We start from the raw sequence: 144,179 nt of genomic DNA, 5'->3' as shown, positions 1-144,179 counted from the left end.
ATCCGGGGTCCCACACTATCTCATCGCCTGGGAGAGGATTGGAGTTCTGGTTGGTTAAATACCCCAGAATTCCTACCTCTCTTAATGGCTTTGAAGTATGGTGTAGTGGATACAGCATGCAACTGCCACCTTGTTGGCCAGTGTTCGAGTCCCCTGGTGGGATGAGTGTCTAAAAAGTTATAAACTTCAGCTACTGGAATAGGGTAGTCTGTGCATTAAGCATTTGGCACTGAGTTTTCCCATATAACAGGGCTCGATGAAAGAGCATCCGGGGTCCCACACTATCTCATCGCCTGGGAGAGGATTGGAGTTCTGGTTGGTTAAATACCCCAGAATTCCTACCTCTCTTAATGGCTTTGAAGTATGGTGTAGTGGATACAGCATGCAACTGCCACCTTGTTGGCCAGTGTTCGAGTCCCCTGGTGGGATGAGTGTCTAAAAAGTTATAAACCTTAGCTACTGGAATAGGGTAGTCTGTGCATTAAGCATTTGGCACTGAGTTTTCCCATATAACAGGGCTCGATGAAAGAGCATCCGGGGTCCCACACTATCTCATCGCCTGGGAGAGGATTGGAGTTCTGGTTGGTTAAATACCCCAGAATTCCTACCTCTCTTAATGGCTTTGAAGTATGGTGTAGTGGATACAGCATGCAACTGCCACCTTGTTGGCCAGTGTTCGAGTCCCCTGGTGGGATGAGTGTCTAAAAAGTTATAAACTTCAGCTACTGGAATAGGGTAGTCTGTGCATTAAGCATTTGGCACTGAGTTTTCCTATATAACAGGGCTCGATGAAAGAGCATCCGGGGTCCCACACTATCTCATCGCCTGGGAGAGGATTGGAGTTCTGGTTGGTTAAATACCCCAGAATTCCTACCTCTCTTAATGGCTTTGAAGTATGGTGTAGTGGATACAGCATGCAACTGCCACCTTGTTGGCCAGTGTTCGAGTCCCCAGGGTGGGATGAGTGTCTAAAAAGTTATAAACTTCAGCTACTGGAATAGGGTAGTCTGTGCATTAAGCATTTGGCACTGAGTTTTCCCATATAACAGGGCTCGATGAAAGAGCATCCGGGGTCCCACACTATCTCATCGCCTGGGAGAGGATTGGAGTTCTGGTTGGTTAAATACCCCAGAATTCCTACCTCTCTTAATGGCTTTGAAGTATGGTGTAGTGGATACAGCATGCAACTGCCACCTTGTTGGCCAGTGATTCGAGTCCCCTGGTGGGATGAGTGTCTAAAAAGTTATAAACTTCAGCTACTGGAATAGGGATAGTCTGTGCATTAAGCATTTGGCACTGAGTTTTCCCATATAACAGGGCTCGATGAAAGAGCATCCGGGGTCCACACACTATCTCATCGCCTGGGAGAGGATTGGAGTTCTGGTTGGTTAAATACCCCAGACTTCCTACCTCTCTTAATGGCTTTGAAGTATGGTGTAGTGGATACAGCATGCAACTGCCACCTTGTTGGCCAGTGTTCGAGTCCCCTGGTGGGATGAGTGTCTAAAAAGTTATAAACTTCAGCTACTGGAATAGGGCTAGTCTGTGCATTAAGCATTTGGCACTGAGTTTTCCCATATAACAGGGCTCGATGAAAGAGCATCCGGGGTCCCACACTATCTCATCGCCTGGGAGAGGATTGGAGTTCTGGTTGTTAAATACCCCAGAATTCCTACCTCTCTTAATGGCTTTGAAGTATGGTGTAGTGGATACAGCATGCAACTGCCACCTTGTTGGCCAGTGTTCGAGTCCCCTGGTGGGATGAGTGTCTAAAAAGTTATAAACCTCAGCTACTGGAATAGGGTAGTCTGCATTAAGCATTTGGCACTGAGTTTTCCCATATAACAGGGCTCGATGAAAGAGCATCCGGGGTCCTACACTATCTCATCGCCTGGGAGAGGATTGGAGTTCTGGTTGGTTAAATACCCCAGAATTCCTACCTCTCTTAATGGCTTTGAAGTATGGTGTAGTGGATACAGCATGCAACTGCCACCTTGTTGGCCAGTGTTCGAGTCCCCTGGTGGGATGAGTGTCTAAAAAGTTATAAACTTCAGCTACTGGAATAGGGTAGTCTGTGCATTAAGCATTTGGCACTGAGTTTACCCATATAACAGGGCTCGATGAAAGAGCATCCGGGGTCCCACACTATCTCATCGCCTGGGAGAGGATTGGAGTTCTGGTTGGTTAAATACCCCAGAATTCCTACCTCTCTTAATGGCTTTGAAGTATGGTGTAGTGGATACAGCATGCAACTGCCACCTTGTTGGCCAGTGTTCGAGTCCCCTGGTGGGATGAGTGTCTAAAAAGTTATAAACTTCAGCTACTGGAATAGGGGTAGTCTGTGCATTAAGCATTTGGCACTGAGTTTTCCCATATAACAGGGCTCGATGAAAGAGCATCCGGGGTCCCACACTATCTCATCGCCTGGGAGAGGATTGGAGTTCTGGTTGGTTAAATACCCCAGAATTCCTACCTCTCTTAATAGCTTTGAAGTATGGTGTAGTGGATACAGCATGCAACTGCCACCTTGTTGGCCAGTGATCGAGTCCCCTGGTGGGATGAGTGTCTAAAAAGTTATAAACTTCAGCTACTGGAATAGGATAGTCTGTGCATTAAGCATTTGGCACCGAGTTTTCCCATGTAACAGGGGTCGATGAAAGAGCATCCGGGGTCACACACACTATCTCATCGCCTGGGAGAGGATTGGAGTTCTGGTTGGTTAAATACCCCAGACTTCCTACCTCTCTTAATGGCTTTGAAGTATGGTGTAGTGGATACAGCATGCAACTGCCACCTTGTTGGCCAGTGTTCGAATCCCCTGGTGGGATGAGTGTCTAAAAAGTTATAAACTTCAGCTACTGGAATAGGCTAGTCTGTGCATTAAGCATTTGGCACTGAGTTTTCCTATATAACAGGGTTCGATGAAAGAGCATCCGGGGTCCCACACTATCTCATCGCCTGGGAGAGGATTGGAGTTCTGGTTGGTTAAATACCCCAGAATTCCTACCTCTCTTAATGGCTTTGAAGTATGGTGTAGTGGATACAGCATGCAACTGCCACCTTGTTGGCCAGTGTTCGAGTCCCCTGGTGGGATGAGTGTCTAAAAAGTTATAAACTTCAGCTACTGGAATAGGGTAGTCTGTGCATTAAGCATTTGGCACTGAGTTTTCCCATATAACAGGGCTCGATGAAAGAGCATCCGGGGTCCCACACTATCTCATCGCCTGGGAGAGGATTGGAGTTCTGGTTGGTTAAATACCCCAGAATTCCTACCTCTCTTAATGGCTTTGAAGTATGGTGTAGTGGATACAGCATGCAACTGCCACCTTGTTGGCCAGTGTTCGAGTCCCCTGGTGGGATGAGTGTCTAAAAAGTTATAAACTTCAGCTACTGGAATAGGGTAGTCTGTGCATTAAGCATTTGGCACTGAGTTTTCCCATATAACAGGGCTCGATGAAAGAGCATCCGGGGTCCCACACTATCTCATCGCCTGGGAGAGGATTGGAGTTCTGGTTGGTTAAATACCCCAGAATTCCTACCTCTCTTAATGGCTTTGAAGTATGGTGTAGTGGATACAGCATGCAACTGCCACCTTGTTGGCCAGTGTTCGAGTCCCCTGGTGGGATGAGTGTCTAAAAAGTTATAAACTTCAGCTACTGGAATAGGGTAGTCTGTGCATTAAGCATTTGGCACTGAGTTTTCCCTATATAACAGGGCTCGATGAAAGAGCATCCGGGGTCCCACACTATCTCATCGCCTGGGAGAGGATTGGAGTTCTGGTTGGTTAAATACCCCAGAATTCCTACCTCTCTTAATGGCTTTGAAGTATGGTGTAGTGGATACAGCATGCAACTGCCACCTTGTTGGCCAGTGTTCGAGTCCCTGGTGGGATGAGTGTCTAAAAAGTTATAAACTTCAGCTACTGGAATAGGGTAGTCTGTGCATTAAGCATTTGGCACTGAGTTTTCCCATATAACAGGGCTCGATGAAAGAGCATCCGGGGTCCCACACTATCTCATCGCCTGGGAGAGGATTGGAGTTCTGGTTGGTTAAATACCGCAGAATTCCTACCTCTCTTAATGGCTTTGAAGTATGGTGTAGTGGATACAGCATGCAACTGCCACCTTGTTGGCCAGTGTTCGAGTCCCCTGGTGGGATGAGTGTCTAAAAAGTTATAAACTTCAGCTACTGGAATAGGGTAGTCTGTGCATTAAGCATTTCGCACTGAGTTTTCCCATATAACAGGGCTCGATGAAAGAGCATCCGGGGTCCCACACTATCTCATCGCCTGGGAGAGGATTGGAGTTCTGGTTGGTTAAATACCCCAGAATTCCTACCTCTCTTAATGGCTTTGAAGTATGGTGTAGTGGATACAGCATGCAACTGCCACCTTGTTGGCCAGTGTTCGAGTCCCCTGGTGGGATGAGTGTCTAAAAAGTTATAAACTTCAGCTACTGGAATAGGGTAGTCTGTGCATGAAGCATTTGGCACTGAGTTTACCCATATAACAGGGCTCGATGAAAGAGCATCCGGGGTCCCACACTATCTCATCGCCTGGGAGAGGATTGGAGTTCTGGTTGGTTAAATACCCCAGAATTCCTACCTCTCTTAATGGCTTTGAAGTATGGTGTAGTGGATACAGCATGCAACTGCCACCTTGTTGGCCAGTGTTCGAGTCCCCTGGTGGGATGAGTGTCTAAAAAGTTATAAACTTCAGCTACTGGAATAGGGTAGTTTGTGCATTAAGCATTTGGCACTGAGTTTTCCCATATAACAGGGCTTGATGAAAGAGCATCCGGGGTTCCACACTATCTCATCGCCTGGGAGAGGATTGGAGTTCTGGTTGGTTAAATACCCCAGAATTCCTGCCTCTCTTAATGGCTTTGAATGTATGGTGTAGTGGATACAGCATGCAACTGCCACCTTGTTGGCCAGTGATCGAGTCCCCTGGTGGGATGAGTGTCTAAAAAGTTATAAACTTCAGCTACTGGAATAGGGTAGTCTGTGCATTAAGCATTTGGCACTGAGTTTTCCCATATAACAGGGATCGATGAAAGAGCATCCGGGGTCCCACACTATCTCATCGCCTGGGAGAGGATTGGAGTTCTGGTTGGTTAAATACCCCAGAATTCCTACCTCTCTTAATGGCTTTGAAGTATGGTGTAGTGGATACAGCATGCAACTGCCACCTTGTTGGCCAGTGTTCGAGTCCCCTGGTGGGATGAGTGTCTAAAAAGTTATAAACTTCAGCTACTGGAATAGGGTAGTCTGTGCATTAAGCATTTGGCACTGAGTTTTCCCATATAACAAGGATCGATGAAAGAGCATCCGGGGTCCCACACTATCTCATCACCTGGGAGAGGATTGGAGTTCTGGTTGGTTAAATACCCCAGACTTCCTACCTCTCTTAATGGCTTTGAAGTATGGTGTAGTGGATACAGCATGCAACTGCCACCTTGTTGGCCAGTGTTCGAGTCCCCTGGTGGGATGAGTGTCTAAAAAGTTATAAATTTCAGCTACTGGAATAGGGTAGTCTGTGCATAAAGCATTTGGCACTGAGTTTTCCCATATAACAGGGCGCGATGAAAGAGAATCCGGGGTCCTACACTATCTCATCGCCTGGGAGAGGATTGGAGTTCTGGTTGGTTAAATACCCTAGAATTCCTACCACTCTTAATGGCTTTGAAGTATGGTGTAGTGGATACAGCATGCAACTGCCACCTTGTTGGCCAGTGTTCGAGTCCCCTGGTGGGATGAGTGTCTAAAAAGTTATAAACTTCAGCTACTGGAATAGGGTAGTCTGTGCATTAAGCATTTGGCACTGAGTTTTCCTATATAACAGGGCTCGATGAAAGAGCATCCGGGGTCCCACACTGTCTCACCGCCTGGGAGAGGATTGGAGTTCTGGTTGGTTAAATACCCCAGAATTCCTACCTCTCTTAATGGCTTTGAAGTATGGTGTAGTGGATACAGTATGCAACTGCCACCTTGTTGGCCAGTGTTCGAGTCCCCTGGTGGGATGAGTGTCTAAAAAGTTATAAACTTCAGCTACTGGTATAGGGCAGTCTGTGCATTAAGCATTTAGCACTGAGTTTTCCAATATAACAGGGCTCGATGAAAGAGCATCCGAGGTCCCACACTATCTCATCGCCTGGGAGATGATTGGAGTTCTGGTTGGTTAAATACCCCAGAATTCCTACCTCTCTTAATGGCTTTGAAGTATGGTGTAGTGGATACAGTATGCAACTGCCACCTTGTTGGCCAGTGTTCGAGTCCCCTGGTGGGATGAGTGTCTAAAAAGTTATAAACTTCAGCTACTGGAATAGGGTAGTCTGTGCATTAAGCATTTGGCACTGAGTTTTCCTATATAACAGGGCTTGATGAAAGAGCATCCGGGGTCCCACACTATCTCATCGCCTGGGAGAGGATTGGAGTTCTTGTTGGTTAAATACCGCAGAATTCCTACCTCTCTTAATGGCTTTGAAGTATGGTGTAGTGGATACAGCATGCAACTGCCACCTTGTTGGCCAGTGTTCGAGTCCCCTGGTGGGATGAGTGTCTAAAAAGTTATAAACTTCAGCTACTGGAATAGGGTAGTCTGTGCATTAAGCATTTGGCACTGAGTTTTCCCATATAACAGGGCTTGATGAAAGAGCATCCGGGGTCCCACACTATCTCATCGCCTGGGAGAGGATTGGAGTTCTGGTTGGTTAAATACCCCAGAATTCCTACCTCTCTTAATGGCTTTGAAGTATGGTGTAGTGGATACAGTATGCAACTGCCACCTTGTTGGCCAGTGTTCGAGTCCCCTGGTGGGATGAGTGTCTAAAAAGTTATAAACTTCAGCTACTGGTATAGGGCAGTCTGTGCATTAAGCATTTAGCACTGAGTTTTCCAATATAACAGGGCTCGATGAAAGAGCATCCGAGGTCCCACACTATCTCATCGCCTGGGAGATGATTGGAGTTCTGGTTGGTTAAATACCCCAGAATTCCTAACTCTCTTAATGGCTTTGAAGTATGGTGTAGTGGATACAGCATGCAACTGCTACCTTGTTGGCCAGTGTTCGAGTCCCCTGGTGGGATGAGTGTCTAAAAAGTTATAAACCTCAGCTACTGGAACAGGGTAGTCTGCATTAAGCATTTGGCACTGAGTTTTCCCATATAACAGGGCTCGATGAAAGAGCATCCGGGGTCCTACACTATCTCATCGCCTGGGAGAGGATTGGAGTTCTGGTTGGTTAAATACCCCAGAATTCCTACCTCTCCTAATGGCTTTGAAGTATGGTGTAGTGGATACAGCATGCAACTGCCACCATGTTGGCCAGTGTTCGAGTCCCCTGGTGGGATGAGTGTCTAAAAAGTTATAAACTTCAGCTACTGGAATAGGGTAGTCTGTGCATTAAGCATTTGGCACTGAGTTTTCCTATATAACAGGGCTCGATGAAAGAGCATCCGGGGTCCCACACTATCTCATCGCCTGGGAGAGGATTGGAGTTCTGGTTGGTTAAATACCCCAGAATTCCTACCTCTCTTAATGGCTTTGAAGTATGGTGTAGTGGATACAGCATGCAACTGCCACCTTGTTGGCCAGTGTTCGAGTCCCCTGGTGGGATGAGTGTCTAAAAAGTTATAAACTTCAGCTACTGGAATAGGGTAGTCTGTGCATTAAGCATTTGGCACTGAGTTTTCCCATATAACAGGGCTTGATGAAAGAGCATCCGGGGTCCCACACTATCTCATCGCCTGGGAGAGGATTGGAGTTCTGGTTGGTTAAATACCCCAGAATTCATACCTCTCTTAATGGCTTTGAAGTATGGTGTAGTGGATACAGCATGCAACTGCCACCTTGTTGGCCAGTGTTCGAGTCCCCTGGTGGGATGAGTGTCTAAAAAGTTATAAACTTCAGCTACTAGAATAGGGTAGTCTGTGCATTAAGCATTTGGCACTGAGTTTTCCCATATAACAGGGATCGATGAAAGAGCATCCGGGGTCCCACACTATCTCATCGCCTGGGAGAGGATTGGAGTTCTGGTTGGTAAAATACCCCAGAATTCCTACCTCTCTTAATGGCTTTGAAGTATGGTGTAATGGATACAGCATGCAACTGCCAACTTGTTGGCCAGTGTTCGAGTCCCCTGGTGGGATGAGTGTCTAAAAAGTTATAAACTTCAGCTACTGGAATAGGGTAGTTTGTGCATCAAGCATTTGGCACTGAGTTTTCCCATATAACAGGGCTTGATGAAAGAGCATCCGGGGTCCCACACTATCTCATCGCCTGGGAGAGGATTGGAGTTCTTGTTGGTTAAATACCGCAGAATTCCTACCTCTCTTAATGGCTTTGAAGTATGGGGTAGTGGATACAGCATGCAACTGCCACCTTGTTGGCCAGTGTTCGAGTCCCCTGGTGGGATGAGTGTCTAAAAAGTTATAAACTTCAGCTACTGGAATAGGGTAGTCTGTGCATTAAGCATTTCGCACTGACTTTTCCCATATAACAGGGCTCGATGAAAGAGCATCCGGGGTCCCACACTATCTCATCGCCTGGGAGAGGATTGGAGTTCTGGTTGGTTAAATACCCCAGAATTCCTACCTCTCTTAATGGCTTTGAAGTATGGTGTAATGGATACAGCATGCAACTGCCACCTTGTTGGCCAGTGTTCGAGTCCCCTGGTGGGATGAGTGTCTAAAAAGTTATAAACTTTAGCTACTGGAATAGGGTAGTCTATGCATTAAGCATTTGGCAATGAGTTTTCCCATATAACAGGGATCGATGAAAGAGCATCCGGGGTCCCACACTATCTCATCGCCTGGGAGAGGATTGGAGTTCTGGTTGGATAAATACCCCAGAATTCCTACCTCTCTTAATGGCTTTGAAGTATGGTGTAGTGGATACAGCATGCAACTGCCACCTTGTTGGCCAGTGTTCGAGTCCCCTGGTGGGATGAGTGTCTAAAAAGTTATAAACTTCAGCTACTGTAATAGGGTAGTCTGTGCATTAAGCATTTGGCACTGAGTTTTCCCATATAACAGGGCTCGATGAAAGAGCATCCGGGGTCACACAATCTCATCGCCTGGGAGAGGATTGGAGTTCTGGTTGGTTAAATACCCCAGACATCCTACCTCTCTTAATGGCTTTGAAGTATGGTGTAGTGGATACAGCATGCAACTGCCACCTTGTTGGCCAGTGTTCGAGTCCCCTGGTGGGATGAGTGTCTAAAAAGTTATAAACTTCAGCTACTAGAATAGGGTAGTCTGTGCATTAAGCATTTGGCACTGAGTTTTCCCATATAACAGGGCTCGATGAAAGAGCATCCGGGGTCCCACACTATCTCATCGCCTGGGAGAGGATTGGAGTTCTGGTTGGTTAAATACCCCAGAATTCCTACCTTTCTTAATGGCTTTGAAGTTTGGTGTAGTGGATACAGCATGCAACTGCCACCTTGTTGGCCAGTGTTCGAGTCCCCTGGTGGGATGAGTGTCTAAAAAGTTATAAACTTCAGCTACTGGAATAGGGTAGTCTGTGCATTAAGCATTTGGCACTGAGTTTTCCCATATAACAGGGCTTGATGAAAGAGAATCCGGGGTCCCACACTATCTCATCGCCTGGGAGAGGATTGGAGTTCATGTTGGTTAAATACCGAAGAATTCCTACCTCTCTTAATGGCTTTGAAGTATGGTGTAGTGGATACAGCATGCAACTGCCACCTTGTTGGCCAGTTTTCGAGTCCCCTGGTGGGATGAGTGTCTAAAAAGTTATAAAATTCAGCTACTGGAATAGGGTAGTCTGCATTAAGCATTTGGCACTGAGTTTTCCCATATAACAGGGCTTGATGAAAGAGCATCCGGGGTCCCACACTATCTCATGGCCTGGGAGAGGATTGGAGTTCTGGTTGGTTAAATACCCCAGAATTCCTACCTCTCTTAATGGCTTTGAAGTATGGTGTAGTGGATACAGCATGCAACTGCCAACTTGTTGGCCAGTGTTCGAGTCCCCTGGTGGGATGAGTGTCTAAAAAGTTATAAACTTCAGCTACTGGAATAGGGTAGTTTGTGCATTAAGCATTTGGCACTGAGTTTTCCCATATAACAGGGCTTGATGAAAGAGCATCCGGGGTCCCACACTATCTCATCGCCTGGGAGAGGATTGGAGTTCTTGTTGGTTAAATACCGCAGAATTCCTACCTCTCTTAATGGCTTTGAAGTATGGTGTAGTGGATACAGCATGCAACTGCCACCTTGTTGGCCAGTGTTCGAGTCCCCTGGTGGGATGAGTGTCTAAAAAGTTATAAACTTCAGCTACTGGAATAGGGTAGTCTGTGCATTAAGCATTTCGCACTGAGTTTTCCCATATAACAGGGCTCGATGAAAGAGCATCCGGGGTCCCACACTATCTCATCGCCTGGGAGAGGATTGGAGTTCTGGTTGGTTAAATACCCCAGAATTCCTACCTCTCTTAATGGCTTTGAAGTATGGTGTAATGGATACAGCATGCAACTGCCACCTTGTTGGCCAGTGTTCGAGTCCCCTGGTGGGATGAGTGTCTAAAAAGTTATAAACTTCAGCTACTGGAATAGGGTAGTCTATGCATTAAGCATTTGGCAATGAGTTTTCCCATATAACAGGGATCGATGAAAGAGCATCCGGGGTCCCACACTATCTCATCGCCTGGGAGAGGATTGGAGTTCTGGTTGGATAAATACCCCAGAATTCCTACCTCTCTTAATGGCTTTGAAGTATGGTGTAGTGGATACAGCATGCAACTGCCACCTTGTTGGCCAGTGTTCGAGTCCCCTGGTGGGATGAGTGTCTAATAAGTTATAAACTTCAGCTACTGGAATAGGGTAGTCTGTGCATTAAGCATTTGGCACTGAGTTTTCCCATATAACAGGGCTCGATGAAAGAGCATCCGGGGTCACACTATCTCATCGCCTGGGAGAGGATTGGAGTTCTGGTTGGTTAAATACCCCAGACATCCTACCTCTCTTAATGGCTTTGAAGTATGGTGTAGTGGATACAGCATGCAACTGCCACCTTGTTGGCCAGTGTTCGAGTCCCCTGGTGGGATGAGTGTCTAAAAAGTTATAAACTTCAGCTACTAGAATAGGGTAGTCTGTGCATTAAGCATTTGGCACTGAGTTTTCCCATATAACAGGGCTCGATGAAAGAGCATCCGGGGTCCCACACTATCTCATCGCCTGGGAGAGGATTGGAGTTCTGGTTGGTTAAATACCCCAGAATTCCTACCTCTCTTAATGGCTTTGAAGTATGGTGTAGTGGATACAGCATGCAACTGCCACCTTGTTGGCCAGTGTTCGAGTCCCATGGTGGGATGAGTGTCTAAAAAGTTATATATATATATATATATATATATATATATATATATATATATATATATATATATATATATATATATATATATATGTATATATATATATATATATATATATATATATATATATATATATATATGTCGTACCTAGTAGCCAGAACGCACTTCTCAGCCTACTATTCAAGGCCCGTTTTGCCTAATAAGCCAAGTTTTCCTGAATTAATTGTTATTCGACTACCTAACCTACCTAACCTAACCTAACCTAACTTTTTCGGCTACCAAACCAAACCTAACCTATAGAGATAGGTTAGGTTAGGTTAGGTAGGGTTGGTTAGGTTCGGTCATATATCTACGTTAATTTTAACTCCAATAAAACAAAATTGACCTCATACATAATGAAATGGGTAGCTTTATCATTTCATAAGAAAAAAATTAGAAAAAATATATTAATTCAGGAAAACTTGGCTAATTAGGCAAATCGGGCCTTGCATTGTAGGCCAAAAAGTGAGTTCTGGCTACTAGGTACGACATATATATATATATATATATGTCGTACCTAGTAGCCAGAACTCACTTCTCAGCCTACTATGCAAGGCCTGATTTGCCTAATAAACCAAGTTTTCCTGAATGAATATATTTTCTATAATTTTTTCTTATCAAATGATAAAGTTGCCCTTTTCACTATGTATGAGGTCAATTTTTTTTATTGGAGTTAAAATTAACGTAGATATATGACCGAACCTAACCAACCCTACCTAACCTAACGTAATCTATCTTTATAGGTAAGGTTAGGTTAGGTAGCCAAAAAAAGCTAGGTTAGGTTAGGTTAGGTAGGTTAGGTAGACGAAAAAACATTAATTCATGAAAACTTGGCTTATTAGGCAAATCGGGCCTTGCATAGTAGGCTGAGAAGTGAGTTCTGGCTACTAGGTACGACATATATATATATATATATATACATATATATATATATATATATATATATATATATATATATATATATATATATATATATATATATATATATATATATATATATATTGGTGTATACTGGCAGCAGGTTTTCTTTCAAACATGTTTCATTGAATATGACCGCATATTCTGTATTTATTATTTTCTGGTTTAGGGCTTCTATCCCTCTAACTATTTTCTTAGCATCAGGGCTTAATTGAAATAGGAGTTCTCCAAAACTCATTTTCGTACTTTTAAGGTGAAGAAAAGAAGTGAGTGATGTTAGTGTATAGAGTGTATTACACTTATTTGTATAATTTGCACGACGTTTCGAACTCCATGGTTCATTCTCAAGTGAACACATCTTACAATACTAGTTGATTTTATTCCCGCATTAGGTCAGGTGATAATACAATGAAGGTGAAAACATGGGGGGATACATAAGGGATATACATAGGGGCTGCAGAAGGCTTATTGGCCCATACGAGGCATCTCCTATCCAAACACAAAGATTAATCCAGTGTAATTGGCCTGTTATGTTGGACATTGTCTTCTGTGTTGGCATCGATATGTTCTTGTCTTGTCCTTACTCTCATGGTGGGTAGAGTAAATAGTTCCGTGATTTGGGTGTTCATGGTAGGTCGCTCTATTCTTATGTGAATTGCCTCAAGAATTTGTAATCTTCTTGAATCTTGGGTTTTGTCTATTATGTAAGTATTCTTGTTCAACATTTCTCTTGTTAGAGTAATGTCATGGGCTTGTCTCATGTGATTCCTAGGGGCACCAGATTGAAGATGGCATGTCAAACGCCTCGTCAGCTTGGTCGACGTCATACCTATGTACTTACATTGAAGGGTACATCCTTCGTGGGGGCAAGTGTACATGTATACAACGCTTGACTACTGTAGAGGGTTCTCCGTCGGCTTCGGGCTGTTTTTGATAAGGAGTTCGGAAGTCTTCTTGGTTTTGTAGAATATTATCAGGTTTATGTTTTGGTTAGGAGTAGTGCTTTTTACTCCTTTACGGATTATTTCTTTCATTATTCTTTCCTCTTTTATATGTTCACTGTGCATGGTTCATTTGTAATACAATTTTATTGGGGGTGTTGTGGTTTCTGTTCTAGGTTCTGAATTATACCAACGGTCCAAGTGTCTTCTTATAGCAGCGTTTATTTCCGCGTTGCTATATCCGTTGTTCACCAATACCTGAGTTACTCTTTCAAACTCTCTACTCACGTTGCTCCATTCAGAGCAGTGGGTAAGCGCTCGACGAATATAAGCATTGAGAACACTGGCTTTGTATCTTTGGGGGCACTCACTTCTACCGTTCAGGCATAATCCTATGTTGGTGGGCTTGGTATATACGTTGGTGCTTAAAGAGGTTCCTGTTTTTGTTATTAGTACATCCAAGAATGGCAGACTGTTATTTTCACTATTTTCATGTGTAAATCGGAGTACTGACTCTCTCTCTAGGTGTCTTTTTAGGTCAATTAGTTCATCTGAGTCTTTTACTATTACGAATATGTCATCTACATAACGGCAGTATACAGTTGGTTTTTGTCTGCTACTGAAGACCCTATCTTCGATGGTTCCCATATAAATATTAGCAAATAAAACTCCTAAGGGGGAGCCCATTGCTACTCCGTCTATTTGTAAATACATGTCTCCTTGTGGACTGATGAAAGGGGCTTCCTTTGTACATGCTTCGAGAAGACTTTTCAAGTGTGGCTCAGGTATGTCTAATTTGGGGGTGCTATCGTCTCTGTATACTCTGTCCAGTATCATTCCTATGGTTGTGTCGACTGAGACGTTGGTAAAAAGGGATTCAACGTCCAGGGAAGCGATGATTCCATCGGGCTGGGTAGATTTGATCAATTCTAGGAAATCTGCTGATGATTGTAGACTAAACTTACTTGGAGTGTATGGAGTTAGGAGTTCATTGAGTTTCTTTGCCAGGTGATAAGTTGGGGTCGGTATTTGGCTGATTATAGGGCGTAGTGGGTTACCTGGTTTATGCGTCTTAACATTGCCGTAGGCATAACCTAAGCCATAGTCGCCTTGAAGTTTATTGAAATGCACACTACCTTTCTTTGCGTTGATTGCTGTAATTGTTTTGTTTACTTTCCGCTTAAGGTCTTCTACGGGGTTCCTCGTGATTCGTTGAAATTTGGAGTCGTTGAAATTTGGAGTCGTGTATATATATATATATATATATATATATATATATATATATATATATATATATATATATATATATATATATATATATATATATATATATGTCGTACCTAGTAGCCAGAACGCACTTCTCAGCCTACTATGCAAGGCCCGATTTGCCTATTAAGCCAAGTTTTCCTGAATTAATATATTTTCTCTAATTTTTTTCTTGTGAAATGATAAAGCCACCCATTTCATAATGTATGAGGTCAATTTATTTTTATTGGAGTTAAAATTAACGTAGATATATGACCGAACCTAACCAACCCTACCTAACCTAACCTAACCTATCTTTATAGGTTAGGTTAGGTTAGGTAGCCGAAAAAGCTAGGTTAGGTTAGGTTAGGTAGGTTAGGTAGTCGAAAAAACATTAATTCATGAAAACTTGGCTTATTAGGCAAATCGGGCCTTGCATAGTAGGCTGAGAAGTGCGTTCTGGCTACTAGGTACGACATATAAGTGCGTTCTGGCTACTAGGTACGACATATATATATATATATATATATATATATATATATATATATATATATATATATATATATATATATATATATATATATATATATATATATATATATATATATATATATATGACAATGTCAGACCACGGAGGAAAAATGAAACAGGAAATTTCCTTAAGTACTTTCGTATATTAAATACATCTTCAGAAGGTCATTTTACAGATCGAGTGATGGGTATAAATAGGCAGGAAGGAGTGGTGAAGTAAGGTGAGGTACAATACTTGGACAACGCAGACGGCCCATTGGCCCATCAGATGCACCCAATTGGCACATCCGATGTAGCCCAATGGCCCATCTGATACAGCAGACATACAAGCATAATAAATAGGTAATTATAACATAAAGAAGTAAATATATACAATAAATTAGTGAGACAAATGTTTTTCAATGATTCTACTTAAATCGCCCTTTAGCTGATCTATTAGAAATGGATCTAAGTTATATAGACCACTGCTAATATTCAAATTACTTTCTTTGGTGATCTGTATCAAAGCAGATTCAATTATGTTTCTGTTATAGGTAGTTTTTACAATTTGTTATTGAAGAAGCACTCTCCCAATCAATTTGATGAGCTTTTTCTGACAAATGCACAAACAAAGCATTAGACAATTGGCCATGTCTTACAGAGTATTTATGTTGCGATATTCTACATTTTAAATCTTTAGATGTTTGCCCAACATAGAACTTGTTACATTCCTTACAAGGTATTTTATAAATGACGCAATTATCACTACGAGGGCTGTTCCTTACTAATAGCTTACCAACAGTGTTTTCGTAGCTAAACATTACATCTATATTAAAAAGTTTCAAGGCCTTGACAATATTCTCAAACCCAGAGAAATATGGTAAACATAACACATTCTTTGGGCGAATCCTTTCACTGCATACATTATTATAATATGTACGACGAGCTTTGTTACGACAAACTTCCAAAAAATTCAGTGGGTAACAAAGCTTAAGACCAATCGAATCAATATTCTTAAATTCTTCATCTAAGAATTCTGGACTCACAACTCGAAGAGCTCTTAGATACATTGAAGAAAAAATTGACTTTTTTTCATTGTATTTATGCCCTGAAAAATAATGAACATAAGATAAATTGTTCGTAGGTTTTCTGTAAACACTAAACTTTAATGAAGAGTTTTCCCTATGAATAAGCACATCTAAGAATGGCAAACATTTATCAATTTCAGTCTCCATAGTAAATTTTATGGAGGTGACTTGGTCATTAAGTTTGGCTACAAATTCGTCTGTGTTTACATCTGAAGGCCAAATACACAAGATATCATCAACATATCTAAACCAAGGAATGATTCCAGGAGTTATTTTTGAAACAAATTTCTTTTCAAAGAATTCCATGTACAGGTTTGAGAGCAATGGCGAAAGAGGATTCCCCATTGCCATTCCAAAAGTCTGTAAATAATACTCATTATTAAAGGTAAATTTACATTCTTTAATGCACAACTTAACAAGACTGACAATAATATCAGCAGAAAGAGGTAAGTCATGGCTCATTAGTTCACGAGCAAGATAATCGAGAATATCATCGACCGGTACCTTAGTGAACAAGGAACAAACGTCAAAACTGATTAACTTTACATCAGGAGTGACAGGAACACTATTCAATTTGTTAACTAAATCAAGAGAATTTGTCAAATGAGAAGAGGAGATAGTTCCTAACAAAGGGGACAAGATTTTGGTAAGCCATTTGGAGAGTTTGTAAGAAATGGATCCCACAGAACTGATGATAGGTCTCATGGGATTGTTAGGCTTATGCGTCTTGACAAGACCATATAGATATGGTAATGAAGGTGATGAAGTAGTAAATTGATTAAGAAGATCTTTATGTTTACTTAACAACTTCCTCAAGCTACTATTGAAGAACTTGATGATGTCCTCAAGAAGATTTTTCCTAAGCTATAACAGAAACATAATTGAATCTGCTTTGATACAGATCACCAAAGAAAGTAATTTGAATATTAGCAGTGGTCTATAATACTTAGATCCATTTCTAATAGATCAGCTAAAGGGCGATTTAAGTAGAATCATTGAAAAACATTTGTCTCACTAATTTATTGTATATATTTACTTCTTTATGTTATAATTACCTATTTATTATGCTTGTATGTCTGCTGTATCAGATGGGCCATTGGGCTACATCGGATGTGCCAATTGGGTGCATCTGATGGGCCAATGGGCCGTCTGCGTTGTCCAAGTATTGTACCTTACTTCACCACTCCTTCCTGCCTATTTATACCCATCACTCGATCTGTAAAATGACCTTCTGAAGATGTATTTAATATACGAAAGTACTTAAGGAAATTTCCTGTTTCATTTTTCCTCCGTGGTCTGACATTGTCACATTCTTAATCACGTGTTTATTTTCGTGATATACACACACACATATATATATATATATATATATATATATATATATATATATATATATATATATATATATATATATATATATATATATATGCAAAAAAGCCTGAATGGTCTCCAGGCATATATGCAACTGAAAACTCACACCCCAGAAGTAACTCGAACCCATACTGCCAGGAGAACTTTGCAACTCGTGTACAGGAAACCTTAACCACTCGACCATCACGACCGGACAAAAGATGATTGTAGTTGAGGCTATTTTCCCATCATCCCGCCGGCACTCTGAAAGCAATCATGGGCATAGTATTTTATCAAATCACCTCATTCTTTGGGGCACATGTGTAGAAACGTATGCAAACAAGCCAGAATGGTCCCCAAGCATATATGCAACTGAAAACTCACATGTGACTCAAACCTATACTGCCAGGAGCACTTTGCAACTGGTGTACAGGACACCTTACCACTTGACCATCACGACTGGACAAAAGATAATGGTAGGCGAGGCTATTTCCGCATCATCCCGCCGGCACTCTGACAGCAATAATGGGCATAGTATTTTATCAAATTGCCTCATTCTTTGGGGCACAAATGAGGAACACAAATGCGAACAAGCCTGAATGGTCCCCAGGCATATGTGGTAACCGACCTGTGAGATTTATATTTACGTTAATTTGTATACTTCGATAGCAATTTGTATGATGATAAGTGGACTGTATTTCTGCAATAATCTCACAAATCGATCCACTACACATTAGGGGGGTTTATATTGAATTTATATATATGCAGCCGATCAAACTACAGTATTAAACTACATATATTGTTAAACATTGAAGAGGTTTCTTATCTTATTGTACAGCAGGCCTTAGTACACCAGGTATAACCAGGATGTAGACACCACATTTTCCCTCGTGTGAGGTAGCTTCCATCACCCTGGTAACTGATGCACAAAGCATGCTTCCTCATCTTGACCTGTCAAAAGGGCGGTAGCTGTAAAGCCAGAATCCTAATATATGACAGCTATATCAGAGAAAACACTGTACAAGGAACCATAACGACCTAGGCTTCATTACCTTTTATTAAGAGGCAGTTCGTATTCTAACTGGCTTGCCCCTATCTAATGACATTAATGGCCATAAATGATAGATAAATGGGTTTCAGCAGAACACTTAACTTGTATTTGTTGACAGCGTGTTGATGATGGTACACCTTTGGTTTCCATAACACTTTGTCCAAGTAAAATTAACAGGAGCCGAATTGCTCCCGTGAGCCTCTGGTCTAAATACAATAACAATGGCTGACCACTCCCTCCTCACTGACGCTACTGGCCTATATTGTCCAGATGACAGTAAGTGACAGAAGGGTCACATTTACTCTATTTTAATATTGATAATTAAGTTAATTTATATGAGATGTTTTATGATGGTAAAGTCCAAAGACTAATGTATTTAATAATAATTCCCAGCAGAATAGCTGGTGAAATATAATAGTCTGTGGTAATGATATCCCATTTTCTATAGACGGAAAATTCCACTACAAGTTACATTTTCTATGGGGTAACTTGTTTATACATTGCAGCAATATTATCTGCCTGTATGATATTATTAAATGGTGTCGGATTTTCCGACATAATTCCCCGGGGGGCTGCTCAAGGGTCGAAGTCCTCTTTAGAATAGACGAACACCGATACTCCTCCTTCGAATTATTAGATTAATTTGTTGTTAGTTGTTAGTAATCACACATTTGTGCGTCTGTTCGTACAGAACGGATGTCCCGTCCTAGAGTTGCAAGGGTTAGAAGTCTAATGCAACTTCATTTCCCTGTTAACTCTTGAAAGGCTAAAATTGAAGCCTAATTACTTATTATTTAACTTAGAAGACTGGATGTGATCAAGTACTACAGTCAAGTATGATTCAGGGACTGCAGTGAGATCAGTGACATTAGATATAACTTCAAGCTTGTTCAGGTAACTGGTCACTGATATATAAACACTGAGGCCCATGGAATACATCTTGATTAAATAATAAATGTATCAAATCAGTCATCAGATTTATTGGGGTTTAATTTAATTAATTGATTCAGAGGATTGAATAGCCCATCATTAAAGTAAAGAATGGTTCTGAGACTGCAGTGGGTTCAGTGACATTGGTCGCAGTGACTTGTAGCTGGTTTAGGCTACTGCTCACTGATTTGCCACTGAAGCCTCATGAACTCATTTTCATCTTTAAATGATGATATTAACATCAACCTCTGTTGCTATAGTCAGCTGTAATCTCCATGGTATAATGCTACTGGAGAAATATAATCAGCTGACAAATTTAGAATTCTATTGGTATAGTTTATCTACAGTCATAGGCTTGATACTGGGCCTGAGAGTAATTTACCTACTGCAGAATTTAACATGGTTATGCCCTGATATTTAGTAGGGCTACCGATGAATCGATGGCAATAGTCTGTCCCTACAAGGAGACCGAAGTCGGTGAGGTGATCAGACTTAATATTATCAGCCAATTTTATTCCTCTATTTCTCAGGAATTTGGCTGTTGCTCTAAGACCTTGAACTTGTAGGTCTACTGGTATTTTGTCCACCACAATGGCTTGTACTCGACAGACGTACCTGCCTAAACGTACTGATGGTTGTACCACCTCGTAGACTTGAGGTCCTGCATCTGTTTCAAACCCTGAGATGTTGAATGACGTCTGGGCTACAGGCTTTAAATGTAGTTCATCTGCCAACTTTTTAGTGACAAATGTTCTCTGGGACCCTTGGTCAAACAACCCACGGGTATGGACCTTGGCCCTCTTATTCAGGATGGTAATTTTGGCAATAGGCAAAGTTGTATTACCTTTAGACTTTGCCGATTGGACACTCTTCGTTTGTTGCACCTTGCAGTACTGTACTGTGGTGGGAATGCTATCTTCCACCTTGGGTCTTGAATACGTTAATTTCGTATATTTGCACAGTGCTGCATGGTGCCTACCTCTTCTACACCTGTTGCAGGTGTTGAATTGGGTATCACAATAGTCTATGTTGTGTGACTTGAGACACCTTGCCCATCTCCCTAATTCCTGGAGTCGCTCAATACGAGTGTCTCTGGTTGGATAATTAGCACAACAGTAAGTTGAATGTTTCTTTTTGCAGAACATACATGTCCCCCAGCCTACTGCACGTTTGGAAGTTACTGGTTTGGGTGAACTAGTAACAGTAAGCTTGGAGGATTCTGCTGCATTGTCAGATTTTCTGCAACTTGATGTGAGTGTATTTGACTGATGTTTATTTGGGGTAGTTGTTTTACCCTTTAATTGACTCTTATTTTCTATTTCTGAAGGCTTGCATGAGGCTTTAACTTCCTCATTTGCTCGTCGTTTGTTTATGATGGAATGTAAACCTTCAGTGATGTCCTGTACTGTCAGGATGGTGTTATGTTGATGTGCATATAATTCATCTAGTATATCGCTGGACAATTTTCGTTGAAGGACTACTTTGGTCATCCATTCGCTAGTAGTTATATCAACCTTAAGACTGAATGTTATTAGTAGTGACTCAAACTCTATGCTGAAGGATTGTAATGAGTCAGCAGTCTGATCAGGTTGAGGTAAGTCCAGCAATTGTAGTGCTAGATGTATGACAGTTTTCTCATTGCCAGCATTATTCCTAGGAAGCTGGACTGGGAAATTAGTGCTGTCGCTATTTTCATTTACATTTTCTACTACTGGTTCAGCTTCACCTCTAATTTCAGTTTGGAGGCATGTTAACTTAGTAGCCTCAGGTATTGGGTTTTCAGAATCCACAGAGACTGTGGATAAATTGTCTGAGAACTGCTTAATTTCTGGTGGTATAATATTGGGTGAAGCTGTAGTGGGTGAAGCTTTATCCTCGTTGATTAAAGGATCTAATCTGGCTTGACATTTATTCTCAAAAAGATCCATAACATTATCTACTTTATTTGATGTACTTGCTATTTGTTCTGATTCAATTATCCTGTGGAAGTGCGCCAACCTGGCTTGAGTTTCTTCTTCATATTGTGCTAGGTCAGACAGGAATGGTTCCACATCTTCAACTACTATGTCGTCGTCAACGTGGACCTGATTTTGGTAAGATTTCCTATTTGCTTTCAATATATGCAATTGGGTTTGAATCTGTAATAGTGGTATTTTTAACCGACGATAATTAATTACAGGCTCATATAACAACTGTTCATATTGGTCAAGATCTCTTGTCAGTTGACGTTTGCTTGCTACTAAAGCACGCTTTGCTTTCTGTGGATTAGTCATGGTGACTTGTTAATTGGGCACCACTGGCTCATAAATTGTGAGCAAGTACTGATGGTAGCCTAGGGTAAAATTCTGCTATCATTAGGCTATAATCCTACCTCTACTAGAGGTTAGCAGTTAAAATTAATACACATTATATATATACAATCATACACACTAATGATTTGAGTGATAAACCAGTGTCATTGGAAGTACCTTTAGGTTAGCTCTTCTATATCACCCTAGGATGGTATAGACACTAATTAATCACTCAAAGGTGTAATGATCATAAGTAAATTATTATATATACAACTCAACTCGAGTTGATAAAATTTACACCCAAAATAGGGTCTGCACCATTCATTAATGGTGCTAGGTTGTTTAATATAGTACAACTGACTATGGTAATAATGGGACTAGGATGAACAATAAATAGTTCAACTGGTCAATGGTAATATCCTACCCTGTTGTGGGTTGGCAATTGATAAATATTATATTGTGAACACTAGTGCAATATATATTAAATATTTTTCTATTTTGGAGAAATAATATACACAATTATTGATAATAGCCTCTTAATTGCCTCTATGAAACTTCTAATATTATCAAGAAGTATTAAATATTATTAGTGACCTCGCGAAACAAACTCCACAAAATTCGTAGATAATCTCTGGCAAAATTTAACACCACGAAATCCGTGAACAATCTCGCGAAGACACAGCCACTAATTTAGCTGGCTTTAATACTAGCGCTGTCATTTCACAGAATAACACGCCACCAAATCTGTGGGTGTGCAGAAACCGCTGACTGAGGCTGAACTGAACTGAGGGGGGGTCGTGAACTCGTTCGAGGCAACGCCGGCGTCTTTGACTGCTGACTTTGCATAAATCACACTGCACTAGTATATTTAATGAATCCACTGGTTAACTGGTTCATCCGGTACTAAGATGACCAAATAATGTCATCCGACTCTAAGATGACCAATAATGTGGGTTCAAAGGACCAAATAATGTGGTAATCGACCTGTGAGATTTATATTTACGTTAATTTGTATACTTCGATAGCAATTTGTATGATGATAAGTGGACTGTATTTCTGCAATAATCTCACAAATCGATCCACTACACATTAGGGGGGTTTATATTGAATTTATATATATGCAGCCGATCAAACTACAGTATTAAACTACATATATTGTTAAACATTGAAGAGGTTTCTTATCTTATTGTACAGCAGGCCTTAGTACACCAGGTATAACCAGGATGTAGACACCACATTTTCCCTCGTGTGAGGTAGCTTCCATCACCCTGGTAACTGATGCACAAAGCATGCTTCCTCATCTTGACCTGTCAAAAGGGCGGTAGCTGTAAAGCCAGAATCCTAATATATGACAGCTATATCAGAGAAAACACTGTACAAGGAACCATAACGACCTAGGCTTCATTACCTTTTATTAAGAGGCAGTTAGTATTCTAACTGGCTTGCCCCTATCTAATGACATTAATGGCCATAAATGATACATAAATGGGTTTCAGCAGAACACTTAACTTGTAATTGTTGACAGCGTGTTGATGATGGTACACCTTTGGTTTCCATAACACTTTGTCCAAGTAAAATTAACAGGAGCCGAATTGCTCCCGTGAGCCTCTGGTCTAAATACAATAACAATGGCTGACCACTCCCTCCTCACTGACGCTACTGGCCTATATTGTCCAGATGACAGTAAGTGACAGAAGGGTCACATTTACTCTATTTTAATATTGATAATTAAGTTAATTTATATGAGATGTTTTATGATGGTAAAGTCCAAAGACTAATGTATTTAATAATAATTCCCAGCAGAATAGCTGGTGAAATATAATAGTCTGTGGTAATGATATCCCATTTTCTATAGACGGAAAATTCCACTACAAGTTACATTTTCTATGGGGTAACTTGTTTATACATTGCAGCAATATTATCTGCCTGTATGATATTATTAAATGGTGTCGGATTTTCCGACATAATTCCCCGGGGGGCTGCTCAAGGGTCGAAGTCCTCTTTAGAATAGACGAACACCGATACTCCTCCTTCGAATTATTAGATTAATTTGTTGTTAGTTGTTAGTAATCACACATTTGTGCGTCTGTTCGTACAGAACGGATGTCCCGTCCTAGAGTTGCAAGGGTTAGAAGTCTAATGCAACTTCATTTCCCTGTTAACTCTTGAAAGGCTAAAATTGAAGCCTAATTACTTATTATTTAACTTAGAAGACTGGATGTGATCAAGTACTACAGTCAAGTATGATTCAGGGACTGCAGTGAGATCAGTGACATTAGATATAACTTCAAGCTTGTTCAGGTAACTGGTCACTGATATATAAACACTGAGGCCCATGGAATACATCTTGATTAAATAATAAATGTATCAAATCAGTCATCAGATTTATTGGGGTTTAATTTAATTAATTGATTCAGAGGATTGAATAGCCCATCATTAAAGTAAAGAATGGTTCTGAGACTGCAGTGGGTTCAGTGACATTGGTCGCAGTGACTTGTAGCTGGTTTAGGCTACTGCTCACTGATTTGCCACTGAAGCCTCATGAACTCATTTTCATCTTTAAATGATGATATTAACATCAACCTCTGTTGCTATAGTCAGCTGTAATCTCCATGGTATAATGCTACTGGAGAAATATAATCAGCTGACAAATTTAGAATTCTATTGGTATAGTTTATCTACAGTCATAGGCTTGATACTGGGTCTGAGAGTAATTTACCTCCTGCAGAATTTAACATGGTTATGCCCTGATATTTAGTAGGGCTACCGATGAATCGATGGCAATAGTCTGTCCCTACAAGGAGACCGAAGTCGGTGAGGTGATCAGACTTAATATTATCAGCCAATTTTATTCCTCTATTTCTCAGGAATTTGGCTGTTGCTCTAAGACCTTGAACTTGTAGGTCTACTGGTATTTTGTCCACCACAATGGCTTGTACTCGACAGACGTACCTGCCTAAACGTACTGATGGTTGTACCACCTCGTAGACTTGAGGTCCTGCATCTGTTTCAAACCCTGAGATGTTGAATGACGTCTGGGCTACAGGCTTTAAATGTAGTTCATCTGCCAACTTTTTAGTGACAAATGTTCTCTGGGACCCTTGGTCAAACAACCCACGGGTATGGACCTTGGCCCTCTTATTCAGGATGGTAATTTTGGCAATAGGCAAAGTTGTATTACCTTTAGACTTTGCCGATTGGACACTCTTCGTTTGTTGCACCTTGCAGTACTGTACTGTGGTGGGAATGCTATCTTCCACCTTGGGTCTTGAATACGTTAATTTCGTATATTTGCACAGTGCTGCATGGTGCCTACCTCTTCTACACCTGTTGCAGGTGTTGAATTGGGTATCACAATAGTCTATGTTGTGTGACTTGAGACACCTTGCCCATCTCCCTAATTCCTGGAGTCGCTCAATACGAGTGTCTCTGGTTGGATAATTAGCACAACAGTAAGTTGAATGTTTCTTTTTGCAGAACATACATGTCCCCCAGCCTATTGCACGTTTGGAAGTTACTGGTTTGGGTGAACTAGTAACAGTAAGCTTGGAGGATTCTGCTGCATTGTCAGATTTTCTGCAACTTGATGTGAGTGTATTTGACTGATGTTTATTTGGGGTAGTTGTTTTACCCTTTAATTGACTCTTATTTTCTATTTCTGAAGGCTTGCATGAGGCTTTAACTTCCTCATTTGCTCGTCGTTTGTTTATGATGGAATGTAAACCTTCAGTGATGTCCTGTACTGTCAGGATGGTGTTATGTTGATGTGCATATAATTCATCTAGTATATCGCTGGACAATTTTCGTTGAAGGACTACTTTGGTCATCCATTCGCTAGTAGTTATATCAACCTTAAGACTGAATGTTATTAGTAGTGACTCAAACTCTATGCTGAAGGATTGTAATGAGTCAGCAGTCTGATCAGGTTGAGGTAAGTCCAGCAATTGTAGTGCTAGATGTATGACAGTTTTCTCATTGCCAGCATTATTCCTAGGAAGCTGGACTGGGAAATTAGTGCTGTCGCTATTTTCATTTACATTTTCTACTACTGGTTCAGCTTCACCTCTAATTTCAGTTTGGAGGCATGTTAACTTAGTAGCCTCAGGTATTGGGTTTTCAGAATCCACAGAGACTGTGGATAAATTGTCTGAGAACTGCTTAATTTCTGGTGGTATAATATTGGGTGAAGCTGTAGTGGGTGAAGCTTTATCCTCGTTGATTAAAGGATCTAATCTGGCTTGACATTTATTCTCAAAAAGATCCATAACATTATCTACTTTATTTGATGTACTTGCTATTTGTTCTGATTCAATTATCCTGTGGAAGTGCGCCAACCTGGCTTGAGTTTCTTCTTCATATTGTGCTAGGTCAGACAGGAATGGTTCCACATCTTCAACTACTATGTCGTCGTCAACGTGGACCTGATTTTGGTAAGATTTCCTATTTGCTTTCAATATATGCAATTGGGTTTGAATCTGTAATAGTGGTATTTTTAACCGACGATAATTAATTACAGGCTCATATAACAACTGTTCATATTGGTCAAGATCTCTTGTCAGTTGACGTTTGCTTGCTACTAAAGCACGCTTTGCTTTTTGTGGATTAGTCATGGTGACTTGTTAATTGGGCACCACTGGCTCATAAATTGTGAGCAAGTACTGATGGTAGCCTAGGGTAAAATTCTGCTATCATTAGGCTATAATCCTACCTCTACTAGAGGTTAGCAGTTAAAATTAATACACATTATATATATACAATCATACACACTAATGATTTGAGTGATAAACCAGTGTCATTGGAAGTACCTTTAGGTTAGCTCTTCTATATCACCCTAGGATGGTATAGACACTAATTAATCACTCAAAGGTGTAATGATCATAAGTAAATTATTATATATACAACTCAACTCGAGTTGATAAAATTTACACCCAAAATAGGGTCTGCACCATTCATTAATGGTGCTAGGTTGTTTAATATAGTACAACTGACTATGGTAATAATGGGACTAGGATGAACAATAAATAGTTCAACTGGTCAATGGTAATATCCTACCCTGTTGTGGGTTGGCAATTGATAAATATTATATTGTGAACACTAGTGCAATATATATTAAATAATTTTCTATTTTGGAGAAATAATATACACAATTATTGATAATAGCCTCTTAATTGCCTCTATGAAACTTCTAATATTATCAAGAAGTATTAAATATTATTAGTGACCTCGCGAAACAAACTCCACAAAATTCGTAGATAATCTCTGGCAAAATTTAACACCACAAAATCCGTGAACAATCTCGCGAAGACACAGCCACTAATTTAGCTGGCTTTAATACTAGCGCTGTCATTTCACAGAATAACACGCCACCAAATCTGTGGGTGTGCAGAAACCGCTGACTGAGGCTGAACTGAACTGAGGGGGGGTCGTGAACTCGTTCGAGGCAACGCCGGCGTCTTTGACTGCTGACTTTGCATAAATCACACTGCACTAGTATATTTAATGAATCCACTGGTTAACTGGTTCATCCGGTACTAAGATGACCAAATAATGTCATCCGACTCTAAGATGACCAATAATGTGGGTTCAAAGGACCAAATAATGTGGTAATCGACCTGTGAGATTTATATTTACGTTAATTTGTATACTTCGATAGCAATTTGTATGATGATAAGTGGAGTGTATTTCTGCAATAATCTCACAAATCGATCCACTACACATTAGGGGGGGTTTATATTGAATTTATATATATGCAGCCAACCAAACTACAGTATTAAACTACATATATTGTTAAACATTGAAGAGGTTCCTTATCTTATTGTACAGCAGGCCTTAGTCCACCAGGTATAACCAGGATGTAGACACCACATTTTCCCTCGTGTGAGGTAGCTTCCATCACCCTGGTAACTGATGCACAAAGCATGCTTCCTCGTCTTGACCTGTCAAAAGGGCGCTAGCTGTAAAGCCAGAATCCTAATATATGACACCTATATCAGAGAAAACACTGTACAAGGAACTATAAAGACCTAGGCTTAATTACCTTTTATTAAGAGGCAGTTCGTATTCTAACCAGCTCGCCCCTATCTAATGACATTAATGGCCATAAATGATAGAAAATGGGTTTCGGCAGAACACTTAACTTGTATTTGTTGACAGCGTGTTGATGATGGTACACCTTTGGTTTCCATAACACTTCGTCCAAGTAAAATTAACAGGAGCCGAATTGCTCCCGTGAGCCTCTGGTCTAAGTACAATAACAATGGCTGACCACTCCCTTCTCACTGACGCTACTGGCCTACATTGTCCAGATGACAGTAAGTGACAGAAGGGTCACATTTACTCTATTTTAATATTGATAATTAAGGTAATTTATATGAGATGTTTTATGATGGTAAAGTCCAAAGACTAATGTATTTAAGAATAATTCCCAGCAGAATAGCTGGTGAAATATAATAGTATGTGGTAATGATATCCCGTTTTCTATAGACGGAAAATTCCACTACAAATTACATTTTCTATGGGGTAACTTGTTTATACAATGCAGCAATATTATCTGCCTGTATGATATTATTAAATAATGTCGGATTTTCCGACAGCATATATGCAACTGAAAACTCACACCCCAGAAGTAACTCGAACCTATATTGCCAGAAACACTTTGCAACTGGTGTACAGGACACCTTAACCACTCGACCATCCCAGCCGAACAAAATATGATGGTAGTTGAGGCTATTTCCCCATCATCCCACCGGCACTCTGATGGTAATCTTGGTCAGAGTATTTTATGAAATCACCTCATTCTTTGGGGCACACGTGAGGAACTCAAATGCGAACAAGCCTGAATGGTCCCCAGGCATATATGCACCTGAAAACTCACACCCCAGAATTGACTCAAACCCATACTGCCAGGAGAATTTTGCAACTGGAATACAGGTCACCTTAACCACTCGACCTTCACAACCGGACAAAAGATGATGGTAGCCGAGGCTATTTCCCCATCATCCCGCCGGCACTCTGATGGTAATCTTGGGCAGAGTATTTTATGAAATCACCTCATTTTTTGGGGCACACATGAGGAAAACAAATGCGAACAAGCCTGAATGGTCCCCAGGCATATATGCAACTGAAAACTCACCTCAGAAGTGACTCGAATCCATACTGCCAGGAGCACTTTGCAACTGGTGTACAGGCCATTTGTAAAACCATGTTGTGACTCGTTTATTAATTTATGTTTTAATTTATGGAGACGAATGGTATTTGCAATTATCGATACAAGTAACTTTCCCACAATAGACTTTAGGCTAATTGGCCGATAGTTTGATGCAAGTGATCTCTATCCTTTCTTAATTAAAAATTGGTACCACATTAACTACCTTCCATGACTCTGGCTCTCTGTCTGACTCTAATGATTTATTAATTATGGTATACAATGACAAAGCTCCTCTTTGCATTCTTTAAGCACCCTGGTAAGCACTTCATCCGGCTCTGGGGATTTGTTTGGTTTGAGTTTTACTTCTTGAGGTTATCTTGAGATGATTTCGGGGTTTTAGTGTCCCCGCGGCCTGGTCCTCGACCAGGCCTCCACCCCCAGGAAGCAGCCCGTGACAGCTGACTAACACCCAGGTACCTAATTTACTGCTAGGTAACAGGAGCATAGGGTGAAAGAAACTTTGCCCATTGTTTCTCGCCGGCGCCTGGGATCGAACCCAGGACCACAGGATCACAAGTCCAGCGTGCTGTCCGCTCGGCCGACCGGCTCCCTTAGTTTACTATTAGTTTAATAATATAATCCCTGTAACTGTTAGACTAGTCTACCTGTTCTCGTCCCCACCCATATAGACTTGTTCGGCTGAAGGCATAGAGTTAAGTTCTTTAGGAAATACAGAGACAAAATATTTCTTAAAAATACTTCTCATCTCTTCGTAATTATCCGTTATCTGACCTGTCTCAGATTTTATTGGACCTATCCTTTTTCTAACCTTTGTTCCATATAACTGAAAAAAACTTTATAATTTTCCTTTGCTTGGCCTACTATACGAACCTCATATTTTCATTTTGCCCTCCTTATCGTTTCTTTTAACATTTCTAACCAGTTGTACGAATTCCTGTTCTAAACTGACTTCCCCATTCCTAATTCTTTTGTATCACGCTCTCTTTTTACTTATAAGGTTTTTCAGATCCTTTGTTATCCACTTTGGTTCATTAGTATTCGATCTATTCAATTTGTATGGCATACTACGTTCCTGTGCTTTGCTTAAAATATTTTTAAATAAGTTATATTTTGAATCCACATCGAAATCCCTTTTTACGTCACCCCATGGCTGGGGTTTTCGTCTCGCTCCAAGACCGCCACCCCCCATGCCCAAGACTTTCCAATCTATTTGACCCCAAAAAATTACTTTTTCAATTAATATTAGCTTTTCAAAATCCGGCACTTTAACAAAATTTTCTCCTGCAGATCTATTCCATTCTATGCTAAATCTGATTTCTTTGTGATCACTGTTCCCTAGCTCATTCCCTATTTCGATGTCATTCATTTGTGTTTCCCTGTTAGTTAACACTAAATCTAAAATATTATTTTCCCTCATTGGTTCCTTAATGTGTTGCGTAATACAGCAATCATCAATTAATTCTTGAAAATCTTCTGCTTCAATATTCTGTTTTGTTAAACCAATTTATTCCACTAAAGTTAGTCACCCATGACACAAATACTGCTAGACCTAGATGCTCTAGATATTTCATCCCATAGGTGCTTTGCTACCATCCTGTCTAAGTTTTGTGGCCTGTATATAACTCCTATTATAAGATTATTTGCTCTTTCGTTTAATTCTATCCAAATAGTTTCTGTGTGGATCAGTTTTGATTCCCTCTTTGAGATTACATTTTAACTTTTCCCTAACATATATGGATACTCCCCTCCTCGTCTAACATATCTATCTGTGTCAAATAGTTTAAATCCATTTATTTGGCATTCAGCTAGTAGTTCTCTATTTTCTACAGTCATCCACGTTTCGGTAAGGGCAATAATATTTATTTTTTCTGTGTAGACAAGAGCATTTAAATCGTTTATTTTATTTCTTAGACTTCTACTGTTAGTGTAATATACCCTAAGTGTATTGTTATTTTGAGGCCCTTCTCTTTCCTTGATCATTTTGCCAATTTGTTTCCCCCACAAACACATACTTTTATTACTCCTTTCTCCATTTCAATTCCCATACCACTATCTACTAACAGTTTAAACCCAAACCCAAACAAACGCCTCAAACCACTGGTTTCAATGAATTCGCAAGCACAACAACCCCAGCCCTCGATAGATGCACCCCATCTCGAGCATACATTTCATCTCTTCCATAAAAGTGCTCCCAGTTGTCTATGAAAGATATTGCATTTGATTTGCAATATTTTTCCAGCCGGCAATTCCATTCATTTCCCTCTCCCTTTCTTGGAAAAATGCCACATATGATCTGGAATCCTCCCTTGCTTCTAACTAAATCTATGGCTGTCTTATACTCTTGCATCAGTTCCTCACTCCTAACTCGTCCAACATCATTTCCACCTGCACTAATACATATAATGGGTTTAGTCCCGTTTCCAGCCATAACATCATTCATGTTATTAATAATATCGCCAGTTCCAGCTCCCGGATAGCAAACCCTTAACCTGTTTCCCCTATCTCTGGCACAAAAAGTTCTTTCCAAATACCTCACCTGGGAATCTCCCACAACCAAAATTCGTTTAGTTACTTCCTTTACTCTCTGAGCACTTTGAGGGACCTGTGCTTCGCTGCTTTTCCTTTTGAACGAATTGCAGGCTCACCACAGCACTCATCCTCCAACACGGCAAATGAGTTGGAATCCTTACGGTTTCCTGTAGGCGACTTTGTTAAAGTCTTCTTAAGACCCCTGTCTTTTACGACTTTCCAAGACAAAGTCTTTTTAATTATGGTTTCCTCCTTTGTTTCTTCCTGCTGTTGTTTCAGCTGTCGTACATCCTTCCGTAGAGAATCCAACTCTGTCCTCAGAGCTCCAACTAGATTCATCAGTTCCTTCACTACAACTTCCATTATTGCTATGATAATAGTACTACAATCAGAGCTCCAGCTACACACAACCTCTCACTGTGACTACCTGCGCCTGACAAGTAGTCTCTCAGACGCTGGTAATAATTTGGGTCTGACGAGGTTGCTTTCAAATTTGTAAATGGAATTTTTCGTAAAGAAACTTGTTTCAAAAAGTACCCCTGGAATCATTCCATGCTTTAGATATGTTGATGATATTTCTGAAAACGACAGAAAATTTTAGATTTATGATTCATAAGAATAAAGGTAACTGTAGAATGCCTATTGGCCTTTACGAGGCAGCTCCTATCTATAACCACCCAATCCCACTCATAAACATGTCCAACCCACGCTTGAAATAATCGAGGGACCCCACCTCTACCACGTTACACGGTAATTGGTTCAAGAAATCAACAACCCTGTTACTGAACCAGTATTTACCCAAGTCTTTCCTAAATCTAAACTTATCTAATTTATTCCCATTGCTTCGTGATCTGTCTTGTGTTGATACTTTTAATACCCTATTAATATTCCTTTTGTTATGTCCATTCATCCACTTGTAGGCCTCTATCATGTCACCCCTAACTCTTCGCCTTTCCAGTGAATGCAATTTAAGCTTTGTTAATCTTTCTTCATATGAAAGATTTCTAATTTCGGGAATTAACTTAGTCATCCTACGCTGGATACGTTCAGGTTAATTTATATTCATTCTATAGTACGGCGACCAAAACTGAACTGTATAATCTAAATGGGGCCTAACCAGAGCAAGATATAGCTGAAGAACCACACCAGGTGTCTTGTTACTAACGTTTCGATTAATAAATCCCAGTGTCCTATTTACCTTATTACGAACATTCATGCATTGATAATTTTGTTTTAAATTCTTACTAATCATAACTCCCAGATCCCTTTCGCAATCCGACTTCGCAATCTCAACACCATCTAGCTCGTATCTTATAACTCTATCATCATTACCTAGCCTCAGAACTTTACATTTATCCGCGTTATACTGCATCTGCCAGTCTTTTGACAATTTCAAAACCCCATTTAGATCAACCTGAAGTGATAGTGAGTTTTCTTCCATGTTAATTTCACTACCGATTTTTGTATCATCTGCAAATTTGCAGATGTTGCTACTCAAACCTGAATCTAAATCATTTATATATATTAAAAACAACAGAGGTCCCAGGACAGAGCCTTGAGGCAATCCACTAACAACATTATCCCACTTTGACTTAACCCCATTTATACTAACTCTCTGTTTCCTTTAGATTAGCCATGCCCTAATCCAACTTAATATAGCACCCCCAATACTATGAGCCTCTATTTTTTTAATCAGTCTTTCATGTGGCACTGTATCAAAAGCTTTGCTAAGGTCAAGGTACACAACATCACAATCCTTACCACTAGCAACTGCCTCAACTATGCTGGAATAAAAAGATAGCAAATTTGTTAAACATGAACGGCCGTTTGTAAAACCATGTTGCGACTCATTTGTTAATTTATGTTTTTCAAGATGAAGACGTATTGTATTTGCAAGTATCGATTCAAGTAACTTTCCCACAATGGACGTTAGGCTAATTGGCCGATAGTTTGACGCAAGTGATTTGTCTCCTTTCTTAAAAATTGGTACCACATTAGCTACCTTCCATGACTCTGGCACTCTACCTAACTCTATTGATTAATTAAATATGGTAGACAGTGGCTCGGAAAGCTCCTCTTTGCATTCTTTAAGCACCCTGGCAAACACTTCATCCGGCCCTGGGGATTTGTTTGATTTTAGTTTTACTATTTGTTTAATTACATCCTCCCTGGTAACTGCTAAACTAGTCAACCTGTCCTCGTCCCCACCCACATATATTTGTTCGGCTGAAGGCATATTGTTAAGCTCCTCTTCAGTAAATACAGATATAAAATATTTATTAAAAATACTACTCATATCCTCGTCATTATCCGTTATTTGACCTGTCTCAGTTTTTAATGGACCTATCCTTTCCCTAGTCTTAGTTCGATGACTGAAAAAAATACTTTTGGTTTTGTCTTCGCTTGCCCTGCTATGCGAACTTCGTAGTTTCTTTTTGCTTTCCTTATCTCTTTTTTTAATATTTCTAACCAGAAGTACGAATTCCTGTTCTAAACTCACTTCCCCTTTCTTAATTCTTTTGTACCACGCTCCCTTTTTACCTATAAGGTTCTTCAGATCCTTTGTTATCCACTTTGGATCATTAGTATTCGATCTATTCAATTTATATGGTATACTACGTTCCTAGGCTTTGCTTAGAATATTTTTAAATAGGTTATATTTTGAATCCACATTGAAATCCCCTTCTATGTCACCTGTCGCTGGGTGACTCCAAGACCTGGTCTAGTTGACTGGTCTAGCTCCAAGACCGGCCCACACCCCATACCCAAGACTTTCCAATCTATTTGACCCCAAAAATTTCTTAGGCTTTTGAAATCAGCTTTTCGAAAATCAGGCACTTTAACAGAATTTTCTCCTACAGATCTATTCCATTCTATGCTAAATCTGATTTCTTTATGATCACTGTTCCCTAGCTCATTCCCTATTTCGATGTCCTTAATTTGTGTTTCCCTGTTAGTTAACACTAAATCTAAAATATTATTTCCCCGCGTTGGTTCCTTAATGTGTTGCGTAAGAAAGCAATCGTCAATTAATTCTAGAAAATCTTCTGCTTCATTATTCACTGTTTTGTTCACCCAGTTTATTCCACTAAAATTAAAGTCACCCATGATTCGTGCCAGATTCTGGCACGAATCTTCTCGATATTCCTAATGTTTTTCTTCATTGAAGCAGGAAGATTAAAAATTAACTCTACAAAGTTCATTTGTACTTTTGATTTGGGTCTGACACCTAGTAATGCGCTTCGTTAGGTCTCATAAGAACGTAAGAATATAAGAACAAAGGTAACTGCAGAAGACCAATTGGCCCATACGAGGCAGCTCGTATTTATAACCACTCAATCCCCCTCATATATATGTCCAACCGATGCTTGAAACAATCGAGGGACCCCACCTCCACCATCGTACGCGGTAATTGGTTCCACAAATCAACAACCCTGCTACCGAACCAGTATTTACCCAAATCTTTCCTAAATCTAAACGTATACAATTAATACCCATTGTTTCGTGTTCTGTCTTGTGTTGATACTTTTAAACCCTATTAATATCCCCTTTGTTGTATCCATTCATCCACTTGTAAACCTCTATCATGTTACGTCTAACTCAAAAAGCTACATAACAGACTAAATTGTGCACGAATGAATTTCAGAAGAGATAGAACCGAAACTAATCAATGACTTCTTAGAGCTGTCCGAGATCATGTGCATGAAGAAACAGCAAAAATCAGAGAAGGAAAATGGCTCGAGTGGTGTGCCAAGCTAAATCAGCATACATCCTTGGACGACATCTGGACGCAGATCAACAAGGCCCAAGGAAAATCTCCTCCTGCTCCGCCGCATCATGTTCATCCAGAGCAAGAAGCAGATAGGTTAGCAAATCTATTTGCTTCTAGAGCCAGTTCCACTCAACTTCCTCAAGCAACTGACTCACCAACAAAGACTTCAAGCAGCAAGATGGAAAAAAATAGATGATGACCTGACGAACTAGACCAACCTTTCAATCTGAAAGAACTCAGAAGAGAACAAAGAAAAAGAAAAATACAGCTCCAGGCGAGGACAAAATCACTTACAACAAGCTAGCCAAGCTAGGAGAAAAGGGTGAAGATGCCTTCTTGAATCTTATTAACAGAGTATGGGTGACAAGAACTCGACCACTCTCTTGGAACAGTGCAATTATAGTTCCCATTCCAAAACCTAAAAACCAAGGAATCCAAGATCTATCTCATTAACACGCTGTCTGGCCAAACTGCAGACAGAATAGCTCTTAATCGAATTGAATGGAAAGCCAATCCACTACACAAAAATATGTTTGCTTACAGAAAAGTTGTTGGAACCACAAAATTCCTTACCTTCCTCCTGGATCATATCAATGACAAACCTGGAATCCTTGTTTTTCAAGACCTTGAAACAGCCTTCGAGTTAGCCAATGCTCCAGCTACACTGTGAGGCCTTGTGGATAAGGAAATAAAAGGAAATCTTGCCTTTGCCAAAGGAAGCCTGCTTAAGCGAGAATCTAAAGTCAAATTCCAAGGAAAAACATGGACCTCAAAGAGGCTGGAAAATGGAACATCGCAGGAAGGAATACTAAGCCCCTTCCTCTTCAACTGTCTCATGGAACAATTCATGAAGCTCAAGCTACCAAAAGCCAAACTACTTAACTATGCAAACGACTTTGTGATCATCATCAATGGCAAGGCGCAAGGAACCATGCACAAAAATGCCTAGATATTATCAGCAGGGAAGCGGAACGCATAGCAGTGAAAATAAACAGCAATAAAACAAAATCCATGGCTGTTACAATGAGAACTGAAGACATCAGACTCGCAATACAAGGACATGAAATTGAGTGGGTTACATCTTTTCAATACCTAGGAGTCATAATAGACAGTTGAAATTCATTCAAGGAATTGAATAACTTCAGCAACGTTATAAAGCCAGAAACTCAGCTTTGCGCTCCCTGGCAAGTCTTAGAGATGGTGCATCTCTACCAGTACTCAAAATGTACTACGTTCAAGCAGTTAGGTCACTCACTGACTATGCTGCTCCTGCTCTAACATCCCTCAGTGATAACCAATGGGAGAAACTGGAAGTGTCTCAAAATGATGCTCTCAGAACAATGTTGGGAGCACCTATATGGACGCGTACAGAGAATCTAAGAAGGAAAACCAACTTACCAGCATTAGAAAACAGGATCAAACAAAAGATAGCCACCATAACAGCAAAACCTGTTAGAACCACCGCCAGACTGCCAATCAAAGACAGCATACACAGATCGCTTTAGAGAAACCTTCAATATAGAACAAGTGAATAGACGGATAATCTGGTCAAGATTCTAGAGGAAGTGGACTTGAAATGGACCATTATAAACAAAGGGGAAGATTGACCGTATCAACACTTTCGGCAGCCTCCTCCATGGGAAGAATCGAGTCTAAAGATAATCATTGAAGGATTACCAGTTAAAAAATTAGCATGACTCGCAGAGGCTTGGAGCATCTCAAGACCTACAAAGACTCACATCTTCACAGACAGATCAGTTGATCAAGAAAGAGGTTCTGCAGGGGTCAGCAGTTTACACTACCAACCATGAACCTTACTGCAGCATGAATAGTTGGTGCTCAACATTGCAAACAGAATTATATGCCCTGAAGGAGGCCGTAAACTATACAATTGAGAATAATTTACATGATGTCATCATTCATACAGACTCTAAATCTTCGCTCCAGGCATTGTTATCCAGTCAGTACAGAGATAATATACAACTCCTCATAGAAATCCAACATATAGGAGAAGAAGCCCAGAATCTAGGATTGTCACTCACCATAAATTGGATACCAAGTCACATTGCCATAGATGGTAATGAAAAGGCAGACTCACTAGCAAAATCTGCTACTGTTCTACCTGTTGTACAGGTTCAAATACCTCCAAGTTTTTCACAGATTAAGGAGCAAATCAAGAAGAAAATACTCCCAACTATCAAAAGTCGCCACAGAGCCAAAGTAGCGGAAGGAAGATCCACTGAGATATGGTACGAACAAGCCGCTGGGTACTCCTCTTTCAAGCCTGGCAAAAAGATATCCAGAGACATTGCAGTAGCCATACACAGACTCAGACTTGGTTACAAGTGCTGCTGCGAGGTAATGAACCCAATAGTTAAAGAGTGTCAAATCTATGGAACAGAAGCAGAGGCGCCACTATTGCACTACTTACTGGAATGTGAAGCTACTGAACCCCTGCGCAACAATGTCAACATTAATCCAACGACAGCAGCTGCATTAGATGCACATTCCACCGCTACTACAATGATTAGAAAAGCCGTTGAGGGATGGGACTCACTAGTGAGTATTCAGCATCTACATCCGCTCCAAGATAATGTTATTAAAACAAGACTATGTTGACCAGATCACACACTAGAAGGTGAAGGGACGACGACGTTTCGGTCCGTCCTGGACCATTCTCAAGTCGATTGTGAGACAATTGACTTGAGAATGGTCCAGGACGGACCGAAACGTCGTCGTCCCTTCACCTTCTAGTGTGTGGTCTGGTCAACATACTTCAGCCACGTTATTGTGACTCGTCACCTGCAAAACAAGACTAAACCCAGTGCACTAATACAGAAGTGAAAAAGAAACAGGGGAAAAAGAAACATTGACCCCGGGCCAAGCATTGGCCCGGGGTCTTGAAGTCAATAGAGTGTAACTGTGTGTTAGCTGGTTATATATTGCTGGTCTTGATTTCTTGATATGCAGCGCTTTATTAATGTCTAATCTTCTGTTATCAATGAATCTATCAATGATTTTGGTGTTACTCGTCAAAATATCCCTGATGATCGTCTCGTTGTGTGTAGCGAATATATATTCCTTGATAAGGCCTGTTGTTTGTGCATTGTTAATCGCCTAGAGAGAGACGTTGTTTGTCTTGCCTATATACTGAGTATACCGAGGCAAGACAACAGTTCTTCTAGCCGTCCAAGTTCTTCTAGCCATAGTTATAAAAGGTACTTTAGTTATTGAAGAAAGGTTCACCCCTCACAAGCACACCCTCATTCTATCATAAGTTTTCTTTGAACCAGGATTCACCACCTAGGAACAGATCTTAACATCTTCCCCACAACATCGTAGCTTTGGGCCTTAAAAAAGGCGCCTGCATTATAAGATGTGTATAAGATGCTTACAGTAACTGCATTGATTCAGCCTCTAGTTTCTGTAATAACATGATGACTGCTTTGAAATTACTCATGTGACTTCCAAGAAAATTCACTGTAACTAACTCCTACATCCTAAGCTATTCACAAAAACGTAATGTCTTATGTCATGGATTATGACTGTTATATTAAGGTATATCAATATGGTATCACAACTCTTACCGTTAACCAAGCTTGAGTAAATATATTGCGAATAACGATATTGCTCAGTATTATTTGTATAAAAATATTCAATTTATTGTTCTGTAGGGTACTGGAACTCTCACGTCCAGGTCTGCAAGAACTCGTGAGTCAGGATGAGCTTCACTGAGCAGGAATATTTGGGGCTGACCCTGGAACACCTGGACGACGTTTGTGACCTTCTTGTAAATCATTTCTATCCGCGAGACATTATAGTAAGTCGGTCGTAAGTTATCGTACACCTGGCATGGTACATGGTAGAATTTTCAAATACTTATACTAATCAGAAAAAAATCAATATGTTACTGAGAAGATTACAAAATTTTCCGAAGTCAAATTTCATGAGCATGCATAATGTATTGTAACCAATTATTTTTCTACATTTTTAAATTGTCCTGAATCATTGCAGACTTTAGGGTTGGGTTTAAGCCCAGAAAACAGGCTGACTCTCGACCTTCCTCACATACGGACATGCTTGGCATCTGGGCTTTCAGTGGGCGCTAGAGAAAAATCAACGCGGCGGCTGGTTGGAGTAATTCTGAATTACATATTCATTGCTGACTCTACACCGAAGCAAACTTTAAAAAATTCCACCACTGAAGCTGAGGTAAGTTGGTGTACAAGTAATTATACAATGCCACATGAAGGCTAGTGTTCTACCGTCATTAATGCAGGACCTGAAGGTTCTAATCTGGTTGAGAGAATACAGACCAAAAGTGTCAGAGAAGCTACAGGGACAGAGCTTAACTAAATTTTGGCTGCAAGAAGAACATCACTCTATTGTATAATTAACAACATAAAAACAGTGTATCTTCAACAAATTTTGTGCCCTGAGCATTAAACAGAAATATTCCTATATACTCTAATGAGGTAGAGAAATATACTCTTGATTTTAGGAAAACTTGCATTATTTAATAAACAAGATATTAAAACTAAGCAACCCGTTCTCGCTATAACATAGTACCTATGTAACTAAAAGCTTATAGTTCTTATGCTGATAATGTTCATGGTTCCTCTATGGTAGATTTCCAGTTATTTCCTATCACCAGGCACCAACTCGTCATTACGTACCAAAGTATGTCCAATAGTACACGTCCCATCGCCTTAGACAGCAAAATAGTCGGACTGCTTCAATTTCAGTGATAATTGTATTTTTCCAGTTCCAGAAAATTGTGAAATTTATGTACTATTTTCCATGCTATTCGAATATCATGTATCAGCTACATCCGATTGAAGGCTATAGTTTTGTTTTGAGAAATCTTGGTAGTTCTCAGTAAATTATAATAAGAATTATAAATTATTACATATAATAATGAGGCTTTCACCAATCAATAATATATACAATAGTGTGTGTTTAAAAATCTAAAGAAAATGGATTGTAGGAATGTCAACAGAAAACGATGTTATGTTTTCATGGTTATGGGCTACAGGATGAATATATTTATTACTAGCAATACCCGGCCACGTATTGCTGTGGCTCAGCAACGCATGTGCGTTCCTGAGCCACAGCAACCTTCCCCGTCCCCCAGTCCTCCCCACCATACCCCCCTCACCTGTCTTCTCGGCCTCCAAACCATTTCCCACTCCACCATCCCCTCTTGCTTCTCACCATGCCCCACTCACCTATCCCTTTGTCCTCCCCACGATTCTCCACTCCCCCATCCCCATCATCCCAAACTCCCCCGTCCCCTCGTCCTTCCCCACCATTACCCCCTCCCTTGTCCCCTCGTCTTCCCCACCATCTCTCACTTCCGTCCCCTCATCATCCCCACCATTCCCCACTCCCTCGTCCGATGCCTTCCCAAATGGTCTGATGTACCCATCAGAAAATTGGGAACATCAAGTGATCTGATGTTCCCATCACTGAAATATAAAAAAAACAGTTTAAAAATAAAATGAAAATATGAGAAAATATAAAAATAAACTATACTCACAAAATGAATGGTCTGGTAAACAACACAACTCAAGTCCAACGCAATTCAAACAAAATAATTAAATCAAAATGATAATAAATCAAATTCTATGAAAATTCAATTTATTAATGAAATCAGAAACATTGAAATGGAATTGTAACATATCTAGGATAGGATGTGTGTTGCTCTTACATGCAACAGATTCTGCTGTTTTTCAAGAAAAGCATAGTTTTACCTGTCACAGGTGTGGCATCTATAATTATACTTACGAAATGAATGGTATGGTAAACAACACAGCTCAATTCCGACACAATATCACACAAAATAATTCACTAAAAAATAAAATAAATTAAAATCTATGAAAATAAAATTTATTAATGCAATCAGAAACTGTGAAATGGAATTCGTGACTTATTTTATATAGCATGCATGTTGCCATTATGTGCAACAGATGGCACTGTTTTTCAAAAATGCATGTTTTTACCTGTCACAGGGGTGGCATCTATATAGTAGGTATATAATAAGACACGTCTATTCGAATGCAACGTTGTCAAAATTTAAAAGCAATTAATTGGTGAAGAACTTTCGGAGATTACAGCGTGTGTTGCTCTTACGTCCAACAGATGACGCTGTTTTTCAAAAAAGCAAGCCTTTTCCTGTCACAGGTGAGGCATGTATATAGTAGATATATAAAAAGACGCGCCTATGCGAATGCAACGTTGTGTCAAAATTTCAAAGCAATCGGTAAAGAGGTTTCGAAGATTTCCCTCACATGAAAAACACAGTTTTTCAGCAAAAGCATGTTTTTTTACCGTTACAGACGTGACATCTATATAGCATATATATAAAAACCTGTTCGGATGCGAATGGAAAGTTGTGTGAAAATTTCAAAGCAATCGGTAAAGAACTTTCGGAGATTAGCGATTTTGAACAAATGAACATTTCCTTTTTTATTTATATAGATTTATTTTATATATAAGAAAGGTACATTCGGTTTGTGAGAGTACATAGCATTGTGTTTACATTCTTGTAAAGCCACTTGTACGCACAGCGTTTTGGGCAAGTCCTTAATCAAACAAATAATATTAAGTAGGTAAATTCAAGCAAAATTTCTAAAATGTAACAGGTACAAAGTGAGAAAAAATTGTGAGAGATTAGTAGGTATATTAAATATATATATTAAGCACATTGATAGCTTTGATTGATAGTAGTGATAGCTTGATTGATAATTTGACAGAGACTAATTGGCACACTTAAACATAATGATAGCACATATGACAGCAATGATCACAATGGTAAAGTTGTATACCTTAGGTACATACATATTGGGGGATTGGGTAGCAGTAGGTACAGTGCAAGTTTCAAGTACTAGGTAGGAAACTATGAAGATGAAATTGGGTACTTTTTTGTTTTGTTTTTGAATAAGGCAAAAATTTGACAGCTTTTCACTTCATTAGGGAGTGAGTTCCATGGACAAGGTCCCTTTATTTGCATATTGTTTACACAGATTAAGTTTGACTCTGGGGGGATATCAAAGAGATATTTATTACTGGTGTGGTGATTATAGGATCCACACCAAGTCACACGATGTTGATGGGGTCCACTACCACAAAAAAGGAAAGGTATGGAGCTCAATACCACCTTTTGGATAGGTATGGGGTTCACTACAATCTATTGGATGGATAAGGGGGTCCACTACTGCCCACAGTTTGGGTATGGGGTCCACTACCACCTGTTGGATGGGGTATGGGATCCAATGATGCGCATAGGATGAATATTTGGTCCACTACTGCCCACAGAATGAGTATGGGGTCCACTACCACCCACAGGATGGGTATGAGGTCTACTACTACCCACAGGATTAGTATGGGTTTCCATTACCACCAGTAGGATGAGAATAAGGTTCACTACAGCCTACAGGATGAGTATGGGGTACACTGCCATCTAGAGGATGGGTATTGAGTTCACTACCTTCCACAGGAAGATTATGGGGTTCACTACCACCTACTGGATTGGTATGGGGTTCGCTAACACTTACTGGATTTGGATGGGGCTCACTACCACTCACTGGATGGAGACAGGGCTCACTACCACCCACTGGATGGGTATGGAATCCACTACCACCCACAGGATGGGTATGGGGTCCAATACCGCCCAGAGGATGGGTATTTGGTTCACTACCGCTCACGCAATGGGAATGGGGTCTACTCCCGCCCACAGGATGAGTATTGGGTCCGCTATCCCAAACAAGATGGGTATGGGATCCATTACCGCCCACTGGATTGGCACGGCTCCACTACCGTCCTGAGGATGTGTATATGGTCCGCTATCGCCTACACAACCTTGTGTTTATGAACACAACCATAAACTACTTAACTGATAAAGATATATTGTCACCAGGCCACCCTACTTGCTACTGAGGGTCTCAGACAGACGCTACTCCCCTAGTGTCTCCCTCACCTCCGAGTTGCCTACGTCTGATACAATTCTTATAATACACACTGCCCACTGAAATCATCACTCTCAAACAGTCACGCATATAGTAACACAATAATTTATAAATTCTAATATTATAACTGTAAACATAACATTCTTAATTGACTAAAATAAACAATTATTTTATGATAAGGATGGCACAAGTTGGCAACACCACACTGGTGGACTCCTCACACAGACAAACACACACGTATTTAACATGAACATTTCCTGTCCACTTAATGTCAGCTCATCCTCATACAATGGAATATAACAATCTGTTCTGTTATACATTCTAATACATCATAAAACATAATATAGCAGCCATTCCAAATGTATATTATATACACTATGCAAATTACTCACATTATATGCAAATACACTCCTACAGTCTGAGATGGCTGATAACAGATATGTTACTAATATTTTACCTGTGAGATCCTCTAGATAGTAACATCCACTACCACCAACAGAATGAGGATGGGGTCCACTTCCGGCCACATGATGGGTATGGGGGTCCATTACCGCCCATAGGATGGGCATGGAGTCCTCTACCACCCACAGGATTGATATGTGGGGTCCACTACTGCCTACAGGATGGGTTTGGGGTCACGTATTGCTCACAGGCAAAAGCCGGTGGGCAATAGGAGGGAGGGAGGAGGGAGCCACCGGAGGGAGTCAGTGGCTGAGCGGACAGAACACTGGATGCATGATCCTGTGGTCCTGGGTTCGATCCCGGGCGCCGGCGAGAAACGATGGGCAGAGTTTCTTTCACCCTGATTCTCCTGTTACCTAGCAGTAAATAGATACCTGAGAGTTAGTCAGCTGTCACGGGCTGCTTCCTGGGGGTGCAGGCCAGGTCGAGGACCGGGCCGCGGGGACACTAAAGCCCCGAAATCATCTCAAGATAACCTCAAAAAGATAACCAGGATGGCTATGAAGTGCAGTACTGTTCCATAGCCATTCGGTACTGCCTATGGGGTTCGGTACTCTAGGCGGGACTAAAGAGCTAAAACTCAACCTCCGCAAGCTCAACTAGGTGAGTACAGGATGAGTATGGCGTCCACTTCCTCCCACAGGATTGGCACTGGGACAACTACAGCTCACAGGTTGGAGTATGGAGTAACCTACAGCTCACAGGTTGGAGTATGGAGTAACCTACAGCTCACAGGTTGGAGTATGGAGTAACCTACAGCTCACAGGTTGGAGTATGGAGTAACCTACAGCTCACAGGTTGGAGTATGGAGTAACCTACAGCTCACAGGTTGGAGTATGGAGTAACCTACAGCTCACAGGTTGGAGTATGGAGTAACCTACAGCTCACAGGTTGGAGTATGGAGTAACCTACAGCTCACAGGTTGGAGTATGGAGTAACCTACAGCTCACAGGTTGGGGTCCTAAATGGATGCCTTCACCATGGCATCCATTTAGGTCACGGTTGATGGTTCCTAAATGGATGCCTTCACCATGGCATCCATTTAGGTCACGGTTGATGGCCCCTAAATGGAGACATCTCCCATGTCAGCTACATACATAAAATAATATAAATAAATAAATAGTTTATTTAGATAAAAATACATACATACATATTGAGTTACAAGTAGAATGTTGGATTTCTATATAAAGCTACTATATACGCACAGCGTATAGATAAAGCCACTAAAGATAAAGCAGATTTAACAGTCTCCGTGGTGTAGTGGTAAGACACTCGCCTGGCGTTCCGCGAGCGCTATGTCATGGGTTCGTATCCTGGCCGGGGAGGATTTACTGGGCGCAATTCCTTAACTGTAGCCTCTGTTTAGCACAACAGTAAAATGTGTACTTGGATGAAAAAACGATTCTTCGCGGCAGAGGATCGTATTCCAGGGACCTGCCCGAAACGCTACGCGTACTAGTGGCTGTACAAGAATGTAACAACTCTTGTATATATCTCAAAAAAAAAGATGTGGGAAAAACCTAAAAACTAAGACAAGACTAATTGAGATGAACAACATGAATTGAAATGATATAGGTTGACATATAGGAGGTAAGGTAGGTTACATGGAGTTGATTATGTAGTACTTAGTTGTTTTAGTCTTAAACTGGATGACATACGGGGCAGTCTTGGACGTGATTGGGAATGAATACATACATACATACATACATACATACATACATACATACATACATACATACATACATACATATATGTATGTATATATTATGAAGAGTAAAAATATCACAGTAATTGTAGGTTAATGCGTGACATAGGTTAGATGGAGCATCTACAAGTACCAGCTGGTGGCTGGGGGAGTGTTGTGGAGTCAGCTGGTATTATGGACAAATGTTAGAGGGTGGCTGTAAACAGCCCCCACGTTGATAACAGATCGTCTAAGGCTACCTGCCACTCTCACTTACTAAGGGTGTCAGACACACACACACACACATGAACATAAGGACACAACTAGGTGAGTACACACACACACACACGCACACACGCACACACACACACGCACACACACACACACACACACACACACGCACGCACACTTGTCCAGTTCAAGAAGACCTGGACAAGCTGCAGGAATGGTCGAACAAATGGTTGTTAGAGTTTAACCCAAGCAAATGTAATGTAATGAAGATAGGGGTAGGAAGCAGGAGATCAGATACAAGGTATCATTTGGGAGATGAAATACTTCAAGAGTCAGAGAGAGAGAAAGACCTGGGGGTTGATATCACACCAGACCTGTTCTCTGAAGCTCATTTCAAGAGGATAACATCAGCGGCATATGCCAGGTTGGCTAACATAAGAACGGCCTTTAGAAACTTCTGTAAGGAATCTTTCAGAACATTATATACCACATATGTCAGACCAATCATGGAATATGCGGCTCCAGCATGGAGTCCATATCTAGTCCAGCATAAGACTAAACTGGAAGAGGTTCAAAGGTTTGCCACCAGACTAGTACCCGAGTTGAGAGGTATGAGCTACGAGGAGAGACTACGGGAATTAAACCTCACTTCGTTGGAAGACAGAAGAGTTAGGGGGGACATGATCACCACATTCAAGATTCACAAGGGAATCGACAGGGTAGATAAAGATAGGCTATTTAACACAAGAGGCACACGCACTAGGGGACACAGGTGGAAATTGAGGGCCAAATGAGCCACAGAGATATTAGAAAGAACTTTTTTAGTGTCAGAGTGGTTAAAGGATGGAATGCATTAGGAAGTGATCTGGTGGAGGCTGACTCCATACACAGTTTCAAGTGTAGATATGATAGAGCCCAATAGGCTCAGGAACCTGTACACCAATTGATTGACGGTTGAAAGGCGGGACCAAAGAGCCAGAGCTCAACCACCGCAAGCACAATTAGGTGAGTACAATTAGGTGAGTATACACATACACACACACACACACACACACACACACACACACACACACACACGCGCAGAAGTGCAAGGACGCAGCAAACAAGTTTGTCCCAGTCCAAAAGGAAAACAGTGAAATGAAGATGAGATACCCATGGTTTAATCAGGGATGTGGGCTAGCTAAGCAGCAAAGTAAAAGTGCATGGAGAAACTATAAGAATAACAGGACACTTGAGAGCAGAGATAGATATGAGAATGCCAGGAATGAATATGTCAGGATGAGAAGAGAGGCAGAAAGACATTACGAAAATGGCATCGCAAGCAAGGCAAAGACTCAGCCTAAATTGCTGCACAGCCACATCAGGAGAAAAACCACAGTAAAGGAACAGGTTATGAAATTAAGAATACGGGAAGAAGGATTCAATACAAACGACAAGGAAGTGTGTGAGGAACTGAATAAGAATTTCCAGGAGGTCTTCACCTTAGAGCAAGGAGAAATCCCAGAGATAAGAGAGGAAATAGCTAACCAGGATCCACTGGAAGGGTTTGAGATTACCAGCGGGGAAGCAAGGAAGTGTTTACTAGAGTTGGATGTGACAGAGGCTATAGGCCCAGATGGAATCTCCCCTTGGATACTAAAGGAAGGAGCAGACGAACTGTGCCTGCCACTCTCCATAGTGAGTATACACACACACACACACACTGAGGGCCAAGGCCACTGATAGTTACAAATCACTGGTAACAGGGGAACTGCCAGAAATTTGGAAAGCAGCTAACGTAGTCCCGATATACAAGAAAGGGGATAGACAGGAGGCACTGAACTACAGGCCAGTGTCTCTAACCTGCATACCATGCAAGCTGATGGAGAAGATTGTGCGAAGAAAGCTAGTGGAAGATCTGGAGCGAAAGAAATTTTTAACACAGCATCAACATGGGTTCAGGGATGGCAGGTCCTGCCTCATAGGGTTATATGTAAATGATCTCCCAGAGGGTATAGAATCGTTTCTCTCAATGTTTGCTGATGATGCAAAAATTATGAGGTGGATTGAAACAGAGGATGATAGTAGGAGGCTACAAGATGACCTAGACAGACTGAGTGAATGGTCCAACAAATCGCTGTTGAAGTTCAACCTGAGTAAATGCGAAGTAATGAAACTAGGCAGTGGAAACAAGAGGCCAGACACAGGATACAGAATAGTAGATGAAGTACTTAATGAAACGGACAGAGAGAAAGATCTAGGAGTTGATATCACACCAAACCTGTCTCCTGAAGCCCACATAAAAAGAATAACGTCTGCGGCATATGCGAGACTGGCTAACATCAGAACAGCGTTCAGGAACCTGTGTAAGGAATCATTTACAATCTTGTACACCACATATGTGAGACCAATCCTGGAGTATGCGGCCCCAGCATGGAGCCTGTTCCTTGTCAAGCACAAGACGAAGCTGGAAAAAGTCCAGAGGAATGCCACTAGACTAGTCCCAGAACTAAGAGGCATGAGTTACGAAGAAAGGCTGCGGGAAATGCACCTTACGACCCTGGAAGACAGAAGAGTAAGGGAAGACATGATCACAACCTATAAAATCCTCAGGGGAATCGACCGGGTAAACAAGGATAAACTATTCAACACTGGTGGTACGCGAACAAGGGGACACAGGTGGAAACTGAGTACCCACATGACCCACAGGGACGTTAGAAGGAACTTTTTCAGTGTCAGAGTAGTTAAAGGATGGAATGCATTAGGCAGTGATGTGGTGGAGGCTGACTCCATACACAATTTTAAATGTAGATATGATAGAGCCCAGTAGGCTCAGGAATCTGTACACCAGTTGATTGACAGTTGAGAGGCGGGACCAAAGAGCCAAAGCTCAACCCCAGCAAGCACAAATAGGTGAGTACAAATAGGTGAGTACACACTCACACACACACACACACACATATCTCCCGGAGGGAATAGATTCATTTCTCTCAATGTTTGCGGACGATGCCAAAATTATGAGAATGATTAAGGCAGAAGAGGACTGTTTGAGGCTTCAAGAAGACCTAGACCAATTGAAGGAATGGTCGAAGAAATGGTTCTTAGAGTTTAACCCAACCAAATGTAACGTAATGAAGATAGGTGTAGGGAGCAGGAGGCCAAATACAAGCTACCATCTGGGAGAGGAAATTTTTCAGGAGTCAGAGAAAGAAAAAGACTTGAGAGTTGATATCACGCCAGACCTGTCTCCTGCAGCCCATATCAAGAGGATAACATCAGCGGCATATGCCAGGCTGGCCAACATACGAACGGCATTCAGAAACTTGTGTAAAGAATCATTCAGAACTTTGTATACCACATATGTCAGGCCAATCCTGGAGTATGCAGCCCCAGCATGGAGTCCATGTCTAGTCAAGGATAAGACTAAACTGGAAAAGGTTCAAAGGTTTGCCACCAGACTAGTACTCGAGCTGAGAGGTATGAGCTACGAGGACAGAGTCTACGGGAATTAAACCTCACTTCGCTGGAAGACATGATCACCACATTCAAGATTCTGAAGGGGATTGATAGGGTAGATAAAGACAGTCTATTTAACACAAGGGGAACACGCACAAGGGGACACAGGTGGAAACTGAGTGCCCAAATGAGCCACAGAGATATTAGAAAGAACTTTTTTATTGTCAGAGTGGTTGACAAATGGAATGCATTAGGTGGTGATGTGGTGGAGGCTGACTCCATACACAGTTTCAAGTGTAGATATGATAGAGCCCAATAGGCTCAGGAATCTGTACACCTGTTGATTGACGGTTGAGAGGCGGGACCAAAGAGCCAGAGCTCAACCCCCGCAAACACAACTAGGTGAGTACACACTCATACACACAAACACACACACATGCATCAGATTCTTAACATAAAATATTTAAGATTTATCAATTTCTGTTACTACCTAGACTCTCAATTTCACAAAATTTTATAAACCTGACAATTACAATTTTTCAATCTGTTTCATAAATTGATAACTTTGTTAATTATCAATTAATAATTAATTTACTCACTTAAATATTTTCACATTAATATTATCTAGTATAGTCTTTTTTGTGTTACAATATTCCATCATTGTTAATGGACTGTCAAGCTTTAAGTACATCTGCGTCTCCAGTCCATACGTGTCTGTTCCTATTGTTTATATTGCGGTAGTGGACCCCATACCGAACCTACAGGTGGTAGTGGACCTCATACCCAACCAACCGGTGGTAGTGGACCCCATACCCAACCTACAGGTAGTAGTGGACCCCATACCCATCTTGTGGGTGGTAGTGGACCCCATACCCAACCTACAGGTAGTAGTGGACCCCATACCCATCTTGTGGGTGGTAGTGGACCCCATACCTAACCTACAGGTGGTAGTGAACCTCATAACCAACCTACATGTGATTGTGGACCCCATACCCATCCTGTTGGTGGTAGTGGACGCCATATCCAACCTACAGGTGGTGTGGGGAATTTACTTGTGATTTATATTTATTTAGTATATATTAATTTATATATTAATTTATATTGTACGTTAATTTATATTTTCGATTGCATACTATGATGTTTAAAATGAGTTGTATGATTTAAAATTCTCACAAATCGCTTTTCTTACATATTCTGGGGGGTTTATAGCTTATTTATGTAGTCAATCAAAATTATTGATTAGTAGACATTCACTACGGTACTGGACTACATATATTAGTAATTAAATGGGAAGGCCTATCTTGAATGGCTGATTTTGTCCTAGGTAACCAGATATGAACATGGATGAACAAACTAGTCGATGCACTTTGTGTGTGAGGCTGACCTTCAACTCATGTACTGGAGTACTAGGTAACAAGTAATTCTTCTTCCTCTTCAATTACACTTCTCATAGGGCACTCACAAATAATAGCAGTAACCTAATATGACAGCTATATCGTATTAAATATAGTGTATTGATTGTTAGGTGAGGTCAATAATAATTACTATGGGTTTTGTCTCGCTTCGTGTCCTAACCGGCTTCACCCTGTGTATCTACTTACTTCTCTGGCCAGGAAAGTACTAGATAATAAACAAGTTTCGGTAAGACACTTCCCTAATACTAGACGATGATTGCGTGTTGATAATGGAAGCACTTTGCTCTCCATAACACTGCCCAAGGGAGAATTATTGGAGCTAAATTTGCCCCAACGTGACTTCTTGTTAAAATTAATGGCGACTGACTCTGCAGGCCCTCTCTCACTGACCACATCCCTTGTTCTCCAGATGCGTCAAGAAGTAGTTAGATGTGCCACATTTACTCTACTTTGGTAATGATACTTAGGTTGATTCAAGGGAAATATTTGTATGATGTTTACAGTCCAAAGCCTGCTGTATTAAGAATAATTCCCATTATTAAGTGGTGAAATTAATAACGACATGTGGCAATGATATCTCGTTTTCTACGGGAAGAAATTTCCACTGTACTCTCGTTTTCTATGAGTTATTTGTTAATTACAAAACAGCAGCAATATTATCTGCTTATTGTATTAAATGTTAGTAAATGGTGTCGGTTTATTCCAACAGGTGGTAGTGGACCCCACACCCAACATACAGGTGTTAGTGGACCCCATACCCAACATATAGGTGGTAGTGGACCCCATACCTGTCCTATGGGTGGTAGTGGACCACATACCCAACATACAGGTACGTAGTGGACCCCATACCTGTCCTATGGGTGGTAGTGGACCACATACCCAACATACAGGTGGTAGTGGACCCCATACACATTGTGTGACTAGTTGTGACACCTATATCCATCCTGTGAACGGTAGTAGCCCCTATACCCATCCTTTGGATGATACTCCCATCCCATGGGCAGTAGTGGACCCCATACTCGTCCTGTGGGCGGTAGTGGACCCCATGCCTATGCTGTGGGCGGTAATGGACGCCAAACCAATCCTGTGGGGCGGTAATGGAACCCATACCCATTCTGTGAGCGGTAGTGGTCCATACCCATCCTCTGGGCGGTAGTGATCATTATACCGATCCAGTTTGTGGTAGGGAGCCCCATACCCATTCAGTTTGTGGAAGGAATCCCCATACAAATCTAGTGGGTTGTAGTGAGCCCCATACCAATCCAGTCGGTGGTAGCGAACCCCATAACCATCCAGTGGATGACAATGGACCCAATACCCATCCTCTAGGTGGTAGAGGATCTAATACCCATCATGGTGGCAGTAGTAGACCCCATATCCATCCTCTAGGTGGTAGAGGACCTAATACCCATCATTTTGGCAGTAGTTGACCCCATATCCATCCTACTCGTGGAAATAGACCCCCCATACTCATCCTGTAGATAGTAGTGGACCACATATCTATCCTATAGTTAGAAGTGGACCGCCATACCCATCCTGTAGATAGTAGTGGACCACATATCTATCCTATAGGTAGAAGTGGACCCCATAACTATCCTGTGGGAATTAGTGGACACCATACCCATTTGACAGGTGGTAGTGGACCCAATACCCATCTTGCGGGCAGTAGAGAATCCCCATACCCACCCATTGGGCAGTAATGGACCCCATACCCATCCCGTGGGCATTAGTGGATTCCATACCCATTCAACAGGTGGTAGTGGACCCAATACCCATCGAACAGGTGGCAGGGGACCCTATAACTATATAAAACGTGGTAGTGGACCCCATATCCATCCAACAGGTTGTAATGGACCCCATACCTATCCTTTTGGGTGGTAGTGAATCCTATTCATCCTATTTAGAGTAGTGTACCCCATAGCCATACCAACGTAACATGGTTTTCTGATAAACGTTCCTACTATCCATTCTCTTTGAATTTTTAAACTCACTCTATTGTATATAATATTATTTGGCGAAAGCACCATTATTATACGTAATAATTTATTGTACTTATTATAACTTACTGAGAACTACCAATATTTCTCAAAACAAAACTTCGCGCCTTCAACAGGATGAAGCCTATACATGATATTCGAATAGCATGGAAAATAGTACTTAAATTTTACAGTTTATTGGGACTGGGAAAATACAATTATCATTAAAATTGGAGCTTTCCGACTATTCTGCTGTCTACGGCGACTGGGCGGGTACTATGGGACATGCTATGGTACGTAAGGAAGGGTTAGTGCCTGGTGATATTTAATAACTGGAAATCTACCACAGAGGAACTATCAACATTAGCAGCATAAGAACTATAAGCTTTTAGCTACATCGGAACTATGCTATAGCGAGAAAGGGTTGAAACTAGGAGAACTTGGAGCATTTAGTAACATTTTAAATTTTTAATTAAATATTAAAATGGAAAAAAATATTAACAAAAAATTAAATTGCAAATATACAAAAAAATCGCCATATATTAAGTCTAAATGGCAAAATATTAACATAAATGAAAGTTAGATGTTCTTGGTTTATTTGACAAAAATAAAATGATATGATCATGAAAATAGAAATGTATTAAATATGAGAAAAAATTAGCAGGTAAACGAGAGAAATAAAGGAAAAGTGTGCCTGAATAAGTAAGTGGAATGTGGCTGTTTTAACAGAATTAACCCTTGCAACAATTGTAACTGCAGCAACACTTATAATGGGTGCCAGGGGTGTTGTCAATAAAGGCACTCAATGCAACTTTTTTTTTTCTTTTTTATTTTTATTTTTACATGCAAAGCATGCAATTTAAATACAATAAAAACAATACAGAATACATAAAAGAAAACAATAGACCACCGGCCAGAAGGGCCGACAGCATAGCACAACAAAACACAAACATGAGAAAAGCATAGAAAAATACAGCATACATCAAAGACAAAACATAATACAATGGCAAACTAGCAATCACAGTAACATCACAAACAAAACCTCCAGAGAAACAAAACATACATCAAGAGGCATAACAGGAAACAGAACAGGACAAACACAATACATTCCAAACAAAACAAAGAACAAACACGTACAACAGGTAAAGCAATATAAAAACACCAGGTCAAACGCACAGCACAAACAATACAGGAATAAAAAAACACACACCAAGCCATCCGCCCCGTAAACAAAGGGCGAGGCCAAAATAAACAATAATAATAAACAAGCAAAACACGCACACCTGAAAACAAAACAGGCACAAACACAACAACATACATGCACTGGCCTGAAGGACCTAGAATAAAACAACAAAGTACATCAAGAAACATAACAAGATACTTCAGCACGAAACAAATCAATACAAATTTATACAAAGACACTAAACACCGGCCTGAAGGGCCGACAACAAAAACAACAATGAACAGAAACATAATGAAACACGAGAAAAAGAAACAATACCGGAAATATAAGAAATACAACAAAACACCGGTCATGAGAACAAACATAACACCGGCCTGAAGGGCGCACAATAGGTACAACACATTGCAAACAAACCACAGGTCCAAGCACACACCAAACACACAGCAAGCACACAGACTACTCAAATTTCTCATACTTATCCGGCCACTCCGCCGTCGGGAATCGAATACAATACGCCTCCCAAAGTAACATGACGTCCTCCGTAACAGGTTCATTATGAACCGTACGAGGATCAGGCATTAACTCCGGCACACACTCAATAAAACACCGAGCCCGTCGAATCCAGATGGAAGAAGGGCACCACGGAACAGGACGCACGCGGTCAACAATTTCAAACCGCAAAGGATGCTTATCATCATGTGCCACTCCGGAGGCCAAGACGAGAGGGAGAGGCTCCTTCCCACGAGGCCGGGGAATGGGCAGCGCACTGGGAGCCTCCTCGGCTGCCTCACAGGGCCCCGCGTCAACCACCGAACGTTGTGCCTGCTGGGACCCCCCACGCTTGGCATCCTTCTTCAGCACCAGCTTGATGCCTCGGCTCGCACCAGAATCCATACCATCCACGTCTGTAGGAGCAACCACCTCCCACTGCAGAGAACCTTCTGCAGGAGAAAGAACAGGAGGTAAATCAGACGCACAACCATCGTCAACAGCAGACACATGGACGTCAGCCACCACCAGCGACATAGAGCGCGAAGCACCCGGAATCGCCACATCATCGCCCGAAGCTCCACCGTCGTCGTAGTCCTCCGCATCAGCCCAAGCAGTAGAAGAACGCCTGGAACGCTTGGGGACTGGCCGCACATCCTCACAGCCGGAGGCGGACCCAGAACCACGGGCCTCACGAACCGGGCGAACCGACGCCCGTCGCAGTACGGCAGCAGCCTCAACCACATGGGGGAACCGGGCCGCACACAACAGGACGCTCCGCAGCCCCCCCAACACCCAGCATAGCCGTAACACCTGGCGAGGGTGCAGGACCAGGCGCAGCAGCAGGAGACGAGGAAGACGAAGACGACTCGCAGAGACCATCCGGAAGACCCTCGGGAGCAACTGGCACAGCGAAGTGACCAGCGACAGGAGCCACCGGAACACTCGGCGGAGGGACAACAACCACCGGGGGCATGTCGGGTGACGCAGGGGGGGCCGCAACAGCAGTGAATGGGACCTGCCCCTCTTCATCTCCGGAATCCATGCCCTGAGGGAGCGGCGGGAAATCCTCTTCCCGAAACAAGTTAACAGGTGCAGCAGGGGCCTCAGAGCACCCGGCAGCCTGATGCCCTAACTGGCCACACCGAAAACAGGTACAGGGCTGCCGGGCATAATACACCCGAACGTAGTAACCCAGCAGCCGGACAGAAGACGGGATATCCGACCGCAGGCGCATACCTTAGGTACGGATGTTCATCTGCTTCCCAGCATACTTCCCCGAGGAAAGCGTGTTCACCCACACACTGATGACAGCACCATACCTCCCGAAGAAGCGCCGGAGAAGGTCTTCAGGGAACTCCAGGGGCGCACAGTGTACACTGACATAAGTCAGGGCAACACTTCGGTCCGAGACCGCAACAGAGCCGGCGCCATCCGGCAACTGCAACGAATGCCCTTCGTACCGACGGAGGAAGTCCCGATACTCCTCCTCCCGCACGAACTTGATAATCACCCAGTGGGCCGCAACAAGCTCAACTCCATATACAGCCTCCACCGGGACACGAAGCATGTCGCACATCACCAACTCAATGGCTGGATAACCAGCCTTACACGAGAACTCTAGTCCCACGGAATTCACCCGCAAAACAGGAGGAATTGCAAGTCCCCCCCCATGTCAAAACTGCCATGTCAGCACGCAGCCAGGCAGGCAACAACACTGGGAGGGCAGCAACGCCCTCACCACCTGGCGACCAAACGGCAAACAACCCCAGCAGTCACGGAGGCCGGGACACGTTCTCACTTCACGGCTGCTCAGGGCGGACTCCACAAAGTAGAATTCACTCAATGCAACTGCTAATTAAAGTGTGAGCAAACAATAAGACTCCGATGTTTCAGTGCTTGAGAGCATGTAACAAAGTAATAACACTTTCCTCGAGAAGATGGTGATCTCACATCACTTGGGTTATAGTCTTGAACAAACGACAGTCGTTATATTGTGTATAACACTACGGGGTTTCACACCAAAATGTTGGTTTGATACTGAGATATGAAGCAGCACTACCTAAGGTTCAGCCCGTCCTCCCAAAACCCAGAAGTGATTCCATGCACCCACCAAACCCCATGTTTATGAATGAAAAACGGTTTCACACGACTCACCAACCGGTCCTCGACTCAAGTCCATTACATCGAGCGGTCGACCTCAATGATGCATCTATAAATTTTTACATGCTGTTCATTAAAAACGGGAATTTTCTCATATATAAATTAATATTATAATATATTAGTATATTGTGTATATATAGGCATAGGTTAGGAGTTTAGGTTTTGTTAGCGATTATTTGTATTTGTAGTACATGGGTGGGGCATTTTCGGCGTTGTGGTTCACTGACAAAAATCGTCAGTGAAGCATTTGTTCTGGAAGTGTTCGAACGTCAACAGTTGTGAGTCGTGTGTAAATCGTTTTTCATTCATAAACAGAGGGTTCGGCTGGTGCATGGAATCACTTTTGGGTCTTTGGAGGACGGGCTGGACTCACAACTGATTTCGTTCGAACACTTCTGGAACAAGTGCTTCACTGACGAATTTTATTCAAACAACATTGCTGTAAATGCTTCACCCACGTACTACAAACACCAGTAAGTAATTATCAAAAGAAGGTACCAAACCGGGAGGCCATGTAGCACCATCAAATGAGTGGAATAATCAGAGGACGCTAAATGTTACCAAGGATGCCAATACAAGAACAGAACCGCATAAGGCGAACAATATCAAAAGTATACGATTCACCAATAATTCTATCGAGGGATGGTCGATAGAATTATAATCGACCGCGAGGGATGGTCAGAAAGCAAGACACACACTCGTCCTGGAAGTCAGAACATTCAACAAGGATATGCATGATCGTAAGAGGGACAAAGCAATTTGGACAATAAGGAACTTAGTGGCGCTCCATTGAGTGACCATGAGTTAAGAGTGTATTGCCAATACGTAACCTCGCCAGAGCCATTTCCCATCGCCGGTTATGGTGGTAGGAAGACGGCCATGAGGACACACACAACTCTTAAGAGCACGCAGTTTGTTACCAGTAACTGAAGACCAACAATCCTGCCAACAGGTAAGGATGGAGGAATGAATAACTGGGTAATAGTCGGAAAAAGGAATACCTTTACGGGAGATGGGACAAGAGCGGACAGTTTCCCTAGTGGCAGCATCCGCACACTCATTTAAAGAGACACCAATACCAGAGACACCAGCTGGGAACCCAGCAAAACTCAATTGACTTAAATTTATTGAAAACAAGAAACAGTTAATGCTGAATCTTGACGACCACTGGATGGACCGAATTAAAGGACCCGAGAGCCATGAGGGCAGTACGAGAGTGAACGACAACTACAAAGGAAGATTGACAACGAGAAAGCAGGAGACGAAGAGCATAGAGAATAGGATAAAGTCCTGCTGTACAGATGTTATTCTCCGGGGGTAGGCGACTCATATAAGCGCGGTCAAGAAAAGCAACAGAGTAGCCTACACCGTCCGCAGATTTAGACCCATCGGTGAAGATGGAAACGGAGTGGGAGTGTGAAGAAAAGTGCTCAAGGAAAAGGCGTTTCAGAATCGTAGGAGGGGTAAAAGCTTTAGTGATGCAGGTCAAGGATGTACAAAACTTCGGAAGGGGGACTCTCAAGAGGTCAAGAAAGGAACAATAAGAGGAGAAATGTTAGAAATACGAACTGAAAGAGAATCCTGTAAGCGAGATAACCGGACAAAAAGGGGGTGGTGGTGAAGAGGAACAGAAAGCCCACGAGCGGTAAACGTTAACGCATGACAGAGACGAGAGGAAGGATGTTGCAAGGACCTCGCAAGATAGCGAAGACAGTAGCGATCACGGCGGTCCTGGAGAGATAGGAAGCGAGTGTCAACATACAACCTGAGGGCGGGAGTCGAACGAAAGTCACCAGAGCCGAGGCGCAACCGAGTATGGTGCAAAGCATCAAGATGGCGAAGAGTAGGAGATGCAGACGAGTAAGCAGGGTAACCATAATCGAGTTTAGACACGAGAGAGGAATGTAAAGTGAGGAGAGTGCGCCTATCCGCTTCCCAAGTAGTATGGGACAATACCCGAGGGTAAGGGACTTAGAACATTAAACTCGGAGGTAAGAGATATGGGGCGACCAAGACAAACGAGTGTCAAAGATTAACTCCAAAATCTTACCTTAATCCTTGTACACAAGGGGGTGACCATTAAACGACAAAGAGGTACGAAGAACGACACATTTCCAAGTAAAAATCATAGCACAGGTCTTAGACGTAGAGAACCTGAAGTCATGATTAGTGGTTCAAGACGACACGGCATCAATCGCAAGTTGAAGCCGCCATTGAAGGAGTCATCACCCTGACAGCAAAGGGTAAGATCGTCGACAAAGAGAGTGGAGAAGACGCCAGAAGAAAGAGAGGAAAGAAGACCACTGAGGGCAACCAGAAAAAGAGTATTGCTCAGAACACTACCTTGGGCCACACCCTAGTATTGCTGAAAAAAGGCAGAGAGAGTGGCACCAAGCCTTACTCGAAAAGAACGACGAGAGAGGAAGCTTTGAAGAAAGAGAGAAGCGATTATACAGACCCGATTATACAGACTCAGTACATACTGAGACGTGCACGGAGGGAGATGGCTAAGCATCTCATAACGAATGCCATCGGAGCCCGCTGCCGTAGAACCGCAGAGGGCCAGGGCAGACTGAAGTTCAGAGAGAGAGAGAAGGGATCTTTATAAGGAAGATCGGGAAGAGAAAGCGGGACATTTGGTGGGAGGTAAATGGAACAAACCATGTACCATTTAAGCACACAGACACGTGCAGCAGAACATTGGAGAGGCAGCGGAAAAAGTAGGGGGACGAAGAGAACATCAGAACGAATCAAGAGAGCAGAAGAGGAACGGGGCCCCTGCAAAAGCTGGGGGGAAGGGAAACGAGAAAGGAATAGCCACGGAAGCGACCAGGACGAGCACCAAGCATCGGCACGAATGGGCGAAAACTGTGAAATCAGAAGTTGGCGTTCATAGAAATTGGCGTAATATCCGCGAATATTCTATTGAAGGATAGACATCAACAAGAAGAGAAAGAACAGCAACAGAGAACAATGAAGAAAAAAAGGTGAAAAAGGAACACAGCACGTTAAAGATGCGCAGGATCAGGATCATGGTCAACGAAGTCAGGGTTAGGGAGGCATGGGTAAACCGAGTAAGGATGGAGGGAAGGGAGCGGGAGGACAGGCCAGAGGCAAATGAGCAGGGTTCGTAGGAGGAGAGTAGGACAACCGAGGGTCAAGGACAGCAGCAGGAGGGGCAGAAACCTGGGAGTGCACCTCAGCAAGGTTAACAACCGAGAGGGCAGCGGGGGCCAAAGAAACCTCCATAGCAGGAACAGGGGGCGCAACCACCGAAACAGGAGGGAATGGATCGAGAGAGTCAGAGGTTGGGGGCGAGGAAGAAAGCGAAGCCTTCTTACCTGCCAGGGAGGAGGAAGGAGATGAGCCAGGTTTTCGCTTCGGACTTAAAGAGACAAACGTCCCGGCAACAACGTACTGGGCAACAGATTCAAGCGTCTCAACAGAAGAAGAACAACAAGAACAAATAACACGATGGCCGCTGGGAGAGTGATGGACATCAGCCCGCACTGACAGATGGTGGGGAGAGCTAAGAGCTGGAGGAGAAGAATGGGAAGGAGGGAGACGAGGAAGAAGACACAGGAGACAAGACAGACTGGGTAGAAAGAAGGGGAACCCCAGACAGAGAACCATGAGGGGGGACCCTTCGGGACAAAACTTAAAGGAATAGAGGAGGCGGAGGTGGACGTGTCTAGGCCAAAGGCCTTGAAACGGTTGTTAGACTGAGGAAGGTGGGAAGGACGAGGAGAGGAAGAGTGCAACACGTGAGTATAAGAGACGCCAGCAAAAGGGGAAGGCGGCGAACTTGGTGCCTCGCCTCAGGAAAAGAAAAACATTCCCGGTGTTTCAAGGTGAAGACGGCTGCCTCAAGTTTGTAATGTAAACATGCGCGGAGAAGGTAGAGTGGGCCTCACCGCAATTGAGGCAGCGAGCCCAGGGAGAAGTGCACTCCGACTTAGAGTGACCTTCGTCCCAACTCAAGGGACAGAGAGAGACAGTACTAGAGCATCGGAGGGCACCATGCCCAAACCTCCATTACTTATTATAGAGCCAAGGAGAGGGAATGTACTCCTGAACAGAGCACCTGGCACCAACAAGAATGGCAGCGGATGGAAGGGTAAAAAATAATCAATGGTAATCTTCAATACCCCAAGGAGCTGACGGCGACGACCAATCCTGTAGATTCCTAACACCTGTTGCAACATGGGGTGGGAAGAGGACAGTGCTAACACTAGCATTCAACTGAGTGTACTTGGAGACCCGAACAGGGGTTTTGCCAAGGCTGGATAAGGCGGCCAAGCAGATGGCTGCATCCTGAGAAGGAGCAGCAACGACACATGTACCGAGACGGGTGGGGTTAAAAGTAACAGAGGCATCTACTGAATCAACAAGGTGCCTATGGAGCGAGGAATCGTCAGGAGGTGTAAAATCCAGAGGAAGGAGATCAAAGTATTTGGCCCACGAAGCAGGACCAAACAAGGCTTGGTACACATTAGTACGGGAAGGGATTGAGCGAGTGCAGCCGTGGCGTGGACGGTGTTGAGAACACCCCAGAGGGATTAAAAGGCACAGTAGCCACAATGAGAGACTGAGCCATGCCAGGGAACGATGTGGTCACCACTGGGGGCTTGTGGCTCGACCCAATCACAGAGGAGAGAGGGGACCCAAAGGGAGTAGTCACGAGGGTCAAAGGAGGAGCAAGGTCAGGGTCCAATGCAGCGGGGGCTACAGAGTCCGGTCCTCTAACGCAATCTGACTCGGGGGCTTGGTCACCCACCCAAAGAGCCCGAAAAAGTACAAGAGGAATATAATTTGACATAAAGACGAGAGGAAAGACTTTCATTCACGAATGTGCTCCCACACCCACCATGGAGCCACAATTAGAGGATAGGACACCCAACAAGAGACATGTTGCCGATATTGCCAGCGGCCCCCCAGGGGTGTGTCGTGAGTAAACGCCACCTGAAGAACCATCAGTCCATCAAGATCGGGTTCAGTAACGAAAGGAGGAGTAGCCACAATGAGAGACTGAGCTGTGCCAGGGGCAAGGTGGTCACCACTGGGGGCTTGTAGCTCGACCCAACCACAGAGGAGAAAGGGGAGCCGGGGGCAGTAGCCAGGAGGGGTCAAAAGAGGAGCAAGGTCGGGGCCCAATGCAGTGGGGGCTACAGAGCCCGGTCTTCCAACACAATCTGACTCGGGGGCTTCGGCTCGAGCCCGAGAAGGTACAAGAGGAACAGAATTTCACATAAAGACGAGAGGAAAAACTTACATTCACGAATGTAAGTTTCTTACATTCACGAATTTAAATTCACAAATTCATTCACATTTAAAACTTACATTCACGAATGTGGTGGGTGTGGGTGCCCACACCCACCACAGAGCCACAATTAGAGGATAGGACATCCAACAAGAGACATGTTGCCGATCTTGCCGGGGCCCTTTCCCGGGGTGCGTCGTGAGTATATGCCAAACAAACGCCACCTGACGAACCGTCAGTTCGTCAAGATCGGGTTCAGTAACGAAAGGAGGATTAAAAATAAAAGCGTCCCCTTCGCTCGCGACATTGGGTACCACAGTTCTAAGGGTGCAAGAGTATGCCTCTTCAAACACCTAGGGCGTCAAAACAAAAGAAGGCCGATAGAATAATCAAAACAGGCAAAAGGTTGGTGGGAAATGACAATCAGAAAGGAGAAGATTGAGAAGGGGAGAAAAACGAAACGTAAGGAAAAGGAAAAGTCGTCTGGCTGAATTCGATAGGACAGCAGCAGGAGCATAAGGCCACAAAAGGACAAAGGACTATCCCATGGAGCATCACACTCCGGCAGCCGCCCACCAAGCCCCCTCTTGGCAGCAACGGGCTGGACAGGGAGGGGGCTACAAATATAAATAATCGCCAACAGAACCTAAACACCTTACCTAACCTATGCCTATATATATGCACAATATGCTAATATATTATTATATTAATTTATATATGAAAAAATTTCCACTTTGAATGAGCAGCATGTAAAAATTTACTAATGCGTCTGTGGGGTCGACCCCGCTGGATGTAATGGACTTGAGTCGAAGACAGGTTGCAAGGTCTGTGCCAAAAGGACCCTTAATACAGTAATTGCGGTATTGAGAGAGTGAAGGTACTTGGGAAAAAGGTTAATTGAATGCCGGATTTATAACAAAAATGAAAGTTTATTTACAAAAATAGTTTAATAATAGTATCCTACTGCTATACTAATTATGCAAAGATCATTACTTATTTAATATTTTCAGATGATGCAAGCACGTTTCCGTAAGGTTTTGGCCATAATGACAGACAAAATTGATTGTCCAGAGGAGGGCAGTGTTATGTGCTCATCTCGAGCCTGTGTCCACTCAGACTTTGGTGAACGAGCTATTTTATCAAAACTTACAGAGGTGAGTGACAAATTATCTTTAATAATGTTGAGAAGCTGATGTAGATAGGCCATAGATCCATGAACCATGTATTGGTAGAAAGGTGAAGCAATTGGCGTTAATGAACCCTTACTTCAGATGGAGGTAGTAAGCCACTATTTGTAACATTAATTGACCCTTAGGACAGGTGTTATCTTATCTTGAGTTATCTTGAGATGATTTCGGGGTTTAGTGTCCCCGCAGCCCAGTCCTAGACCAGGCCTACTTTTTGTTACACATCCCCAGGAAGCAGCCCGTAGCAGCTGTCTAACTCCTAGGTACCTATTTACTGCTAGGTAACAGGGGCATCAGGGTGAAAGAAACTTTTTGCCCATTTGTCTCTGCTTCCACCGGGCATCGAACCCGGAACCTCAGAACTACGAATCCGAAGCGCTGTCCACTCACCTGTCAGGCGCCCAACTGCTGCATGGTGTTGTATGCATTTTAAATCTTTGCACTGTTATTGACCAATATTCAACATTTTGTATGGATGTACCTATGGTCTGGCCGATAGTGAAACTTTACACACACACACACACACACACACACATACACACACACACACACACACACACACACACACACACATTACAAATAAAGCAAATGAGCTTGGAGAACGGGTACTAGAGGAAAACCCAGACATAATAGCCCTCACAGAAACAAAGCTAACGAAAACGATAACAAATGCAGTGTTCCCACAGGACTATTATGTTGTGAGGAAAGAGAGGGAAGGAAGAGGTGGTGGTGGTGTAGCTCTGTTGGTAAGAAAAGGCTCGGATTTTGAGGAGATGGTTATTCTGGGCTGTGAAGGTTTCAGTGACTACATAGCAGGTACCATAACAAATGGAGGGGAAAAAATTATTGTCGTAGTCATATATAATCCACCACCAAATGACAGAAGACCCAGACAGGAAAATGATAGAAACAACATGGCCACCATTAACATAATAAAAAGAGCAGCTTATGTTGCTAGCAGGAATGGATCTGGACTACTAATTATGGGAGACTTCAACCATGGGAAGATAGATTGGGAGAACAGAGACCCGCATGGAGGACCAGAATCATGGAGAGCTAAGCTGCTGGACGTGGCAACAAGAAACTTTCTATGCCAGCACATCAAGGAACCAACAAGAATGAGAGAAGATGAACCAGCAATGCTTGATTTTATATTTACCCTAAATGAGTGGGATATAAGGGAAGTTAAGATGGAAGCGCCCTTGGGAATGAGTGATCACAGTGTATTGAACTTTGAGTACCTGGTAGAGCTAGGAATTATCTCCCCAAAAAAAGAACTAAGAATCAAAAGGCTGGCATACCGAAAGGGGAATTATGAACAGAGGAGAAGTTTCCTAAGGGAAATACCTTGGGACACAGACCTCAGAGATAAGTCTGTACAGGGTATGATGGACTATGTTACCCAAAAGTGTCAGGAGGCAGTAAACAGGTTCATCCCGGCCCAGAGGGAAAAATTCGAGAAGCAACAGAAGAATCCATGGTATAATAGGGCATGTATGGAAGCGAAGAAACTGAACAAAAGGGCGTGGAGGAACTTCCGGAATAACAGAACACCAGAAAGCCGAGAGGGATACCAGAGAACCAGGAATGAGTACGTCAGAGTTAGAAGAGAAGCAGAGAAAAGTTTTGAAAATGATATAGCAAACAAAGCCACGACCGAACCAAAGCTACTCCACAGTCACATCAGAAGGAAACAACAGTGAAAGAACAGGTATTAAAACTTAGAACAGGCGAGGACAGGTATACAGAGAATGACAAAGAGGTGTGTGAAGAACTCAACAAGAGGTTCCAGGAGGTCTTCACAAAGGAACAAGGTGAGGTCACTGCGCTAGGAGAAAGGGAGGTAAACCAGGCGGTCTTGGAAGAGTTTGAAATTACGAGAGAGGAGGTCAAGAGACACCTACTGGATCTGGATGTTAGAAAGGCTGTTGATCCAGACGGGATCTCACCATGGGTACTGAAAGAGTGTGCAGAGGCACTTTGCTTGCCACTCTCCATAGTGTATAGTAAGTCACTGGTGACGGGAGACCTACCAGAAATATGGAAGACGGCGAATGTGGTCCCAATATACAAAAAGGGCGACAGGCAAGAGGCACTGAACTACAGGCCAGTGTCCTTGACTTGTATACAATGCAAGGTGATGGAGAAGATCGTGAGAAAAAAACTGGTAACACATCTGGAGAGAAGGGACTTCGTGACAAATCGCCAACATGGGTTCAGGGAGGGTAAATCTTGCCTGACTGGCTTAATAGAATTCTACGACCTGGTGACAAAGATTAAGTAAGAAAGAGAGGGCTGGGCGGACTGCATTTTCTTGGATTGTCGGAAAGCCTTTGACACAGTACCGCATAAAAGGCTGGTACATAAGCTGGAGAGACAGGCAGGTGTAGCTGGTAAGGTGCTCCTGTGGATAAGGGAGTACCTAAGCAATAGGAAGCAGAGAGTTACGGTGAGGGGTGAGACCTCCGATTGGCGTGAAGTCACCAGTGGAGTCCCACAGGGCTCTGTACTCGGTCCTATTCTGTTTCTGATATACGTGAACGATCTCCCAGAGGGTATCGATTCATTTCTCTCAATGTTTGCGGACGATGCCAAAATTATGAGAAGGATTAAAACAGAAGAAGACTGTTTGAGGCTTCAAGAAGACCTAAACAAGCTGAAGGAATGGTCGAACAAATGGTTGTTAGAGTTTAACCCAACCAAATGTAATGTAATGAAGATAGGTGTAGGGAGCATTAGGACAAATGCAAGGTATCATTTGGGAGAGGAAATTCTTCAGGAGTCAGAGAAAGAAAAAGACTTGGGGGTTGATATCACGCCAGACCTGTCCCCTGCAACACATATCAAGAGGATAACATCAGCTGCATATGCCAGGCTAGCCAACATACGAACGGCATTCAGAAACTTGTGTAAAGAATCATTCAGAACTTTGTATACCATATATGTCAGGCCAATCCTGGAGTATGCAGCCCCAGCATGGAGTCCATATCTAGTCAAGGATAAGACTAAACTGGAAAAGGTTCAAAGGTTTGCCACCAGACTAGTACCCGAGCTGAGAGGTATGAGCTACGAGGAGAGACTACGGGAATTAAACCTCACTTCGCTCGAAGACAGAAGAGTTAGGGGGGACATGATCACCACATTCAAGATTCTGAAGGGAATTGATAGGGGTAGATAAAGACAGCCTATTTAACACAAGGGGCACACGCACCAGGGGACACAGGTGGAAACTGAGTGCCCAAATGAGCCACAGAGATATTAGAAAGAACTTTATTAGTGTCAGAGTGGTTGACAAATGAAATGCATTAGGAAGTGATGTGGTGGAGGCTGACTCCATACACAGTTTCAAGTGTAGATATGATAGAGCCCAATAGGCTCAGGAATCTGTACATCTGTTGATTGACGGTTGAGAGGCGGGACCAAAGAGCCAGAGCTCAACCTCCGCAAACACTCTTAGGTGAGTACAACTAGGTGAGTACACATTGGAAAGACAGGCAGGAGTAACTGGTAAAGTGCTCCAGTGGATAAGGGAATACCTAAGCACTTGGAAGCAAAGAGTTACAGTGAGGGGTGAGACCTCAGATTGGCGTGAAGTCACCATTGGAGTCCCACAGGTCTCTGTACTTGGTCCTATTCTGTTTCTGATATACGTGAACGATCTCCCGGAGGGTATAGACTCATTCCTCTCAATGTTTGCTGACGATTCCAAAATTATGAGAAGGATTAAGACAGAGGAGGACTGCTTGAGGCTTCAAGAAGACCTAGACAAACTAAAGCAATGGTCGAAAAAATGGTTGTTAGAGTTTAACCCAAGCAAATGTAATGTAATGAAGATAGGCGTAGGGAGCAGAAGGTCAGTTACACGGTATCATTTGGGAGATGAAATTCTACACGAGTCAGGGAGAGAGAAAGACCTTGGGGTTGATATCACGCCAGACCTGTCCCCTGAAGCCCATATCAAGAGGATAACATCAGCTGCATATGCCAGGTTGGCTAACATAAGAACGGCATTTAGACACTTGTGCAAGGAATCGTTCTGAACTTTGTATACCACCTATGTGAGAAAAATCCTGGAGTATGCAGCCCCAGCATGGAGTCCATATCTAGTCAAGCATAAGACCAAACTGGAAAAAGTTCAAAGGTTTGCCATCAGACTAGTACCCGGGCTGAGAGGTATGAGCTACGAGGCGAGACTACAGGAATTAAACCTCACGTCGCTAGAAGACAGAAGAGTTAGGGGGATATGATCACCACGTACAAGATTCTCAGAGGAATTGACAGGGTAGATAAAGACGGGCTATTTAACACAAGAGACACACACACTAGGGGACACAGGTGGAAACTGAGTGCCCAAATGAGCCACAGAGATATTAGAAAGAATTTTTTTAGTGTCAGAGTGGTTGACAAATGGAATGCATTAGGCAGTGATGTGGTGGAGGCTGACTCCATACGATAAAGCCCAATAGGCTCAGGGACCTGTTCACCAGTTGATTGACAGTTGAGAGGCGGGACCAAAGAGCCAGAGCTCAACCCCTGCAAGCACAAGTAGGTGAGTACAGGCACACACATTATCCAACCCATTCTCGCCACAAGTCCATTACATCCAGCGGTCGACCCCACAGACGCATTCATAACTTTGTAAATGCTGTTCATTCAAAACGGGAATTTTCTGGAATATAAATTAATATATTAGCATATTGTGCATATATATATATATATATATATATATATATATATATATATATATATATATATATATATATATATATATATATATATATATATATATATATATATATATATATATATATATATATATATATATATATATATATATATATATATATATATATATATATATATATATATTAGTATATTTTGGTAGCAGTCTTTCCTGTAGACATATATTATTAAATATGACCGAAAAAGTAAGATTAATAATTCTAACACGAATTTTCAAAATCTTTCGTACATTTCTTTTCACTGTTGGTGGTAATTCAAAAATCAATTCTCCAAAATTTATTTTTATTTCTAGTCTGACGCGACTCTTGAGCGCGTTTCGTAAAACTTATTACATTTTCAAAGACTTCAGTTGCACATACACAACTGAATAGAACTTACACATCTCCGATTTATTTATATCTACATTTGAATGAGGTGGATGGGGTGAGGTGGTATTTAATAGGGTATTAAAGTCATCAACACAAGACAGAACACGAAACAATGGGTATTGAATAGAAGTGATTGTAGAAAGCCTATTGGTCCATATTTCTTGATGCTTCTATATTGGAGCGGAGTCTTGAGGTGGGTAGAATATAGTTGTGCATTAATTGGCTGTTGATTGCTGGTGTTGACTTCTTAATGTGTAGTGCCTCACAAACATCAAGCCGCCTGCTATCACTGTATCTATCGATGATTTCTGTGTTGTTTACTAGGATTTCTCTGGCGATGGTTTGGTTGTGGGAAGAGATTATATGTTCCTTAATGGAGCCCTGTTGCTTATGCATCGTTAAACGCCTAGAAAGAGATGTTGTTGTCTTGCCTATATACTGGGTTTTTTGGAGCTTACAATCCCCAAGAGGGCATTTGAAGGCATAGACGACGTTGGTCTCTTTTAAAGCGTTCTGCTTTGTGTCTGGAGAGTTTCTCATGAGTAGGCTGGCCGTTTTTCTGGTTTTATAGTAAATCGTCAGTTGTATCCTCTGATTTTTGTCTGTAGGGATAACGTTTCTATTAACAATATCTTTCAGGACTCTTTCCTCCGTTTTATGAGCTGTGGAAAAGAAGTTCCTGTAAAATAGTCTAATAGGGGGTATAGGTGTTGTGTTAGTTGTCTCTTCAGAGGTTGCATGGCGTTTCACTTTCCTTCTTATGATGACTTCGACGAAACCATTGGAGAAGCCGTTGTTGACTAGGACCTGCCTTACCCTACAGAGTTCTTCGTCGACTTCCTTCCATTCTGAGCTGTGGCTGAGAGCACGGTCGACATATGCGTTAACAACACTCCTCTTGTACCTGTCTGGGCAGTCGCTGTTGGCATTTAGGCACATTCCTATGTTCGTTTCCTTAGTGTAGACTGCAGTGTGGAAACCTCCGCTCTTTTCCATGACTGTTACATCTAGAAAGGGCAGCTTCCCATCCTTTTCCATCTCGTAAGTGAAACGCAGCACGGAACTCTGCTCAAACGCCTCCTTCAGCTCCTGCAGATGTCTGACATCAGGTACCTGTGTAAAAATGTCGTCAACATACCTGTAGTATATGGCCGGTATATATATATATATATATATATATATATATATATATATATAACTGAAAACTCACACCCCAGAAGTGACTCGAACCCATACTCCCAGAAGCAACGCAACTGGTATGTACAAGACGCCTTAATCCACTTGACCATCACGACCGGACAAAATGAGGTGATAGCCGAGGCTATTTGAACCACCCCACCGCCGGCACTCGGATAGTAATCTTGGGCATAGCATTTTACCAAATCACCTCATTCTTTGGGGCACACGTGAGGAACACAAATGCGAACAAGCCTGAATGGTCCCCAGGACAATATGCAACTGAAAACTCACACCCCAGAAGTGACTCGAACCCATACTCCCAGAAGCAACGCAACTGGTATGTACAAGACGCCTTAATCCACTTGACCATCACGACCGGACAAAATGAGGTGATAGCCGAGGCTATTTGAACCACCCCACCGCCGGCACTCGGATAGTAATCTTGGGCATAGCATTTTACCAAATCACCTCATTCTTTGGGGCACACGTGAGGAACACAAATGCGAACAAGCCTGAATGGTCCCCAGGACAATATGCAACTGAAAACTCACACCCCAGAAGTGACTCGAACCCATACTCCCAGAAGCAACGCAACTGGTATGTACAAGACGCCTTAATCCACTTGACCATCACGACCGGACAAAATGAGGTGATAGCCGAGGCTATTTGAACCACCCCACCGCCGGCACTCGGATAGTAATCTTGGGCATAGCATTTTACCAAATCACCTCATTCTTTGGGGCACACGTGAGGAACACAAATGCGAACAAGCCTGAATGGTCCCCAGGACAATATGCAACTGAAAACTCACACCCCAGAAGTGACTCGAACCCATACTCCCAGAAGCAACGCAACTGGTATGTACAAGACGCCTTAATCCACTTGACCATCACGACCGGACAAAATGAGGTGATAGCCGAGGCTATTTGAACCACCCCACCGCCGGCACTCGGATAGTAATCTTGGGCATAGCATTTTACCAAATCACCTCATTCTTTGGGGCACACGTGAGGAACACAAATGCGAACAAGCCTGAATGGTCCCCAGGACAATATGCAACTGAAAACTCACACCCCAGAAGTGACTCGAACCCATACTCCCAGAAGCAACGCAACTGGTATGTACAAGACGCCTTAATCCACTTGACCATCACGACCGGACAAAATGAGGTGATAGCCGAGGCTATTTGAACCACCCCACCGCCGGCACTCGGATAGTAATCTTGGGCATAGCATTTTACCAAATCACCTCATTCTTTGGGGCACACGTGAGGAACACAAATGCGAACAAGCCTGAATGGTCCCCAGGACAATATGCAACTGAAAACTCACACCCCAGAAGTGACTCGAACCCATACTCCCAGAAGCAACGCAACTGGTATGTACAAGACGCCTTAATCCACTTGACCATCACGACCGGACAAAATGAGGTGATAGCCGAGGCTATTTGAACCACCCCACCGCCGGCACTCGGATAGTAATCTTGGGCATAGCATTTTACCAAATCACCTCATTCTTTGGGGCACACGTGAGGAACACAAATGCGAACAAGCCTGAATGGTCCCCAGGACAATATGCAACTGAAAACTCTCACCCCAGAAGTGACTCGAACCCATACTCCCAGAAGCAACGCAACTGGTATGTACAAGACGCCTTAATCCACTTGACCATCACGACCGGACAAAATGAGGTGATAGCCGAGGCTATTTGAACCACCCCACCGCCGGCACTCGGATAGTAATCTTGGGCATAGCATTTTACCAAATCACCTCATTCTTTGGGGCACACGTGAGGAACACAAATGCGAACAAGCCTGAATGGTCCCCAGGTGATTTGGTAAAATGCTATGCCCAAGATTACTATCCGAGTGCCGGCGGTGGGGTGGTTCAAATAGCCTCGGCTATCACCTCATTTTGTCCGGTCGTGATGGTCAAGTGGATTAAGGCGTCTTGTACATACCAGTTGCGTTGCTTCTGGGAGTATGGGTTCGAGTCACTTCTGGGGTGTGAGTTTTCAGTTGCATATTGTCCTGGGGACCATTCAGGCTTGTTCGCATTTGTGTTCCTCACGTGTGCCCCAAAGAATGAGGTGATTTGGTAAAATGCTATGCCCAAGATTACTATCCGAGTGCCGGCGGTGGGGTGGTTCAAATAGCCTCGGCTATCACCTCATTTTGTCCGGTCGTGATGGTCAAGTGGATTAAGGCGTCTTGTACATACCAGTTGCGTTGCTTCTGGGAGTATGGGTTCGAGTCACTTCTGGGGTGTGAGTTTTCAGTTGCATATTGTCCTGGGGACCATTCAGGCTTGTTCGCATTTGTGTTCCTCACGTGTGCCCCAAAGAATGAGGTGATTTGGTAAAATGCTATGCCCAAGATTACTATCCGAGTGCCGGCGGTGGGGTGGTTCAAATAGCCTCGGCTATCACCTCATTTTGTCCGGTCGTGATGGTCAAGTGGATTAAGGCGTCTTGTACATACCAGTTGCGTTGCTTCTGGGAGTATGGGTTCGAGTCACTTCTGGGGTGTGAGTTTTCAGTTGCATATTGTCCTGGGGACCATTCAGGCTTGTTCGCATTTGTGTTCCTCACGTGTGCCCCAAAGAATGAGGTGATTTGGTAAAATGCTATGCCCAAGATTACTATCCGAGTGCCGGCGGTGGGGTGGTTCAAATAGCCTCGGCTATCACCTCATTTTGTCCGGTCGTGATGGTCAAGTGGATTAAGGCGTCTTGTACATACCAGTTGCGTTGCTTCTGGGAGTATGGGTTCGAGTCACTTCTGGGGTGTGAGTTTTCAGTTGCATATTGTCCTGGGGACCATTCAGGCTTGTTCGCATTTGTGTTCCTCACGTGTGCCCCAAAGAATGAGGTGATTTGGTAAAATGCTATGCCCAAGATTACTATCCGAGTGCCGGCGGTGGGGTGGTTCAAATAGCCTCGGCTATCACCTCATTTTGTCCGGTCGTGATGGTCAAGTGGATTAAGGCGTCTTGTACATACCAGTTGCGTTGCTTCTGGGAGTATGGGTTCGAGTCACTTCTGGGGTGTGAGTTTTCAGTTGCATATTGTCCTGGGGACCATTCAGGCTTGTTCGCATTTGTGTTCCTCACGTGTGCCCCAAAGAATGAGGTGATTTGGTAAAATGCTATGCCCAAGATTACTATCCGAGTGCCGGCGGTGGGGTGGTTCAAATAGCCTCGGCTATCACCTCATTTTGTCCGGTCGTGATGGTCAAGTGGATTAAGGCGTCTTGTACATACCAGTTGCGTTGCTTCTGGGAGTATGGGTTCGAGTCACTTCTGGGGTGTGAGTTTTCAGTTGCATATTGTCCTGGGGACCATTCAGGCTTGTTCGCATATATATATATATATATATATATATATATATATATATATATATATATATATATATATATATATATATATATATATATATATAACAAATATTGTCCTGGGGTGTTCAGTGTTCAGTTGCATATTGTCCTGGGGACCATTCAGGCTTGTTCGCATATATATATATATATATATATATATATATATATATATATATAATATATATATATATATATATATATTATATATATATATATATATATATATATATATATATATATATATATATATATATATATATTATATATATATATATATATATATATATATATATTACTGGAATGGGGCAAAAAGCATTACCAATTGTGGGGATTTCGTGGAACGGAATTTGATTGAGTCTGCTCTAATCAGTCAGTGTCCAAATCTTCTTAATGTTAGTACTGGAATGTACAAACTTGATCCATTTTTAAGTTATAATATTGCACAACAGTTTAAGAAACAACTCTGATAGAGAGGCTTACAATGTCTCATTATAATTGTATATTCATATATTGTGTGTTCATGAGGCTTTTCTTTAATCTTTCATCCTTATTCTCTGACCGCTTAATCCTCTTTGACCATTTTAAGCTAAGCTATACCTGATTTTGGTTAATTACACCTGACCAACCCTAGGGATGGGTTGGTCAGGTGTCGGCCTATATATCCTCCCCCTTCTCCCTTCTCCTTAGTCAGTCTGGTGTTGACAAAGGCTTTAACAAAGCCGAAACGTTCACCTCATTTCATATTTCTCTGTGGATTTTCCACATAAAATGATCAGTGTTTTGTGATCGTCAATTGCATATATATATATATATATATATATATATATATATATATATATATATATATATATATATATATATATATATATATATATATATATATATATATGTCGTACCTAGTAGCCAGAACTCACTTTTCAGCCTACAATGCAAGGCCCGATTTGCCTAATAAGCCAAGTTTTCATGAATTAATATATTTTCTCTAATTTTTTTCTTATGAAATGATAAAGCAACCCATATCATTATGTAAGAGGTCAATTTTTTTTTATTGGAGTTAAAATTAACGTAGATATATGACCGAACCTAACCAACCCTACCTATCCTAACCTAACCTATCTTTATAGGTTAGGTTTGGTTAGGTAGCCGAAAAAGTTAGGTTAGGTTAGGTAGGTTAGGTAGTCGAAAAGCAATTAATTCATGAAAACTTGGCTTATTAGGCAAATCGGGCCTTGCATAGTAGGCTCAGAAGTGAGTTCTGGCTACTAGGTACGACATATACATATATATATATATATATATATATATATATATATATATATATATATATATATATATATATATATATATATATATATATATATATATATATATATATATATATATATATATATATATGTCGTACCTAATAGCCAGAACGCACTTCTCAGCCTACTATGCAAGGCCCGATTTGCCTAATAAGCCAAGTTTTCCTGAATTAATATATTTTCTCTAATTTTTTTCTTATGAAATGATAAAGCTACCCATTTCATTATATATGAGGTCATTTTTTTTTATTGGAGTTAAAATTAACGTAGATATATGACCGAACCTAACCAACCCTACCTAACCTAACCTAACCTATCTTTATAGGTTAGGTTCGGTTAGGTAGCCGAAAAAGTTAGGTTAGGTTAGGTGAGGTAGGTTAGGTAGTCGAAAAAAAATTAATTCATGAAAACTTGGCTTATTAGGCAAATCGGGCCTTGCATAGTAGGCTTAGAAGTGCGTTCTGACTACTAGGTACGACATATATATATATATATATATATATATATATATATGTCGTACCTAGTAGCCAGAACTCACTTCTCAGCCTACTATTCAAGGCCCGATTTGCCTAATAAGCCAAGTTTTCCTGAATTAATATATTTACTATAATTTTTTTCTTATGAAATGATAAAGCAACCCTTTTCTCTATGTTTGAGGTCAATTTTTTTTATTGGAGTTAAAATTAACGTAGATATATGACCGAACCTAACCAACCCTACCTAACCTAACCTAACCTATATTTATAGGTAAGGTTAGGTTAGGTAGCCAAAAAAAGCTAGGTTAGGTTAGGTTAGGTAGGTTAGGTAGACGAAAAAAACATTAATTCATGAAAACTTGGCTTATTAGGCAAATCGGGCCTTGAATAGTAGGCTGAGAAGTGCGTTCTGGCTATTAGGTACGACATATATATATATATATATATATATATATATATATATATATATATATATATATATATATATATATATATATATATATATATATATATATATATATATATATATATATATATATATATATATATATATATATATATATATATATATATATATATATATATATATATATATATATATATATATATTTGTTTCATATATTTATATATATATATTTTATTTCTCCAAAAAGAAATTTGTTTCAAAAATATCTCCTGGAATCATTCCATGGTTTAGATATGTTGATGATATTTTATGTATATGGCCTTCAGATGTAAACACAGACGAATTTGTAGCCAAACTTATTGATCAACTCACCTCTATAAAATTTACTATGGAGACTGAAATTGATAAATGTTTGCCATTCCTAGATGTACTTATTCATAGGGAAGATTCTTCACTAAAATTTAGTGTCTACAGAAAACCTACGAATAATTTATCTTATGGTCATTATTTTTCAGGGCATAGATACAATGTGTAAAAGTCAATTTTTTCTTCAATGTATCTAAGAGCTCTTCGAGTTGTGAGTCCAGAATTCTTAGACGAAGAGTTTAAGAATATTGATTCAATTGGTCTCAAGCTTTGTTACCCACTGAGTTTTTTTGGAATTTTGCCGTAGTCCACAAGAGTCTACAAGAGAGAGTAATTAGTCCACAAGAGTTTATATGTGTTAGTATAATCTAGTGTGTCCTTGTTTTGTTTGATATCACTCCTAATATCCATCTAAGTTATGTGATGCAGCTAGCTGGTTTCATTATACAAGTCAACCTGTGTTTTGATGTAATTGTGAACATTGTTTATTAATTATCTCATTGTTCTCGTACTAAGTATAGTACTGCTGATCCAATATACTATAAAGCATTGTAAATTATTGTGCTTATTCTTATCTACTTAAAAAAATTACTTTTTATATTGATAAAACAGCTGTTATTTATAAATGTCTTGTTTAATTGTCAATTATTTTCAAAACGTTCGGCAATTCAATTATTCTAAGAATTCTGGACTCACAACTCGAAGAGCTCTTAGATACATTGAAGAAAAAATTGACTTTTTCACATTATATCTATGCCCTGAAAAATAATGAACATAAGATAAATTATTCATAGGTTTTCTGTAGACAGTAAACTTTAGTGAAAAATCTTCCCTATGAATAAGTACATCTAGGAATGGCAAACATTTATCAATTTCAGTCTCCATAGTAAATTTTATACAGGTGAGTTGATCATTAAGTTTGGCTACAAATTCGTCTGTGTTTACATTTGAAGGCCAATATACATAAAATATCATCAACATATCTAAACCATGGAATGATTCCAGGAGTTATTTTTGAAACAAATTTCTTTTCGGAGAATTCCATGTACAAGTTTGAAACCAATGGCGATAAAGGATTCCTCATTGCCATTCCAAAAGTCTGTAAATAATACTCATTATTAAAGGTAAATTTACATTCTTTAATGCACAATTTAACAAGATTGACAATAATACCAGCAGAAAGAGGTAAAACATGGCTCATTAGTTCCCGAGCAAGATAATCAAGAATATCATCAACCGGTACCTTTGTAAACAAGGAACAAACGTCAAAACTGATTAACTTTACATCAGGAGTGACAGGAACATTATTCAATTTGTTAATTAATTCAAGAGAATTGATTTATTAATTTATTAGATTTATTCGTCTTGACAAGTCCATATAGATACATAAGAACATAAGAACAAAGGTAAATGCACAAGGCCTATTGGCCCATACGAGGCAGCTCCTATCTATAACCACCCAATCCCACTCATATACTTGTCCAACCCGCGCTTGAAACAATCGAGGGACCCAACCTCCACCACGTTACGCGGTAATTGGTTCCACAAATCAACAACCCTGTTACCCAACCAGTATTTACCCAAGTCTTTCCTAAATCTAAACTTATCCAATTTATACCCAATGTTTCGTGTTCTGTCAGGAAGGATTTGGGGAAGGATTAGTGAAGGATTTGGGGAAGGATTAGTGAAGGATTTGGTGAGTCTGGTTGGAGCTCTGAGAGCAGAGATGGATTCCCTGCGGGAGGAGGTACGACGGCTGAGACTTCGGGAGGAAACGAAGGAGGAGGCCAGTGTTGACGGGACCTCATTAAGAAGGACTGACGGGACCAGTAATAAGGAGACCTCGTCTTTGCAAGTTGTGAAAGACAGGGGTCTTAAGAAGACCTTGGCAAAACCGACAACTAATAGCCTAAACCTAAGGACTTTTAAGGCATTTGACGTATTAGAGGACGAGTGCTGTGGTGAACCTGTTGTTCAATGAGGAGGCAAAGCAACGAGGAGCATTGAAGCGCAGGTCCCTCAAACTGCTCGAAAGGAAAAGGGAGAATCGAAGCGAATTTTGGTTATGGGAGATTCCCAGGTGAGGTATTTAGACAGTAGTCGTAGTTCGTAGTTCTCCGTGGTGTAGTGGTAAGACACTCGCCTAGCGTTCCGCAAGCGCTATGTCATGGGTTCGTATCCTGGCCGGGGAGGATTTACTGGGCGCAATTCCTTAATTGTAGCCTCTGTTTAACGCAACAGTAAAATGTGTACTTGGATGAAAAAACGATTCTTCGCGGTAGAGGATCGTATTCCAGGGACCTGCCCGAAACGCTACGCGTACTAGTGGCTGTACAAGAATGTAACAACTCTTGTATGTATCTAAATAAAAAAAAAAAAAACGTTTTGTGCCAGAGATAGGGGGAACAGATTAAGGGTTTGCTATCCGGGAGCTGGAATTGGTGATATTGTTGGAAACATGAATGATATTATGACGGGAAATGGAAACAAACCCATTATTTGTATTAGTGCAGGGGGTAATGATGTTGGGCGAGTTAGAAGTGAGGAACTAATACAGAGATTCAGGACAGCCATTGAATTAGTTAGGAGCAAGGGAGGAATCCTGATCATATGTGGCATTCTTCCAAGAAAGGGAGTGGGAAATGAATGGATGTCGAGGGCACTTGGTGTCAATTGCCGGCTGGAAAGATATTTCAAATCAAATGCAATATCTTTCATAGACAACTGAGAACACTTCTATGGAAGAAATGAAATGTATGCTCGTGATGGGGTGCATCTATCGAGGGCTGGGGTTGTTGCTGTTGCGAACTCGTTGGAAGAAGTGGTTAGAGGTGTTTGTTTGGGTTTAAACTGTTAGTAGATAGAGGTATGGGAATTGATGTGGAGGAAGGAGGTAATAAAAGTATGTGTTTGTGGGAGAAAGAAATTGGCAAAATGATCAGGGAAAGAGAAGGGCCTCAAAATAACAATTCACTTAGGGTATATTACACTAACAGTAGAAGTCTAAGAAATAAAATTAACGAATTAAATGCTCTTGCCTGCACAGAAAAAATAGATATTATTGCACTTACCGAAACGTGGATGAATGTAGAAAATAGAGAACGATTAGCTGCATATCAAATAAATGGATTTAAACTATTTCACACAGATAGATATATTAGACGAGGAGGTGGAGTAGCAATATATGTTAGGGACAATTTGAAATGTTGTCTCAAAGAGGGAATCAAAACTGAGCCACACACACAAACTATTTGGATAGAATTAAACGAAAAAGCTAATAATATTATAATAGGAGCTATATATAGGCCACCAAATTTAGACAGAATGGAAGCAAAGCATCTATGGGATGAAATATCTAGAGCATCTAGATCTAACAGTATTTATGTCATGGGTGACTTTAATTTTAGTGGAATAAACTGGTTGAACAAAACAGGGAATAGTGAAGCAGAAGATTTTCTAGAATTAATTGACGATTGCTTTCTTACGCAACACCTTAAGGAACCAACACGGGAAAAAAATATTTTAGATTTAGTGTTAACTAACAAGGAAACACAAATTAATGACATCGAAATAGGGAGTGAGCTAGGGAACAGTGATCACAAAGAAATCAGATTTAGCATAGAATGGAATAGACCTGTAGGAGAAAGTTCTGTTAAAGTGCCAGATTTTCGAAAAGCTGATTTTAATAGTCTAAGAAATTTTTTGAGTCAAATTGATTGGAAAGTCTTGGGTATGGGGTGTGGGCCGGTCTTGGAGCGAGACATGAACCCAGCGATAGGTGACTTAAATGGGGATTTCGATGTGGATTCAATATATAACTTATTTAAGAATATTCTAAACAAAGCACAGGAACGTAGTATACCATACAAATTGAATAGATCGAATACTAAGGACCCAAAGTGGATAACAAAGGATTTGAAGAACCTTATAGGTAAAAAGAGAGCTTGGTACAAAAGGATTAAAAATGGGGAGGCCACTTTAGAACACGAATTCATACAACTGGTTAGAAATGTTAAAAAAGAGATAAGGAAAGCAAAAAGAAACTATGAAGTTCGCATAGCAGGGCAAGCAAAGACAAATCCTAAAGGGTTTTTTCAGTTATATCGTACTAAGACTAGGGAAAGGATAGGTCCATGAAAAACTGAGACAGGTCAAATAACAGATAGTGATGAAGAGATGAGTAGTATTTTTAATAAATATTTTGTATCTGTATTTACTAAAGAGGAACTTAACAATATGCCTTCAGCCGAACAAGTCTATGTGGGTGGAGACGAGGACAGGTTGACGAGTTTTGCAGTTACCAGGGAGGATGTTCTTAAACAAATTGTAAAACTCAAACCAAACAAATCCCCAGGGCCGGATGAAGTGTTTGCCAAGGTGCTTAAAGAATGCAAAGAGGAGCTTTGTGACCCACTGTCAACCATATTTAATAAATCAATAGAGTCAGGCAGAGTGCCAGAGTTTTGGAAAGTTGCTAATGTGATACTAGTTTTTAAGAAAGGAGATAGATCACTTGCATCTAACTATCGACCAATTAGCCTAACGTCTATTGTGGGAAAGTTACTCGAATCTATAATAACAAATAAAAATCATCTTCATCTTGAAAAACATAAATTAATAATTGAGTCGCAACATGGTTTTATAAATGGCCGTTCATGTTTAACAAATTTGTTATCTTTTTATTCTAGCATAGTTGAGGCAGTTGATAGTGGTAAGGATTGTGATGTTGTATACCTTGACTTTAGCAAAGCTTTTGATACAGTGCCACATGAAAGACTGATTAAAAAAATAGAAGCTCATGGTATTGGGGGTGCTATATTAACTTGGATTAGGGCATGGCTATTCCAAAGGAAACAGAGAGTTAGTATAAATGGGGTTAAGTCAGAGTGGGATAATGTTGTTAGTGGAGTACCTCAGGGCTCTGTCCCGGGACCTCTGTTGATTATAATATATATATAAATGATTTAGATTCAGGTTTGAGTAGCAACATTTGCAAATTTGCCGATGATACGAAAAACGGTAGGGAAATTAATTCGGAAGAGGACTCACTTTCACTTCAAGTTGATCTATTTTTAATAAATATTTTGTATCTGTATTTACTAAAGAGGAACTTAACAATATGCCTTCAGCCGAACAAGTCTATGTGGGTGGGGACGAGGACAGGTTGACGAGTTTAGCAGTTACCAGGGAGGATGTTCTTAAACAAATAGTAAAACTCAAACCAAACAAATCCCCAGGGCCGGATGAAGTGTTTGCTAGGGTGCTTAAAGAATGCAAAGAGGAGCTTTGTGACCCACTGTCAACCATATTTAATAAATCAATAGAGTCAGGCAGAGTGCCAGAGTTTTGGAAAGTTGCTAATGTGATACCAGTTTTTAAGAAAGGAGATAGATCACTTGCGTCTAACTATCGACCAATTAGCCTAACGTCTATTGTGGGAAAGTTACTCGAATCTATAATAGCAAATAAAATTCGTCTTCATCTTGAAAAACATAAATTAATAATTGAGTCGCAACATGGTTTTATAAATGGCCGTTCATGTTTAACAAATTTGTTATCCTTTTATTCTAGCATTGTTGAGGCAGTTGATAGTGGTAAGGATTGCGATGTTGTATACCTTGACTTTAGCAAAGCTTTTGATACAGTGCCACATGAAAGACTGATTAAAAAAATAGAGTCTCATGGTATTGGGGGTGCTATATTAAGCTGGATTAGGGCTTGGCTATACCAAAGGAAACAGAGAGTTAGTATAAATGGAATCAAGTCAGAGTGGGAAAATGTTGTAAGTGGAGTGCCTCAAGGCTCTGTCCTGGGACCTCTGTTGTTTATAATATATATAAATGATTTAGATTCAGGTTTGAGTAGCAACATTTGCAAATTTGCCGATGATACGAAAATCGGTAGGGAAATTAATTCGGAGGAGGACTCACTATCACTTCAAGTTGATCTAGATAGGGTTTTGAAATGGTCAAAGGATTGGCAGATGCAGTTTAATGCTGATAAATGTAAAGTTCTGAGGTTAGGTAATGATGATAGAGTTACAAGATACGAGCTAGATGGTGTTGTGATTGCGAAGTCGGATTGCGAAAGGGATCTGGGAGTTATGATTAGTAAGAATTTAAAACAAAAGGATCAATGCATAAATGTTCGTAATAAGGCAAATCGGACACTTGGATTTATTAATCGCAGCGTTAGTAACAAGACACCTGGTGTGGTTCTCAAGCTATATCTTGCTCTAGTTAGGCCCCATTTAGATTATGCAGTTCAGTTTTGGTCGCCATATTATAGAATGGATATAAATTCACTTGAACGTGTCCAGCGTAGGATGACTAAGTTAATTCCCCAAATTAGAAATCTTTCATATGAAGAAAGATTAACAAAGCTTAAGTTGCATTCACTGGAAAGGCGAAGAGTTAGGGGTGGCATGATAGAGGTTTACAAGTGGATGAATGGACATAACCGGGGGGATATTAATAGGGTATTAAAAGTATCAACACAGGACAGAACACGAAACAATGGATATAAATTGGATAAGTTTAGATTTAGGAAAGACTTGGGTAAATACTGGTTCAGTAACAGGGTTGTTGATTTGTGGAACCAATTGCCGCGTAACATTGTGGAGGTGGGGTCCCTCGATTGTTTCAAGCACGGGTTGGACAAGTATATGAGTGGGATTGGGTGGTTATAGAATAGGAGCTGCCTCGTATGGGCCAATAGGCCTTCTGCAGTTACCTTTGTTCTTATGTTCTTATGTTCTTATCTAGATAGGGTTTTGAAATGGTCAAAGGATTGGCAAATGCAGTTTAATGCTGATAAATGTAAAGTTCTGAGGCTAGGTAATGATGATAGAGTTACAAGATACGAGCTAGATGGTGTTGAGATTGCGAAGTCGGATTGCGAAAGGGATCTGGGAGTTATGATTAGTAAGAATTTAAAACAAAAGGATCAATGCATAAATGTTCGTAATAAGGCAAATCAGACACTTGGATTTATTAATCGCAGCATTAGTAACAAGACACCTGGTGTGGTTCTCAAGCTATATCTTGCTCTAGTTAGGCCCCATTTAGATTATGCAGTTCAGTTTTGGTCGCCATATTATAGAATGGATATAAATTCACTTGAACGTGTCCAGCGTAGGATGACTAAGTTAATTCACCAAATTAGAAATCTTTCATATGAAGAAAGATTAACAAAGCTTAAGTTGCATTCACTGGAAAGGCGAAGAGTTAGTTTTGACATGATAGAGGTTTACAAGTGGTTGAATGGACATAACAAAGGGGTTATTAATAGGGTATTAAAAGTATCAACACAAGACAGAACACGAAACAATGGGTATAAATTGGATAAGTTTAGATTTAGGAAAGACTTGGGTAAATACTGGTTCAGTAACAGGGTTGTTGATTTGTGGAACCAATTGCCGCATAACATTGTGGAGGTGGGGTCCCTCGATTGTTTCAAGCGGTGGTTGGACAAGTATATGAGTGGGATTGGGTGGTTATAAATAGGAGCTGCCTCATATGGGCCAATAGGCCTTCTGCACTTGCCTTTGTTCTTATGTTCTTATTAAAAGTATCAACACAAGACAGAACACGAAACAATGGGTATAAATTGGATAAGTTTAGATTTAGGAAAGACTTGGGTAAATACTGGTTCAGTAACAGGGTTGTTGATTTGTGGAACCAATTGCCGCGTAACATTGTGGAGGTGGGGTCCCTCGATTGTTTCAAGCATGGGTTGGACATGTATATGAGTGGGATTGGGTGGTTATAAATAGGAGCTGCCTCGTATGGGCCAATAGGCCTTTTGCAGTTGCCTTTGTTCTTATGTTGATACTTTTAATACCCTATTAATATCTCCTTTGTTATGTCCATTCATACACTTGTAAACCTCTATCATGTCACCCCTAACTCTTCGCCTTTCTAGTGAATGCAATTTAAGCTTTGTTAATCTTTCTTCCTATGAAAGATTTCTAATTTCGGGAATTAACTTAGTCATCCTACGCTGGACACGTTCAAGTGAATTTATATTCATTCTATAGTACGGCGACCAAAACTGAACTGCATAATCTAAATGGGGCCTGACCAGAGCAAGATATAGCTGAAGAACCACACCAGGTGTCTTGTTACTAACGCTTCGATTAATAAATCCCAGTGTCCTATTTGCCTTATTACGAACATTCATGCATTGATCCTTTTGTTTTAAATTCTTACTTATCATAACTCCCAGATCCCATTCGCAATTCGACTTCACAATCTCAACACCATCTAGCTCGTATCTTGTAACTCTATCATCATTACCTAGCCTCAAAACTTTACATTTATAAGCATTAAACTGCATCTGCCAATCCTTTGACCATTTCAAAACCCTATTTAGATCAACTTGAAGTGATAGTGAGTCTTATTCCGTGTCAATTTCCCTGCCGATTGTTGTATCATCGGCAAATTTGCAAATGTTGCTACTCAAACCTGAATCTAAATCATTGATATATATTATAAACAACAGAGATCCCAGGACAGAGCCCTGAGGCACTCCACTTTCAACATTTTCCAACCCTGACTTAACCCCATTTATACTAACTCTCTGTTTCCTTTGGAATAGCCATGCGCTAATCCAAATAAATATAGCACCTCCAATACCATGAGCCTCTATTTTTTTAATCAGTCTTTCATGTGACACCGTATCAAAAGCTTTGCTTTTGATACGGTGCAATGTATGGTACTTTTGATACGGTGCAATACGATGTCAAGGTACACGACATCACAATCCTTACCACTATCAACTGCCTCAACTATGCTGGAATAAAAAGATAGCAAATTTATTAAACATGAACGGCCATTTGTTAAACCATGTTGCGACTCATTTATTAATTTGTGTTTTTCAAGATGAAGACGAATTTTATTTGCAATTATCGATTCAAGTAACTTTCCCACAATAGACGTTAGGCTAATTGGTCGATAGTTTGACGCCTATTGGCCCATCCGATGTAGCAAAATAATTTGAACATTAGCAGCGGTTTATATAACTTAGATCCTTTTTCATTAGATCAATTAAAGGGCGATTTATGTAGGATCATTGGAACACATTTGTCTCACTAATTCATTGTAAATATTTACTATTTTATGCTATAATTATCCATGTGTGGGAAGTAATTGCAGAGGGCCTATTGGCCCATATTTCTTGATGCTTCTATATTGGAGCGGAGTCTTGAAGTGGGTAGAATATAGTTGTGCATTAATTGGCTGTTTTTGACGCGACACTTGAGCGCGATTCGTAAAACTTATTACATTTTCAAAGACTTTAGTTTACACACACACAACTGAACTATAACTGAATAGAGCTTATGATGATGATGATGAAGATTAAGCCACCCAAGAGGTGGCACGGGCATGAATAGCCCGTAAGTGGTACAATTATTTTTTTCTCAGTATTCTGAGTTTGCATTTAACCATCAAGCTGTTATCGCGGGGGAGGATACTGCTTCACAGTCTTTATGAGGGTGTCCAGCTGCTGAACACCTTTGGTGACCAGGAGAGTGGCTGTGTTGATGGCTTCAGGGTGGCCACTGCATGATTCTGGAACTCCTAAAGCTCTTCTAAGGTCATTGGTTGCTTCACATTCCAGAAGATAGTGAAGTAATGGCTTTTCTGTGACAGTTTGGCAGAAGATGCACTCTCTCTGTCGGGATTCACCAATCTCCCAGTTGCATCTGTAACCTAGACGTAGTCTATATAACCTAACTGCTATTTCCCTGTGGATTCCTCTTGGGATATTTAACCTTTCTAATTTGGTTGCCTGAAGATACCATGTTGCAGATGGCGAACCTTCAGCTATTCTCTGGTGCAGGTGGGCTTTGTTGAGATGTGAGAGTTTTTTGGTGATGATGTTTTTTATGTTCTCTAGGCTGGGTTGAATTGTTTTATGTATCACTGGATGACAAGTTGCCAATTTAGCAATTTCATCAGCTTTTTCATTTAATGGGATTCCAATATGGGATGGGATCCAGTTTAAAGTTATGTTGAGTCCTTTGCCTTTAGCGACTGCTCCAAGATACAAAATGGTGGTAATTATTTCCACGTTATCTTTCCACTGTTTTTGTCCTAGTATTTGAAGTGCAGCTTTTGAGTCTGTGTGTATGATTGCATTTTGAGTGTTTTGTGCAATCACATATGCGAATGTCTGTTGTATGGCAAACAGCTCAGTTTGGGTTGATGATACTAGTCCTCCCAGTCTCCAATATGCCTGTACGCTGGCCGTGCAAAGAGCAGCGCCAGCACTCTCATATTCTGTGTCCACCGATCCGTCTGTGAAGATGTGGGTGGCTCCTGCTACTGCTATGCTATACATTTGCTCTTCTATTATGTGCCTTAGGATTGTCGGATCATAGGCAGCCTTTTTCATTCGGAGACTTTCTATTACTATTTTGAAAGTAGGCTCTTCCCACGGCGCGGAAGGAGTGTAATTTGGGGATGAGAAGGAAAGGGAAGAGGAGGGAGTGAGGGTAGGGGGAAGAAGTAAGGGAACGGGGGGGGGGCTAAGAAGCAGTAGGGTTAAGAAAAAGAGGGAAGAGGAGGGGTAAGAGAAAAGGAAGAGGAGGGGGGAGGGGTAAGGGAAGTGGGATAAGGAGGGGGGAGGGGGTAAGAGAACGGGGGGTGTGAAGGAAGGGGAAGAGGGGAGGGGTAAGCGAAAGGGAATGAGGAGGAGGAAGGGGAAGAGGAGGGGGGGGGGTAAGAAGGGAGGAGAAGATGGGGGAAGGAGTGTAACAGGATCTGTGTGACGGCTGGGGCATGTACACTGTAGGCCTACAGAGTTGCCATGACGTGTTAGGGCGCTGGATTAAACAGGCATGTCTTGGTAGATGACTATGGTGTGTTCATCTTCATAAAATACAGCAAGAAAAATAACGAATCAGATAATAATGTTTTGCATAACTTTATCTCCGATTTTACGAATGAATTAAATTAATATTAAGAGAACACTGGTTGGTGAGGCAGCGACGGTTGTGATGTGGGCTCCACCAGGCGAGGGTCAGTAGTAGCCAGCTGACCATCACCCAGGTGGGACAGTGTTTATACCCTCGCGTAGTGACCATCACCCCCTACCCCTGCTCTACCCCTTCCTTCTCTTACCCCTCCCCTCATCCCCTTCCACCTCATCCCCCCTTCTCTTGCCCCTCCTCTCTTCCCCTTCCTCCTCATCCCCCCCTTCGCTTATTCCTCCCCCTGCTCTTCACCTTCCTTCTCTTACCCCTCCCCCTGCTCTACCCCTTCCTTCTATTACCCCTCCTCTCTTCCCCTTTCTCCTCATCCCCCCCTTTGCTTACCCCTCCCCCTGCTCTTCACCTTCCTCCTCATCCCCTTCATTTCCCCCTCCTCCTCATCCCCCCTTCTCTTGCCCCTCCTCTCTTCCCCTTCCTCCTCACCCCCCCTTCTCTTACCCCTCCCCCTCCTCTTTCCCTTCCTCCTCATCCCCCTCCTCCTCATCCCCCTTCCCTTACCCCTCCCCCTCCCCCTCCTCTTCCCCTTTCTTCTCATCCCTCCTTCCCTTGCCCCTCCTCTCTTCCCCTTCCTCCTCATCCCCCTTCTCATACCCCTCCCCCCCTCCTTACCCACCTTCCCTTACCCCCTCCCCCTCCTCTTCCTCTTCTCTAACCCCTCCTCTCTCCCCCTCCTCTTCCCCTTCCTTCTCATCCCCCTTCTCTTACTCCTCATCCTCTTCCCCCTCCCCCTCTTACCTGTACTACGTCTACCCCTGCTATTCTTCCCCTCCTCTTCTCCTCCTCCTTCCTCTTCGCCCTCCTCCTCGCAATCTTCCTCCTTCCTCCTCGCAATCTTCCTCCTTCCTCCTCGCTCTCCTCCTCCTTCCTCCACGCCCTCCTCCTCCTTCCTCCTCGCCCTCCTCCTCGCCCTCCTCCTCCTTCCTCCTCGCCCGCCTCCTTTCTCCTCGCCCTCCTCCTTCCTCCTCGCCCTCCTCCTCCCTACTCCTCGCCTTCCTCCTCGCTCTCCTCCCTCCTCCTCCTCCTTCCTCCTTCTTCCTCCTCCTCGCCCTCCTCCTTCCTCCTCGACCTCATCCTCTTACCTGGAATTCTTCCTCCTTCCTCCTCGCTCTCCTCCTCTATCTTCCTCCTCGCCCTCCTCCTTACTCCTCGCCTCCTATTCCTTCCCTCTCGCCCTCTTCCTCGCCCTCCTCCTTACTCCTCGCCCTCCTATTCCTTCCCTCTCGCCCTCCTCCTCGCTCTCCTCCTTCCTCTTTGCCCTCCTACTCCGCCTTCCTCCTCCTCCTCGCTCTCCTCCTTCCTCTTCGCCCTCCTACTCCGCCCTTCTCCTCCTTCCTCCTAGCCCTCCTCCTTCCTCCTCGCTCTCCTCCTCCTTCCTCTTCGCCCTCCTACTCCACCTTCCTCCTCCTCCTTCCTCCTCCTCATTCCTCCTCGTCCTCCTTCTCCTTCCTCCTCCTCATTTCTCCTTGCTCTCCTCCTCCTCCTTCCTCCTCCTCATTTCTCCTTGCTCTCCTCCTCCTTCCTTGACGCCCTCCTGCTCCTCGCTCTCCTCCTTGCCCTCCTTCTTCCTCGACCTAGACCTCCCTCCTCGCCCTCTTCCTTCTTCCTCGCTCTCCTCCTTCCTTCTCGTCCTTCTCCTCCTTCCTTCTCGCCCTCCTCCTCCTTCCTTCTCCTCCTTCCTACTCCTTCCTTCTCGCCCTCCTCTTCCTTCCTTCTCGCCCTCCTCCTTACTCCTCTTCCGCTTCATCTCTCTCCCTCCTCGCCCTACTTTTCCTCCTTCCTACTCGCCCTCCTCCTTCCTCCTCTCCCTCCTTCTCCTTCCTCCTCGCCCACCTCTTCCTTCCTCCTCGCCCTACTCCTCCTTCCTTCTCGCCCTACTCCTCCTTCCTCCTCGCCCTTCTCCTTCCTCCTCGCCCTCATTCTCCTTCCTCCTTGCCCTCCTTTCTCCACCTCCTTCCTCCTCCTCGGCCTACTCCTCCTACCTCCTCGCCCTCCTCTTTCCTCCTCCTCCTCCTTCCTCCTCGCTCTCCTCCTCCTTCTTCCTCGCTCTCCTCCTCCTCCTTCCTCCTCGCCCTCCTCCTCGCAGTCTTCCTCCTTCCTCCTCGCAGTCTTCCTCCTTCCTCCTCGCAATCTTCCTCCTTCCTCCTCGCTCTCCTCCTCCTTCCTCCACGCCCTCCTCCTCCTTCCTCCACGCCCTCCTCCTTCCTCCACGCCCTCCTCCTTCTTCCTCCTCGCCCTCCTCCTTCCTCCTCGCCCTCCTCCTCCTTCCTCCTTGCCCGCCTCCTTTCTCCTCGCCCTCCTCCTTCCTCCTCGCCCTCCTCCTCCCTCCTCGCCCTCCTCCTCGCTCTCCTCCCTCCTCCTCCTCCTTCCTCCTTCTTCATCATCCTCGCCCTCCTCCTTCCTCCTCGACCTCATCCTCTCACCTGGAATTCTTCCTCCTTCCTCCTCGCTCTCTTCCTCCTCCTTCCTCCTAGCCCTCCTCCTTCCTCCTCGCTCTCCTCCTTCCTCCTAGCCCTCCTCCTTCCTCCTCGCTCTCCTCCTTCCTCTTCGCCCTCCTACTCCTCCTTCCTCCTCGTCCTCCTCCTCCTTCCTCCTCCTCGTCCTCCTCCTCCTTCCTTCTCCTCATTCCTCCTTGCTCTCCTCCTCCTCCTTCCTTGAATCCCTCCTGTTCCTCGCTCTCCTCCTTGCCCTCCTTCTTCCTTGACCTCCACCTCCCTCGTCGCCCTCTTCCTTCTTCCTCGCCTTCCTCCTTCCCCCTCCTTCCTTCTCGTCCTCCTCCTCCTCCTTCCTTCTCGCCCTCCTCCTCCTTCCTTCTCGCCCTCCTCCTTCTTCCATTTCGCCCTCCTCCTTACTCCTCTTCCGCCTCCTTCCTCTCCCTCCTCGCCCTACTCTTCCTCCTTCCTCCTCGCCCTCCTCCTTCTTCCTTCTTGCCCTTCTCCTCCTTCCTCCTCGCCCTCCTCCTCCTTCCCAGCAAACACAAATCATCTACACAACGTTCGCCTATCTCTTCCCATAGGTGTGGGAATGATTTGCATTGAGAATGGTGCAGGAGAGCCTTTGAGAAACTTTTACTCAAAAAATCCAAACACAAAGGTTTAATTATAAATTGTTTTTCTACAATTATTTTCTTCCAAATGTAAAACAAATAGTTTTTACATGTTTAAATATAAAATTTATGGTGTTTTTTTGTAAAATACATTAATAAATTGTGAATGATATATATTGGCTGAGTGAAACCTTTAAAATCCATTTAGTTATAATATGAACAGAAAAAAAGTAGTTTTCCAAATTTTCTAAAAATCGCTCTTTTTAACACAATTTGACTCCTTATGCATTCCACTAAACACTAATATCATGTTTAAATATATAATTTATGTATTATTCCCTAAGATAATTTATATAAATTTTAAAAGTTGCTGGAAAGTGGTGAGAACGAATCTGAAAACGTTTTGTTGTCTTATATTGGCGTGTTCTTATTAACTAGAGTGAGTAAGAGTGAGCGAGAGTGGGTAAGAGTGAGTAAGAGTGAATGAAGGTGAGTGAGAGTGCCAGAGAGTGTGTAAGTGTGAGTAAGAGTGAGTATAAGTAAGAGTGACTGAGAGTGAGTAAGAGTGACAGAGTAAGAGTGAGAGTAAGAGTGACAGAATGAGTAAGAGTGAGAGTAAAGTGATTGAGAGTTAGGGTGAGTATGAGAGTAAGAGTGATTGAGAGTTAGAGTGAGAGTAAGAGTGATTGAGAGTTAGTGAGAGTAAGAGTGATTGAGAGTAAGAGTGATTGAGAGTAAGAGTGATTGAGAGTAAGAGTGATTGAGAGTAAGAGTGATTGGGAGTAAGAGTGATTGAGAGTAAGAGTGATTGGGAGTAAGAGTGATTGGGAGTAGGAGTTAGAGTGAGAGTAGGAGTAAGAATGAGAATAAGAGTGATTGAGAGTAAGAGTGAGTAAGAGTAAGAATGAGAGTAAGAGTGATTGAGAGTAAGAGTGATTGAGAGTAAGAGTGATTGGGAGTAAGAGTGATTGGGAGTAAGAGTAAGAGTGAGAGTAAGAATGAGAATAAGAGTGATTGAGAGTAAGAGTGATTGGGAGTAAGAGTAAGAGTAAGAATGAGAGTAGGAGTGATTGAGAGTAGGAGTGATTGGGAGTAGGAGTGATTGGGAGTAAGAGTGATTGAGAGTAAGAGTAATTGAGAGTAAGAGTATGAGAGTAAGAGTGAGAGAGTGAGTATGAATGGGTAAGGGTGACTGAGAGTGAGTAAGAATGACAGAGTAAGAGTGACAGAGAGTAAGAGTGACAGAGAGTAAGAGTGACAGAGAGTAAGAGTGACAGAGAGTAAGAGTGACAGAGTAAGAGTGACAGAGAGTAAGAGTGACAGAGAGTAAGAGTGACAGAGAGTAAGAGTGACAGAGTAAGAGTGATAGAGTAAGAGTGACAGAGAGTAAGAGTGACAGAGTAAGAGTGACAGAGAGTAAGAGTGACAGAGAGTAAGAGTGACAGAGTAAGAGTGACAGAGAGTAAGAGTGACAGAGAGTAAGAGTGACAGAGAGTAAGAGTGACAGAGTAAGAGTGACAGAGAGTAAGAATGACAGAGAGTAAGAGTGACAGAGAGTAAGAGTGACAGAGAGTAAGAGTGACAGAGAGTAAGAGTGACAGAGTAAGAGTGACAGAGTAAGAGTGACAGAGAGTAAGAGTGACAGAGAGTAAGAGTGACAGAGTAAGAGTGACAGAGTAAGAGTGACAGAGTGTAAGAGTGACCGAGTAAGAGTGACAGAGAGTAAGAGTGACAGAGAGTAAGAGTGACAGAGTAAGAGTGACAGAGAGTAAGAGTGACAGAGTAAGAGTGACAGAGTAAGAGTGACAGAGAGTAAGAGTGACAGAGAGTAAGAGTGACAGAGAGTAAGAGTGACAGAGAGTAAGAGTGACAGAGTAAGAGTGACAGAGTAAGAGTGACAGAGTAAGAGTGACAGAGAGTAAGAGTGACAGAGAGTAAGAGTGACAGAGAGTAAGAGTGACAGAGTAAGAGTGACAGAGAGTAGGAGTGACAGAGTGTAAGAGTGACAGTAAGAGTGACAGAGAGTAAGAGTGACAGAGAGTAAGAGTGACAGAGAGTAAGAGTGACAGAGTAAGAGTGACAGAGTAAGAGAGTGAGAGTGATTATGAGAGAGTTAAGAGTGTGAGGTGTGTGAGTGTAGCAGGCCAGGGAGGCAGGATGTGTGGTCACAGGCGAGGCCTAGGCCTCGTGATCTCTAATGTTGGTTTTTATATATATGTGGGATTTTTTGTCCTGTTTCAAATTATAATTATTTAGCAGGAATGTAATAAGATATTGCACAGTATTAATGTGACAATAATATATGCATTATTTCCTTGATAATCAAATTTGTTGTTCAAAGATAATATACAATCTTTGAAGGAAACATTTTGAGAGCGCAAGCTGGCAACACTGTTCTGGTGGGTGAGAGAGACATATGGTTAGTTGTACTCAGACCTACAGTGGAGAAGGGTGTGTCCCAGCTGGCCGCCACCAGCCGCCACCCGCCGCCACCCGCCGCCCACCACCAGCCGCCACCCGCCACCACCCGCCACCACCCACCACCAGCCGCCACCCACCACCAGCCGCCACCCGCCGCCACCCGCCACCCACCACCAGCCGCCACCCGCCGCCACCCACCACCAGCCGCCACCTGCCACCACCCACCACCAGCCGCCACCCGCCGCCACCCGCCACCACCCACCACCAGCCGCCACCCGCCACCACCCACCACCAGCCGCCACCCGCCACCAGCCACCGCCACCCACCACCGCCACTCACCACCCGCCGCCACCACCCACCACCAGCCGCCACCCGCCACCACCCACCACCAGCCGCCACCCGCCACCACCCACCACCAGCCGCCAGCCGCCACCCACCACCAGCCGCCACCCGCCGCCACCCGCCGCCACCCGCCGCCACCCACCACCCGCCGCCACCCATCACCAGCCGCCACCCGCCGCCACCCACCACCCGCCGCCGCCGCCACCACCACCCACCACCACCGCCGCCACCACCCACCACCACCAGCCGCCGCCGCCACCACCACCACCCACCACCACCGCCGCCACCACCAGCCGCCGCCACCGCCACCACCACCCACCACCACCGCCGCCACCACCCACCACCGCCAGCCGCCACCACTCATCACAGACCCCGCCACCGCCCGCCAGACACAGCCGCCAGTGTCCGCCACCGCCGCCACTGTCCGCCACCGCCGCCACCACCCACCACCGCCAGCCGCCACCACTCATCACAGACCCCGCCACCGCCCGCCAGACACAGCCGCCAGTGTCCGCCACCGCCGCCACTGTCCGCCACCGCCGCCACTGTCCGCCACCGCCGCCATTGTCCGCCACCGCCGTCACTGTCCGCCACCGCCGCCACTGTCCGCCACCGCCACCACTGTCCGCCCGCCGCCACCACTGTCCGCCCGCCGCCACCACTGTCCGCCCGCCGCCACCACTGTCCGCCCGCCGCCTCCACTGTCCGCCCGCCGCCTCCACTGTCCGCCCGCCGCCTCCACTGTCCGCCCGCCGCCTCCACTGTCCGCCCGCCGCCTCCACTGTCCGCCCGCCGCCGCCACTGTCCGCCCGCCGCCGCCACTGTCCGCCCGCCGCCGCCACTGTCCGCCCGCCGCCGCCACACTCCGCCCGCCGCCTCCACTGTCCGCCCGCCGCCTCCACTGTCCGCCCGCCGCCTCCACTGTCCGCCCGCCGCCTCCACTGTCCGCCCGCCGCCTCCACTGTCCGCCCGCCGCCTTCACTGTCCGCCCGCCGCCTCCACTGTCCGCCCGCCGCCGCCACTGTTCGCCCGCCGCCGCCACTGTCCGCCCGCCGCCGCCACTGTCCGCCCGCCGCCGCCACTGTCCGCCCGCCGCCACTGTCCACCACCGCCGCCACGGTCCGCCCGCCGCCACTATCCGCCACAGCCGCCACTGTCCGCCCGCCGCCACTGTCCTCCCGCCGCCACTGTCCGCCCGCCGCCGCCCTGTCCGCCCGCCGCCACTATCCGCCACCGCCGCCACTGTCCGCCCGCCGCCACTATCCGCCACCGCCGCCACTGTCCGCCCGACGCCACTGTCCGCCCGCCGCCACTGTCCGCCCGCCGCCACTGTCCGCCCGCCGCCACTGTCCGCCCGCCGCCGCCCTGTCCGCCCGCCGCCACTATCCGCCACCGCCGCCACTGTCCGCCCGCCGCCACTGTCCGCCCGCCGCCACTATCCGCCACCGCCGCCACTGTCCGCCCGACGCCACTGTCCGCCCGCCGCCACTGTCCGCCCGCCGCCACTGTCCGCCCGCCGCCACTGTCCGCCCGCCGCCACTGTCCGCCACCGCCGCCACTGTCCGCCACCGCCGCCACTGTCCGCCCGCCGCCACTGTCCGCCACCGCCGCTACTGTCCGCCCGCCGCCACTGTCCGCCCGCCGCCGCCACTGTCCGCCCGCCGCCACTATCCGCCACCGCCGCCACTGTCCGCCACAGCCGCCACTCTCTGCCGTACAGCCTCCCCTCTCTCCGTTAGTAAATAATTATAATTGTTAGTAAATAATAAAAGAAATATAAATTATTAGATTTTTTTTACCCTTAAATTGGTTTTAATATTTAAATTGAAAATAATAATATAATATAAAATATAATAAAAATAATATAATATAAAATATAATTTAATTTCAAGAAATTTAACTTTAAACGCAAAGATGTAAAAAGGGTTCAGATTATTGGCTCAAACCTTTCATAAGAGATTCATATTGGTATATGAATGGATTATGAATGACTCATGTTAGGAGTGTAAAGTTGCCACAACATCTCAAATTAGTGTTAGATACATATGTCTTGGTTATAAGTTTTGGAAACCTATTTAAGTCCACACACAATATCGTATCTGATACGATAAAACAAACGTTTCCAATACTTTCAAATACTTTCCAGATATGTTGTGGCAACCTAAAATTGTTTGCTGGGTTCCTCCTCGCCCTCCTCCTCCTTCCTCCTCGCCCTCCTCCTCCTTCCTCCTCGCCCTACTCCTCCATCCTCCTCGCCCTACGCCTCCTTCCTCCTTGCCCTCCTCCTTCCTCCTTGCCCTCCTCCTTCCTCCTCGCTCTCCTCCTCCTTCCTCCTCGCCCTCCTCCTTCCTCCTCGCCCTATTCCTCCTTCCTCCTCGCCCTCCTCCTCCTTCCTTCTCGCTCTCCTCCTTACTCCTCTTCCGCCTCCTCCCTCTCCCTCCTCGTCCTACTCTTCCTCCTTCCTCCTCGCTCTCCTCCTCCTCCTTCCTCCTCGTCTTCCTCCTTGCTCTCCTCCTCCATCTTCCTCGCCCTGCTCCTTCCCACTTGCCCTCCTCCTTCCTGCTCCTTCATATTCGCCCCTCCTCCTTCGTTCTCGCCGTCATCCTCCTTCCTCCTCACCCTCCTCCTCCTTCCTTCTCGCTCTCCTCCCTCCTCCTCCTTCCTCCTCGCCCTCCTCGTCCTTCCTTCTCGCCCTCCTCCTCCTTGCCCTCCTCCTCCCCTTTCCTCCTCTTCCTTCCTCCTCTCTCTCCTCCTCCTTCCTCCTCGCTTTCCTCCTCCTTCCTCGTCGCTCTCCTCCTCCTTCCTCCCTCCTCGCCCTCCTCCTTTCTCTTCGCCCTCCTACTCCTCCTTCCTCCTCGCTCTCCTCCTCCTTCCTCCTCGCTCTCCTCCTCCTTCCTCCTCGCTCTCCTCCTCCTTCCTCCTCGCTCTCCTCCTCCTTCCTCCTCACCCTGCTCCTTCCTCCTCGCCCTCCTCCTCCTTCCTCCTCGCCCGCCTCCTTTCTCTTCGCCCTCCTCCTTCCTCCTCGCCCTCCTCCTTACTCTTCGCCCTCCTCCTCCTTCGTCCTCGCCTTCTTCCTCGCTCTCCTCCCTCTTCCTCCTCTTTCCTCCTCCTCGCCCTCCTCTTCCTTACTCCTCGCCCTCCTATTCCTTCCTTCTCGCCCTCCTCCTTCCTCTTCGCCCTCCTACTCCGCCTTCCTCTTCGCCCTCCTACTCCGCCTTCCTCTTCGCCCTCCTACTCCTCCTTCCTCCTCGTCCTCCTTATTCCTCCTCGTCCTCCTCATTCCTCCTTGCTCTCCTCCTCCTCCTTCCTTGACGCCCTCCTGCTCCTCGTTCTCCTCCTTGCCCTCCTTCTTCCTCGACCTCCACCTCCCTCCTCGCCCTCTTCCTCGCCTTCCTCCTTCCCCCTCCTTCCTTCTCGTCCTCCTCCACCTTCCTTCTCGCCCTCCTCCTCTTTCCTCCTCCTCCTTCCTTCTCGCCCTCCTCCTCCTTGCCCTCCTCCTCCCCCTTCCTCCTCTTCCTACTCCTCATTCCTCCTCTCTCTCCTCCTCCTTCCTCCTCGCTTTCCTCCTCCTTCCTCGTCGCTCTCCTCCTCCTTCCTCCCTCCTCGCCCTCCTCCTTTCTATTCGCCCTCCTACTCCTCCTTCCTCCTCGCTCTCCTCCTCCTTCCTCCTCGCTCTCCTCCTCCTTCCTCCTCGCTCTCCTCCTCCTTCCTCCTCGCTCTCCTCCTCCTTCCTCCTCGCTCTCCTCCTCCTTCCTCCTCGCTCTCCTCCTCCTTCCTCCTCACCCTGCTCCTTCCTCCTCGCCCTCCTCCTCCTTCCTCCTCGCCCGCCTCCTTTCTCTTCGCCCTCCTCCTTCCTCCTCGCCCTCCTCCTTACTCTTCGCCCTCCTCCTCCTTCGTCCTCGCCTTCTTCCTCGCTCTCCTCCCTCTTCCTCCTCTTTCCTCCTCCTCGCCCTCCTCTTCCTTACTCCTCGCCCTCCTATTCCTTCCTTCTCGCCCTCCTCCTTCCTCTTCGCCCTCCTACTCCGCCTTCCTCTTTGCCCTCCTACTCCGCCTTCCTCTTCGCCCTCCTACTCCTCCTTCCTCCTCGTCCTCCTTCCTCCTCCTCATTCCTGCTCGTCCTCCTCATTCCTCCTTGCTCTCCTCCTCCTCCTTCCTTGACGCCCTCCTGCTCCTCGTTCTCCTCCTTGCCCTCCTTCTTCCTCGACCTCCACCTCCCTCCTCGCCCTCTTCCTCGCCTTCCTCCTTCCCCCTCCTTCCTTCTCGTCCTCCTCCACCTTCCTTCTCGCCCTCCTCCTCTTTCCTCCTCCTCCTTCCTTCTCGCCCTCCTCCTCCTTCCTTCTCGCCCTCCTCCTCCTTCCTCCACGCCCTCCTCCTCCTTCCTACACGCCCTCCTCCTCCTTCCTCCTCGCCCTCCTCCTCCTTCCTCCTCGTTCTCCTCCTTCCTCCTTGCCCGTCTCCTTTCTCCTCGCCCTCCTCTTTCCTCCTCCTCCCTCCTCCTCGCCCTTCTCCTCCTTCCTCGCTCGGCCTAGCTCCTTCTTCCTCGCCCTTCCTCCTCGCCCTCCTCCTCATTCCTCCTTGCCCTTCTCCCTCCTCGCTCTCCTCCTCCTCCTTCCTCCTCGCCCTCCTCCTCCTTCCTCCTTACCCTCCTCCTTCCTCCTCCCTCCTCTTCGCGCTCCTCCTCCTTCTTCCTCGACCTCCTTCTTTCTCCTCGACCTCATCCTCTTCTCTGGAATTCAGGAGGAAGAAGGAATTCTTCCTCCTTGCTCTCCTCCTCCTCCTTCCTCCTCGCCCACCTCCTTCCTCCTCGACCTCCTATTGCTTCCTTCTCGTTCTCCTCCTCCTCCTCCTCGCTCTCCTCCTTCTTCCTCGCCCTCTTCCTCCTTCCTCCTCCTTCTTCTTCCTCCTTGCTCTCCTCCTTTTCCTTCCTCCTCGCCCTCCTCCTCTTCCTTCCTCCTTGCCCTCCTTCTTCCTTCACCTCCTTCTTCCTCGCTCTCCTCCTCCTTCCTCCGTGCCCTCCTTGTTCCTCCACCTCCTTCTTCCTCTCTCTCCTCCTCGAAATATTATTCCTTCCTTCTCGCCCTCCTCCTCTTTCCTCCTTCCTCCTCGCTCGCCTCCTCCTCCTTCCTCTTCGCTGTCCTACTCCTCCTTCCTCCTCCTCCTCCTCCTCCTTCCTCCTCCTCCTTTCTCCTTGCTTTCCTCCTCCTTCCTCGTCGCCCTCCTGCTCCTCGCTCTCCTCCTTCCTCGACCTCCTACTCCCTCCTCCTCCCCATCATTCCTTCTCGTCCTCCTTCCTTCTCGCTCTCCTCCTTACACCTCTTCCGCCTCCTCCCTCTCCCTCCTCGCCCTACTCTTCCTCGCTCTCCTCCTCCTTCCTCCTCGCTCTCCTCCTCGTCCTTCTCGTCTTCCTCCTTGCCCTTCTCCTTCCTCCTCACCCTCCCCCTCCTTCCTCCTCGCCCTCCTCGCCCTCCTCGCCCTACTCCTCCTTCCTCCTCTTCCTCCCTCTTCGCCCTCCTCCTCCTCCTTCCTCCTGGCTCTCCTTCTTCCTTCTCCTTCCTCCTCTTCCTCCCTCTTCGCCCTCCTCCTCCTTCCTCCTCGCCCTCCTCCTCCTTCCTCCTCGATCTCCGCCTCCTTCCTCCTCGAGCTCTTCTTAAAAAAATGAATAAAAATGATGAATTAACCTTTATGATCTTTTCTTTTTACTAAATGTTGAAATATACTTTTATATTTCTACATTTATATAAATAACAGCAATAAAAAACTACGTATATGAAACATTTAAGGTTGCCACAAGGTTTCATTTTTTTTTTAGCCAACGTTTCGTGCGATACGTTTCAGAAAATTATTTACATCCACACAAAATTACGCATTTAATGCGTAAAAACAAACGTTGCCCCTACTTTCCAACACTTTCCAGATACGTTGTGGCAACCTAAAATTGTTTCCTGGGTTGGGCACCGGCCTCACATCATCAGAGCCGGATGTCGACCCAGAGACCCAGACAACACAAGCCGGGCGAACCGACGCCCTCCGCAGGACGGCAGCATCCTCAACCACACAGGGAACCAGGTCGAGCACAGTAGGAGGTCCCACAGCGACCCCAGCACCCAGCACATCCTGGGCACACGGCGACGGTGCAGTGACAGGCACCACAGACGGAGAACAGGAAGACGGGGGAGCCGTGCATACAGGAGCCGGAAGAACCACGGAAGCATCCAGGGACAGCAACCGGGGCAGGACGAACACCCGACGGCAACACAACCGCCTGAGAAGAGGCAACCGCAACAGGCGACACAGCCTCTGGAGGAGGGGCGACATCTGCAGGAGACACTTCAGGCGACACACAGGATACGGCAGCAGCCAAAGCGGCGTCCACACCCAACGAGTCCTCCTCCACAGGGAGCGGCGGGAAATCTTCCTCACAGAAGAGGTTGACGGGCGCGACGGCAGGTTCAGAGCACCATAGCAGCCTGATGTCCCAAGAGGCCACACCGGTAACACATACGGGGCTGGCGAGCATAAAACACTCGAATAGAACACCCCAGAAGCCTCACTTGAGAAGGAATGTCCGCCCGCAGCCTCATTCCTAGGGTGCGAATATTTGACCGCACACCCTTTTGCGGACCCGAGGAAAGCAGGTGCAACCGCACACTGACGACCGCCCCAAACTGACCGAAATAACGCCTCAGCAGTCCCTCCGGAAATTCCAGGGGCGCCCCATGCACGCTTACATACGTGATGGCACCACTGCGATCGGAGACAGTCACAGTGCCCGCACCTTCGGGCAGGGGCAAAGTCCGCCACTCGTACTGACGTAAAAACGCCCTATATACCTCCTCTGTCGTTAGCTTAACAGCCACTCTACGGGCAGACACCAGCTCAACACCATAAACATCCCCCACAGGGACCCGCAGCATGTCACACAGTACCAAACCCACCTCGGGATATCCCGCCCGAGCAGAAAACGCACAACTGAAACTGAATAGAGCTTTACACATCTTCGAGGTTTATATCTACATTTGGGTGAGGTGGATGAGGTGAAAAACGAACTTTCAACAATGGGTATTAAATTCCAACACAAGACAGAACACGAAACAATGGGTATTGAATGGAAGTAATTGTCGAAAGTCTATTGGTCCATATTTCTTGATGCTTCTATATTGGAGCGGAGTCTTGAAGTGGGTAGAATATAGTTGTGCATTAATTGGCTGTTGATTGCTGGTGTTGACTTCTTGATGTGTAGTGCCTCGCAGACGGCTGGACGTCTGCGAGGCACTACACATCAAGAAGTCAATATATATATAACTATAATATAACAATATATATAACTTCATGCTACACCATGAAGTTTCCTCGAGCAACTATTGTGCTTCACCACTTCTACAGAAGCACTTGACACTCCTCTTCACTGCTTCTCCTCACAGCTCGAGGTCCTCTCCTCCACTATCTTGGAGTCTCATCTACTACTCCCTCTGTGCTGGCTTCGAAGTTCTCAGCAACTTCTTCCCCAAAGACAAACCTGCTACCCATTGACACTCCAATAAAAATGTTTCCCCTTAAACACATAAACAAAAATAACCACACAATATGTTTGCCTCCAACATCTATCTGCTCTCTACATATTGTGAGAGTGGACTCCCCCGATTTGGGCTGTTCCATGCTCCGCCTTGCCCGGCGGTCCTCACTCACTCTGGGAGGGTCCTCCGCCGCCAGGAGCTGCGCTCCCTCAGTCACCTGCCAGCGCTCAGAGGGGACGGCGGCTACCACCCTGCGGTGGTTGGCTGGCTCACAGCGGTGGTAGGTGGCGGTAGATGGTATAAGTGGCGGCGCACTAGGTGGCGGGTGGTAGACTTAAGCAGAGAATAATAATGCCCTATACTCAATTTGGCCGAATGAGTACAGGGAGCGTGAGGACACAGTGGCGCCTGAGTTCAGAATAACGTCTCGAGGGAAGGACACTGACGATTCCCGCGTCCTCCTCGAAATAACCAATGAGAGGGAGGCACTCAGCGGCCTACCCCTCTTAACCAATCAGCGACGGTGTAGCATGGCCTCTAGGGTAACTTCAAGATGACCGACTAACATGGCGGCTCTAGATGTTTACTAAGATGGTGGCTGTTGCCATGACGACGAGTCAAGTGGCTGGCGCGGTAGGCCCACAGCTCGCGCCACCCTGTCCCAGGCCTCCCAAGATTCCCGCACAAATCTTGAGTCCCTAGCTCCAAGCCATACAATAGAATGATGCTATCAGCTCTATCTCGGTCCACAGTCGTGCTACCCCGGCCAGGGTAACATTTCTGGAATGCTGATGACTGGGGGTCTCACATGAGCCCAAACACTAGATGTTTCGGTTGCTGGTTACCAAACTCCAGTTCGCGCACTGAACAAGTGCACTTAACGAGTGTACTGGCCTCCACAGGCATAAGAGCACTATTGTAAGTGAGCTGGTGAACCATCCCCTCACACATATAGTTTACTAAAAATGTTAGAATTTCTTTCTAACTGGACGATCTATTTCTTCAAGTTCTGTCATATTTTATTATTCTAATTTCTAATAAGAACTAATTAAGTCAAACTCAAGAACATGCCACTAACATTGGAGACACAGAGATCTCTTAATAAACAGTTGAGACATGATATTAATTTAATTATAATCGAGACCCTTGATTCGTTGTGCAGACAAATTTATTGAGTTGGCATAAAAAGGTGTCCCCCATTTATAATGGACATATTCCAGGAATGCGAGGAGCATAGCGCCTAGATTTTTATTATGAGTATTAGGGGGAAATGCAACTAGAATATTGTATGTGGTATAGTCAGTGTCAACACCTGGATTATCGCCAACTGGCACCAAAATCGTACAATTCCAAAACTAAAGGTCTAATCAAGGCATTAGCGTGGTGGATTTAATTAGGTATGAGCCAACTTGATTGTAGAGTTAAGCTTCTTTGAAGATTAACCTTTTAACTTCCCCAAGGACGCAACGTTGACTAATAAATCTGTGGCAATATATAAAATGTTCTGTGAGACTTTGTTTGGGATAAATAAAGTGCTTGTGTGCTGAATAGATGGCTCATCAGTTTGGATAAAATGTAATTTTAAAGAGCGGTATACTCCATTATAGAGATTTTGAAAACAAAACGGGCAACAGTATTGTTGTAGAGTATGAGCAGCATACAATGCATCATTGATCTCGGCCTGTGTTAGTTTGATGCGATAATCTATTACTTTTCAGGTTTAGTCCTAGCTGTTCTTACGTTCTCTAGAATACCTTGTCACGAGTATATTAATAGTTCTCGTGAAAATGTAAGTGGAGTATACCACTAGTTTACCATCCTCCTTAGGCCCTACTAGCACCTAACCTATTTTGATGTTAATGGTAAAGGAGATAATGTGGTAAGTAAATTACCTTAGATGATGTCATTAGTAGGAGAGTTGATTTTAGTCATAAACCAGCTAAGATGGTGTTAATTGTAAGACTTGATGTGAGAGGTGTTCCAGATGAGATAATGATAGAAGTAAATAAGTTGATGTGAGCGATGAACCAGTTGAGACGGTGTTAGTGGTAGAAGAGTTAATGGTATGTAAATAGCTAAGGTTTACTAGTACGAGTACTGACTCACAGTGTGGTGTAGAGAACAGCGCCCTCAGCCCACAAACTCCGTAAGAGAGAATATGGCCTAAATTTTATCTCTGGCAAATAGAAAAGACATGGCAGGGATACTTAACTGTCTCACCGTTCACCCAGGCGCAGTTGGGTACACGGTCGAAAAGCTATTTTTTAATTATGATCCAGGGAAAACAAATTGAGGTAAACCATAAGATAAAAATGTAAATGACGTTTTCTTAGCTCGCAAACAAGAGTAATAAATCGCCTGATAATATACCTTTAGGTTAAACAAATTAAATAATATATAATTAAGTTTTATCGTTGTTTCTTCGACTTTCAGAAGAGTGTCATCATTGCCACCAAGCAGGGATTCAAAATGACTTCTTTAATAATGACCAACCCACGCGTGGAGAAAATGCTTCTTCGTCTAGGTTACAAGGTCCACACCACATTTGACTTCTGCACCCTGGAAGAAGGTCTGCTCGACCTGTCCCGCATGGATCACAAGCAGTTCAAAATAATGACTAAATACCTGTCACCAAAATCACAGTTATAATCAGGAAACCACAAACAATGAGAGCTTTTTCAAAGACTTTTACTTAATTTTTTGTAATGTTTACATTACATGTCAGTCAAATTTTGTTTGAATACAACTCTAAACACACATTAGAACACACACATAAACACATATTCATGTAATATACATATACATACAAACAAGCACATACACACACAGGAAGATATGGCTAAACTTTCCATCACCTGATGCACTAGTTCACTAAGCAGTAAGTAGGTCCCTTTAAGTTAGACAGCTGCAATAGACTGCATCCTAGGAATGTGTACTCACCTATATGTACTCACCTATATGTGCTTGCAGGATCGAGCATTGACTCTTGGATCCCGCCTTTCGAGCATCGGTTGTTTACAGCAATGACTCCTGTCCCATTTCCCTATCATACCTGGTTTTAAAATTATGAATAGTATTTGCTTCCACAACCTGTTCCTGAAGTGCATTCCATTTCCCCACTACTCTCACGCTAAAAGAAAACTTCCTTACATCTCTGTGACTCATCTGAGTTTCAAGCTTCCATCCATGTCCTCTCGTTCTGTTACTATTCCGTGTGAACATTTCGTCTATGTCCACTCTGTCAATTCCTCTGAGTATCTTATACGTTCCTATCATGTCCCCCCTCTCCCTTCTTCTTTCTAGTGTCGTAAGGCACAGTTCCCTCAGGCGCTCTTCATACCCCATCCCTCGTAGCTCTGGGACGAGTCTCGTTGCAAACCTCTGAACCTTTTCCAGTTTCATTATATGCTTCTTCAGATGGGGACTCCATGATGAGGCGGCATACTCTAAGACTGGCCTTACGTAGGCAGTGTAAAGCGCCCTAAATGCCTCCTTACTTAGGTTTCTGAATGATGTTCTAACTTTTGCCAGTGTAGAGTACGCTGCTGTCGTTATCCTATTAATATGTGCCTCAGGAGATAGATTAGGTGTTACGTCCACCCCCAGGTCTCTTTCACGCGTCGTTACAGGTAGGCTGTTCCCCTTCATTGTGTACTGTCCCTTTGGTCTCCTATCTCCTAGTCCCATTTCCATAACTTTACATTTGCTCGTGTTGAATTCTAGTAGCCATTTCTCTGACCATCTCTGCAATCTGTTCAGGTCCTCTTGGAGGATCCTGCAATCCTCATCTGTCACAACTCTTCTCATCAACTTTGCATCATCCGCAAACATCGACATGTAGGACTCTACGCCTGTAAACATGTCGTTAACATATACAAGAAATAGAATTGGTCCCAGCACCGATCCTTGTGGTACTCCACTTGTTACTGTTCGCCAGTCCGACTTCTCGCCCCTTACCGTAACTCTTTGGCTCCTTCCTGTTAGGTAGTTCCTTATCCATTCTAGGACCTTTCCCCCCACCCCCGCCTGCCTCTCGAGCTTGAACAGCAGTCTCATGTGCGGTACTGTATCAAAGGCTTTTTGGCAGTCCAGAAATATGCAGTCTGCCCAACCATCTCTGTCCTGTCTTATCCTCGTTATTTTATCATAGAATTCCAGAAGGTTTGTTAGGCACGATTTCCCTGTCCAGAACCCATGTTGATGTTTGTTCACAAACCTAATGTTCTCCAGGTGTGCAACCAGTCGTAGCCTAATTATTCTTTCCAGTATTTTACAGGGGATGCTTGTCAGTGATACAGGTCTGTAGTTAAGTGCCTCCTCCCTATCTCCTTTCTTGAAGATCGGCACGACATTTGCCTTCTTCCAGCAACTGGGCAATTCTCCTGACATAAGTGACTCATTAAAGATCATTGCCAGAGGCACGCTGAGGGCCTGTGCTGCTTCTTTTAGTATCCACGGTGATACTTTGTCTGGTCCAACTGCTTTAGTTGCATCTAGAGTTGTCAACTGTTTCATTACCTCCTCTGCTGTCACCTCTATATCTGATAGTCTTTCATCTAGGGTAACCCCTTCCAACAATGGGAGCTGCTCAGGCTCAGTAGTGAACACTCCATGGAAACTGGCATTCAGTGCCTCGCAGATTTCCTTGTCAGTTTCAGTATATGCCCCCTCTGTCTTCCTTAGTCTTGTCACTTGGTCGTTCACCGACATTTTTCTTCTTATATGACTGTGTAGTAACTTAGGTTGTTTTTTCGCTTTGATTGCAATATCGTTCTCATAGTCCCTTTCCGATGTTCGTCTTATGTTAATGTAATCGTTCCTAGCTCTGTTGTATCTGCTTCTGTTGTCCTCTGTTCTTTGTCTTCTGTACTTCCTCCACTCCCGCCTGCTGGCCATTTTTGCTTCCTGACACTGTCTATTAAACCATGGGTTATTATATTCCTTCTTATTTTTTCCCTTTACCGTTGGTATAAATCTCTCTTCGGCCTCCTGGCATTTCTGTATGACTAGGTCCATCATATCTTGGACTGTTTTTCCTCTAATTTCTTCCTCCCACTGCACTTCACCCAGATAGTCCCTTATCCTCATATAGTCCCCTTTCCTGTAGTCAGCTCTCCTTTCCCAGATCTCTTGTCCCATGGTCATAATTTTGAATTCCATCATGTAGTCAAAGACTAGGACACAATGGTCACTGGCCCCTAGAGGTATTTCATGCTCTAAATTCTCGATATCTTCTACGTTCTGGGTGAAAATCAGGTCTAATAGGCTCGGTGCATCTCCTCCTCTTTCCCTTGTGTCTTCCTTCACATGTTGTGTCAGGAAATTCCTGTCTATAACATCTACTAATTTTGCTCCCCACGTTTCATCCCCTCCATGGGGATTCCTTGATTCCCAATTTATCTCTCCATGATTTAGGTCCCCCATGATCAGCAGCTTCGCTCTCATTCTGTGGGCTAGTGTTGCTGCCTTCTGCAGTTCATCTATACATGCTTTGTTGTTGTCATCATACTCCTGCCTGGGTCTTCTACTGTTTGGTGGGGGATTGTAGATTACCATGATCACAATCTTCCTCCCATCTACTGTCAGAGTTCCATGTATGAAGCTTGTGCACTCATTGGTAACTCGATTTCCCAGGTCTTCAAACTTCCATTTCCGCTTTATTAGGAGTGCTACTCCCCCTCCCTGTCTCTGTGTCCTCTCTTTTCGTATCACCTGGTACCCTTCAGGAAAGATTGCATCTGAGATTATGTCATTAATTTTAGTTTCCACAATTGCAACTATGTCAGGATCTGCTTCACTCACTCTTTCTTTTATCTCTTCTGCTTTATTAGATACCCCATCAGCATTGGTGTACCAAACCTTGAGATTCTTCATGGAAACTCTTGTACCAGAGTTCTCCCTTTCTCTGGGGGTCTGGGGGGATCTGGGGGATGTCTGGGGGGTGACTGGGGGCAGAGGGGATCTGTGTGTGGGTTTGTACTCCCCTAGTTGTGCTTGGGGGTTAAACTTTAGTTCTTTCGAGTAGTGTAAAAGGAGACATATGTTGGGAAATCTACCAGTGATTGTTTTGATTATTAATTCAATAGATTGTATTTAATTATATTTATTACTTGTGAATGGACTGCGTTTTTATGATTTTTGTATCACCGGTAAAATTACCTTCATATATTTTTGGGAGGGGTTTTTAATTCAATTTATCACACCCTAATGAAACAGTTGATATAAATTATCTGCTAAACTGTAGTTAAATAGTTAGTAGTATTTCTGCAACTGTGTTAGTTATAATTTAAACTGTCTCAGGTGGTCATCCAACATCAGATTCCCTTGGGCACATGTACTCCGTACTGGACAGGTATTAATGGCGTCTGGGTGGTCTTGGGATGTACCAGCTCAATGTTGTTTTATGCGTGTTGACAAATTACCTATAGAGATGTTACATAGTAACATATGTATAACTAAAGATAAAATTCATTTATAAATATTAAACCATCACGTTTAACATATTAGTTAATCATGATGGTTTACTCATGCTGGATGTGTTTCCCTGCTGCTCGATGATAAATTCCTGCACTAATGAATGGTCCAAAAATATATGTAATAAAATAAATCGAAAGCTGTACGTTCCATGGGTTTCAAGGTTTGGCAACAATTAGTGCTTAATGTGAGTCACTCTACATTCTGGACTTGCTGGAGTAATTTTCTGTGTTGAGGGAGGCACGCTCTGTTACAGCTCAAGTTTCACCAACAAAAACTAAGATGGCTTTTCCCTCCTCCCTACTCACTCTGGATGTGTCCATGAACAGTTTATTTGTTATTTTGGAGAATTGGTTTATTTAGCATATTTTATTACTTATTATTATGGAATGTATGATTAAATGAGAGTTTGTTAATTGTGTTACCAGTTCTGAGACTGGAGAATTTTACAAAAAATTAGCTAGAAACTTTTTTGTTGTTTATTTCAGGGCTAAATAAAGTATTTATTAACTACTCGGACTAATGCAAATTAACAGCATTTTATGACTGTTACATTATAATGTTATATTTGATGTGGGAATTTCCAATGTAATTCTGGGGGGTGGGGAATGGAACATGGGTCGGAGTCCATAGTTTAGGACTGGCGAACACTTCAATGCTCCCATTCTGAATTATTGTAATTATGTTTAAGTTTCATTTAGGACTGTTGTGCAACAGTTCGTTCATGACGGATGTCCTGTACTGGAGCTGCAGGGATGGGAAGTCTCTGGGCGACTTCATTTCTTGCTAGCTCCAAAAGAACTATTTTTTTATAGTGTCTTGAGACTAGTGGTGCCTCTGCACTTTATTTGCACTATTCTCAAGACATCTTGGCTGTCTGGATAGACAGAGACTATATGGCCTAGAGGCCAATCTGAGCATGGCCAGGTATTGTCCACCTTAACAACATTGTCAGGATGAAGTTGTATTTTATTATTGGGGTTGTGTGCCTCATACTGATACTCCCTCGGAACAGTTAGGTACTCTCGGGTCCAAACTTCAATCCACCGACTAATTACTCTGGACTGATGTTTGCAACACTAAACCAGGACGTTCTCTCTGACATATGAAGGATCTCTTAGTCCCTCGTCAGTGAGGAACGCTAGAGGAGCTAGAGATCCTCCATACATCAGATGAGACAGACTTATATCTCAGGTTGTGAGATATCGTCAAAGAGGTAGGTCAGTGGTCGGTTATTGTCCAGAGATTCAATTTCCGTGACAACAGTTTGGAGCTACTGAAAATCGATCTATTGGCGATGTAGGGTTTTCCTATAACTGCGTGTTATTGTCACCACCTTCTGCTCAGAGAACCCTTTGTGCCACGGTGCTCTGATGGGGGGGGGGGGGGTATAAATTTCCACTGGCTCTGTCGTTGATTCAGGGCAGTGCGTACCACTGACTGGTTCCAGACCTCTCTCAGGCATACTTCCCATGCCAACAACTTTGATCCATTGTCAGAGATCATCAACGTGGAGCAGGATCGACTGGCAGCAAGTCTGCAAAAAACCTATATGAATGTCTGCACACCAGTAAAATAATATAAGAAATGAATTATTTCTATATCATACATCTGTATTCTACATCAGAATCCTATCAGAATCATACATCTATTGAATCCTTCCTATATTAGAATCATACATCTGGATCCTAAATGACATCACCACAATCGCCACGTCTGCCTATGGATCTAGACCTATGGATGCCTGCATGCCTTTACTTGTCTATCTTCAAGTATCTAGGAGGTTTGACAAGAAGCTGCCTTAATTAAAATACCACTGGAACATAATTCTGAAACAGTGACATACTTTATTTTTAAGTCCTAAATAAATAATTAATTTGTACTGTAAGTACCACCTATAATCATTAAATCCAATAAAAAATTATTTTACAATCTCATTTTTATCTATGTAATCTGTCTAGACAATAAAAATAATGAATATGTATTCATTGAAGGCCACCCTCACTGAGAGAGTGATAGCCGCCGTCCAGGGCGAGAACACATGATTTACACACACAGTGATCACGAGATGATGCCTGAGACTTTCAACAGGACCAGAGTTAGTTAGTTAGTTTAGTTAATTTATTATGCACCCCATACCCATCTTGTGGGCGGTAGTGGAAAGGGTTACAGAGGCACATAATGGGCTCAGGGACTGAACCCCACAATTCATTTAGCTAAGCAAGTTACAATCTTGATGAGCTAGTTACAAAATTCGATATAAGTCGTCACATCAACAATGGGTTCGAGATCGACCTTAAGTACAGGTTCTAAATTAAGCAACTGACATATGTGGAGAGCTAGTGTCAAAATTTATATGTTTGTCCTGCACACCGCCCCCCATCCAGTGGGCAGCGGTGGATAGGTTACAATCACTTAGTTACTACCTACAGTTAGCAAACTGGGGATATTTGGCTAAAATTTCTGGTAGCAGATCATTTTGAATGAAATATTGACACATCGCTGGAACATTGGCTATAGAATTGTCTCTAAATTCACGTATCTTTTCGCACTCCATCACATAGTGACGGAGGGTGTGCGAATAATTTTGTTGACACAGTTTACATTTGGTCAGGTCTACATCAGCAGATAATGAGAATTCCCAGAGATACTTGTAACTGAGTCTATACCGAGCAGTAGTAACATCTAGAAGGCTGCTGATTTTATTGGATGATCCATAGATGTGTGGCTCCTCTTGCATGATAGTATGATGATAGATGGAATTACTGGTGTCAATTTCACTTTGCCTCAGATCTACAAGATCTTGTTGCAGTTCTCGGTGTACTGCTGCTCTCAGATGACAATCCAAGGTTACACTCAACGGCTCCTTTAAAGGCAGATTCTTTGGCTAACTTATCAGCTCTATCATGCATTCGGAGGCCAACATGAGATGGAGACCACATGAAATGGACTCTGTTACCATCCTTAATAATTCTGTTGTATTTGTGTCTAGCTTCGGACACGAGCATGTTACAGTTATGTCTTAAAGAGTTGAGAGCATTTAAGGATGATAAGGAGTCACTTACAATTAATGTATCAAGTTTTGAGACTTGTACACATTTCAGTGCAAGGATCAAGGCAAATAGTTCAGTCTGAAGGGTAGAGGCCCAGTTGTTTATACGGACTCCCCACTGAAAGTATTGGCCATCGCCCATTGTCAGGACAACTGCACTTCCAGCTGCACCCGTGGTGCGGTGTAGGGAAGCATCAGTGTATATAATTTGAGAGAGAGAATGCTCTGTGGACAGAGCATCAATATGGCTTAAGGCGTTGAGCTTTGCCTCAAGACGAAGCTTTGGCTGATCTCTAATTTGCTTCTTGGGTGGAAAGGGAGGGATTAAAACTGGAAAGGGTGTAACCTCCCACGGTGCAGGAAAGTGCCGTTGTTGTTTCTCTTGGTACAAATCATGAACCCCATACATTCTGAGTTGAGTTCCAGTTTTTGTTATCCATTTGGAACAATGCTGATCTTCAATAAAGAAATTCTGGAGGGCTTCTGTGCAAGGATTAGGATGAGTTAGCCTAAGCATTTTCATACCAATTTGACAGTTAATTTCAGTACCACGATCAACAACGCTCAGAATATTAAGTTCCTTTCTCATATTAAGTATCTTTGTGGTACGAGGGCACCCAAGGATTATCCTCAAGGCTTCGTTCTGCAATTTTTCAAGCCCTCCAAACTTTCTTTCAGGCATCAAAACAAGCAGAGGTGCAGCATAATCCACTAAAGATCTGATGTATGCAAAGTACATCATTTGACAATTCTGACATTGGCACCATAGCCTGAGTCATTGACATTGGCACCATAGCCTAACCTGCAACAGCCTTGAGAGCTCGGAGCCTCTCTTTAAACTGACGACAGAGTCTGAATGCAACAGGACCATACAGTGGCACCTCAAGGCCAAGGTATTTGAATCTGTTTACATAGTCAAGCTGGGAGCCATGAGACAGTTGCATCTTGCGAACAGCTCCTCCCTGCCTGGGTGGGCGCCGATTTAGTATCTTTGTTTTCTCACCTGAAATAATTAAACCTAGGTCCTGACATGAGTCTAATATAGAGTTAAGAGTGTTCTGCGCGTTAGCATACCCAGTGGTGTGTATCAATATATCATCAGCATAGCTAATGATGTGGACGTTGGGTTTGCTCGGTATAGAGTTTAACAGCGTGTTTATTAAGATACTAAATAAGGTAGGACTGAGGACACCACCCTGCGGGGTACCTAGTTCAAAGTCTCTTGTTACACTCCTATGCCCCTGGAAAAATACAGATGACTTCCTGTTGGATAAGTAACCCCTGATCCAACAAAGGAGTCGACCACCAATATTCATTCTTGCAAGCTCACTCAAGATAACATGTCTATTTGCACTATCAAAGGCAGACTTAAGATCTAGGAAGGTGGTATATGACTTTTCAGTGTGCAGGGTAAGAAAGGTGGTGATGCAATGATGCACACTCCTTCCATGCATGAAGCCATATATCTGGGGGGATAGCATGGTTCTTATTCTATGGAGGGGACGGTTTAGGACCATTCTCTCGAATGTTTTGCAAATGCAGTTAGTAAGGGAAATTGGGCGGAAAGCATTCTCGTGATTTGGCTTGGGAATTGGAATGATTATACTGTTGGTCCAAGAGTTAGGAAGCTCCCCAGTAACATAGCTCATATTATACAGCTCAAGCAGGGGATTCCCTGGTCGAGAGAATGGTCCTAAACCGTCTCCTCCATAGAATAAGAACCATGCTATCCCCCCAGATATATGGCTTCATGCATGGAAGGAGTGTGCATCATTGCATCACCACCTTTCTTACCCTGCACACTGAAAAGTCATATACCACCTTCCTAGATCTTACCGCACAAACTAATTTTAATTCTCAGTGATAAGTTACTAAAATAGCTCTCTAAGATACTCAGGGAGGTGTTGAACTATAAATCAGAACAAATTATTTTTGCAATTATCTAAATACGAGTGACGAGTTGTATACCCACAGCACATGTGTTCGCTCTCCACTACCAGTTATTTCTTAATCCTAACAAGCGCTACAAGTGAATCTATTTTACAGCAAAGCTGCTATCTTATCAAAATACTGTGCCTCATATCATCAAGAGAAATCATAAATCTGGCAAACGGTTAGATGGGCATCGGTTTTAAATTTGGATAAGTTATTATGTGTTTGCAGGGTGTAAATTGGCCAATTGTATGCTTTATGACCTTAACTTGTTCATATAAATTGTTAATCGTTATTTATGGGGAAACTCCCCACAATCAAGTGAGCATTTATCTTGGTCTTTACAATTTAATCTGAATATATGTATAAACATATGCATGTATAATTAATCTGTATAAATCATCACGATATCAATTGCTATCACAGTAATCATTAATTTTTCATATTTGCTTACATATAATATCTTGCTTGTATCATATACCTAGGTGTTGCTATAATTACTAAACATAATCTCCGTTAGTTGCTACGCAGTCAAGAGCTTGGCTAGACTATAGTGTTCAGATCTTTTGATTCCTGAAGAGAACCAGTATTCAGTCATTGTACTGTGTTGATCTTCTCCACCCATTATATAAATTCAATGCTAATGCGTTTAAATGCCAACAGGTACATTGTGTTCCTTCAATCAATAACCTTGTTTACTCTTTAGAACTGTACTTGAAGTTTACAGCTCATTTACCTGTATCAAGGACAAGAGGATTGGCTGGACGTACAAACCGACTAAGGATTTTTATAATTTTATTTTGCATTCTTATTTTAAAGTAGCATTCCTTACTTTCCAGTCCTCATTATATCTCTCCCCCTGGTATTTATCCCACACTTATATCGGGAGTCACTTCTAAGTGTAGTGTAGTGTCACTACTCCTCCTCCTACTTACCAGTGCCACTACTCCTCATGTAGTGGCACAGGTAAGCAAGTGCCTTCACAGGGATTTTGTCCCCTAGGGCCTGTCAAAGTTATGGCTCCTGTGTAGTCTACACCACTGGTCTCAAAAGGACGAAGGTGGACAACTCGTTCCTTATTGAGTGGTGAAGGTCCTGGATAGGGACACACCCGAGCTTCGTACCTCTGGCAGACTACACAAGATTTTAGAAGTAATTTTACAGTCTGACGACCTTGAGGAAGTCAGTAATGTTGTCTTAATGCGGTGTTGGTGTTGTTGTTGGTGATTTAGGGGGCAACGACGATCGTGGGACCAGATGCGCCCTGGCATACCTGTGAAGGGTTAATCACGAAGTCCGGAAAGGTAAAACGCCAAACCTACTCGTGAAACGAGTGACGCCAATCACTGGAAACTAATATGCCTCGTGACAAAGAAACCCCGACCAGCAATGTCACCCTGGGAGCCCCAGGAGTCCCTCAGGGTGACAAGCACCGGCCCCGCCCCACATAGAGAACACTAGGTAGCAAAACCACAAACTCGACCCCCAGCTAAAACGCGAAAGTCATCCAGTGCTCCCCGACAAAGTAAAAGCCGGCCGCCCACCACGACTGAGGACACACCAGGAGCTTACCAAGACCCACCAACTCCCAGTACCTCTCGCCCAAGCCGGCGCTTGACACCGTCACCCCACTCGGAGAACCATCTAGAACACGACCAAAAATATCTATAAGAATCAAGTGACCTAGGGCAATTGTGCGCCAGGCGTCGTACAACTGGACCGTTGAAGAGGAATGCCAAATGGCAGTATCAAATCCAAATCGCAAAACACAACGTCATCCGATGGCTCCCAGGTGGAGGAGGCATCCAGACGTCCGCTCAACATCTAGGTGGAACCAGGAGTCCCTCTTAATGCAGTAAGAGTATCTAGTACCCAAGTCAAAGAGTATCTAGTCAACAGGATTCTCTTTTGTGGGTACATATCTGAGTTTGTAATCAGATAGCAACTCTCTTATTTCCTTTATGCGATTGCTCACGTAGAGTGTTTTACTATTATTAGTTTTCACCTACTGTAATACTGCCTCATTATCTTACCATACCACTGTTTCTTCAAAGGGGATGTTACTTAAGGTTTTGGTAAGATAATGAGCCAGTCTTACTTCTAGCAGTAGGGCAGTTAACTCCAGTTGTGGTAATGACCGTTACTTTTAGGGTGCCACCCCCTGGCTTTAGATGTAAGAAAATTTCCTTGCTCATTAGTTACTAAGTAGGCTACTGTGATGTAAACCCTTCCTAATGCATCACAGAACACAAACACATGTAGCTTTGTTGATTGATTTTGTTGTGTGGAATTTCGAGGGAACTAGACAAACTCTAGGATACTTTAATCCTTCACTAGCCCCCTGCCACTATTCATACAAGGTAGGAGTTAGTGGATCATCCCAGCCTATCCTATCTTCCCAGCATTCCTGCATTAACAACTTCCCTTTAAATAATGTTGAACTAAATAATAATCTCAAGGGGTCGAAGGGTTTGCTGACTTGAGATAGGTAGTTCCCTCATTGTTTAATTGGTGGTTTCTGGTTCCACCGATTTTCTTGTTAATTAGTCAGATGTTGTTTACCATTTTCACCTACTAGTTTCAGTTTTATTTGGGTTATTGGACTTCTTAAAATGCGTGTCTAAGGTTGATTGGAGCAGAAACGGTGAAAAAGTTTTTCCAAACAAAACTGAAGCAAACTTGGATGTAATTCTTTCACTGTTTGAATCAGGAGGATCCTTTATCCATAGGAACTTGGTGTAATTTCGGTCCACCTCTTTTAGGCCTACCTTAAGAACTGCCTTACCATGTATACATGTATGCATGGAATCTGCCATGTATGCATGGAATCTGCCATGTATGCATAAGTCCCTATGCAGAACTTTAACAGCACGTAGTACAGCCTTTGTGTCAGGCTAGGGCCAGTTTGAAAGCAGTCACTCAACAAGACACTATTCTCTTTTATATCTCCTCATCTCAGTCATACTGACTTCGTAATTCCTTTATATGCAAGTGTTCTTCAATTAGTGAATCAGTTTGTAAAACACACATCCACTATATCTTCTGACTTAGCGTCCATTTATTCTCCTACTGCCCCTTAAATTATTATTATACATCAGTACCTGTAAAAGTATCAATAAGGATATACAACAATCATTGTTTATACATATTCCACACATAAAAAGACGAACTAGCTAAATATCGCCTCGTGTCAAGTCAAATACCAACATAACTCGATTATCATCTTTACACTATTGCACAAATTTCTCAATATCTTCACAAATCACAATCACACTCATTAGTTTGCTCATTTACATATTTGTATCACTTATAATAGTGTGTTTCTCACAATAACATGCAAATGTCACTTATAATGCATGCAATCATGCTCTTCGACCTTACACATTTTTTTTTTCATAAGCACTTACACTCCTACACAAAAAACTCAGAAAAGATATACCATTGCACTTTTTCTTACACATGCTACCATAAACCTCTCCCTTTCTCAATCTAACATCTTATCCCTTTCTCAACATATTCATTTTATCCCTTTCTCAACCTGACACACTCACATTATACAAATGTACAATCTTATAAAAAAAATTCTCAAACATAAAGTCACTTCTACGCAATTTCCACATTAACCCTCAAGCACAAGCTTTCTCAATTCTTTCATAATCTCTTAAACAAATCACAGTCTCAAGCACAATCTTGCAAAATCTTTCACACACTTTCTCTAACTCTTGCTCAACTCGCTCTCTTCATTTATTTCAATAATCACAAATGTGCAGAGTTTACCAATGCAAGTTCTTAATTAAGTCATATTTTTTTCCAAACGAGGTTACATGTCCAGAAACTTTTAGTTACCAATGCAAGTACATAGACTTAGTTTTTCAAACGAGGCTACTTACCCAGAAACTTTTACTTTTCATCTGCACTCAACAAAAAAATCCTATTATCAACTCTTGTGTGAATAACTCCGTTCCAGTTTTCATGTAATGTTCAATATTTCTCACTTGTTACGAGGTAAACAGCACTTCTTTGACTATCCTCCTTCGATCAGTTAAATCCCATACTTTAGCTACGTAGTACAATAGTGCTCACTAGATTTTATTGAGGTATACAAACACTACCTCTTTTACAATTTCAACGACACTAAATGCTTTTCATTCGCTTACACACGCTCACCACAACTCACACATGCTTTCTAACCTATCACAGTGTTCATTCATAATTCCCATCTTTCCTCTGGTAATTGATACACCTACTCATTGTTACGTACCCCTACTGGATACGTATATATATATATAAAATAATTACTATTTCCATGCATCATTACTTGTATGTGCTAATATATTATATCATTAATTGTATGTGTATTATATCATTTCTTGTATGCTTATATCAGTACTTGTATGTTCCTGTATGCTCATATTATTACTTGTATGTGCTGATATGTTATATTGTGGTAATGATCAGTGGGTGGACCAAACCGTGGGAAACCGTATTTTTTTGTGTGTGTGGTGGTCAGCGAGTCAGCTTCCTGTGAGAAAGTTATATTTTGTACTGATCACTTAGTGGAAAGACCGTGTGAAACCGTTATTATTTGTTCATCTTGACGGCAACATTGTGGGATATTATTTCCTGCTATGTTGGGCAGTTGCCAGAAAATTCTTTTTATTTTATAAATATATAACTATTATATTAATAACTACATTACTTCTGTTTATGCATGTAAATCTGATCATTCCTTAATTTAGTTAATTAATTCCCATTATATGGCTCCATTTAAGTAAAATTTATATTAATTAAAAACTGTCACTCAAAATGTTGTGCAGAAGCGAGATCGGCTCCTGCCGTGAGAAAATTATTCAGTAACTGTTTGGACATAAGAAGGATCACATCTAGGAGTTAAGTGCTGTTATATTATATTTATTATGTTCTGTTGTAGTATGTTAGTCTGTGGAGACATAATTTTATTTTGATTTACATGTGATTACCCATCTGTTGATTGATATATAATATTGATAATTTACTGAAATATATTTCTAATACACATTTATTTATATATGTGTGATTACTTATTCCTAAGGAGGGTGATTAATTTTAATTCTTGCCTGTACAAACCAAGGGATTATACTGGTGACACACCTTGAGATTGCAGCATTGGTAAATGTCCCTAGACTACAATATTTTGTTGCTGTTACGTGTCACGAGAATTAATGTACGGTTTGTAACACTCATTTCATCTAAATCACTACTCACTTTTTTCTGTACCATACTCTTTCTGTACTTTGTGAGAAATATCTTTTTAAACTGCCTGATCACTGATCACACAATGTTTCTCTACTCAACCTTTTGCGAGCTCATTTATCAGTCAGTTTACGAGTAAACTTCACTTTGTTACGTACCTGTATAAGATACGTAATTAAATAAATTAATATGTATATTTATAATTGTGTATAAATTACATGTATGTATATTGATATACTTATATGTTCTATGTAAAATAATTTCATGTTACATTGTTGGCGTTAGGCCCAACGTATCGTGGAAATGATTGTTTTATTTCTTTGTGTACTCAGTTTCCCATGGGAACTAATGATTTATATGTGATCATATGTGGGTAACAGGTGAATAATAATTGTGTGAACTGTATCTGGCAAATTGTCGTGGGATAGTCCGTTGCTGGGTGAGCATGCCATCATTCCCCTTTGTATGTGTATTTTAATTACTATGTAAAGCAATAATTACCTTATTTTTGTTATACCAATATGTATTGACCATTCATTAAGTTAGTTTAAGATTACTCTTGTCACAATGTATTGCTCCATTGTAGAATTAATAAATATTGTAACTTTGACAATTTTTCGCAGGGCAGAAGCAATGATTTTGACTCCCGCAGATATGTAGGTCAGTTGCTGTAACGGAACCAGAGAGTTAACATCTTGTGGAGTTAAGTTGTACATTATTGTTCTGTCATAACCATACATATAATAATATTATATTAATTTCTGGGAGAGACAGTAATATTTTAATTTGATATATTTGTGATAAAGTAACCATCTGTACTTATATATGCTATTGAGATTTATACTGAATATATATATATAAATTTTATATGTATTCCTTCAGTCCTAAAGGACAATTTTAACAAAGTGCTCATTACTTATTAAGGGGTTACACTGGTGACCCGCTCCTGTGAACAGCAGTTTTAGTAACCCTAGACCCATTTAAAGTTGGCTGTTGTAGGGTCACGAGCCGTAACGTACGATAGGTAACACACTTCAGGTAAGCATCTTTATTTCATATGTTCTCTGATTCAACATAAATTACTGTGCAGGTGAAGCAATAATAAATCCAGTTTCAAAACTTTCGGAAGATCCCTGAACTCATCCTCATATTACTGAGAAATACCCTGCGTATTTCATCACAGTTTACTAATAAAGTCATCATTTCCATTCCGCCTAGAAGGTATAGTTATTTCCAATACTAGGTTCAATTATTATTGCAATGCAATGTTTGCATCATCATGTTCTCGTAGGTTTATCCATATATGTATTTTCCACAAAGGAGCTCTCCCATTACTTCACATACATTAAGAAAAACCTTCCGAACCTAACCTGACCTAATGAGTTTCGGTCATCCAACAGTTTGATGACCGAACCTAACCTAACCTAGTGAGTTTCGGTCATCCAACAGTTTGATAACCGAACCTAACCTAACCTAGTGAGTTTCGGTTATCCACCAGTTTGACACAGAGTTGTATTTGTGAAAAGCAATTTAGTCAACTTCCCAAGTTGACTAAACATCACTAGAAGTTAAAATATTTTTCGTTATTCCCTAGGTACTTCAATTATGCTGTACATAAATGTACATGTTCTCTCAATATTTCTTCAGCCACTCTGTAATTAGAAAAAAACTTTTTCCAACAACAGGAAAGAGTAGCTCATCGTATATCCATCAAATATCCCCTCATATTTTGTCTGGTGCACAAGAGTATCACTCTCCTGCAAGTTTAGGAGAGATGGACCTACTATTTCCAATATCAAACTCTCAACAAAGGTTCATTTCAAAATTACAAGTTTTCCACAGATGGAGCTCTTATTTCTAATGTCAGGCTGCATTATTTCCACCTTGTCGGATATTCCTTAATCAATATCACTCTACCCATTACATTTCTTTATGTCTCGTGAACCAGGTTTTATTTAAACCTTTAAGATATTTTCTTATTTCTCATATGATAACAGACCCCAACCTAACATCACCTAGTGTGATTCAGTCATCCTATTGATTGCTACACTGGATAAGGGATTATCTACAAGGCAGAAAAGGTCAGGTGTATTATCAGGGATACATGTCTGAGGAACGGAGGTTTCAGTTAGGTACCCCACAAGGGGGAGTATTAAGTCCCACCTTATTCAATGTATTAATGAACAGATTAGCATCAGAGATGTATCCTCCAGGGGTCACGACGATCATATATGCTGATGACTTTCTTATACAAGGCACTTCCGGGAACAAAATTCAAACTGCTCTTAACATACTTGGTACAACCTGTCACAAGTTAGGCTTAGTTATAAATGCAGATAAAACCAAATATGAGTATAGGAAACAAAGAAATATAACACTTACTCTAAATGGTGTGGAACTGAGCCGTGTTCAGAAGTACAAGTATATGGGCATGTATGTTGGATACACATGTGAGAGTAAAAATGCTGAAATAAATCATATCAGCACCTTATGTAAAGCCCGTCTGCATCCTCTAAAAGCACTGGCTTTTTCTGGTAAAGGTGTTGGGGTACCTATCTTACGGATGTTATACATAAGCACTGTTCGGTCCCTGATAGACTACGCAGCACCCGTTTTGTCTTACACAGGCCAAGGCAGAATTCAAAAAATAGAACTGATACAGAACGAGGCTATGAGGATTATTCTTGGATGTCAAAGAAATGCAATGATTGAAATAATGAGAATGGAATTAAATTTACAGAGTGTGTGTGATAGAGTCCGTGACATTAACACTAGAGTAGCTATTCGTTTCATGCGGAGAAAAGGAGGGGATAAGCTGTTTGAGAGCGTTCAGACCTGCTTGAGTGACGTACACACTTCCAGGAAACTGAGGGAGACACGCTACACGAGGGGATTAGCTCATGACCTCAGGGAATACGATGTACTTGACTGCTGTAAACCCTCTCGACAGTGTAATATGTCTGCTCCCTGGAAAGTACAGAAAATAGACGTCGAAATTGTACCCCTCAAGGTGAAAAAGATTCATCATGAACCGGGACAATTACGGTGTTTGTATGGAAGCATGATATCTCGGTTACCAAGAGGCAACAGTTTACATGTATATTGCGACGGGTCGGTGGCGGAGGATGGCAGGGCAGGGTGTGGTGTCCTAATAAGGGAATATACGGAGTTTGGGACTGTGGACAGGATAATTGAACTCCGGCTTAGTAATTATATATCATCCACACAAGCTGAACTGCAGGCCATTCTTGCGTGTTTGGAGGAAGTACTTCATGATGACAAAAATGTTTTTGTATTTGTAGATAGCCGAGGAGCACTGGAGTCCTTAAACAGTCGAAACCCAGTCTTCATGTCTATAGTTGAGGATTGTAAGAGAAGAATAACTGAGATACAGCTGAAAGGTCATAGTGTGAAATTCATGTGGATTCCATCTCATGTTGGAATAGTGCTCAACGAGGTGGCGGATGACTTGGCCAAATGTGCCACATCAAAACCACAAATTGACATTGAATGTAAATTCACAATGAGACAAATAAGAAGCAAAATCAGAAATATTCAGGCACAGGCAGGAGTGGAGAGGAGAGGGATAATGTATGAGAGAAGTCTAACCATGCAACACTACATGTATGTGAGTTAAAACACCCATTTCACTTATGGTAAAAGGAGAAATGCTTGGAGTGACTCTGTGTACATGCGGCTCAGGCTTGGGTACAAATATTACTGGGAATATGGGATAGGTGTTCATGATAATGACACGAAGTGTAAACTATGTGGTATGTTAAGGTCTCACACCCTTGCCCATTATGTTCTTGATTGTCCGTTGATTAATGTATATAGAAACACTGAGATAAGGACTGTTCCTGAGCAAATATCCTGGATGTGTCACAAAGGAAAGGTTGATGATATTCTTGAGAGATATAAGAATTTTGCACCAAGACTGTAATATTTTGTTGAATTATCCGTATAACTAGGTCATAAAAGTATTTGTGTACGTCTGATACCATACTACTTGTGAAGGAGGAAATGTACATGTTTATCTCTCAGAATGTTTGGTAACAGGTTTATTGTTTGTGATGTGTGTCTATGTATGTACTAACACGTTGTACTGAACGGGGTGAGAATAGCTTGAGCTACCTCATCCCTTTGTGTGTATTTTACCTCAATAAACTTATTTCAATTTCAATTTCAATTTCAATTTCAATTGCTTTTCTTTCAAATCTCAGTGTATCATATTTTTTTGGCAAAGAGTCTTTCCACATTTTTGTGGAGGTGGTCGCTTAGAGGTTAATGGCAGTCGACCACGTGATATCATAAGGCCATGATATCAAGAGCTCACCTTGAACTGTAGTCTTTTGGGAGGGTAATTGAAGCAATGCTAGGCTTCTCAGGGGAGGTAGAATGGAAGACGGGCGAGGTCCCAAGTATTCAACTAAGAAAGATGAGTATCTCATATACTAGTGAGTGCAATATCAGGTCCGTGCTGGGTCAGGTGCGCTTGTCTTCTATCTCTGTCTCCTCCCACAGTCGTGCTCGGAGGAGGCGAACACGGTTAATATCCGACAATCATGGTACAGCTGTGCCTAAGATGTGAAATGCTTCACCTGGCGGGCTCTTTGAATATGGTTCCTTTCATACTCCCTCCCCCTATCCCTATAAATCAATGGGTGTATTAGAAGGATTATGTTTTATTTAAACTGAACATGTCCCTTTGGAAAAGAAGCTCCACATTGAGGGGTGGAATTGCACATGGGGCAACAAAAGAAAATATTTCTGGTTTAACTAAAGGAAACATCTTACAATTTAAATATGTTTCTTTATTTGTGAAACTGTTCGTGGTTACTGCACTGACATGATATTATAGGTTCATCTATGTCTTGTGATTGAATGAGGTAGTACTATTTTTGTGCACTGAACTGATCATGATTTATGTACCCTACACACTACACCATTTTTTTTTTTGGTTTTCATTTAAGATTCACTCCTGGGGATTAACTCTGCCCTACTAATGGTCCTCACACCTAAGCGCTGCCTCTTGGTTATGGTTCCTTCTTTGACAGAGCAACAGTTTCCACACACTGTTGTTCACTGTTCCACACACTGTTTTTCCTTGGTATCCCCCAGGATCCCAAGGGAAAACAATTGGATCTATGTCTTCCAGTTACTGACCTACTGCTAGTTTTTCTTTTACTTTCTTCTGAGTACTCGTTTTCGAATTGTATCTTAAAGGGCCCAGCTTCCTGTAAGGACTTGATGCCTTCCTGTGGGTCCTCCGGCAGTAATTACATTTCCCGTTGGGCCGCTCCTGTAACCTAATTCCTCCCTAACAATGAGAGCAGGAGACACCCTCACATGTTGATCAAACCACACACTAGATGTTGATGAGACGACGAGGTTTCGGTCCGTCCTGCACCATTATCAAGTCGATTGTGAAGAGACGATTGATTGATTGATGAAGATTGAGGCACCCAAGAGGTGGCACGAGCATGTATAGCCCATAAGAAGAGACGAGAAAGGCATGGGCATATGTAAGGCAAGAAAGAGGTGAGGAATGTAGACCATCTGGTCACCACTTGGTCCGGGAGACATCTCCCGTCACGCAGGGTGCAGTCGCGCCTCCACAGATCTCCAGTATCAGCTCTTGATACTGGTAATGGCTCAAAAGGGCCACCACTTGCGGGCTATTCATGCCCGTGCCACCTCTTGGGTGGTTTAATCTTCATCAATTAATCAATCTGAGGAATGTAAAAGGCAAGGCGAAAGATAGGAGTAATAAAGGATATGAAAGAGGATTATAAAAAGGAGTAAATGGGAACGAAACTGAAAGTAAAAGAAAAAGAGAGAAAGAAAAATAAAGAGAAAGAAATAAAGAAAGGGTAGGCTTATGTTTGGTCACGTTTGTTAAAACGTTTATAACATTTGAGTATATACTGTGAAAGGGAAGAGTCAACAGCAACAAAGCCTGAACTAAGGTTCATGTTGGGTAGGTTGTGTATTACACCCGATTTGATAAACGGCGTCTGTGAAGAGGAGAGGCAGGAAAGATTATCTTAGAAGAAGACCAATCGGTAGGATGATTAGAATCCCTAACATGACAGAAGAGAGCATTGTTTGTGTCTGCAGACTTAACACTTGTTTTGTATTTCCTTAAGTCTGTCATTAAGTGTACGGCCAGTTTCCCTAAAGTATTGGAGAAGACAAGACAAACAGGAAATAGAGTAGACACCAGCAGCATTAGAAGCAGGAGGGAAAGTGTGAACAAGATTAGTACGAAGGGTGTTAGTTTGACAAAAGGCGAGCTTTATGTCAATAGCAGGAAGGGTACTAATAAGAGTTTTGATTTCAGATGTGAAGGGAAGGCAGAGCACAGTATTAGTAGTGTTGGAAGCAGGTTTAGGATGAAAGAAATTACGTTTAGCTTGAGAATAGGCACAGTTGATAAAATGTAAGGGTAATCAAGGCGAGAGAAAGATTTGTAAATAAAGGTAATTTCCGAATGAAGAAACGAGAGTCACTGATGCGAAGAGCGCGGAGGAAGAGAGAGACGAGGACACTTTTCTTAGCAGAAGGAGGATGTAAAATAATAAGTGAATATGCATGCCACTATGCTTAGGTTTGCGGCAGACAGAGAAAGAGAACCCCGGTCAAATAGCTGTGAATATGAACGTCGGTAAAAGGAAGGAGGGAATTAGATTCCCAATCTACTTTGAAATGTATGGAAGGAGCCAGATTGTTAAGAGAGGAGAGGAAAGGCTGGAAAACACTAAGGTCATGAGGCCATAAAGCAAAAATTTCATCAATTTAGCAAAGTCAGAGGGAGGGACGAGTATCAATAAAGGGAAGGAGAACGGTTTCGAAGTATTCCATATAGAGATAAGCAAGAACATAGGAGAGCGGGGAATCCATAGCGACACCGAAAGTTTGAGAGAAGTATTTGCCAATGAAAGAGAAGGAGTTAGAGTCTTCACAGAGTCTAATGAGTTCGAGGAACACGTCAGTCGGGAGCGGAAGATGAAGAAGGCCCTCAGTCGCCTTATGAATAAGGAAGAAGAGAACGTCATCAAGGGAACATTAGTAAAAAGAGAGCCAATATCAGGACGAAGCATCTTACAAGATGGTTGAAGGCGCAGGCTTTCTATGAAATCCTGAGAGTAACGAAGGTGGGCAGGAGAAAAAGTGCCAAGGTAAGACGTCACAGTTTTAGCTAGCCAGGAGATGGGACGAAGAAATGATAGAACGAAGAGAAACACCAGGTTTATGAGTCTTAGGTAGACCATAGATATAAGGAAGAGAAGGGCAGAAGACACGGAAACATTTTATAAGATCGAATTCAGGAGGACAAAGACTAGGGATCTGTTTTAGTTTGGGGTTGAAGGAAGACCCCTCACATCTTGGTTCTAAGGTCTTAATTAATCTCCCTGAAAGTTGACTGTTCACCATAGCCGCTTTCTGAACCTGACCTCTTTGTTCAGTAAAGGCAAGGTCCTGAAATGCCATTTCTGTCCTGCATTGAAGCACTGAAAGAACTTCACCTGATGAGTTCCCACCCAGCATAGCCGAACTCTGCTGATCATCCTTGTCCGTATCTGCTGCTTCCGCCCCTGAATCTATTACAAGATTAAAGCTGAACGAGCCGTTTCTTCTAACCCCTATTCTGAAGATTGGATATATGCCTGGGCCGTCTTCTGCTCTTGATCAGGTTGTTCAGCTAGCGTATGGTCCTGAAGTACGCTCTTTTCCCCTGGTCCTGCACTCTAACATTGAGGAAACTTTGTGGGATATCTGGGGCTTGACTCAATTATTTAATTATTTAATTATTTAATTTAATAACGAAGGACCACCCACTTTTGAGAAAAGAGGGAAACTAATAAAAAGTGATCATTAGAAACACAAGGATGAACCAGTGTCTATGGATAAATATTAGAGAGAATAATCACTTAAATAAATAATGGACTGTATGGTTAATTAAGTAAAGTCAGAGCCTCAAACACCTACATTGGGGGGATATTGCTAGAACTTCATATACGTCTAGGAACTAGTGTGGTTCGTCACCAGTTCATTGTTGAGTAAAGAATATTATGACCAAAAATATTATAGAATCAATAGGTAAATTCAAAAAGAGAATATTAATGATTGTTAGAATTGAAGAGCAATCATCTAAGTAAACACATCAATTTCCAAAACTAATATAGTAAATATTCGATATGATAATATTATGGATATGTATAATAAAATGGAATAATTAAATGTGTACAAAAAGTCTTAGCTTTAAGACGATTTCTATGACATCGTTCGTGCTTCGTCCTCATGATCTCAGGATCTCCACATAGAAGCCATTAGAGGTGAATAACACGAATGTAGTTAACGACTCGTTGACTCCTCACATACGAGCTGTAATTTAAAGGATATTACGTAGCATTGAACTAGGCTACTTAAATCTCCAAATTTATGAAAATAGAAAATGAATATTAATGTGGTACTAACATTGGATTTGTTGTCGTCCTGCTATGTAACGACAGACTACCCACGAAATATACAATCTCTAATGATGCATCAAGAAAGAAAATATACTTAGCATGAGCGCAGTATATGCTGAAGTCTGTCGATATCGCGTCTCAGTCTCAAACTTCCACGATGTTGTACAGGTGATTGAGAGTTTGGCTTGATTCTCGACGCGTTATTGTTTGACCGAGCACTATGGAGCACGTGGAAGAATAATTATTCGTTATGAGTTGGGTATCAGTGTAATTCTTGCTGATAATCGCAACGCCACGTGTCTCAGACTCTGACGCCACGATTTTCCTCTGTCCAAGTACACACGCTGGCTGCTCACTCCGCAACACCAGCCTCGACAATGGCGTCTCCTTCCTCTCCTCTCCTTCTCCTCGCAATTGTGGTTGAAATACTTTAATAAGGACTGGGTTGTGATTCTAGGGATTTAAATATTATTGCTTTCTCGTCTTATGGTGTTAAACGATAATTTTTTTTTCTCTCTATTTAAAAAAATACAATATAAATTACATATACATAAGTGTTACAAGGCAATTATACATTACAATTCTTAGTGAACAAGTGTTCAGTAGTACAGAACAAGATCTTTAAAAAAAAACCTGAATGTTATACTTATTTACCTATAAACGATTTACAAAAATTGGAGAATAAATTTACATTAAAATACAGGGGAAATTATTACATTTATATATATTTTATATAATTCTCATTAAACAAATTTTCCATATCATCACCGAGCATGAGCCTTAAACCCCAAATGTTATACCTGATCCTGCCTCGCAAGAACTTCAATATTTTGTCTACTGAGTAACCTTCCTGCCTGCCTATCCACACACAAAAAATGTAATCAGAAAGTAACATAATTATTGTATTCCTAATTTTCTTGCATTTTATGTCAATATGAAACATTAAAAACCTCATTAACTCCACTCTAATACTTGGTCCACATAAAGCTTTAAGAGTGTCTCTAATCCAGTTAACAAGAACAACTTTCTGCTTACAGAAATAAAATATATGCATATTATTCTCAATTTCAGTACATTGGTTACACCTATTGTTGTCCTTAATGCCCAACATCAACAACCTATCATTAGTAGGAAGGGTCTCATGAATATAGCAATACAATAACTCACGTTGTTTGGGGGCAATAAATTTAACATGAAGGTTTGCCCATATTACTTGCCAGCTAAAGAGTGGATATGCCTCCTATACTCTAGGAACTATATTTGGTAGTAAAACATCATACACTTGTTTACTGTTCATCATTAAAAAACCTTCAATATTACAAATCTGCCTGAGAACATCAATTGCACATGAATAAAAGTGCGGTGAAATAAAGGCAAGGTCAGTATACTCTGGCATATGTATCAAATAGCTAACACGTAATTTACAATAGTAATGTCCTAGTGCATTTACACTATCCCTCTGCATTATCTCCTTTCTAAAAGTAACACATAAGATTGCCAATGACTTATGGTACACATTCAGTATTCCTATTCCACCGTTTTTCTTACCTTTACATAGGGTAGTTCGTTTAATTGGTTGGTATCTACCATACCATACATATCTAAAAATAGTTTTGTCAATCTCTATAGCACTTTTCTTGTCTATGGGAAAGCTGTGAGACAAATACCACACTTTAGACAAAATTTTGCAATTGATTATTACAGCCTTCTGAAACAGGGTCAATTTCCTATTTGACAACATATTCGTTGCAACTATTATATTCCCACACAGTACTTGCCAATTCGTAACCAATGTTGTTTCATATGTTTTATACCAGCAAATCCCAAGAGCTTTAATAGACTCCACTACCTTGAACCATGAACCTGTCCAGTTAACCTTATTACACCAACTGCCAAGCCCCATCATACACGTTTTGTTCTTGTTAATAACAGCACCTGTCGCTCGTTCAAAGTTGTCTAACTCATTCTGAACATTCACCACCGAGTCTTCTGTCGACACAAAAATAGTTGTATCTTCTGCATAACCAACAACAGGAAGTGTCATAGCATTAGGAAGACGAGGTGGAACAATAAAGTCATTGCTTTTTATTGCCAAGTACAGTGGCTCTTGAAATATAACATACAAAATCATTGAAAATCCCTGACGTACAGATCGTTCAACTGAAAAAGGTTTACTTAAGACTCCATTGATACAGACGCTGCTCCGACACTGTTTATAAAGCATACGGATCCAATCAATAAATTCTTGTGCCACTCCTACCCTATCCAATATTTCTAATACAAACTGAACATCAACACGGTCAAAGGCTTTCGACCAGTCGAGGTTTATCATGGAGGAAGGAACATTATTCTCAGACACATAATACACAACATCCCTAATTACATTATTACAATTGATTATAGATCTTCCAGGCACACCACAAAACTGTTCCTTTGACATAATTTTATCCATTGCAATCCTAAGTCTATTTGCAAACAGTTTCGATACTATTTTATAATCCTGGTTTAGTAGGGAAAGTGGCCTCCAGTTCGTTAGAATATGCAAATCACCCGTTTTAGGTATCATCTTAATAATCCCATGAAATTGTGACATGCTAAGCTTCCTATACTGTATGCTATACTGCACCACTTGTGCAAAGTCTTTACCAATGACATCCCATAGATAGAAATAAAATTCCGCCAGGAACCCATCACAGCCAGGTGATTTACCTTTCTTTAAACTCCTGACCACACTCCTCACCTCCTGCTTATCTACATCTGCCAATAATGACGTGTTGTCATCCTGGGTTAAAACCCGTGTACATTTTCCAAGGAATTACTCCCGCATACCTTGGTCTACGTTCACTTTTTTGTACAATTTCTCTAATTCACCCCGAACATAACATACAATCCCATCTTTATTTGTCATATCCGTCCCATCACCTGCTTTAATACTAGTCACAAGTGCTGTACCCTTGTTATTCTTGACTTTACTTAACAAATAAGGAGAGAGTTTTTCACCATACATCCTATCATTAATCTGGAGGCGAACATTGACTCCTTCAGATATTTCATCCCTCAATTTGTTAATTCTGTCTTTTAAAATGGTAATTTCTTCATACTTGTCTAATCCCATATTGACCTTTATATAAAGTTGTTTTAGTCTGTGCTGGAATAAGTTTAACAGACCATATTTTTCAGCAGCCTTTCGTTTGGATACTTTCACGAAGAAACTTTTGCATGCAACTTTACACATGTCCCACCACTCCAACAGACATCTGAACTTATGTTTTTGCCCAACCCACAATGTTCCCACAATACTTGAAAATTATCAATTACATCTCTACTCTGCAACAGACTGCAATTGAGCTTCCATGACCCAGTCCCCACTTTAACCTGATCGTCAATAACAAGCTTCCCCACAACCATACAGTGATCTGAAAAGCTGTTCCCACAATACTTGAAAATTATCAATTACATCTCTACTCTGCAACAGACTGCAATTGAGCTTCCATGACCCAGTCCCCACTTTAACCTGATCGTCAATAACAAGCTTCACCACAACCATACAGTGATCTGAAAAGCTGACCGGAACAGTGCTGCAAGAACTAATTTTATCATGTAACGAGTGCATATATATTCTGTCAAGCCTAGATAATTCTGGCAAACATATGTGTATTCATATACACCTCCGTTAATGCTATTTGCATCCTTGAGACGAATACATTTCAAAAGTGTAATTAAAGCAGGAGATACACATGCGTTCGACTGAATGCTACAATCTCTCATAGAAGTGACACAATCAAAGCCGCCACCAAAAATAACGTTACGCGTATCATTTCTGAAAAAATATAATAACTCGTTAGTGAACAAGTCCTCCCTCTCTTTCTTCCTGCGGGTGCCAGAGGGAGCATACACATTAAGTACAGGAATTATTGTGTCAAAAAAAGAAATCCTTGCATATAAAACATTACCATTATCATCCATTTCATTATTAAGAACCTTGATGTGGGCTCGCTTAGCAATCAATATCATCGTACCACCTTTCAACAAGGTCGTTGGATTTATCAATATTTCAAAGAAATCAAGCAGCACATCAAGTTTCTTAACATCTTGTACATTGTGTTCTTGCACTAAAAGTACATCCAAATTATGATATTTAAACAATGATAACAGCTGCAACTGTTTATTTCTACAATTGAGCCCATTAATGTTCAAAGTAGCACAATTAAAATTAATAGGCTTCCCGAATGTAATTTTGAGAGAAACCAAAATTACTCGTTATCCATCATTATCTCACTTGACACGATCTTAGTGTCATCTTTCCCTTTTCGAAATCTAAGTTTAATATTTGCACTCGCGTCTCGATTCTGTTCATGTTACACACGATCCCACCATGTCTTATCACTGTTCTCTTTACCATGATCCTCACTCACCGGTTGTACTGTGTCCTCGCTACGTTACGGTGACGCTTCGGGGCCTTGGTCACGGTGAACTTCAACGGCAACAACCTGCTCAATTTTTTCAGAGACTTTTAATTTAGCGGCGTAGTCCTTCATACGTTCCAGATCAATACTCCGAGTAAATTTTTTTCGTTTCTTCACATGACTGGTTACAGAACCAGCCTTCACACCCCCAGTCTTCACACCCCCAGCCTTCACACTACCCCTTTCTATCATACCTTACTGAAGAGGGTGGAGTTGCCCTCTGCACAGAGATTTCTACATCACTATCCTCCATGGTATCATCCTCTACATCCAGTTGACAACCAATTACTTGTTCCATCGTCACCTCACCAAGGTCAGCACCACCGCCAGCCTCGCAGCTCTTCGCAACGTCAGCGCCTATGTTATGGGCGTCCACATGTATATTGTCCAGACTTACTTCACCCTCACCAGGGTGACCAACAGCCGGTAAAGCGTCCTGAGCAGTGTCGTCTGCACCCTCCTTGTCTGCATTACCTTTATCGTCCTGATCTAAGTTACCTTCACCGGCCTCATTCGCACTGGGAGTCATTCCCACAGACGTTTCACTTACAGAGTTGTGGGTTACTTCATCTACCTCACCTGGAACTACAGTATTTACAATATTGGGTTCATTTCCTGATACACTATCCTCTATTAATGGCGGAAAGTCATGTTCATGAAAAGTGTTGATCCGTTCTGATGCCTCCACCTGGCAGGCAGCAGCCATGTGACCAGTACGCCCACACTTAAAACAAGTTTGCATTTGGCCATTGTATATAAATTTAATATAATGACCTGCTACTGACATTGACGAAGGAATATTACGGTCAAGTTCCATCTTTACTGTTCGTGTTCCATTAAAACACCCTTTCCCTGGGCCATAGGTATATTTATTAAAACGAACATTGTCCACTTTCCCATATTGTTCCAGTATGTGTATAATAGTTCTATTCAAGATTTCAAATGGCGCATCCCTCACAGAAACGTATGTAAACGTTTTGCTCAAATTAATCACTTGTACTGATCCCTTCCCATTAGGTAAACTTATAGTGTCATCATCATACTTCTTAAGAAACTCTGAAAACGCCACATTGTTTTCAAATTTCAACACCACTCTGTTCCCTGGCAGTGGTTGGTAACCAAATATTTCTTCCTGCTTGATCTGTAACACATCGAAGATCGTGGTGGATACAAGGTCGGGATCAGCATGACAACTAAACTTGAGTCCTATGGACTCCTTCCGCTTTAGTGGAGGTGTGTAGGAGCCCATGACGGCACATATGTAGAAATAGCCTAAGCTACTCTATCCCTTTGAGATGTATTTTTTTCTTGTCTCAATAAACATACTTGAACTTGAACTTGAACGGCACATATACCACCCCCAGCGTGACGTTATCCGCCCATCCGTCAACACGCCGGCCAACAGCGACGACAAACACGTCCACCCACCAGACGCCAGTAGCAGAGCGAATCAAAACACGTCTGCTCACCACCACGTCCACGACGAGACTCCAACGAGAAATGGAGAAGATTATAGTTTTCTCCATGGCATTCACGCGTGACAGAAAAACTATTACTTGATAACAATTGTAACTAAAAACTCTCGATTTAAAATTATTTGGGAGTTATGTTATCCGTAAATAATTATCACACAGAATACTGAAGATTTTAGAGAACCACATTCAATTCTCTAGCACATTGGCAATAAATGTGTTTAACTAGATATAATCTGACGCAATGTTAGTGCTTTATTTCGTAAGAATTCTAGCATTAATACACAGATATAATGGTTAGTTTATGTTAACACTACAGTTAGTAAATTTAATGACTACTGTAGTTAGTATATAATAATAATGATTTATTATAATACAATAGTAGTGTATTAGTGTTGGAAATTTCCAACAAACTTCACGTGACGAGCTTTCAGGCTGCATAGATGTAATCTGCTGACATTCAAATATGAAAATTGAATCCTATTGACCTTTAACATCAGATTACTTACAACTTTGGGTGGTCGTTGTTTCTGACTCGTACACACAGCTCGCATAATCAGGGGACAGTGATAAGAATAGTCTTGGGTAAGTCACTCTCTCTAAAACACGATATACCAGAGTGCCCCTTAAGCCAGTACAAACATAAGAATATAAGAAGAATAGGATATAGAAACAGGCAGATAAAAATATATATAATATCAAATAAATATATATGCAAGTTCTAACTAATACAAATAATTAATCACTTTAATATCACAATATAATCAGATGGCTATAAACACATGGAAATATATATAGTCTCACCAGATAATTAATCTGCTATAACGAAACAAAATAAGAATCACAGACTTATCACGACACGATGTTCCCCGACTGAATGTCTCCTTCCTACTAACGTATATCCGACGCTCCTACCACATCACCCTTCCTCCCCCTCCATCTAGGACAAGGAATATTAAACGAGTACTGCTACGGACCCGAGCCCAGCGTCCGAGCCCGGAGCAGTGACGACCGCGCCATCTGTGGGTCAGCTCTCGAAACCCCCTCCAAATGGACGGCGCCATCTAGTGAGGACAGGATATACCAGCCACGAGGGCTGGTTTCCCGTCCTGATCAGTTCATAACACAGCTGCTGCTGACCCCTGGTGAGGTGACGCTTAGACAGCAACGCCATCTATGAAGTGGATAGGTGGGCGTTTGTGTCTAAGCCAGTAAGTGAGGTGCCCTAGAGTGTAACAGGTACTGATGACGTGTCTGATTACAGAGTCGACCTGGGACTGCTGTAATGGAAGTTGGATCAGTCTACCCAAGGCAGCCGTAGAGTCTCCAAGTATTAGCTGCAGAAGTTGAGTCACCCCCCGGATGAACACTGTTGTGTTAGCCTGCCTGTGACATGGCAGTTGAGGAATTGTCGTACCCGGGGCTGACTCGTGGAGAAGAATAGCCACTGGGGTGTTATGGTGAGGAGAGTGATCTGTGGAATCACACGAGGCTCCTGCCTAGGGTTCGCAACCCTAGTATCGGTCGTGGAGTGGCCTACGCAGCGTAGCTGATTCTAACCTGCCAGCTACAGGCTGGATTTGTGGTTGACGGCCTCCACGACGGTGCACCCAGTGGGATTGTGTTTTGGCTGGCCTGTGGCCGGGGTAGACTCGCTAAGAGAATCTAAGGATTCGTCGAGAGGCCACAGGAAGAGAACCAGGGCTACTCGTCTTGAGCACCATTAAGCAGAGCATCCTGTGTCTTCAGAAGAAAAGACGTGTACATAAGTGTAGTGATAGCCCCAGCGAGTGACTGTTTATATATTTATTTATTGGTGGTGGCAATATATATTTAAGTTTTAGTATGTTTGTATCCCTTCCCCTTTAATTTACTTGCGTTACGGAACACACCCCTTGAAAGCCACTACTAACTTGGGGCCGGATACCCTACCTCTAACAACATCAGAGAAAGAACCCAGTTGCGACCCAATAGGGCCGTAACAAGTACTTTTACATAAAACTAATTAATGAGAAAAGTAATCGTTCTCACACAGAAAGGAATAAAAACTACAATATAATTGCAATATGTAAATAACATAATTTACAATGCAACATGATTAATCAAAGGTAAATAATAATAATATGTATATTAAAAGGTGACCTCCAAGAACTCCAAGAACTTTGGCTTGGACGTATGAAGTTATGTTGAAGTAGATAATCCACTTCCTGCTGGATGAGTTGTCTTTTCTCGGGATTCACCCTGCATGGATGCTGTTGGATTGGAGTGTTGTCAAGCAATTGGATGTCGTGGGTGATGAGATGTGTCTGTGTGGGAACCTTCCCAAACAGATTCGCATGTGTGTCCAGCAGAACCTTTCCTTTCCTTGGAAAGGAACTTACAATTTCTTCTCACAACCAGAGAAATCTTAACAAACAACACAGAAATCAGTGATAGATACAGCGATTGCAGGAAGCTCGACATCAGCGAGGCACTACACATCAAAAAGTCAACACCAGCAATCAACAGCCAATTAATGCACAACTATCTTCTACCCACTTCAAGACCCCGAATCAATATAGAAGCATCAAGGGGGAAGTATGGACCAATAGGCCTTCTCCAATTACTTCCTTTCTTATGTTTTTATACCCAATGGTTCGTGTTCTATCATGTGCAAATATCAATCACGTCACCCAAAGCTTTTGTACCATATCAGCTCACCCAAATGCGAGTATAAGTGTGGCTGTATTTTTTGTGTTTACATGTTACAGTTGTGTGTGTAAACTAAAGTCTTTGAAAATGTAATAAGTTATTACGAAATGCGTTCAGGCGTAAGACTAGAAATAAAAATGAATTTTGGAGAGTTGATTTTTCAATTGCCAATTGCGCATGGGCGGTGCACAAAGACACAGGGCCACTGGTCACTAATCAGGAGCACAGTATTTCCTTGCATAAGAGATATTCACGCTGGCGGGCACTTTGAATGTGGTCCCTCCACACCATCCTGTGGGATGTAGTGGACCATATACACATCTTGTGGGTGATAGTGGACCCCATACGCATCCTGTGGACGGTTCTGGTTCTCATGCCTATCGTGTGGACAGTAATGAACCCCGAACCCATCCTTTGGGCAGTACTAGCCCTAATACTCATCCTGTGCTCTGTAGTGGACTCCATATCCAACCAGTGGGCGGTAGTATAGTGTACCCTACCACATTCGTTTTCTATATTACATAACAAGCTGTCCCCGCCACGCATTGCTGTGGCTTAGTCTGGTTAAATGGAAAAGAAATAAAAGAAAAAGTGCACGTATTTAATATGTTTAATTTCACAATGCTTCTGGATATACAATATTTCTTGTTGTTCCATTGTCTGTGGAGATATAGAGATTGTCCGGTTTGCCGACTCTAGAACACACAACATATAATTGTCCATGAGAAGCAATCCGTGTCTAGATATAAACCGCACAATTCTAAAGAGTGGCCCTGAGCTTTGTTGATGGTGATTGGAAACGCCAATCGAATTGGAAATTACAATCTCTTAAATTAAAATGGCAAATCCATTGGAATCATAGGAATGCGAGGAATGAGGACATCTTCACCTTTGAAAGGTCCTGTCAAGATTGTTGCTTCTACGACGTTGCTGATTATTTTTTTTTTACTCCAACCCGCGTGCCGTTGCAAACCTTTGGCTGATGGATATTTCGTAACATGATAATTGGCACAACGCTTCTCAATTGCAGTACGTGCGGTGGTATCCCTGGCCGTTCGAATGAATTCCAAAATTCTGTTGGATAATTAACCGCTTCATCTGCTTCCATAAGTGTCTATGGACTTGTATGTGACTTCCTTGCTTTGGATGTAAGACTGAATATTATTGTGAAGTTAGTAGACGTCTTTATTCTTGGGCGCTCGTTTACTCAGTCAATCGTGATTTTTATAATTGGTTTGAATATTGGGAAATACTCTTTAAACCAATTTTTCTTTTGACATCACAAAATTGCAGAAGTTATGAGTCAATGAAATTCGTCCTGAGGTCAGATCAACCGGCAAGTTTCCGTTCCCAATTTCCAGCAACTGATGTGAGAATATCTCAGCTGACGGATCGTTTCTCAGCTGGACACGCATATTTGTAGTTAATTTTAACGTCTTTACGTGGCGCCACAAAGTAGAGTATTTCAGGCTAGCATTTATTTCATCCGCTTGTGTCGATCGAGGAGTTACAGGTAATGTTTGCATGAAATCTCAAGCAAGCAATATTAATGCGTTCCCAAATAGTCTGATGTTCCCAAGCAAATCTTGCAATGATCGATCAAGAGCCTCGAGCGTTTTTTTGTGGGCCAATGTGCCTTCATCCCAAACAATAAGTTTGTATTTCTGCAATACTTTTCCCATGCCGGATGCTTTGGAAATGTTGCACCGGCGAGTTTCAATGAATTGCATGTTCAATGACAATTTCAAAGCCGAATGAGCAGTTCTTCCACCTGGTAGCAATGTTGCAGCTATTCCGGAAAATGCAAGAGCTAGGCTATGCCATTTTGGGATTGAATTGCTGCCAGAATCAATCTAATTAGGTTTCTTTCAGCAGTTCCTCCTGGCGCATCTAAGAAGATTTCTCCATGCCCATAATTTAAAGTTTTAATTATTTGATCGTAAATGCCTTTTTTGCTCATGCTTTAGCATAGGAATATTTGATTGCACATACGATAACAGATCACCCGTGTTATAATTTTGTCCACGACGGAATTCTACATCCGAACTAAGCAGTAGCTGATCAATTCCATGATGGCATTCCCAACTGAGAACGTTGTATGCAATTTCTAAGCACAAACCTTCAATCATTATCAATGCTTCGTTGTAGATTTCTGCTGTGAAATCCATGTTCATATTTGAATTTCACTTGCGTATTCGACGAACAATATCTTCAGCCATGTGCGATTAATATTTCTCCCATGACTCTGATGGATTTTTTTTTTTTAGGGATATATTCCTACGCGGGCCCTAAGCCTCTGGCTGGCCCACTAAGTGTTGCTTGTTTCTGTTTTACTTGGGCGGAGTATGAGTATGTATGACTCGTATGGTCGCTTCAGTAAGATTGTGCCATATATGTTTAACAACTTCTTCTGCTCTGTTGAATCTAAGTTGAAATCTTAATGGGTTTGTAACTTTGTACTGTGTTAGATAATGTTCCAATGGTCTGTCGGGCATTTCTCCACAGTGCTGACATTACTCTGCTGGAGATCAAGGAGAGCAGGCGGTCAATATGATTGAAAACAATGCACGAATTTGATTTGGATGTGACCTGTTGGAAGCGTTAATAATGCACACATCACAGTGTCGGTCGTTCTCCAATAAATTCAGAGCATGACATGCACTACGGAAAGTGGCATGTGTAACGCCGTTCACAAATCTCAATTGCTGGAAAGACGTTTAACCTGGCATATTTATCAACAGCATGTGAAGAAAGAAGTATTCATCTTGATTGGGATGCACGGTGTACAGTCTGCCTATCATGGTTTGTTTGAATATGCCAGATTGTCCGTCGACTCGATCTCCTCGTTTTCGTCGTTCAAATTATTTTCTACTGGCATTCCATGTGTAATACGTAGGCACTTCCGAATACAGCAGTGTTTTCGCCAAAGCGTCATTTTGACAAAATGTGAAGAACGCAGTTAACGTTGTAGCCGATGGTTTCATAGTTATTTGTGGCACATATGCAGATGTGAAATAAATGCATTGTCCATTTTCTTGTTTTCAAAACAAAGAATACTAACGAAATATTTCAATTCAAATGCAGATCAATCAACACAGCTCAATTCCATTGCCGATTGCACTGAAAAATAAGAAGAACAAGTAAAAAAACGAAATGAAAAAAAAAAAACTATATTCGTGAAATGAACGGTATAGTAAAGAACATAGCTCAATTCCATCGTAATATCACGCAAAATAATTAAATCAAAATGAAAATCATCGCAAAATAATTAAATCAAAATGAAAATCAACGGAAAATAATTGAATCAAAATGAAAATCAATCAGAATCTATGAAAATTTAATTTATAATTGCAATTGGAAACATAAAAATGGAATCGTAACATATTTAGAATAGCGTGTGTTGATTTTACATCCAACAGATGGCACTGTTTTTAAAATATTTTTTTTTACCAATCATATGTGTGGGAGCTATATAGTACATATATAAAAACACGCATGTATTCGAATGGAACGTCATATCAACATTTCAAAGCAATCGGTGAAGAACTTTCAGAGATTACAGCATGTGTTGCTCTTACATCCAACAGATGGCGCTGTTTAAAAAAAAAAAAGTTTTCCTGTCACAGGTGAGGCATGTATATAGTAGGTATATCAAATCACGCGCCAAATCAAATGCAAAGTTGTGTCAAAATTTCAAAGCAATTGGTAAAGTTGTTTCAAAGACTTTGAAAGAGACCCTTACATGAAAAACACAGTTTTTTAAAAAAGCATGTTTTTCTCCCGTCACAGACGTAACATCTATATTGTATGTATATAAAAACCTGTTCAGATACGAATGGGACGTTGTGTCAAAATTTCAAAGTGATCGGTGAAGAACTTTCGGAGTTTAGCGATTTTGAACAAACGAACATTTCCATTTTTATTTATATAGACTAGCAGTACCCAGCCACGTGTTTCTGTGGCTCAGCAACGCATGTGCGTTGCTAAGCCACAGCAACCTTCCCTGTCCCTCAGTCCTCCCCATCATTCCCCACTCTACCATCCCCCTCTTCCTTCCCACCATTCCCCACTTCCATGTTCCTTTGTCCTCCTAACCATTCTCCTTTCCTCTGTCCCCTCGTCCCCACCATCCCAAACTCCCCTGTCCCCTCGTCCTTCCCGACCATTAAAGTCCCCTCGTCCTCCCCACCATCTCTCACTTCCGTCTCCTCGTCATCCCCACCATTCCCGACTCTCGTCCGATGCCTTCCTAAATAATCTGATGTTCCCACCAGAAAATTGGGAACATCAAGTGATCTGATGTTCCCATCACTGAAATATAAGAACAACAGTTAAAAAATGAAATGAAAATATGAAAAATAACAATATAATCTATACTCGTGAAATGAATGGTATGGTAAAAACACAGTTCAATTCCAACGCAATTGACACAAAATAATTAAAGTAAAATGAAAATAAATCAAAATCTATGAAAATTCTATATATCAATTCAATCAGAAACACTTAAATGGAATTGTAGCATATTTAGTATATTAAGTGTGTTTCTCTTACATGCAACAGATGGCGCTGTTTTTCAAGAAAAGCATTGTTTTACCTATCACAGGTTTGGCATCTATACTTATACTTACGAAATGAATGGTATGATAAACAACACAGCTCAATTCTAACACAATGTCACTTAACATACTTCAATTAAAAATTAAATAAATTGAAATTTATAAAAATAAAATTTATCATTGCATTTAGAAACATTGAAATGGAATTCGTGACATATTTAGTACAGCGTGCATGTTGCTATTATGTGCAACAGATGGTCCTGTTTTTCAAAAATGTATGTTTCCACCTGTAACAGGGGACGCATCTATATAGTAGGCATATAAAAATACGCGATTATTCGAATGCAATGTTGTGTAAAAATTTCAAAGCATTCGGAAAAGAACTTTTGGAGATTACAGCGTGCGTTGCTCTTACGTCCAACAGATGGCGCTGTTTTTTAAAAAAAAGGCATGTTTTTTCCTGTCACAGGTGAGTCATGTATATAGTAGATATATAAAAAGACGCGTCTATTCGAATGCAACGTTGTGTCAAAATTTCAAAACATCGGTAAAGAGGTTTAGAAGATTTCCCCTCACATGAAAAACATATGAAAAACACAGTTTTTCAGAAAAAGCATGTTTTTTTTACCAGTCGCAGACGTGACATCTATGTAGTATGTATATAAAAACCCGCTCGGATGCGAATGGAACGTTGTGTGAAAATTTGAAAGCAATCGTTTAAGAACTTTTGGAGATTAGCGATTTTGAACAAACGAACATTTCCGTTTTTATTTATGGATATAATATATATATATATATATATATATATATATATATATATATATATATATATATATATAACTGAAAACTCACACCCCAGAAGTGACTCGAACCCATACTCCCAGGAGCAACGCAACTGGTATGTACAAGACGCCTTAATCCACTTGACCATCACGACCGGACATAATGAGGTGATAGCCGAGGCTATTTGAACCACCCCACCGCCAGCATTCGGATAGTAATCTTGGGCATAGCATTTTACCAAATCACCTCATTCTTTGGGGCACACGTGAGGAACACAAAAAGAAACCATATCAAACAAGTGCTTTTTTGTGTTCCTCACGTGTGCCCCAAAGAATGAGGTGATTTGGTAAAATGCTATGCCCAAGATTACTATCCGAGTGCCGGCGGTGGGGTGGTTCAAATAGCCTCGGCTATCACCTCATTATGTCCGGTCGTGATGGTCAAGTGGATTAAGGCGTCTTGTACATACCAGTTGCGTTGCTCCTGGGAGTATGGGTTCGAGTCACTTCTAGGGAAACCCACTTCGGCCAATCATTAGCCAGGTACCCACACCCACGTACAGACTAGCGAAGCGACTCAATGGCCTGCTGACTCCTTATGTCCCTTGCGCCTTCAGCCTGAAGTCGCCAAAGGAATTTGTTGACTTACTGCGGGGCACACGGGCCACAGGAATAAGAGCCTCATTGGACGTAGAATCGCTGTTCACCAACGTACCAGTGGACGAGACAATCGGGATGATAGCCGACAGAGTATATCGTGATCCAGCCTGTACTCCTCTTGACATACCAGAAAATATCCTAAGGAAACTACTCAAAGCTTGTACTAAAGAGGCACCCTTCTTGAGCCCGGTTGGGCACATGTATAAGCAAGTAGATGGGGTCGCCATGGGTTCTCCCCTAGGTGTCCTGTTTGTAAACTTCTACATGGGTACCATCGAGCAAAAAGTCTTAGTCGACATGAACTTGAAACCGGCCATATACTGCAGGTATGTTGACGACATTTTTACACAGGTACCTGATGTCAGACATCTGTAGGAGCTGAAGGAGGCATTTGAACGGAGTTCCGTGCTGCGTTTCACTTACGAGATGGGAAAGGATGGGAAGCTGCCCTTTCTAGATGTAACAGTCATGGAAAAGAGCGGAGGTTTCCAAACTGCAGTCTACACTAAGGAAACGAACATAGGAATGTGCCTAAATGCCAAAAGCGACTGCCCAGATAGGTACAAGAGGAGTGTTGTTAACGCATATGACGACCGTGCTCTCAGCCACAGCTCAGAATGGAAGCAAGTCGACGAAGAACTCTGTACGGTAAGGCAGGTCCTAGTCAACAACGGCTTCTCCAATGGTTTCGTCGAAGACATCATAAGAAGGAAAGTGAAACGCCATGCAACCTCTGAAGAGACAACCAACACAACACCTATACCCCCTATTAGACTATTTTACAGGAACTTCTTTTCCACAGCTCATAAAACGGAGGAAAGGGTCCTGAAAGATATTGTTAATAGAAACGTTATCTCTACAGACAAAAATCAGAGGATACAACTGACGATTTACTATAAAACCAGAAAAACGGCCAGCCTACTCATGAGAAACTCTCCAGACACAAAACAGAACGCTTTAAAAGAGACCAACGTCGTCTATGCCTTCAAATGCCCACTTGGGGACTGTAAGCTCCAAAAAAAACAGTATATAGGCAAGACAACAACATCTCTTTCTAGGCGTTTAACGATGCATAAGCAAATGGGCTCCATTAAGGAACATATAATCTCTTCCCACAACCAAACCATCGCCAGAGAAATCCTAGTAAACAACACAGAAATCATCGATAGCAGGCGGCTTGACGTTTGCGAGGCACTACACATCAAGAAGTCAACACCAGCAATCAACAGCCAATTAATGCACAACTATATTCTACCCACCTCAAGACTCCGCTCCAATATAGAAGCACCAAGAAATATGGACCAATAGGCTTTCTACAATCACTTCCATTCAATACCCATTGTTTCGTGTTCTGTCTTGTGTTGATGAAATTAATACCTTATTAAATACCACCTCACCCCATCCATCTCACTCAAATGTAGATATAAACAAATCAGAGATGTGTAAGTTCTATTCAGTTGTGTATGTGTAAACTAAAGTCTTTGAAAATGTAATAAGTTTTACGAAACGCGCTCAAGTGTCGCGTCAGACTAGAAATAAAAATGAATTTTGGAGAATTGATTTTTGAATTACCACCAACAGTGAAAAGAAATGTACGAAAGATTGAGAAAATTCGTGTTAGAATTATTAATCTTACTTTTTCGGTCATATTTAATAATATATGTCAACAGGAAAGACTGCTACCAAAATATACTAATATATATATATATATATATATATATATATATATATATATATATATATATATATATATATATATATATATATATATATATATATATATATATATATATATATATATATATATATATATATATATATATATATTTTTTTTTTTTTTTTTTTTTTTTTTTTAAGAGAAGAAAAATGGAAGGGAGTACCACCTCTAGCTGGAAGAAGGGGGACCCATAGCCTCGGAGGAAACCACGCATAACGCATTAGAGGGAATGTTTAGATCCCCTCCAATACAGTTTCTGTGTGCTTTTCTCCTACCACCCCCTTCCTTTTTTATTTTTTGTGCTTTATTATGCATTTGATGGTTACAAGATGTACATGGGTTGATACAAAAATAATAATGCAAAAAGGTGCTTAAAGGTTATTGATCTCTTGAAAAACACAACAATGGGATACATTGATGAATGTCAAAGACGGTTTCGATCATTGTTGCAAGTCAAACACTTCTTCGAATTCCTCTGAAGTTGGACTAGTGCCCAAGACGCAACAGGCATTTCCCCTCTGAATCGCAACACTGAGGCGCTGGAACAAGAAAGTTTTTGCTCTCTGGTCTTTTGTAGCGCTGATCAATTTGTCCCCCAATTCCTTCAGGAACTTCAATGCACATTTTCCCCACGAACCAAGGGTCTCCGAGCCGATCGGAACAAAGCTGTAGCAGTGTGCTAGACCTCTGTATTTAATAATTTTCTGCGATTCCCTGAAAGAAGCAGCACCACCGCTTTCACGTGTGCTGTAGTGGAGGTAGGTACTGGCCAGTGTGGCAGCGCACATGTAGTCCCATACCACTTGCTTACCATCCTTCCAAGGTAGCAAGGTGACCCCATCCGGGCGCTTCTGAGGGTCGTTAGGTCTGGATAAGTGTGGTTCTCTTTGTGCCGGGCAGCGGGCTGTGGCGAGGCTCCTCTTGATGATGTCGTTGACTTCTTCATGTCTTGCAATTTTACCCTGTGATTTACGACATACCAGACCATGACGACCATATTGGTCTGCCATCGCAGTTCCGCAGATGCACCTATGTTCTGTGAGGATGGGGGCGGCAAGGCGAAGGGCAACTCCAATGCGGAGAGCGTCATGACTGAGGCGAGTTCCCAGGGCTGCATTGGGCACAGCAAATAAGAAATCCCCGGCGTGGGGTGCTGTTACCGCTAGGAGGCGGGCTTTGTTTTCAGCATCAGCGTTGTCAATCATTGCTGTGACAGTCTTTTCCATTATGGCGCTATCCCAGTGGGCCTGCTTGTGGTCTTTTGGGACTTGTGGTCGGGGTTGAGGGTGTGCAATGGTGTCCCATTGTCTGGCTGCTTCGATGAACGTTTGATCATGAGTTCCCGCTGTCTCTCTCATACGCTCTGGTAGGATCTGCCCTACCAATTCGTTGGCTGCTGTACATGAGGATAAGAATGCTGGAAGTGCTACCTCTGTTGCCTTTCGTATGCCTATCCCTCCAAATCTCACTGGTAGTGTTGCTTGGTCCCACTGACTGTCATCTAAATCTAGGTTGAGCGCCTTCCTGAATATTGACCTGAGGAGCTCATCATATTGATTTAGAAGTGGGTTGCCAAAAGTTGGTGCACACCTTAAGAAGTATGTTAGCCTGGGCAAGGTAAGGCACTTTGTGAGAAGGTAGAGGGCATTGTGGGAGTCCAAGTCCCCAATTCTCCCTTCCATCCTCTTTAGGTCTCTAAACTTTTCGTCAAGGACCGCAGCAATAGCATTGTGGCCCAGAGGTGCTCCAAGTAGTGTGCTGTCGGTAGGTTTAACGACTGAGGCTTCTGGTAGAACTGATTTCACTGCTCTAATGATTACTTCACTGGATGCAATAATTTCGCACTTGGAGGGGTTAAGAACGTGACCCATGGACTCCCCCCGTGTCTTCACCAGCTGTAGGTCTTCTAGCAGGGAATCTTGTGTGCCTGGCAGAGTGCCATCATCCAGGAACCAGATGTTGAGCTCGCTGGACAGTCTGGTTGTAATTTCTCGAACCGCTATGCAAAAGAGGAACGGTGCAAGTGGGTCACCCTGTTGAATTCCCTCTGCTGAGGTGACTTCATGTTTGCCAAACAGGAGGGTTGAGTCTTTGCTGTAGCCTGCTGACACAAACGGGAGAATGCTTGGGCAATGTTCCTGGACTGCAGTGAGGATTGCTTCCCTTTTGACCGAGTTGAAAGCGTTTTTAAAATCTAATTTTACTACTGCCTGGTCTTCAGTAAGAGAGCTAATGTAGGCTCGTGCAGCATGAGCCGCTGCTTCACAGCCTTGGGGGACTCCAAACCCCAGCTGGTTGGGTTGCAGCATGGTGGCTGCTTCCATTCGGATACTTCTGACAGCAGCCCTTGCAACTAGGCGGCGAAGGGTATTACCAACGGCAATGGGTCTGATCCCTCCCCACTTCTTTTTCAGGGCACATAGGGATGCACCAAAGAAGAATGGTTTGATTTCATCAGGGATTAACCCGGCGAGGCAGTTGTTGACAAACGTTGTGATCTCTGTCAGGAGCGCTTCTGCAGCTGGGCCAAGAACAGGGTTCACCATTTCCTTCACATGTTGATGTCTTACCCCTGTGTAGCCTCCTGAGGAGCCCGGGGGAAATGAAACGATAGCTTTATAAACCTCTGACTCCCGGAGGACGAGAGGTTCCTGGTTAGGGGCGAGCCTGACCTGTGGGGGAGGTTCACCTACGGCCCTGAGGGGGTGTTTTTCTCTTAGTGCTTGGGCTGTGGTTTCATCCCTGGGCAAAATTTTGTCCTCACTTGTGATCAACCTGAGTGCCCCGACTGTATTGCCCTCTTCAATTTTCTTGCTGACTTGGGTACCTAATTTTCTGTTGTCGCTGATTGTCGTACTTGGTCTGCCTCGGCGGTGTTTGGTGTGTTTGAGGAGGCGGACTAGGTTGTCAGCCCTAGGAAAATCCCTAATTGCTTTATTGACGGATAAGGCCAGTGTCTTGCCTCCTCTGTCTGGTACACCTAAGCATGCATTGCCAAAAAGTAGCAGATTGTGCCAGGCTTTGATGGTATCAGGTGCATCAAGGTTATTTGACCCTCTGTTGACTTTTGCGGTGAGGTCCATGTATTTCCCTGCATATATATATATATATATATATATATATATATATATATATATATATATATATATATATATATATATATATATATATACTTATATATATAAAAACCTAGAAGAGGTACCACCTCTGGTGCAAGTGTAGGGACCCATAGCCTCGGAGAAGAAAATAAAGAGTACTCAGAGAAGACCTTGTGGATCCTCACTGAACACTTTGATATTTTCTTCTCCTACCACCCCTATTCTTTTGGTATGTGTGTATATTTATCTAACTTTATTTGAAAATGTCATTACACAAAAAAAGTTACAATATTGATTACATGCAGGGTGCAAGGCTGCTTGTCACAAGTTGTACAGCTCTTCCAGCTCCTCAGATGGCGGGCAGGAACCATGGATGCAGTGAGCATTTCCTCTCTGGATTGCCACACTAAGGCGCTGAAAAAGAAAACT

General features: G+C 42.6%; 1 protein-coding gene across 1 annotated transcript; it reads left to right on the top strand.

Moving 5' to 3' along the window:
- Nucleotides 1-38,884: 38,884 nt before the first annotated feature.
- LOC123760095 (uncharacterized) lies at nt 38,885-101,906 on the top strand. The gene is made up of 4 exons (XM_045745561.2): nt 38,885-38,983; nt 39,178-39,375; nt 62,439-62,582; nt 101,578-101,906. The coding sequence occupies exons 1-4, from the start codon at nt 38,885-38,887 to the stop codon at nt 101,791-101,793; spliced, it is 657 nt and encodes a 218-aa protein (XP_045601517.2). The 3' UTR covers nt 101,794-101,906.
- The last annotated feature ends 42,273 nt before the right edge of the window (nt 101,907-144,179 follow it).

Source organism: Procambarus clarkii, chromosome 16 (genome assembly GCF_040958095.1).
Source record: "Procambarus clarkii isolate CNS0578487 chromosome 16, FALCON_Pclarkii_2.0, whole genome shotgun sequence".
NCBI classification, from domain to species: Eukaryota; Metazoa; Arthropoda; class Malacostraca; order Decapoda; family Cambaridae; genus Procambarus; species Procambarus clarkii.
This window is presented reverse-complemented; position numbering and strand designations above follow the sequence as displayed.

Bases quoted from the DNA above. Each gene is read 5' to 3' on its own strand.
- LOC123760095 (XM_045745561.2), top strand. From the start codon at position 38,885: ATGAGCTTCACTGAGCAGGAATATTTGGGGCTGACCCTGGAACACCTG. The intron at 38,984-39,177 runs GTAAGTCGGTCG...GAATCATTGCAG, and splicing joins TCTATCCGCGAGACATTATA to ACTTTAGGGTTGGGTTTAAG. The intron at 62,583-101,577 runs GTGAGTGACAAA...TTCGACTTTCAG, and splicing joins TTTTATCAAAACTTACAGAG to AAGAGTGTCATCATTGCCAC.